This window comes from Ranitomeya variabilis, chromosome 4 (assembly GCF_051348905.1).
Source record: "Ranitomeya variabilis isolate aRanVar5 chromosome 4, aRanVar5.hap1, whole genome shotgun sequence".
Lineage (NCBI taxonomy): Eukaryota > Metazoa > Chordata > Amphibia > Anura > Dendrobatidae > Ranitomeya > Ranitomeya variabilis.
The window spans coordinates 136,048,869-136,193,047 of record NC_135235.1 but is presented as its reverse complement, the minus strand read 5'-3'; the positions used below and the strand labels follow the sequence as shown (position 1 = coordinate 136,193,047).

General features: G+C 43.7%; 1 protein-coding gene across 1 annotated transcript; it reads left to right on the top strand.

The window, feature by feature from the left end:
- Positions 1–50,535: 50,535 nt before the first annotated feature.
- On the top strand, positions 50,536–119,693 carry SLC29A3 (solute carrier family 29 member 3). Its single transcript, XM_077259288.1, has 6 exons — positions 50,536–50,726; positions 53,131–53,414; positions 85,637–85,719; positions 88,723–88,949; positions 106,732–106,894; positions 118,481–119,693. Coding segments are annotated over exons 1-6 (1,395 nt in total). The 5' UTR covers positions 50,536–50,725; the 3' UTR covers positions 119,118–119,693.
- Positions 119,694–144,179: the final 24,486 nt, after the last annotated feature.

Here is a 144,179-nt window from a genome sequence, read left to right as displayed (position 1 = left end):
CAGCTACCGGGGCAGGGTCGGTCTCCTTACCTGCCGCTGCGGTGTCTCCAGTGCCGGTCTCCGCCGCTGACATCAGGGGCCGCCGCGTAGGACGCTGCTCCTGCAGTTTCACTCCTAGCGCCGCCTTCCATTTAGTCTCAGCGCTCAACACAGTCTCTTAGGTGTACATGACCAGATTCTCGGGTCATCCTGTTCGTGACGCCAAAATGAGTCGCCTGCCAGGGCCGTGGGGTACCCGGTACCAGGTCTGGTATTCACAGGGGATGTCACGGTGGCGACCTGGTCCGTGGTCCTGGGCACCCATGTAAAAGGGGTATTGATTACAGTTTATGTTTGTGATGCCACCTGTGGTATTTGGTCAGTGGGGACCGATGCTGCTCTAAGGGGTCCTCTGGGGTGATGTTATGGCAGCTAGATGGTATAACTTCCCACAGGTGAAGTATATCCCTTGGGCTCCCGGTGTGAAGATGGTGAATAGTGCAGTAAATACATAGTTATATAGTTATTAAGGTTGAAGGAAGACTTTAAGTCCATCTAGTTCAACCCATAGCCTAACATGCCCTAAAGAACGAGGACACAGGTTTGCAGGCTCTTTGCCTGGTTTACTGAAGACTTCAGGCAGCCACAGTCCAGGGCACCAGATCACAGGACAGGCAGGGTCCGGCCAGCTTGGAAGCGAGTTCAGAGTCCCCTTTACCAGCTGGAGTTAAAAGCCTTCCTCATGGCGCGGTGGTGTTGTAGTCCCTTACTGCCTATGGCTTCTGATAAGGTCTTCACAGTTCTCTCTGTCCTCCATAAAGGTGGGACATAAACCCGTATGGCAGGTGACTCAAGCCTTTTTACAGGATCTCTATCATGACCCGGGCTTTATGTGTCACTGTGCCTCCTGGGTATTAGGGCGGACAGGTGATATGTAATCCAGCTGTCCTGCCGGTTTCTGCTGTCAGTCTTAGAGTCCCTCACAACCTCGGTGTTCTGGCTACTGGTAATCTGTGTCAGCCAGGGAGGTAGCTAATTCACTGCTCTGCTTCACTAGTGTTCCTACTCCTGTGCTTCGCTCTCCCATACGCTCACTACAATCTGTTCGGCTTTCCGTACTATCTCTGTCCAGGAGCTGCAGCACTTTTTCGGGGCTGCACGGCTCCTCATACGTTTTTCCTGCCTCAGACTACTCCAGTCTGCTCTCCAGCACTATCTGACTAACTTTCCCTCCAAACCACAATATATCTCTATATGCAAGGGAGTCACCTAGAAATAGGATCAGAAGCTCCCCATTGTGGCCTGGAGTGTAAACATTGCGCATGTTTGTGTTACCTGGTGAGAGTTATCCTTCATCGCTTCCAAGCGTGACATCACTCTCCCCGTGAGGAAAGAAATGCCACTGTGATGACCAGGACCCTGGGGCGTCACAATAGCAATCATCGTCACGCACATGTAGTAGATGGCTGTACATTTAATGCCAAAGGGATAAAGGGGGTGTCTCATAAAGGCAACTAATTTTTTAGTAGAAGCCTGCAGGTGGTGACACAACGTCGTGATCCCCGATAATCAGCTGTTATTACTAGAGTTGAGCGACTTTTACTTTTTTCGGATCGAGTCGGGTTTCGCGAAACCCGACTTTCTCAAAAGTCGGGTCGGGTGAAATCGGCTGATTATTGCATAAAGTCGGGGGCCGACTGAAACACGAAACCCAATGCAAGTCAATGGGGAATCAAAGACGGCAGTGAGTGGAGGACATGAAAACACCTACAGTGCCCATTTTAATGCCAAAAACATCAATTCTTATTACTGAAGCTTGTCAATCTTAATTTACTTTATAATAATAGATAGGCATTGAAAACTGGGGGGTCATTTGGCTAAAGTTGTGAGGGGGTAGGGCTGGCTCAAGATTTTCGTGGGCCCAGGAAACGCGGAATACGTCACGGCGGTGGAGCAAGGAGAGGTAAGTATTTCAACTTTGCAAGTGCTGTGATCCTGAGCAAGCAGGGGGGGCCCACTCGTTGGCATTGGCACTGGCACAGGGCCCCTCATAGTACGGCGGTGTGTTTGACGGCGGGTGGCGCCTCCCACCGGCAGAGACACTTTTGCGTACTATGAGGGGCCCTGTGCCAGTGATGTCGCCAACGAGTATGCCCCCCCACCTGATGAAGGAACCTGCACTTTCATCTGCACCTTCCTCTTTGTCCCCATGTAAGGTGGTATAGTATGCGGGAAGGGGAACCTGACTTTAAGCAGGGTCAGATTCTGGCTGTGTAGAGTGCAAGGGGAATGTAGTGGTCTGAGTCAATGTACCAGCATACTCATCTAGCAGTGGCTGGGCAATGGGCAGGATGAGGAGGAAACACAGATATAGGCCCAAATAATTAAGTAGGCTAAATGCAGTTCAAAATTGGTAACAGGACTGAACAGGCAGCTTTGCTTTGTTCAGTGGAGGACAACTGTAATGAGGGGCAGACACAGTTAGTAGGCCCAAATAATTAAGTAGGCTAAATGCAGTTCAAAATTGGTAACAGGACTAAACAGGAGGCATGGCTTTGTTCAGCAGAGGACAACTGTAAGGAGTAGCAGACACAGTTAGTAGGCCCAAATAATAAAGTAGGCTAAATGTCTGTCAAAAAATTGTTCATAAATAAACAGGTGGCATAGCTAGGTACATGGGTGGGCTCCTTTGCTGAGTAGCAGACAGTGGTAGTAGGCGCACAGTATTAACTGGTCTAAATGGAGGCCAGGGCCCCTGTATATTTTAACTATCATCTATCATTTCAACAAATTTGTATTGGCAGTGCCATTGAAGGATTTAACAGCACAGACTACACAGTGGTGGAGCATGGAGAGGTAAGTATTGCAAGTGGTAGAGCACTGTTCGAGCTGGGGGGGAACACTCTCTCGTGGGCGGCGGTACTGGCACAGGGCCCCTCATATTACGACAGTGTGTCTGACGTTGGTTGTGCACCACCACCGTCAGAGACACTTCATTGTACTATGAGGGACCCTGTGCCAGTGCCGTCGCCCAAGAGTGGGCACACCCACCTGTCCAGGTAAAGGGCACTCGCACGGGTGCTTGCGCCAGGTGGTGACCACGGCCCTGTGGGGGAGTCAGCCCATTTAGGGAGGTATAAAAATTGCCTATGGCGGACATTGAGCAGCTGCAAATGGAGGAATTGAAGCAGTCAGTATGAGGAGTCCAAAAGCAAGACATTTTTCAGGCAAGCTACGTGTCAGCAGGGGAAGGTGGGGCCAAATAATTTGAAATCCATGATTGGTTCATTTTAATGAAGGTTATATCATCGACATTTCGGGTAGCCAGACGTGTCCTTTTTTCGGTCAGTATTGAACCGGCAGCACTGAAGACTCTTTCGGATAGCACACCAGCAGCAGGGCAAGCGAGCTCCTGTAATGCATATTCTGCTAATTTAGGCCAGGTGTCTATTTTAGATGCCCAGTAATCAAAGGGGAATGACCTGTGAGTAGTGTTGAGCGATACCGTCCGATACTTGAAAGTATTGGTAACGGATAGTATCGGCCGATACCCGAAAAGTATCGGATATCGCCGATACCCGATACCAATACAAGTCAATGGGACACCAAATATCGGAAGGTATCCTGATGGTTCCCAGGGTCTGAAGGAGAGGAAACTCTCCTTCAGGCCCTGGGATCCATATTAATGTGTAAAATAAAGAATTAAAATAAAAAATATTGATATACTCACCCGTCCGGAGGCCCCTGCACCTTACCGCTGTTAACCGGCAGCCTGCTTTGCTTAAAAATAGCGCGTTCAGCACCTTCCATGACGTCACGGCTTCTGATTGGTCGCGTGCCGCTCATGTGACCGCCACGCGACCAATCACAAGCCGCGACGTCATTCTCAGGTCCTAAATTCCTAGAATGAGGAGTTTAGGGCCTGAGAATGACGTCGCGGCTTGTGATTGGTCGCGTGGCGGTCACATGAGCGGCACGCGACCAATCAGAAGCCGTGACGTCTTGGAAGGTGCTGAACGCGCTCATTCTAAGCAAAGCAGGCTGCCGGTTACTACCAGGGCGCGTCAGAGGGTGAGTATATCCCTATTTTTTATTTTAATTCTTTATTTTTTACATGGATATGGATCCCAGGGCCTGAAGGAGAGTTTCCTCTCCTTCAGACCCTGGGAACCATACACTGGGAACTTCCGATTCCGATTCCCAATACCACAAAAGTATCGGATCTCGGTATCGGAATTCCGATACCGCAAGTATCGGCCGATACCGCAAGCATCAGGTATCGGAATGCTCAACACTACCTGTGAGGGAGAACATCGATGAGGGAGGAAAAGTAGTTCGTAACCATACTGGAAAAATGCTGTCTCCTGTCACTTTGAATCGATGCAGCAGTACCTGTCGTGTCAGCGGTTATTGCGAAATCACTCCACAACCTGGTCATAAAACCCCTCTGTCCAACGCCACTTTGGATTTGTGCACCTCTATCACCTCTGCCATGTTGCCTCCTAAGGCTCGTGTGAGAACCATCACCGCCGCTGTGTGCTGGGAATGCCTGAACCAAGCGGTCTACAAGAGTTGCTTGTTTGGTAGCCAATATTTGCTCAAGGTTCTCATGTGGCATGATATTTTGTAATTTTCCTTTATATCGTGGATCCAGGAGGCAGGCCAACCAGTAATCGTCATCGGTCATCATTTTGATAATGCGGGGGTCCCTTTTTAGGATACGCAAGGCATACTCAGCCATGTGGGTCAATGTTCCAGGTGTCAATTCACTGCTTGTGCTTGGGTGAGGGGCACTTTCTTGCAAATCAACATCACTTGTGTCCCGCAAAAACCCTGTACCTGACCTTGCAACACCACCAGTTTCTATTGCCCCCTGAGAAGCATCCTCCTCCCATAATTATTCGTCCCCATCATCCTCCTCCTCCTCCTCTTTGTCCGCCACCTCGTCCAGGAGAGTTCCCTGAGCAGACAATGGCTGACTGTCATCAAGGCTTCCCTCCTCCTCGGCTGCAGACGCCTGCTCCTTAATGTGCGTCAAACTTTGCATCAGCAGACGTATTAATGGGATGCTCATGCTTATGATGGCGTCATCTGCACTTACCAGCCGTGTGCATTCCTCAAAACACTGAAGGACTTGACAGAGGTCTTGTAGCTTCGACCACTGCACACCAGACAACTCCATGTCTGCCATCCAAGTGCCTGCCCGTGTATGTGTATCCTCCCACAAATAAATTACAGCACGCCTCTGTTTGCACAGCCTCTGAAGCATGTGCAGTGTGGAGTTCCACCTTGTTGCAACGTCGATTATTAGGCGGTGCTGGGGAAGATTCAACGATCGCTGATGCTTCAGCATACGGCTGGAGTGTACGGGCAACCGGCGGATGTGTGAGCAAAGTGTTCGCACCTTCAGGAGCAGGGCTGGTAACCCCAGATAATTTTTCAGGAAGCACTGCACCACCAGGTTCAAGGTGTGAGCCAGGCAAGGTATGTGTTTCAGTTCTGAAAGGGCTATGGCTGCCATAAATTTCCTTCCGTTATCACTGACTACCTTGCCTGCCTCAAGATGTACACTGCCCAGCCATGACTGAGTTTCTTGCTGCAAGTACTCGGCCAGTACTTCCGCGGTCTGTCTATTGTCGCCCAAACACTTAATTTGTAACACAGTCTGCTGATGCTTACCACTAGCTGTTCGATAATGGGACACCTCATGTGCAGAGGTTGAGAGAGGGTTGGTGATGGTATTCTTGATGTTGGCCCACATACAGTGTTTCCCACCAAAAACCTTGTGATTGCCTGACTGCTTTGGCCTTGTGACACCTCCACATTTGCTGCTTGTGGCGTCCTAACCGGTGGGCTTACAGTGAGGGAAGCAATGTAGCGTTGCTGACTACCTTCATTCTGAGCAGGTGCACCAACGGTACGTGACATTTGGTAGTTAGTCCAGGCTTGCAAGTGCATGCTGGTTAAATGTCTACGCATGCACATTGTATTTAAATTTTGAAGATTCTTCCCTCTGCTATAGGTCTTTGAGCATTTCTTACAGATAACTTTTGACTGATCATTCGGATCTTGGTTAAAAAATTGCCACACTACACTCTTCATACTATGGAATACCTTTTCAGGCATTGCACGCTGTGCTACTTTCACCAGAGGGCCACACTGTCCTAAAACTATTTTTGTTTTTGACACACGTTTTTGGCCTGATACGGGCCTGCCAGATGACAGCTGTTGCGATGAAGATGGCTGCTGCGGATCATCCTCCTCCGCTTCTGAGCTACTGGCAGCGGCACCCTCTTCCCCAATGGCTGCCAATCTGGGTCAACAACTGGGTCATCTATCACCTCCTCTTCAATGTCATGTGCACCTTCCTCTGTGTCACCGTGTAAAGTGCTATAGCGTTCGGGATGGGGCATCATAGTCTCATCAGGGTCAGATTCTGGCTGAGTACAGTGCGAGGGCAATGTAGTGATCTGAGTCAATGGAACAGCATAATAATCAAGATGTGGCTGTGCATCAGTGCACTCCATGTCCGATTCATCTTGTAATGGGCAGTTAACAATTTCCCTTTCTAACCCAGGCACGGTATGTGTAAAGAGCTCCATGGAGTAACCTGTAGTGTCGCCTGACGCATCCTTCACTTTTGGTTTGGGTGAAGGACACAAGGAAACGTCTTGTTCATGACCGGGAGCATCCACTGACGACTCGCTGCTTTTATATTTTGAACTTTCTGAAGGGGAGGCGAAAGAGCTAGAGGCTGAGTCAGCAGCTGCTCCGGCTTTAAAAGCGGTTTTCCTACGCCAAGATAAGGGAGCCTTCGAGGCCTTGTGTAGCCAGACGATGACATTGGCTTAACACCTCCAGCCTTAGGTGCTATTTTGCTTTTCCCACTACCACCAGATGCTCCACCACCACCACCATCAGTACCAGCTGGTAACGAACGCCCACGGCCTCTTCCACCAGAATTCCTCATTTTTGGGAAAATCTAACCAAAATAACAACCGTTATATGGTACTGTAAAACAAGGTAGAAGGTGTATATAAACTTGTTGAGAATTTAAATCTCCATTTTTTGGGGGGGAGACTGCACCAAAACTCAGGCCCAATACAATTACAATACAATGTAAGTGGCAGAACGTGGTTGGCTGATATAAGACAAACTAACAGAACTGAAGTATATCCACTTTGTGACAATTTGAATCTCCCTTTTTTGGGGGGGAAGACTGCACCAAAACTCAGTCCCAGTGTATAACACAACACAATGTAAGTGGCAGAACGTGGCTGGCTGATATACGACAAACTAACAGAACTGACGTATATCCACTTTGTGACAATTTGAATCTCCCTTTTTTTGAGGGGAGACTGCACCAAAACTCAGGCCCAGTGTATAACACAACACAATGTAAGTGGCAGAACGTGGCTGGCTGATATACGACAAACTAACAGAACTGACGTATATCCACTTTGTGACAATTTGAATCTCCCTTTTTGGGGGGGGAGACTGCACCAAAACTCAGGCCCAGTGTATAACACAACACAATGTAAGTGGTAGAACGTGGCTGACTGATATACGACAAACTAACAGAATTGACGTATATCCACTTTGTGACAATCTGAATCTCCCTTTTTTTGGGGGGAGAGTGCACCAAAACTCAGGCTGTAATAATTATAGGGGATAACTCATGAGACTCTTTGCATGGAACAAGACAACTACAGGACACAGTTTTATAAGTGGTAAAGTCTATATTATCACACGGTGATTCAAACAGGTGCAGAGAGAAACTCAAGTCCACAACACTTGGTGTAAATATTAAACGCAGCTTAGTAGTCTATAGGGAACTTCAGAGGAAAATGCAATCACGCAGAAAGTCTATGAAGCACAATTATTCTTGAGGATACTTGACACGAATAAGTCCTTGTTTTAGTCCAAACACAGATAGCTATGCTTATAAGGCAGTTCAAATAATATCTTAGCACAACCAGGGAGGCCTGGGTAATAGTCTCAGGTCTTTGCAGAGCAGCAACAGCTTACATGTCCAGCAAATGCAGATGGAAGTAAACATGAGCAGCAGATGAAGGAGGATTACTGGAAACTGGTGTATGCAGCAAGAACTCAGAGCAAAGTAGCAGGAACACCACACAGGTTCACAGGAGCAGGTATACAGCCAGGGAGTCAACAGGGTCAGGAGCTGGATGCAAGGCAGAATACTCTAGCACAGACTGAAGGCTGGGGTGGAGTTTTATAGCAGGAAGACACAGTGCACATGAGACCAAAGACGCCGTCTTGGAAAAGGGCAGTAATGCACAAAAGGTAATAAAAATGTTCAGAGTCCTGACATTACTCCCTCCTTAGAAGTGGCCTCAGGACGATCCTGGACCTGGTTTCTCAGGGAATCTCTGATGAAAATGAGAAATCTTCTGTTGGGCATTGATGTTTTCCACAGGTTCCCAAGAGTCTTCCTCAGGGGGATATCCCTGCCATCTTATCAAATATTGGAGCCGATTCCTGCGAATCCTGGAATCAATGATTTCCTCCACCACAAACTGTTCTTGCCCATCAATCACCACAGGCTGCGGAGGTGGCACAACACGTCCCTGGAAGGTATTAGGAGATACAGGCTTTAGTAAAGATACATGAAAAACTGGGTGTACCTTCATAGTCCTAGGCAGCTTCAGCCGGCAGACCACAGAGCTCACAATACCGTTAATCTTGAAAGGGCCAATGAATTTCTGTCCAAGTTTTTGTGAAGGAACTTTTAACTTCAGATTCTTAGTTGCTAACCACACGGAATCTCCTACCTTGAACATGGGTGCAGGTTTACAGGATCTATCAGCCGATCTCTTATAATGTTCTTGAGCTGTGGTCAGGGATTCCTTCAGAACCTCCAGATTTTGCCTCATCGCAGTCAGCCTTTCCTCCACTGCTGGAACCGGAGAATTAATTGGAGACCTAGGTAAGATACACGGATGATAACGCAAATTGGCAAAGAATGGTGTAAATTTAGTGGAGGCGCTCTGAGAATTGTTATATGAAAATTCGGCTAACGGCAGCAACTCCAACCAATCATCCTGGAGATGGCTGACATAGCATCTTAGATATTGTTTCAGCGTCTGGCTGGTCCGCTCAGTCTGACTATTTGTCTGGGGATGCTAAGCGGAAGAGAGACAGACATTAATATTGAGTGCAGAGCAAAACCCCTTCCAGAGTCTTGAAGTGAACTGTACTCCACGGTCAGAGATGATCTCATCCGAGACCCCATGCAACCAAAAGACATTCTGTATAACCAAGTTCACTGTATCATTAGCTGAACGGAGGCCGGTGCACGGAACAAAATGAGCAGCTTTAGTCAGGCGATCAACTACCACCACGATTGTATTCATGCCCCCCGATGTAGGCAACTCCACAATAAAGTCCATTGATATAGACCCCCAAGGGCGGGATGGAACAGGTAATGGTTGTAGAAGACCTGTAGGTGCCACATGAGGAGTCTTGTAATGAGCACATACCTCGCAAGAGAGAACATAGTCCTTGGTATCCTTCAGGCAAGTTGGCCACCAGAAGAATCGGCTCAGGAACTCTTGTGTCTTCTGTACCCCCTGTGACCAGCCAACTAGGAGTCATGTACCAACTTGAGGATCTGCAGACAGACAACCTCAGGGACGTAGATACATAGATCTCTGAACCACCCTTAAAGACAAGATTAATATCCACAGGTGGGTTGGCCAGAAATACATCACCGTCATAAGCCTCCCTGCACTCCTTCCACAAGTCCTGATCATGGATAACTCCGATGAAATTGGCATCAGATAGAATGGTCTTGGACGGGGCTCCAGGTACGGAATCCGCAGGATGGATTCGGGATAAAGCATCAGCCTTCCCATTACGAGTACCTGGACGGTACGAGATAACAAAGTTAAATTGATTTAAAAATAAGTTCCAACGAGACTGACGAGGAGAAAGACATCTAGCGGATCTAAGGAACTCTAATTTGCGTGGTCAGTTAGCACTATAATCTGTTATGCAGCTCCTTGCAGATGATGCCTCCATTCTTTGAAAGCTGCAATAATAGCCAGCAATTCCTTGTCTCCCACATCGTAATTCTTCTCTGCTGAGGTTAGTCTACGGGAAAAGAAAGCACAAGAATGTAGCAGACCCTTCTCTCCAGTTCTTTGGGAGAGAATAGCCCCCAAAGCATTGTCAGAAGCGTCCACCTCCACAATGAAAGAAAGTGTTGGATCTGGGTGTATCAACAGCGGTGCTGAGGTGAAACAGATCTTAAGCCGATCAAAAGCTTCTTGAGCCTGTGATGACCACTTAAAGGGCTTTTCCTTCTTTGTCAAGGAAGTAATGGGATGGACAATATCACAAAAATTTCGAATGAAGCGTCTATAGAAATTTGCAAAACCAATAAAACGTTGGACCTCCTTAACGTTTTTGGGTACCGGCCAGTCAAGGATAGCCTGAATCTTACCAGATTCCATGTTCAGCCCCTGGGGAGAGATGATATAACCTAAGAACTGTATCTCAGAACGATGGAACTCCCATTTCTCCGGCTTAATATACAGATGGTTCTCTTTCAGACGTCTTAAAACAGTTTTGACATGTTCTTCATGTTCCTGTAGAGAGTAAGAAAAGATTAATATATCGTCCAAATAGATTACCACAAACTGGTCCAACAAATCTCTGAAAATGTCATTAGCAAGGTGTTGAAACGTTGCAGGGGCGTTACAAAGCCCGAAGGGCATCACAAGATATTCAAAGTTTCCATACCGGCATCTGAATGCTGTCTTCCACTCATCCCCTGGACGAATACACACCAAATTATAAGCCCCACAAAGATCCAGTTTAGAGAACACCTTAGCATGGCGGACTCTTTCCAGTAATTCCGGAATCAGGCAAAGGGTAACGGTTTCGTATGGTTACCTTATTGAGTTCCCGATAGTCAACACAGGGTCTCAGGGTCCCATCCTTCTTTTTTACAAAAAATATAGGTGCCCCTGCTGGTGAGGAAGAAGGACGTATGAAGCCTTTGGCCAGATTTTCATCAATATACTCCTTTAAGGCTTGAAGCTCAGGTGCCGCCAAAGGGTATACATTACCAAAAGGAATAGCTGCCCCAGGAAGCAGCTCAATGGGACAGTCATAATGCCTGTGTGGAGGAAGCTGATCTGCATTCTTCTTGTCACAGATGTCAGAGAACGCTTTATATGCTGAAGGTAAAGAAAATAACTGTACAGGAGGAAAGTTGCTCCTGATGATTAGGCTCCAACAAAATTTCAAGGGGTACGGTCTCCTGATCCACAGGCCCAGAGATTAAAGGTGACCATCCACTGTTTCCATGGTAATTGGAGAGGCTCTTTGCTGAATTTCAATACCATGTTCCTTGGCAAATGCGATATCCATGAAATTGCCACCTGCACCAGAGTCAATCATAGCTGCACTGGAAATCCACTGTCCTGAACACAGGATCTTAATAGGGAGAGAACAGTGAGAGTTCTTTTCCTTAAGCTCCTTGGGGGGTGAAGTCATAGAAAGTGAATGGAATACAGCGTTTAAAGGCAGGCTACATTCAGAGATGTCAGATTCATCATCACAGTTGTCATATTCTCCTACCGCTGCTAGCACCTTATTAGGCCGCTTGGGACACTTGGGACAGTTGATTAAAAGTGGTCAGACTGACCGCAGTAGAAACATAGACTTTCACAAAGGCAATGCTCCCGGCGCTCATTAATCTCGTGCCTCTGAACGGAATCAATTTGCATGGGCACCTCCTCCACCTCCCGAGAGGTTTTACCTGCAGGCTCTTTGGAAGGAAGGGAAAAGTTAGAAATACAGTTATATGCAGCAAACTTCTCCTGCCTACGCTCAGTAAGGTGAATGTCTATGCGCACACAATGCTGTATAAACATTTCTAGCTCTTGTGGTGATTCAGAGCAAGCTAATTCATCTTTTACAATACTAGACAGACCCCTTTTAAAAATAGGCAATTGTGCATAACTGTCCCAATTGGTATCTACCGCTAATCTCCTGATTTCAGAAGCATACTCAATAACAGAACGTTTAGCCTGGCGTAAAGACAATAAAACAGATTCAGCGGTTGCACGGTGATTAGGATCATCAAACTTTAATTCCATAGCGGCCAAAAAATCATCCAAGTTATTTAACCGTGGGTCACGAGACTCAATCCTCGAATTGGCCCAGGTAGCGCTCGTGAGGTCAGCAGCATTATTACACACAATACTTTGGATCTATCAGTAGGAAAACGGTCAGCATGTACATCAAAATATAGCATACATTGATTCACAAAGCCAAGAAATTTGTTGCGATCACCATTAAATCTGAATGGGTCAACTTAGGTGGGCTAGCTGGTGGCGGTTGCTCAGAGGGTAAAGTCGCTTGTGCAGCTATTTGCGTGCTTATGTCCTGAAAAGCCCGTCCATACTGGGACTCTATGCCAGCAAGTTTGTTTTCCTGGGTTGCCATGCAGGTGCTTAAATCCTGCAAAGTTTGTCCAAACACTTGTTGATTGTGTTCAAAGCTTCCAAACTTCTTTTGCAGACCTTCCACATCTTTCTGCAGTGATCTAATTATGGAAAACACCTGCTCTAATCTGCTTTCTGCAGTCATTGTTCCAGCAGTCTCCTCTTTTCTGGCTAGAGTATCCTGTAATAATTATAGGGGATAACTCAGGAGACTCTTTGCATGGAACAAGACAACTACAGGACACAGTTTTATAAGTGGTGAAGTCTATATTATCACATGGTGATTCAAACAGGTGCAGAGAGAAACTCAAGTCCACAACACTTGGTGTAAATATTAAATGCAGCTTAGCAGTCTATAGGGAACTTCAGAGGAAAATGCAATCATGCAGAAAGTCTATGAAGCACAATTATTCTTGAGGATACTTGACACGAATAAGTCCTTGTTTTAGTCCAAACACAGATAACTATGCTTATAAGGCAGTTCAAATAATATCTTAGCACAACCAGGGAGGCCTGGGTAATAGTCTCAGGTCTTTGCAGAGCAGCAACAGCTTACATGTCCAGCAAATGCAGATGGAAGTAAACACGAGCAGCAGATGAAGGAGGATTACTGGAAACTGGTGTATGCAGCAGGAACTCAGAGCAGAGTAGCAGGATCACCACACAGGTTCACAGGAGCAGGTATATAGCCAGGGAGTCACCAGAGTCAGGAGCTGGATGCAAGGCAGAATACTCTAGCACAGACTGAAGGCTGGGGTGAAGTTTTATAGCAGGAAGACACAGTGCACATGAGACCAAAGACGCCATCTTGGAAAAAAGCAGTAATGCACAAAAGGTAATAAAAATGTTCAGAGTCCTGACACAGGCCCAGTGTATAACACAACACAATGTAAGTGGCAGAAAGTGGCTGGAAGATATATGAAAAAATACAAGGACTGTAGTACAATTTCAATCTCCCTACAATGATCTCAGGACAAGTATGGCAGCAATACAAAGGACTGCTGCACACAAAAGTGTGGACAAATAAACAAGATAACTGTGCAGAAAGGAGCAACAGGATTTTTTCTTTTAAAAAAGCAGTTGGTTTGCACAGCAGCGTGCAAACAGCAATGCAGCTATCAGGGAGCCTTATAAGGCAGCCTAATAAGCTACAGAGCTGATGCACAAAAACATACCCTCCATTGTCCCTGCAAAAAAAAAGGTGGTGTTGGACAGTGGAAATCGCTACAGCACAAGCAGTTTGGGGGTTAATCTTCCCTCCCTAACTATATCCCTTCTGATGAAGCTGCAGCAACCTCTCCCTATGCTAAGATCGGCAGAAGTAAGATGGCGGTCGGCATGCACGCCCCTTTATACCCCCTGTGTTGCAGCAGAAAGCAAGCCAATCACTGTCATGCCCTTCTCTAAGATGGTGGGGACCAAGACCTATGTCATCACGCTGCCCACACTCTGCGTCCTCCTTCATTGGCTGAGAAATGGCGCTGAACGCGTCATATGAAACGCGACTTTGGTGCGAAGATCGCCGACCTCATGGCCGATCCCACACTAGGATCGGGTCGGGTTTCATGAAACCCGACTTTGCCGAAAGTCGGCGATTTTTTAATTTGTCCGATCCGTTTTGCTCAACCCTAGTTATCACCAGGAGAAGCTGAACAAACCTTCCCCCATATCAGTGTAAGGCCGAATTCTGACGAGCTTAAGTAAAAAAAAAAAAATTTACATTGTTACATCCGTATTGCCTCAAAATATCCTTTTTTTTTAGGTCTGTGTGCCAACCGTATGCTAGCTTTTGTATTTTAGATGTGTTTTAAAGTAACATCCTCCCACTTTGGCACTAGAAATATTAAAAAGCCCCATTCAAGGTCACCTGACTGGACAAACACCATTTTCTTTTCATGTAGAGCATTTGATGGCGTGGCTTATTTATATGAGCAAAAATGTAGGTTTTTTTTGCTATTAATCAAAATGTCAAATGTTCCAATGATACAGAGACCATACTTTCTTGAAGGAGCAACGAGCCGGTCACTTCCACTGCCTCTACAGTTACCTACAGCAGTACATGAAGAAGGTTCATAACTTTTGATGCATGTCTGTGCAGATATTTAATTAAAGGGAACCTGTCACGTGAAAAAACACTATTAACCTGCAGATATTAAGTTAATATGCAGGTTAATAGCGTTCCGAACCTGCTCGGCACCTGCATTTTGAGCCCCACTGCCAGGAGGAAATTCATTTTATTCCCCTGGTGGCGTTTAGGTTTCCGTCATAGGGGCAGATTCTTGATGTTCTTGATGTTCTGTTGTCCATGGTGCGCAACATAATAAAGAAGATTACAACTCATGGCACTGTAGCTAATCTCCCTGGCTATTAGCTTTAGTGATTTGAAACCTAGAAGTTTGCCCCAGCATGTTATGTGCTGAGAGGGGTTAATCGGCCATGTTAAGGGATAGGTTATTGTGGGCAACTGATGAGTCGGCGGGAGGTTGTCCACCATATCTCGACCCCAGGGTGGGGTCTAGAGGATAAATGCACAGCCCTCGGACTCATTCGGTGTTCAGTATGCCTGGAGATTTGAACTCCAGAGCTGTGTATCCTAATAAGGAAAGCTGAACAGTTTTATGTTTATTTTCCTGAGCGGACTGATCCCCGCAGCAGCACAGAATATGCTGTATGCTATGTTTTATTTTTCCTTAGGCCATAAAGACAGTGTTTATTTTTGCTAACTCTGCACTGATTTATGCAGCATAGCACCCTTACTAAACCAGTGAGAAATTTAAAGAGACAGCGTTCCTGTATCTACCACTGTGTGCAGCCGAATGAGCCGATCTAACACACTATATACACATACGCAGCTGCCTAATAACTTATTGTAGAAATTTTATTTATGCAACTCTCTACCCCATGTCTAAAAGTGAATTAAATTAAAATTTTACTTTTTTTCACAAAAAATTGGCTTCAGATTCAATTTTTTTTATTTTGACAAAGGTAAAAAATGGACCCCAAAATTTGTTATGTAATTTCTCCTGAGCATGCCAATACCCCATATGAGGGAGAAAGCTACTGTTTCTGTGCACGGCAGAGCTCGGAAGGGAAAGAGTGCCGTTTGACTTTTTTAATGCAAAACTTGCTGGAACAATTGGCGGATGCAATTTTGCGTTTGGAAAGCTCCTGATGTGCCTAAACAATGAAAATCTCCCTCAAGTGACACCATTTTGGAAACTAGACCCCTCAGGGAACTGATCTAGATCTGTGGTGAGCACATTGAACCCTCAGGTGCTTCACAGAAGTTTATAAAATTGAGCCAGAAAAATAAATTTTAAAATGCGCGCTTGTCCTGCCTCCCGTGACGTCCCGGCTTGTGATTGGTCGCGTCGCCCATGTGACCGCGACGCGACCAATCACAAGCCAGAACGTGATTTTAAAATCCTGAAGGACCTAAAATTACGTCACGGCTTGCTGTGATTGGTCGCGTCGCGGTCACATGGGCGGCACGCGACCAATCACAAGCCGGGACTTCACGTAAGGAAGGAAAAGCGCGATTTTTAAGCAAACAACGCTGCCGGTTCCCTCGCGGAGGTACAGGCTGCGTCGGAGAGGTGAGTATAGCAATATTTTTTATTTTAATTCTTTATTTTACACATTAATGTTGTTTCGATACCGATACCCGATACCACAAAAGTATCGGATCTCGGTATCGGAATTCCGATACAGCAAATATCAGCCGATACCCGATACTTGCGGTATCGGAATGCTAAACAATGGCATCCGATCCGATTTTTTATCGGATCGGATGCCATGCAGGAGGTCTGTGGGTCCAAACAACAGAGCTCCGGTGCAGAGCGTCTAGGCCTGGGACTTCCGGTAGGCCAGGCGCAGCTCCCGGAAGTCCCAGGCCTCTGCGTCGGATCTGTGTTGTTTGGGCGACATTGCGCTGCTCCCTGCTGCGCCAGCCAGAAGTCCCAGGCTGCACTTCTGAGGCCTGAGGAGATCGCTGTCTGGAGGCCCTGTGATCGCTGTCTGGAGGCCCTGTGATCGCTGTCTGGAGGCCCTGTGATTGCTGTCTGGAGGCCCTGTGATTGCTGTCTGGAGGCCCTGTGATTGCTGTCTGGAGGCCCTGTGATTGCTGTCTGGAGGCCCTGTGATTGCTGTCTGGAGGCCCTGTGATTGCTGTCTGGAGGCCCTGTGATTGCTACAGCAACCATCATCCAGTGAACTGTGGGGTGTCATTGGCCATTACTGAGATAAGTGAGAGGGAGCGCAGTGATGGCGAACCTGTGGCAGTCCAGCTGTTGCAAAACTACAATTCCCATCATGGCTGGCCATTCAAAGCAAAGGCTTTGGCTGTGAAGACATGATGGGAATTGTAGTTTTGCAACAGCTGGAGTGCCACAGGTTCGCCATCACTGGAAGAATTCCCCCTCCCCCTCACTTATCTTAGTTCACGGCACCCCACACAAGTTAAATAATAGCAACACCAACAAAAGAAACCAACTGACAGATGAACAAAGAAGTCACTAAGCAGGTAAGTTAATTCTAATTATACATATTTGTTATTTAAACTATACATGTCGCAAAATTATGGTTTTTTATCAAGGTGACACACCACCCAAGTTATGCTCGTTTTTTTGGCGAATTTTGACACACCGAGCTCAAAAGGTTGCCCATCACTGCTCTAGATGGTGGCGAAGCTGCCGTGATCAGTACCGCTGCGAGCGGCAGCAGTAGAGCAGGAGTGGTGCAGCTGGCACTAAAAAGCACAAATATATCTATTATGACAGATTGAATTTCCTTGCTCCTATTATGGATCTATGTTCGTAAGTGCATGCTTGAGCCCATGTTTTCCACTTGGCCTTAACATCCAAGATTATTATTATTTTTTTTAACTTTGCCCAAATAAGCAGAACTGACTCCAACCTTACAAAATGAGAAACAGCATCTGACTCCGAGGTCAACATGACCCTGTTGTGGAGGTTGAACAGGTGGCTGGACCTTCTTCTGCAGCAGCATCAACAAACCAACTACCACCACCAGCACGACTTTCTGCAGGACATCAGACCAATCAAGAAGAAGATGATCGTGGACATAGTAGTAGTCCTACGTTACCCCTGGATACTTCAACCCAGGCTGCGGCCATCCCACACCGGGGCCGACACATGAGGAAGCCTTCAACAGCCGGTGACAGGCACCAAGCAGACACTGGTGTTTTGGATTATCTATCATGCACTGTCATCGAAGATGGTGAGGGGGCATATGCATGTAGTTTTGACCGGTATCTGCACACAATTCCCCATCAGGTGAGGCTGTGGGCCAGAGGTGCCACATGAATTTTGATTGATTCATGCACGGAACCTAATAATCCTAATCAGGTGTTCTTGTGCCTAGAAAGATTTCAGATGTCTAGCGACAATCACCTACACATGCCTGGAAGTCAGGATGACAATACAATAGCAGCACAGAACCACCTCCACCACATATACATCACCACATCCAAATCAAGGGGAATACCAACAACGCCCACAACATGTGCACCTTACAACTCCAGCTGCACCTGCCCAATATACCCACTGTAGGAGAGTAGTCACAACATCGACATGGCCATTCTGCTGGGTTTACACAAATGGCCAACGCCAGTCCACATGAATATGTTAATCCTTACCCAAGTGGCCAGTACCAAGTTCCACAACAGGGCCCTCCCTTGGTCCGTAATCCAGCCTCATTCACCTCTTATGGTCACAATCAGGTAGGCCGGCAAAATACTCAAACCACTCATACTGCTCTCCCTCCATCACCGCCACCTACATACGTGAATTTGTAAAAAAAAAAAAAATGTCACATAATGACTACATTGTTTTGCTTTAAGTTGTTGGTTGCCCTGTCATAGTAGCCACATTTGAAATATGATATCAATATGGTGTTTTTTGTGTTTAAAAACAAACCTGTTCTGAGTAAAAAATGCTAATTTAATGTGTAATTTCTACTTTTCCAAATATATAGATGATGTGTTTAATTTTACAAATAGAAAAGTATTATTAAAAATCATCACACACTTCATTCAATAACATATGTTTATTTTTACAAAAGGAAAATAAATCATAACATAGACACTGCATTGTCTTGCCATGGAGTATATCCTCCTGGTGAAGCAAAATAATTAGTAAATACATCCCGCACTTTAAGTCCAGAGGGCTGATGACGTGGATGATGTACATGTGTAGTAGCCATGCCATTATTTCCATCCGAACAATTATCGCCATCATTTCATGTGCAATCATGGATTCTGGTGAAGTTGTGAAGTATGACACAGGCTTTAATTACCACTAGTGTTGAGCATACTGCAAGTATCGGGTATCGGCCGATACTTGCTGTATCGGAATTCCGATACCGAGATCCGATATTTTTGTGATATCGGGTATCGGTATCGAAACAACATTAATGTAAAAATGTGTAAAAGAGAGAATTAAAATAAAAAATATTGCTATACTCACCTCTCCGACGCAGCCTGCACCTTACCGAGGGAAGCGGCAGCGTTCTTTGTTTAAAATTTGCGCTTTTCTTTCCTTTACGTGAGTCCCGGCTTGTGATTGGTTGCGTGCCGCCCATGTGACCGGGACGCAACCAATCACAGCAAGCCGTGACGTAATTTCAGGTCCTTCAGGATTTTAAAATTACGTTCCGGCGTTGTGATTGGTTGCGTCGCAGTCACATGGGAGACGCAACCAATCACAGCAAGCCGTGACGTAATTTCAGGTCCTTAAGGATTTTAAAATTACGTCCCGGCTTTGTGATTGGTTGCGTCGCAGTCACATGGGAGACGCAACCAATCACAAGCCGTGACGTCACGGGAGGCTGGACACGCGCGCATTTTAAAATGGGCGCGTGTCCAGCCTCCCGTGACGTCCCGGCTTGTGATTGGTTGCGCCGCGATCAACCAATCACAAGCCGGGAGGCTGGACACGCGCCCATTTTAAAATTTTAAAATGCGCGCGTGTCCAGCCTCCCGGCTTGTGATTGGTTGCGCCGCGGTCAACCAATCACAAGCCGGGACGTCACGGGAGGCTGGACACGCGCCCATTTTAAAAAGCGCGCGTGTCCAGCCTCCCGTGACGTCACGGCTTGTGATTGGTTAATGGCGGCCATGTTGCCGGGACGCGGACCAATCACAGCAAGCCGTGACGTAATTTCGTCACGGCTTGCTGTGATTGGTCCGCGTCCCGGCAACATGGCGCCGTGACCAATCATAAGCCGGGACGTCACTGGAGGCTGGACACGCGCGCTTTTTAAAATGGGCGCGTGTCCAGCCTCCCGTGACGTCCCGGCTTGTGATTGGTTAATGGCGGCCATGTTGCCGGGACGCGGACCAATCACAGCAAGCCGTGACGTAATTTCGTCACGGCTTGCTGTGATTGGTCCGCGTCCCGGCAACATGGCCGCCCTGACCAATCACAAGCCGGGACTTCACGTAACCAAGTAAAAGCGCGAATTTTAAACAAACAACGCTGCCGGTTCCCTCGCTGAGGTCCAGGCTGCGTCGGAGAGGTGAGTATAGCGATATTTTTTATTTTAATTCTTTCTTTTACACATTTATATGGATCCCAGGGCCTGAAGGAGAGTTTCCTCTCCTTCAGACCCTGGGAACCATCAGGAATACCGTCCGATACTTGAGTCCCATTGACTTGTATTGGTATCGGGTATCGGTATCGGATTGGATCCGATACTTTGCCGGTATCGGCCGATACTTTCCGATACCGATACTTTCAAGTATCGGACGGTATCGCTCAACACTAATTACCACATTCACGTTTCCTTCACTAAGTTGAATGGCTGACAGCAGGACCAGCCATTTTGCAAAGAGTATTCTAAACGCACACTCCACCAATCATCGTACGCAGGATAGGCGATAATTAAATATTCTGCGCCGTGGTCCAGGGCTCTACGTGGATATAGTCTCATGATGTTGCGGCTCAATTGAAAGGTCTCATCAGCAACCATGACATAAGGCACTGCTTCCATAGTAGACCCTGGTAGCTGACGTGGGGATGGGAGGTCCAAATCATTAGTGCGCAGCTGCCGACCCATTATGGAAGAACTGAAGACTCTGGAGTCTCCAGTTCTTCCATAGGCCTCAATATCCACAATTTTAAACCTGTATGGGCTGTCGACCAAAGCCAACAGCACTACAGAAAAAAACTGTTTATAATTATAATATTGAGACCCTGAGTTTGCCGGCTTACGCACACGGACGTGCTTCCCATCCAGAGATCCTATGCAGTTTGGAAACTGACACCTAACCTCAAAGCCACAGGCAATCCGCAGCCATTCTTTTTTGGGCTCAGGCATTACAGTATTATGCAGGCGGGACCATATTTCTGTACAAGTAGAACGGACAGTGCCTGAGATGGTGGATTTCCAAATCAAAAATTCAAGATGAAGTGCCGCATAGGAGAGACCAGTGGATAGGAAGCTACAAATAATAGGAAAAAATAAATTTAAGAAAAGAACATATACATGCATCATATTAACAGTTTAGGACATCATAAAAGTAATGGACATAGCAAACTAAGCCCTGCCTAAACAAGAGACAACACAATTCAATGCCTAATGAACAGATCCAAATTACAAAAAGCATGGAATGTAAAAGGCAATATGTGTTTAAACAAATTAACTTAAAAAAGGCAAAAACAGCAAAATATAACAAAAGCAAGGGAACAGTGTATTTAACCAAAAAAGAAAACTAAAATAAAGGCAAAAAGAGGATGAATATATACCATAATGTAAGTAAAAGGCGCTCCTCTGCGTAAATACATTTGCTCAGTGTCCTTGAAGGTGATAGCAGGGCACACAGCCTCAAGAAGAATGTCAAATGTTGGCACGCTCATCCGACAATACCGGTAGAGCTTGTCAGGATGGCTGTGTAGAGAAGCATACAGACGATGGAAATATCCTTTAGTCTCCTGTCGCCTCAAAAGCGGATGTACCCACATTCTTCTCCGCCTCCTCAGACGCACAATCACTGGTAAGGCTCCCTAAAATGTTGGGACAAAACCCAATGGAAAAGAACCCACTCAGTTGTGTTGAAGGTAAGCCTGTCAGACATGTTTGACAAAAAGCAGCAATACCAAAACACCAGCAAGGACTCTAATGCGAAGATTGGAGGAGGGAACTTGTTGTGAAGCAAATAGGGTCCTTGATTAGGTTTTTATTCATTTCATGCCATTGATCCATTTATGTCAATTTTGCAAGTCTGCGAGAAATTTAAAGCCATATGCATCACATTCAGATGCCATATGGCTGTCACACGGATACATAGAGGTGAGGAAATCGCATCATTGCATTGCAAATGGATTACACACAGATGACCATACAGAGAACACTCCTGTGACTTTGGGCAGGGAGACTCGGACCGATTTTCCATGTGGCAAGTGTGACCCCGGCCTAACCGACACATCTGCAGGTTCCTCTCAGCTTCACTTTCCATCTCTCAGGCAGACAGTGCTCAAATATTGTTATCATACAGTAGAGCTCAGACAGAAGCTGAAAATGTATTTGCAAGAAGACAAATTTCAGTTTTCCTGTTCTGTGTTAGTTACTTGCCTCACACTGGTAACTGCTCCTTCATGTAAAATAATCTATGGAGGCAGAGCTATCTTCCAGGCAGCCTGGAAGAGGTGATTTACATATAGTGATAAAATGATTTATCAACAACTTGGCATTTAGGTATCACTCTCCTCAGCAGTCTATAACCTGTATACCTGTATAGTTTAGACTCCCTTTAATCAATTCAAGACATCCATCATATATGTATAGCACATGTTGGATGCGGGTATATGGAGCGGTAAGCTGCAGCGGCCCCGCCCCATATCCAGAAGGTGATGGCTGTGTATTACAACAAGGACCTGTTGCTAACAATTGCCGATGCACCTGTTCTCCACCTGCGAATGTTAACCTGTTAAATGCTGCTGTCAATCTCTGACAGCGGCATTTAACATGCATTGACATGTGTGCACATCACTTTCTCTGCCCATCAGTGCGCCCGTGACGTGATCACGGGTCACCGATGGGTTGTCATGAGAGCCGGGGGTCAGCTGCCTGTGGCCCGGGCATCAGGCCATTTCAGATCTCCTCTGAAACGCTGCCTGTGGCTCAGGCATCAAAGAAAACTGTTATTTCTACTATTTGCAGTGATGCCGTGGCATCACAGTATATAGCACAAGTGGTCGGACGATCACATCTTCTAAGGGAGCTAATAATAACAGTGAAAAGTTTAAAAAAAATGTTTGAAAAAATAAAAAAAGGAAAAGTTCAAATCACCCCCATTGAAAATAAAGATATTACAATTTTATTTTTTTTTAAATATACACATATGTGGTATTGCCGAGTTCAGAAAAACCTGATCTATCAAAATATAAAAAGAATTGACTCGATTGGTAAACCCCCGGAAACGGAAAAAAAAATCAAGTATGCTAAAATTGCAATTCCACTAAAAAGGCTACAATAAGTGACAAGTCAGATCCATCCTAAAATGGTGCTAATAAAAACGTTGTCTCACCCTGCAATAAATAAGATATCACACAGCTCCATCAACCAAAACATAAAAATGTTATGGATGACAGAAAACCTAAATTTTTTTGGTAAACTTTTGATTTTTTTTCATCACTTAAATAAAAAAACAGCATGCTGCGTACCGCCGTAATCGCATTGATGTGGGGAATCATATTGCATGGTCAATTTTACCACAAAATGTACACCGTAAAAGCAATTCTCAAAAAGCAATGTCAGAATTGCATTTTTTTCACAATTTTGGAATTTTTTTCCCCCCATTTTCCAGTACACTATGTGGTAAAATGACTGGTGTCATTCAGAAGCACAACTTGTCCCGCAGAAAAACAAACCCTCATAGGTCTATGTGAACAGAAAAAAAAGAGTCATGGCTCTAGGAAGAAGGGGAGGAAAAATCAGAAATGCTAAAACAGAAATTGGCTGCGGCGTGAAGGGGTTAAAGTGCGCAAGACAAAAATGCAATGCCGTCCGCAACCAGAGGACAGGTGTGGCACTGCATATGAAAAAAAGCAGCCACCGTTCTCTAGCACTACGTCTGCTTACATAAACTATAAATTAATATCATCTACAAATAATGGAATCTTACTGACATTTCTCCTTTAACATACAGGGTCATTCCAAGGCTGTTATGCAACCGGCTTACTTCTCATCACACTCGATGATCCAATCATTTATCATGCTTAGTGGAGGAAAACTTTCATTCCAAGGGTCCCTGATCCACAACATTAAGGTTCCTACCAGGCTGCAGAGCAGAACAGGTGTGCCCAACCAGAATAACATTTACTTGAAAATATTTCCCATGATAAGAGTTAATATATTAAAGGAAAAAAGGTCAGTGAGTTTATAACTTCATAGGTTTGTTAAGATTTCATGTTTCTTGCTCAAGAAAAGGTTATAGCAATAGCGCTGCCTTGTACACAAGGAATGCAGAATTGTGGGAACCCTTCTTAGCTACCAGTAAACATGAAATATGATGTTACCTGATAACTTTGTGGTCGATCATCTATACTGTACATTTACTTGGTAATACAAAATCAGCTCTGACGTAACTGTACCAGACAGGAAGACTTCCGTTGTCAGGCTAGAGCGCTTACGGATCGTTTTCGAGCTAGAAACTATCCTAGGTCGGTTATTAGACGGGCCTTTCAACGAGCCGACTCGACCGTAACAGACTCTTTACTGGATTCTACACCTAAAGAACTGGATACTTGTTTAAGGTTCATTACTACCTACCACAATCAGTGGACTAAAGTCACCAGGTTGTTCTGTAAGCATTGGGACATTTTGAACACAGATCCTAAAGTTGTGGATCTCGTGCCCACTAAGCCAGCCCTGGCAGCTAGACGAGCTCCTAATCTCCGTGATTGTTTGCCAAGGAGTCATTTCACTAGACCCATGGTAAGTATAGGGTCGGGCACACGTCTTAGAGGCTCATATCCATGTGGTGACTGCAATGTGTGTGGAGTCATGGCACGCAGCTCCCACTTTATTAACCCCTTGGACTCTTCAGTACACAGCATTAGGGACTATATAAATTGTAAATCGAGTAATCTTATTTATGCTCTAGTGTGCGCCTGCCCCAAAGTATACATTGGACAGACTTCACAAGAATTACGCAGACGCACACAACAGCATATATCGAACAATAATTTGGCCCAACAAGATTTGATCAAAGGTAAAAACGTATCTACTGTGGCTAACCATTTTTTACAGGTGCATTCTGGGAGTACTCGGGGCTTACGGGTTATAGGCCTTCAGAAATTAGCCAAAAATATCCGTAAGACAGACAGACAGGGAGAACTACTAAGACTAGAGTCTAGATGGATTTATAGGCTTAAGTCAGTAGCCCCTAGTGGTATTAATGAAGATCTACTCTACACTGGGTTCTTGATGCCATAGGTAGAGGCCACTTTTAATTTTAATTTTATCGTGAGTACTAGATTGGGGAACCATCTAGCTAGTGATTTAGTATTAAGGTGGTAGTATTCCATTTGTCATCTTTTAGCTAGACGCAGTTACGTTATAAGTTATCTTTGTTTGCGTCAGACCAGGTGCATGTGTAGACTTTTAAGAGGCTAGGGAAGCCTGATATCATCTGGCCCTTAAGAACACATAATGATGATTGGGGACTTTACCTATTTAGTTACTAATACCATGGTAATAGCAGGTACACAATTTAAGTCCGGTGTATATTTATATATAAGAGCAAGTTTCATTATTTACTTTGAGGCCTTACGGGGGTAAGCATAGATATGTGCGGATATTATGAGAACAATGTTTCCCAGATGTATCTAGGCGCACGTAAGTTGAAGTTTACCTTGAGTCTAGGCAACACATGACATTGTGTAACGTGACCGGCACTTAATTCTGCATCGGCCTCCGGAGCTGGACATCTTGCGCATGCGCGGTAGGTAATCGCGGCATCCCGGAACGCAGGGTGACACGCACGCTAACTTTCAGCATACCTTTTCTACTGGACAGACTATACTTGTTCCTTGATCACCAGACACAGGTGCTGGCGATCTCAATAACAAGAGTAAGTGCACTTACCTTATTTAAACAGACTGGTAGCTCATTTGTTACCTTCCCCTGACGAAGCTACATGCAGTAGGGATACGCGTAGGGACGGGACGCTATACATGACTACACTCTGATTATTTGGCAAGTATGTCTTTTGCTTATAAGCATGCCTCACTTTTTGCTACATGTTAGGACTCATATGGCTAGTTATGGACGTTGATACTATGTTCTACATATACATGCATTTAGGTGGAGGGGTTCGCTGATTCATGCTAACAGCATTTAATGCACAGTATATTATCGTATGAAAGGGTATAGTGTATTAAGCTAATTACTAGTTGTTATTTTTCAGCCATTCGTTTGTGTTTTGCGAACAGCATCAATATTGCTTATACACCTATGGCAGCTAATTAGCACTGTATCATTATTTGGGAGTGCATGGTTATTTATTCATGATTGTGAATTTGTGCATTATTCTTGCACTTATGTGTATTCTGTGACCCATCTAGCTATTATCATATTGTGTGACATAACATCAGTACATATATATTTCTTGATAGCTTATCAGCATCGGTGGTTTTGCCTGTAGACTTCCAGTCCATATCTGGCCAGTATGAATGCATTGAGTCACGTTCTGTTATGGTTTTAAATGTTTTTAAACATTTTTTTATACATGTATTTGCACTTATTATTGTTTAAATAAAGCCTTTTTCACACATCTGTACCAGGAGTGTGCACCTCTATTGCGTCCCTCTTTTTTCTGTTTCTTACAAAATCAGCCAATCATGCAGTAGAAAAAGTAACAAAGCCGGCGTACATCAGACCACTCTCCAGAATAGGAAGGAAATGTGAGCCACAAGACATTGCCCAGAGAATGAGTGTGGGTGGCAGTAATGGCATATGGCAGACCACTCACTTGTATCATAGGAAGGAAAAGATATTTTAAGCATTGGCCAAGCAACACTGATCAGTAAAAATTGGAAATGTTACTTTCAACTAGATGGCTCAAGACAAATCACATACATCCTTATACCCATCTTGCGTTTGACAATTTTCGGTCTGCAAGTAATGCTGAGAATGTTTTCTTGTACTAACGCCCTTAAACTAGTGATGAGTGAGAGCGCTCGGTTAAAGTGTCACCCGAGCACGCTTGTGTCCTAATCGAGCATTCCGGCGTGCTCGAATATGTGGCTGTTCAACATCCACAACACATGCAAGGATTGCCTAATAAACAGGCAGTCTCTCATATGTTGCAGCTGTTGAACAACCACGGCGTCTCAAGCATATTTTTTGAGCACCCCGAAAATACTTGATTAAGACACAAGTATGCTCAGATAACACCTTACCCGAGCACGCTCGCTATCACTACCTTAAACCCTTAATGACTGAGTGATTTTTATTTTTTCCTCCCCTTCTTCCAAGAGTTAAAACTTTTTTAGTTTTGGATCAATACGGCGATACCAATGGTTTTTTTTTTTCATTTATTATGAACTGACTAAAGTGTGTTTCTAGATTTTTTAGATTTTTAAAAACATTTTCATTTCACTCCCATGGATAAAAGTTTCATTGAGTTTTACTCTACCGTATAAACAGAATGTTGTTTCTATATAATAAAAATTTAGTAAAAAAAAAAATGCAAATTGCCTCTGCTGAAAAAAAGAGGACTTAACTCTATAGCGCCACCTATTGGAAGTAGCGATCCTACAAGTCACAATCAACCCTTTAACGAGTCGTGCAATATGATTTAGGATAAAAGCCAAATCAGTATCTCAATTCGCAGACACGGTGTTTCGGGCTGTTGGCTCTCGTCAGTGCAAAGCATGAGAACTGATTTGGCTAGGTGAGAGGCTCTGGAGTGGGGTCTAAGGGGTAATGTTTCGCCTTATGGAGAGTGACATATGTCTCCAGAGCCTCTCACCTAGCCAAATCAGTTCTCATGCTTCGCACTGACGAGGGCCAACAGCCCGAAACACCGTGTCTGCGAATTGAGATACTGATTTGGCTTTTATCCTAAGTCATATTGCACGACTCGTTAAAGGGTTGATTGTGACTTGTAGGATCGCTACTTCCAATAGGTGGCGCTGTAAAGTTAAGTCCTCTTTTTTTCAGCAGAGGCAATTTGCATATTTAAATTCCTAGAGGAGCATTGCACAGCGAATAAGCCTCCTTACCTTGACAAGCCAGCTGGTATGTCACTCTCCATAAGGAGAAACGTTACCCCTTAGACCCCACATAAAAAAAAAACACATTTTCAATTATTTTTACTCTTTTTTTATCATCATAGTGACCTTGAACTTGCGATCCTTTGATTGCTTGTAATATATACTGTAATACTGCAGTATATAGAAGAAATTATAATCTTCTATGAAGATGTCATATGGGCATAGAACAATTGCAGTGATGGTCGCTTTAAAGGGAGCCTGTCAGCAGGATTGTGCACAGTAACCTACAGACAGTGTCAGGTTGGCACCATTATACTGATTAAAATGATACCTGGGTTGATGAAATCCGTCTAGTGGTTTCTGTTTAATCTTTATTTTGAGTTAATGAGATTCTCGGGCTCCGGGGCGGGGCTGTGGGCGGGGCTTTGTGGTGCTCTGATTAGGTATTCACCAGCATAGCTTCTGACAGGTCACTGATTCTTCAATGAGCTGCCCCCTATTTTACATACTGCATTTACTATTGTTTGAAAAAAAGGAATAACATTCATCATGCAGGTGCTGGTGGTTGTGCTGTAGCATGATATGATGTATAATATGCATATGTTCATTATATTTAGGCATTTTGCTTTCCTGAAATGAAAAATTATCTTAATAAAAATGGTGCCGTCAGCTGCGCCTGCACAGTACCATCTATCGATAGATGCTACTGTCCAGGCACCACCATTTTGATGGAGCCAAATTTTTTTTCCTCATGCAAAATGGCATCGGCACAGTAGCATCTATTGCATTCCAATAGATGCTACAGGCGCCTCCATCTTGATAATGCCCAATTTTTTTCTCTAGCAAAATGGCTCTGGTGTGACCGCTGGTGCCATTTTGATTAAGATAATTTTAATTTTTCCAACAAAAGAAAATGCCTAAATATAATGAATATATGCATTCTATACCTCGTATCATGCTACAGCGCTGGTGCCTGCATGATGAATGTTGTTAATTGTTTTTGTTTTCAAACAATATATTCAGTATGTAAAATAGAGGTCTGGTCACTGAGCCATACCTAATCAGAGCACCACATGATGCCATATATTTGATGCTGTCAGATGTTAAACAGCATTAATCAAACTAGCTGTGGTCAATGTTGTTAGAAGCAGTATACCTGCAACCATGGTATATGGACGAGGCTCAGCTCCTAAGTCCGCTCAATAAAGCTAGACCCATGTGTGATGTACATAGATGTCACATGCTGAGAACGGATTAATAACAAATGATCATTGTTTGGGCTGCATTGTTGGGGGTCATATGATTTTTTTATTGCCATCAGTTAATGCCATTAACCTCACAATGGGCTTAGTGTGTTCTTGCAGTTATCAATATAGAAACTACGAGTCTCCCTTGAGCAGATTTCATAAGTATCTTAAAGTCATTATATATGAGGATAAGTTCACAGATTGCACACTTTCTGTGAACATTATTTGTAGCAAATAAACAATTATCTGCACGGATCTTCCTGCAGATTTTCCTGTGGCAGAGGGCGTGTGACAGTGAGACGATGCTGCCATTGTTGATTCATCTGATGCCAACAGGGCTTGTATGTTAGCAGGGCTGGACTGGCCATCTGGCAAATGCCAGAAGGGCCTGTCCATGTTGTGGGCCGCCTTGTCTGCTACATTGTTATCAGAATCTGTATCCTCATGACGCCCACACTGTTAACAGTTGTGACTGAGCACAAAGTCGCTGGCTCCGTCACTTACCCCCGCAGGCTGTGGGCATCCCTTCAGTCTGTGACCTGCTGGAAGGCAGCACCAACAGGGGACATCGGCGGTGCAATGACATCACTGCATCACCCACCAGCACCCACTGTGAGAATGGATAGAAGAGGAGTTAGATGCTATGGAGGATGAGGTGTCTGGATTAGGTGAGTATAGAGATCTTTTTCATTTTAGGGGCCATCAGACTATATAGGGCACTGTGAGTTTGATCATCCTAGTATATAAAGGGCTCTAGGGAGGACCACCATACTATATGGGGGACTGTAAAGTGGACCGTCATACTATTTAGGGGGCTGTTGGAGGTATCATCACACTACATAGGAACTGAGAGATGTACCATCATAATATATAAGGAGCTTTGGGGTGTACCATCATACTACACTGCTCAAAAAATAAAGGGAACACTAAAATCCCACATCCTAGATATCACTGAATGAAATATTCCAGTTGTAAATCTTTATTCATAATGTAGTGGAATGTGTTGAGAACAATAAAACCTAAAAATGATCAACACAAATCCCAACTAATATCCCACTGAGTTCTGGAGTAGGAATGATGCTCAAAATCAAAGTGGAAAATTAAGTTACAGGCTGATCCATCTTCAGTGGCAATGACTCAAGACAAGGAAATGATGCTCAGTAGTGTGTGTGCCTCCACGTGCCTGTATGATCTCCCTACAACGCCTGGGCATGCTCCTGATGAGGCGGCATATGGTCTCCTGAGGGATCTCCTCACAGACCTGGACTAAAGCATTCGCCAACTCCTGGACAGTTTGTGGTACAACTTGACGTTGGTGGATGGTGTGAGACATGATGTCCCAGATGTGTTCAATCGGATTCAGGTCTGGGGAACAGGCGGGCCAGTCCATAGCTTCAATGCTTTCATCTTGCAGCAACTGCTGACACACTCCAGCCACATGAGGTCTGGCATTGTCCAGCAATAAGAGGAACCCAGGGCCAACCGCACCAGTATATGGTTTCACAAGGGGTCTGAGGATCTCATCTCGGTATCTAATGGCAGTCAGGCTACCTCTGGCGAGCCCATGGAGGGCTGTGCGGCCCTCCAAAGAAATGCCAATCCACACCATTACTGACCCACTGCCAAACCGGTCATGCTGAAGGATGTTGCAGGCAGCAGATTGCTCTCCATGGCGTCTCCTGACTCTGTCACGTCTGTCACATGTGATCAGTGTGAACCTGCTTTTATCTGTGAAGAGCACAGGGTGCCAGTGGACGTCGGACACTCAGACCATCCTCATGGAGTCGGTTTCTAACCGACACATGCACATTAGTGGCCTGCTGGAGGTCATTTTGCAGGGCTCTGGCAGTGCTCCTCCTGTTCCTCCTTGCACAAAGGCTGAGGTAGTAGTCCTGCTGCTGGGTTGTTGCCCTCCTATGGCCCCCTCCACATTTCCTGGTGTACTGGCATGTCTCCTGATAGCACCTCCAGCCTCCTGACAATACACTGACAGACACAGCAAACCTTCTTGCCACAGCTCGCATTGATGTGCTATTCTGGATGAGCTGCACCACCTGAGCCACTTGTGTGGGTTGTACAGTCCGTCTCATGCACGAGTGTGAAAGCACAACCAACTTTCAAAAGTGACCAAAACATCAGCCAGAAAGCATTGGTACTGAGATGTGGTCTGTGGTCCCCACCTGCAGAACCACTCCTTTATTGAGTGTTTCTTGATAATTGCCAATAATTTCCATCTGTTGTCTATTCCATTTGCACAACAGCATGTGAAATTGATTGTCAAACAGTGTTGCTTCCTAAGTGGACAGTTTGATTTACTTGGAGTTATATTCTGTCGTTTCAGTGTTCCCTTTATTTATTTGAGGAGTGTATATGGGGGCATTGAGATGGACCATCATACTGTATAGGGGGCTGTGATGTGGACCATTATACTATATAGGGGCTGAGGCGAAACATACTATATGGGGGTTGTTGGGGTACCATCATACTATATAGGGACTGTGAGGTGTACCATCATAATATATGGGGGGTGTGGGAGGGACCATCATACTATATGGGGGGCTGTGAGGTGGACCATCATTCTATGTAAGAGGATGTGAGGGGGACAATCATACAGTACTGGAGCTATGGGGGATCTTAATTGTGTATGGGTGATCTATCATATTGTGTGGAATAGCTTTCGAAGGACCATTTTACTGTGTAGGGTGGTTGTGGTGGAATCATACTGTGTGGGGTGACTGTGGTGAACATTATACTGTCTGGAGGTTTGTGGGGTACATTACACTATGTTGGGGGCTGTGGTAACCATCATACTCTATGGGACGGTTATGGGGGACATCATACTGTACAGAGGACTTTGGTGGACATCGCATTTTATACATGGGCCTGTGGTGGACATCATACTGTTTGGGGACCTGTGGTGCCTCTCATACTGTATATTTGGGGATGTAGTGGTAACCATACTGTAGGGAGACTGGTGATAATCTTACTTTGTGGGGTGCTGTAGTCATCATAATTTGTTTAAGTCTGCAATAATATACACCTAGGTGTATACAGGTACACGCTGAAAAAATAGCAAAGAGAGATGAGAGCTAAGAGTGTCCTTTAAAATGAATGACCACTTATAAAATGTTCCAATGTGTTGTGGTCTAATACCTGGATCGACACGGGTATACCCCCGGTGTGCTCACTTCATATAACCAAGGAGTTAATGCATAAGAGGTCTTCTTACCTCCATTGATGATTAGAAGATTGTAGCTTTACTCCTGTAGTTCCGGATGTGTTCAGGCAAAAAAGATACTGTGAACAGGTGGCTGCCCCGGCCGGCAGCAAGCCACCACTAACTAACCTCCGAGTGGAGACAGGATCCTGCAGAGCCGACGCCGCATGTGTTTTCAACGGTGAGTACGGACGGTGCGCAGGACCTGCGTGACGTAGTAGGTCATGTGACCATTAACCCTGGGGAGTGAGTACGATGTGCAGCTAGGACCAAACAACCAACGCTTTTCGGAGACGCCTGTCTCCTTCCTCAGGGTTGATAATTTGTTTAAGGTTTGTGGGGCAATCATACTGTGTGGAATTATCATACTTTGTGGGGGCATAATACTCTGCGGGGGTCATGAAAGGGGTATCATAGTGAGTGAGACCACTTAGGGGCTTCAGTAGGTGCAAAATAACTAGCTAAGTGCTGCAATACATTTCCTTCTCCGTTTTTTAAAATGTTGGGAGATGTGCTGTTCTTTGACTCTGATGTGATAGGACTTATTCTATGGGGCACCTGTAATTTCTTTGTACGCCCCAGGGGCATTATTACAAAAAAGGAGGCACTGAGGGTCATTATTATAAGGTGGCACAATGGGGGATTGTTATTTTAGGGGAAGCAAGGAGGCATTATTATTATTATTATTATTATTATTATTAAAAGAAAGCACAGGGGATATTTTGTATTATTATAAAGAGGAACAGGGTCATTATTATAAGAGGTCACAGTGGAGAATTATTAAATGAGGCACAGGGGAATTATTATAAGGTATCACAAGTTGTGGTTTGTGTAGAGGTGGTAGAATGTAAGGAAGGTCCTGGAAAATCAGTATAGTGAAGATGTCTGTCTGCTAAATTTTGCAAGGACAAGTTATGGATGGAATAAGAGGTCATGGCGGTCTGGATCGAATGCAAAGTAAAAGGGAAAATGAATTACAACAATCAGCGAGATATCACTGGTGAGAACCTGCACAATATACACATATATGGTCTGCAGAGCACTGGTGTAGGACTGATATCACCATTATATGGTCACTATATGGTGGTAATATCGGTCTAAGTACAGTGTTTTTGGTTATAGTAGTTGTCCAATCTTGAAGTTACAGTCTGCAGTGACTCTATGTGACTGCTGACTTCTGAATCCTCACAGAGCTCGCGTGCTGTGAGGATTCTCCGGTTGCTGGCGCTAGTAGTTGGTGATCATGTGCAGTGGTGTAAGTTGAACAGATGGGCCCCAAAGCAAAAGCTCTAAGGGGCCCCCAATTATTGCAAGTCTTTAAAAGCCTTGGTCTTTTTTATATAGACCAAAGGTACTTTTTCGGCACCCTAGGCTCCAGGGCCCAGGTGCAATTTTAACCCTCGCACCTACTGTATTTACATTCCTGATCATGCTACCGCAAGTATAAGATTTGCATAAATGTGGTCATGTGCTGACTAGACGTGCGCGGCCTCGCTCAATACAAGTTAAATTAGCAAAGCTCAGCACAATTAGTCGAACTGTGGCTGGAGATGTGAAAATGGCATATTTGCGGTCACACGACGGCCGCTCCCAATGGCGGCACGGTGTGCACTATGAGGATTCAGAAGTCTGAAGTTACATAGACTTTAGCCTCAACCCCTTTAACAATCAGTATGGTGGTATCATTAATACTGTACATGCTGGTAATAATTGGTTATGGTTTGTTGGTATTTTTCTGTCATATTGCAATATTATTTTTTTTATATTATTATTTAATCTTATATAGCTGTATTATTTGTATTGTTAGAAATATTGATCTTGACGGTAAATCTTGATTTCCTCCAGACAGGGTAATATTAGTAATATATCCCCATCTCGTGCTCACGAGCAGGGAACACCTCATGGGCCTGTGTGATTTCAAATGCCTTGGGCTAAATTTCAGTCCCAGTCCATCCCTGTATGCTAGTCTTGGGGTGCACAAATCTCTTGAACTCTGGCTCTATCAGTCACAAAGAACAGATTATCACACAAGAGGCCATAATGTGCTGAGACAGGTGTAAGATCCATGTCTTCTTTTTTATTATTGTTCAGCAGACCACCAACAAATCCCACAGGATTGTATTTTTATTGTAGGCTTGAGCCACCATATACATGGATATATAAAAAAATCTACAATAAAAACACAATAAATACGGAGGCATAATTGAAAAAGCTGTGCACTGAGAAATCAGCAAAGCAGGCCAATTTCTGGCTAAAAATAAAAGCAAAGTGTGGATTAGATTAAAAGGAAAGGGAAAGGATTCGACACTCCAACCCATGTAGTAAAAGCCAAAAAACTTTATTCAGGCATGTCAAGCCATCATTAAAAACATAGGAAACACCTGACGCATTTCTGGTGCATTGAACGCACCCTTAGGGTACCGTCACACTAAACGATATCGCTAGCGATCCGTGACGTTGCAGCGTCCTCGCTAGCGATATCGTTTAGTTTGACACGCAGCAGCGATCAGGATCCTGCTGTGATGTCGCTGGTCGCTGAATAAAGTCCAGAACTTTATTTGGTCGTCCGATCGCCGTGTATCGTTGTGTTTGACACCAAAAGCAACGATACCAGCGATGTTTTACACTGGTAACCAGGGTAAACATCGGGTTACTAAGCGCAGGGCCGCGCTTAGTAACCCGATGTTTACCCTGGTTACCAGCGTAAAAGTAAAAAAAACAAACAGTACATGCTCACCTGCGCGTCTCCCAGCGTCTGCTTCCTGCTCTGACTGAGATCCGGCCCTAAAGAGAAAGTGAAAGCACAGCGGGGACGTCACCGCTCTGCTGTTAGGGCCGGAGCTCAGTCAGTGTCAGGAAGCAGACGCTGGGAGACGCGCAGTTGAGCATGTACTGTTTGTTTTTTTTACTTTTAAGCTGGTAACCAGGGTAAACATCGGGTTACTAAGCGCGGCCCTGCGCTTAGCAACCCGATGTTTACCCTGGTTACCCGGGACCTCGGCATCGTTGGTCGCTGGAGAGCGGTCTGTGTGACAGCTCTCCAGCGATCAAACAGCGACGCTGCAGCGATCGGCATCGTTGTCGCTATCGCTGCAGCGTCGCTTAATGTAACGGTAAAGATACTCATAGAATAAATGAACAAAGGTTTAAATGGCAACAAAGAACCAATCCGAACATCGAAATGATTATATTGCAAATGCACAAGGTGTGACAGGGAGGATTAGATTAGTTAATTTACTTAAACTTTATTCACCCACAGTGATTAGGTTTCAGTCACGAAGGCACAGCCGGCACGGGTTCAGTCATCGCATTCAGTATATAGAGCGGCGGCTGTAACTGCGCCCTCGGCCCTGACTGACTCTTGCTCTACATTTGGGCCGTATGTATGGGTCAGTATGGATGGGGAGGTTCAGTTACAGTTGACGCTCGGTGTACTCAGAGTGGTAACTGAACCCGCGCCACCCCCTTGGCTGAAACCAGAAGGCTGTGGGGGGAATAAAGTTAATTTTCTCCTCTCGGTGTTCGGGTAAGTAAGAGCGGGCGCTGGGCAGGTTAGTAATGCTATTAACCCGAAGATTAACCCAATATCTGCAGGTTAATAGCAATGTTTTTGGTGACAGGTTCCCTTTAAGGTACAGGATCACTTCACTAGGAACTAGACCCAGAAAAATGTAAGAAATGTAATCGCCAATGTAAATTTGAATAATTGGGTCAAGATTTGCATTCACCTCTACTTATAACCAACAATGTCGATGATGTAGTCACACACAGCAATTACTCAGTCAGCTGTGAATTTTGGCTCCAGATTCCAGGAATGTGGCTTCACAAAAAAAATTTTGTGTCAGATTTGCAAGTCATATCTATCAACCTGGAGAGATCCAACAATTCTCTTAAAATATTGTTATTGAATGCAAAAGAAGAAAAATACAAACCCGTCAAATAGGCTTGGTCATTCCTTAGTTTTCGGCAAATGAACTGATGGAAGCCTGTCAGCAGTAATAGTAGGTTAAAACTATACATATATCACGATGGTAAGGTTGAAATTATTTTGGAGGGGGGGGAGAAGAAAACTGTCCTTCTCTGAATATCAGATTGTAAGCTGTGAAAATAGAGCAGGAACCTTGGAGCTTTCTGGTTGTGGTGCCCAGGAGCTTGTGAGACACTGTTTTCCTCTGAAGAAGTTAGCAGGCAAAATGGCTTGCAGTATACAAAGTGGGTTGTTTGCTTGACTGGACTTTTTGCTTTTCCTTTGGTCCTTACTGACTGATTGCAGTGACAAGTGCTCTAAAAATATTTCCACTACCAATGCGTACAACCCCCAAAAGCAGTACGGTTAAAAAAATATCAAATCCATCAAGTTCAACTGAGGAATGGGAAAGGATAAGGGGAGGAGTGTATGTACAACCATAATGCATGATCTGGTAAGCCCTAGATAAACTAATCTTTCCATCTTGATCTATCTTGATTGTTGACCTACTGGATCAAACTTTCAGAATATAACTTTACATATTTATATATTTTTCATTTTATTCTAAGAAAAACATCCAAAACTTTTGGGAAACCATCAACGATTCCAACTGTGGCCAGATCCTGAGGTAGACTATTCCACAGACTAACCCCTTCACCCCCAAGCCTGTTTTCACCATCCTGACCAGGCGAAAATTTACAATTCTGATCAGTGTAATTTTATGAAGTAATAGCTTTGGAACTTTTCAACATATACGGTACATTGATTTTGAGTTTATTTATTAGCGAAACATTATACGTCACATCAGTGGTAAATTTTGGTTGTTATGATTTGCGTTTATTTATGAAAATATGAACAATTTTACAAAAAAATTGAAAATTTAGAAATTTTCAAATTTTGAATTTTTATGCCTTTAAATTAGTTATACCACAAAAAAAAATAATAAATAACATTCACCATATGTCTATTTTACATCTGCATCATTTTTTAAACATTTTATTTTTCTGCTAGGAAGTTAGAAGGGTTAAAAGTTAATAAGCAATTTTTCATTTTCCAACAATATTTACAAACCCATTTTTTTTAGGGACCACATTTGAGGTGACTTTGAGGAGACTGTGACAGAATGTACACAAAAGTTACACCATTCTAAAAACTGCACCCCTCAAAGTACTCAAAACTACATTCAAGAAGTATATTAACCCTTTAGGTGATTTACAGGAATGAAAGCAATGTGGAAGGAAAAAAATAAACATTTTAATTTTTCCCACAAAAATGTTGCTTTAGCCCCAATTTGTTTAGTTTTCCAACAACAAAATAGTCAATACAATTTGTTGCACAATTTCTCTTTCTACGGCCGGGGTCACACTTAGAACTGCAATGCGAGAAACTCGTGCGAGACTATCGCCTCAATACCTGTAATGGCCACTGGCACTCGGGACCGCAGTGTGCTGTGAAAATGTAAAAATGCATTTTTCTCATAAACATGTTACTTTAGCCCCAAATTTTTCATTTTCACAAGGGAAACAGGAGAAAATGGATCATACAATTTGTTGGGCAATTTCTCTGGAGTACACAGATACCTCATATGTGGTGGAAAACTCTTTGAGCGCATGGCAGGGCTTGGAAAGGAAGGATCACCATTTTGCTTTTGGAGCACAAAATTGGCTGGAATAGATAGAATACCTCATATCGCATTTGCAGAGCCCATGATGTGCCAAAACAATGGAACCCCCCAAGTGACCCCATTTTGAAGACTACGCCTCTTGAGGAATTCATCTAGGAATGTAGTGAGCATTTTTAATCCTCAGGCGATTCATAAAAATGTATAACATTGAGCTGAGTAAATGGAAAATTACCATTGTTTCCACTAAAGTATTGCTTTGGCTCCAAGTTTTTAATTTTCAAAAGGGATAATAGAAGAAAGTGAAGGGTACGATTTGTTACGCAATGACTCCTGAGTACTTCAGTACGAAAACTACCTTTAGGCATAGTGCATACCTCAGAAGGGAAGATTTTTCTGAAATGTTGGGAGGGTGCCATATCACATTGGGGCTCCCTGCGTGCTTCCCTGAGACGATCGGTACAAGGCGATGTGCTCACCTTGTACCGAGCATCTCCTCCCTGCAAGCCCCGGATCCAAAATGGCCATGGGGCTGCATCCGGGTCCTGCAGGGAGGTGAATTCACAGCGCCTGCTCAGAGCAGGCGCCGGGAAGCCTGGAGCAGGGCACGTCAGATCGCCGATCTGACAGTGCACAGCAAAGTGTCAGATCAGCGATCTGTCACTTTACTGTGATGTCCCCCCCAGGGCAAAGTAAAAAAAAAAAAAAATTACATGTGTAAAAAAAAAAAAAAAAATCCTAAATAAATAATAGTAATAAAACAAAAATTGTTCCAATACATTCCTTTATCTAAATAAAAAAAACAATAAAAGTACACATATTTAGTATTGCCGCATCCGTAACGAACCGACCTATAAAACTGTCCCACTAGTTAACCCCTTCAGTGAACAGCGCAAAAAAAAAAAACGAGGCAAAAAACAACGCTTTATTATCATACCGCCGAACAAAAAGTGGAATAGCACGCGATCAAAAAGACAGAAATAAATAACCATGGTACCGCTGAAAACGTCATCTTGTCCTGCAAAAACGAGCCGCCATACAGCATCATCAGCGAAAAAATAAAAAAGTTATAGTCCTCAGAATAAAGCGATGCAAAAATAATTATTTTTTCTTTAAAATAGTTTTTATCGTATAAAAGCGCAAAAACATAAAAAATGATATAAATGAGGTATCGCTGTAATCAAACTGACCCGAAGAATAAAACTGCTTAATCCATTTTACCAAACATGGAACGGTATAAACGCCCCCCCAAAAGAAATTCATGAATAGCTGTTTTTTTGTCATTCTGCCTCACCAAAATCGGAATAAAAAGCGATCAAAAAATGTCACGTGCCCGAAAATGTTACCAATAAAAACGTCAACTCGTCCCGCAAAAAATAAGACCTAACATGACTCTGTGGACCAAAATATGGAAAAATTATAGCTCTCAAAATGTGGTAACGCAAAATACATTTATTGCAATAAAAAGCGTCTTTTAGTGTGTGACGGCTGCCAATCAAAAATCCGCTAGAAAACCCACTGTAAATAGTAAATCAACCCCCCCTTCATCACCCCCTTAGTTAGGGAAAAATTAAAAAAATGTATTTATTTCCATTTTCCCATTAGGGCTAGGGTTAGGGTTAGTGTTAGGGCTAGGGTTGGGGCTAGGGTTAGGGCTACAGTTAGGGTTGGGGCTAAAGTTAGGGTTGGGGCTAAAGTTAGGGTTTGGATTACATTTACGGTTGGGAATAGGGTTGTGATTAGGGTTAGGGGTGTGTCAGGGTTAGGGGTGTGGTTAGGGTTACCGTTGAGATTAGGGTTAGGGGTGTGTTTGGATTAGGGTTTCAGTTATAATTGGGGGGTTTCCACTGTTTAGGCACATCAGGGGCTCTCCAAACGCGACATGGCGTCCGATCTCAATTCCAGCCAATTCTGCGTTGAAAAAGTAAAACAGTGCTCCTTCCTTTCCGAGCTCTCCCGTGCGCCCAAACAGGGGTTTACCCCAACATATGGGGTATCAGCGTACTCAGGACACATTGGACAACAACTTTCATGGTCCAATTTCTCCTGTTACCCTTGGGAAAATACAAAACTGAGGGCTAAAAAATATTTTCTGTGGGAAAAAAAGATTTTTTATTTTCTCGGCTCTGCGTTATAAACTCTAGTGAAACACTTGGGGGTTCAAAGATCTCACAACACATCTAGATAAGTTCCTTGGGGGGGTCTAGTTTCCAATATGGGGTCACTTATGGGGGGTTTCTACTGTTTAGTTACATCAGGGGCTCTGCAAATGATACGTGACGCCTGCAGACCAATCCATCTAAGTCTGCATTCCAAATGGTGCTCCTTCCCTTCTGAGCTCTCCTATTCGCCCAAATGGTGGTTCCCCCCACATATGGGGTATCAGCATACTCAGGACAAATTGGATAACAACTTTTGCGGTCCAATTTCTCCTGTTACTCTTGGGAAAATACAAAACTGGAGGCTAAAAAATAATTTTTGTGGGAAAAAAAATAATTTTTATTTTCGCCACTCTACGTTATAAACTGTAGTGAAACACTTGGGGGTTCAAAGCTCTCACAACACATCTAGATGTATTCCTTAGGGGGTCTACTTTCCAAAATGGTGTCACTTGTGGGGGGTTTCAATGTTTAGGCACCTCAGTGGCTCTCCAAACGCACCATGGTGTCCAATCTCAATTCCAGTCAATTTTGCATTGAAAAGTCAAATGGCACTCCTTCCCTTAAGAGCTCTGCCATGCGCCCAAACAGTGGTTTACCCCCACAAATGAGGTATCAGCGTATTCAGGACAAATTGGACAACAACTTTTGGGGTCCAATTTCTACTCTTACCCTTGGGAAAATAAAAAAAATTGAGGGCGAAAAAATCATTTTTGTGAAAAAATATGATTTTTTATTTTTACGGCTCTGCGTTATAAACTTCTGTGAAGCACTTGGTGGGTCAAAGTGCTCACCACACATCTAGATAAGTTCCTTAGGGGGTCTACTTTCCAAAATGGTGTCACTTGTGGGGGGTTTCAATGTTTAGGCACATCAGGGGCTCTCCAAACGCAACATGGCGTTCCATCTAAATTCCAGTCAATTTTGCATTGAAAAGTCAAATGGCGCTCCTTCGCTTCCGAGCTCTGCCATGCCCCCAAACAGTGGTTTACCTCCACATATGGGGTATCGGCGTACTCAGGACAAATTGTACAACTTTTGGGGTCCATTTTCTCCTGTTACCCTTGGTAAAATAAAACAAATTGGAGCTGAAGTAAATTTTTTGTGTAAAAAAGTTAAATGTTCATTTTTATTTAAACATTCCAAAAATTCCTGTGAAACACCTCAAGGGTTAATAAACTTCTTGAATGTGGTTTTGTGCACCTTGAGGGGTGCAGGTTTTAGAATGGTGTCACACTTGGGTATTTTCTATCATATAGACCCCTCAAAATGACTTCAAATGAGATGTGGTCCCTAAAAAAAAAAATGGTGTTGTAAAAATGAGAAATTGCTGGTCAACTTTTAACCCTTATAACTCCCTAACAAAAAAAAAGTTTGGTTCCAAAATTGTGCTGATGTAAAGTAGACATGTGGGAAATGTTACTTATTAAGTATTTTGTGTGACATAGCTCTGTGATTTAATTGTATAAAAATTAAAAGTTGGAAAATTACTAAATTTTCAAAATTTTCGCCAAATTTCCATTTTTTTTTAGAAATAAACGCAGGTAATATCAATTTTACCACTATCATGAAGTACAATATGTCACGAGAAACAGTGTCAGAATCACCGGGATCCGTTGAAGCGTTCCAGAGTTCATAAAGGGACAGTGGTCAGAATTGTAAAAATTGGCCCGGTTATTAACGTGCAAACCACCCTTGGAGGTAAAGGGGTTAATTCATCCAGGAGTGCATCCAGTTCATCCAGGAGTGATCATATGAACAACACGGGGGTGTTACAGAATTTAATCCATAGCATAGTGAAGAAAAAAATAATTATATTTTCACCACAAAAAAAATTGTTTTAGTCTCAGATTTTACATATTCACAAGGGAAAATGGGTAAAAATGGCATCAAAATTTGTCACACAATTACTACTGAACGTGAGCTCCATTTGACTCTTAGGCTCCTTTTACGCTTACTGGGTTTTTTGCTGCCCGTTATTGCGGTCCTTTTTTGCAATTTTCACGGTCTGCCTCAATAACGGACAGTAAAAAACTTGCGGATCGCCATTTTTCGGGTTTCCAATACTATGGAAAAAGTATTGGAAAAAAAAGCGTTCCGCAAAACCGGAAGTCACGGTGCACCGCAAAAGAAGCTTCCGTTGTTTTTGCGGCCCCATTGATTTTCAATGGGGGCCGTGTCCGTAAGCCGTGAAAAAGATCGAGCAGGCTCGATCTTTTTTCATGGCCGTAAATATGGCCCTCACAGCCAAAAGGCGCACCGTGGAATTATTGCAGCCCCATATAAATCTATTGGGGCCGCAAAACCACGGTAAGTGTAAAAGAAGCCTAAGAGAACACATTTTAATAGAATAGTTTGCAGACTCTATATAAAGAGAGCCTATCTGCCACCCCTCTGGGAATTTATCTACAGGTGTTGTGACGATTTTGACTCCATAATGTGTTTTCCAGAAACAAGAAGTAGTGGTTGTTGCTGGGTGAAAATTGTAAATCTGCCATTGCAGTGCCCAGTACATTGTAGTCAACATACATTGCTACAGAACTGCAAAACATGCAACTTTCGCACTTCAGTCACAATCCGTCGATTATTGAGAATGCAGGATCCTGCAAAAAATTTGCAGGATCCTGCATTTTCCCATAGACTTGTATCATCCGTCGTGCACTGGATCCGTCAGAAAATAGCGGTCCGTCGTGCGGAGAAAACGTTCATAGGAAAGTTTTTTCTGCACGTCGGAAAATCGGTCAGCAACGCTGCCTGTCGTCAACTATAATGGAAGCCTATGGACGCAGGATCCGTCGCTGATCTTCACACACAGGAATCCAGCGACGGAACCTGTTTTTCTCCTCTGAGCATGCCCGGAAGGATTGTCAGATCCGGAACAAAGTCAGTCTCTCTCTCTCTCTCTCTCTCGTCCTCGGATATTTGATTCCCGGATTTTGTGGACGACGCATCCGTCATTACACTGGATGCGTCACACACGTTTTTTCCATATTTTCATGACATTCGTCGATACGTCATTTTGCTGCACAACAACGTACAGCACAAAACGCAAGCGTGAAAGTAGCCTAAGGCTATGTGAACACCTTGAGTAAATGGATGCAGAAATTTCTGCACCATTTCTGAATCTCTTGGCAGGAAAAATAGAGCGACAAAAACGTGCATTGATGCATTTTTGCCCTACGTTTTTGATTTGAGTGAAGTCAATGGTAAATATTGCAGGGCAAAAACAGACTGAGAATTGACATACTGCAGATTCAAATCTGTTGTGCAACAATCCCAGGAACAGAGGATAGCTACTGAGCTTCTGGCCAGAGACTTGTTGGCTGGAGTAGCTGCCAAAACAGGAAATTCATTTTTGAGAAGAGAGAGTGAAATGCTTAAACCTTATTTGATGATAATGACTAAGACCACCAGGTCGAAACGCATAGATCGTTATTAGGCTCTGTAGCCAGTGCGTACTGAGTGCTGGATACCATATATATGGATGTATTTTTATTATATTTTGATTAAAAGTTATTTTTTACCCTCACCATTCGCTGGACACACCTACTCTTCTGTAAAATTAATTGATATTTTAATTGACAAAAGGTGCACTAGATAATACATATATATACAGAGTAATATACAGATATTACAGCCAGAAGTACAGATAAAAGTAGGGTACAGGTTGGGGATAGCAGTTAGCTGCATGTGTCACATTAGCGGTTCTTATAACTTGTGGATGGAGGTAAGCTCTTGTATCCACAGGCACCTTCTTAGTTTCTGGTCCGTCTCCACGTGTGATGTGACACGGCTTCCATAGCAGAACAATGACAAAGGCTAAATTTATGTAGCTAACGTTTAACCCCTAGCTCGCCCCCTCCCATATTCGCCACTGCCTCTCTGGGTTGGACTGAATTCTCCTCCCTTGACCTCCTAGCTGAAATAATTCCCAATATCTAGGATGGGTCATAACTTCCTAGGGGGAGGTCCAAACAGGACGACTGATGTCTCGATGGGTTCGTTTTGGCTGGACCGATACGGAGAGTCCAAACTTGGGTCGGCTAAGGCCGGCCTCACACTCAGCGTATAAAAATACGGTCCGTTTTTTACGGCCGTAATACGCAGAAAAGTCCCCAAAATAGTGGTCCGTATGTCATCCGTAGGCAGGGTGTGTCAGCGTATTTTGCGCATGGCATCCTCCGTATGTAATCCGTATGGCATCCGTACTGCGATATTTTCTCGCAGGCTTGCAAAACCGACATCTAATGGATTTATGTGCTCAAATGTTCGTTAAAAAATATATACAGTATATATATATATATATATATATATATATATATATATATATATATATATATATATATATATATCATTGAGACACATATATATATATTCTGTATTTATATTTAATTCAGCGCGATATATGTGAAAAGCCGGTAATTCAATTGCCGGCTTTTCATTTCTCCTTCACAAACCCGACAGGATATGAGCAGGGTGGATAAAAATCAATGTTTTTTTAAAAAAATCAAAAAAATCGGATTTTTTTGATTTAAATCGGATTTTTTTTATTTAAATCGGATTTTTTTCAATAAACTGCTTTTTGAGGAAAATATTTTACCATCCAAAGGTTCTTCCATCATGAGATAAAGCTGAGTTGTTTAACTCAGTAGAATAAAGGCTGTATATGTGTAACATTCACAATGCCATGCTCTTCCAGAGGTTTCTGTAGGATGCTGACTATCCAACAAGTTTGGGCATGTCAACTGAATGGAAAAAGAAACTAAACCAAAAGTGAAACCAAGCTAGAAGTGTGGAATTAAAGGGGCAGTATGAACAAAATGTGGAGGCTATTAATAGTTTATACAATTAAGACATGCTGCTTTTAAACACCTACCTATTGCCATATAGTAAAACAAAAATGATTTTTACTTACTTTGGGGTCCCCCCCTCACCCTGGCGTTAGATCGTTGCCCCTAGTTTCGTCCGTGTAACTATGGGCGCACATGCGCACTGCTCTCACTTCTCATTTTAATCGTGATTTATATTAAAAAAAACCTTTTGATTTAAATCAGTGATTTAAATCATGATTAAAATCATTATTTAAATCGATCCGATTTAAATAGAAAAAAATCTTTTGATTTAAATCGTGATTTAAATCATGATTTAAATCGGCGTGATTTAAATCAATCCACCCTGGATATGAGACATGGTTTACACGGTTGCCCACGCCAATTTTTTCCGCCATTTAACCCTTTATTTTAGCAGCTACAGCGCCCAAATTTTGCACATACACACTACTAACATTAGTAGTGTGGAATATGCAAAAAAAAGGGGGATATGAGATGGTTTACTGTATGTAAACCATGTCTCATATCCTGTCGGGTTTGGGAAGGAGAAATGAAAAGCCGGCAATTGAATTACCGGCTTTTCACTAACACCGCTGCGTATTTCTCGCAAGTCACACTGCTGGTCCGTGTGGAATCCGTATTTTTCTCGCCCCCATAGACTTTCATTGGCGATTTTTTTGCGCAATACAGTGACAAACGCAGCATGCTGCGATTTTCTACGGCCGTACAAGACCGTATATTACGGATGCGTAATATACGGCAGATAAGAGCTGGGCCATAGAGATTCATTGGGCCGTGTGTAATGCGAATTTTACGGACGTAGTTTATGCGCTCATACGTCCGTAAAACTCGCTAGTGTGAGGCCGGCCGAAGTGGTTCTGGAGAGCCAGTCTCGATAGATCGGTGTGCGGGACAGCTAGAGAAATATGAGATGCAGGGGTGCGTGCGGAGGGCTCCCAGGGTTCTGGTGGTATATTGGACTTAAGCCTGAGATGCACGGTACTCTCATAATTCATCTCTAGATGTCGGTGACGGTCTGTCCAGAGCATTCCCTTGCACAAAAGATAGCAGGGGACCCCAGCTCTGCTCCTCCCTGCCTTCATTAACATGTGGTCTCTAATTCTCTGGCCATTTGGCAAAAGTTCTGTTCTTTTAGGGATTTGTGTTTTTATTCCAAGGGTGGGGGCCACTTCATGGGTGGAGGAAGATCTCTGGACAATATATTGGGCCTGAATTAATAAATCCAAAATGGAGTCTCCCTCGTCCCTCACAGGGGCCAGTCCATCAAAATGCTAAGGGTATGTGCCCACGTTGCAGATTCCATTGTGGATTTTTCCACGCGAATTCCCTACGGGTTTTCTGCGGATTTTGTGCGGATTTCGCCTGTGTTTTTACACCTGCAAATTCCTATTATGGAATAGGTGTAAAACGCGGTGAAATTCGCACAAAGAATTGACATGCTGTGGAATTTTCCGCAGCATGTTCGCTGCGGATTTGGTTTTCCAAAGGTTTACATGGTACTGTACAGCGCATGGAAAACTGCTGCGGATCCACAGGGCCAAATCCGCAACGTGTGCACATAGCCTTACACCAGTTTTCTGGGTCCGACACCCGGTGGCCCCACCGATCAGCTTTTATCAGTGTCGGCTGGAAGTACTTACTTGTGGAGCTGGCTGTCTTCTGACAGTGGCCACCGCAGGGTACTACACATCCGCCTCCTATTCAAATCAATAGGGTGTGCAGTACCCTGCCGCAGCCACTCTCGAAAGACGTCCAGCTTCACAAGTGAGTACTTCTGGCCAGCGGCCGCTGATAACACGGATAACAGCTAATCGTTGGGGGTGCCGGGTGACCAATCAGAGATTGATGACCTATGCTAAGGATAGGTCATCAATGCTAAAGTAGTGGACAACCTCTTTACACTGTGTTCCAAATTATTATGCAAATAATATTTCCTCCTATTTTCTCTAAATTACTGAATCTGAATTGCAGTCATTGTTATTTTCCAGTCATCTACTATTCTAGTATAATTGCAATGTTTTGGAACAAACTGCCTATGAAAACAGTATCTTTTAAAAAAAAAATAAACACTCAAAATGCATGTTCCAAATTATTATGCACAGCAGAGTTTACCTTTTTTATTTTATTTTGAACAAAAAAATGGTCAATTGTGAAGTTATAAGCATTATCAGCTTATTACAAAATGAAATCAAACTGTTTTCAAGTGAAAACTTTATTCTAGGTGATGTTACATTTGCACATAGGACTCCTTGTTCAAAAAAAGCTTCTGAACTCTCTCGTCCATTGAATTTGTCAGTTTTTGGATGGTTTCTGCTTCATTTGTTTTGCATGTGGACAGAATCCCCTCCCAGAACTGTTGCTTACATGTGAACTGCCTCCCGCCATCATAGACACTCCTTTTGATGATGCTCCAGAGGTTCTCAATGGGGTTGAGGTCAGGGGAAGATGGTGGCCACACCATAAGTTTGTTCTCTTTTATGCCCATAGCAGCCAGAGATGCAGATGTGTTTTTGCAGCATGAGACGGTGCATTATCATGCATGAAAATGATCTTGCTGCGGAAAGCACGGTTCTTCCTCTTGAACCATGGCAGGAAGTGTTGTTTTAGAAACTCCACATAGATTATGGAGTTTATCTTTACCCCTTCAGGGATCATAAAGGGGCCGACAATCTCTCTCCCCATGATTCCAGCCCAAAACATTACTCCACCTCTTCCTTGTTGGCGCCTTAGCCGTGTTTTCATGGGGTGTCCATCCTCCACTCCATCCATCTGGACCATCGAGCGTTGCACGGCACTCATCGGTGAACAAAACAGTTTGGAAGTCAGTCTTCATGTATTGTTTGGCCCACTGGAGCCGTTTCTGCTTGTGTGCAGTGGATAGATGTGGTCGACAGGATGGCTTACGCACAGCTGCAAACCTCTGAAGGACCCTGCATCTTGTTGTTCTAGGGACGTTGGAGGCACCAGCAGCTTCAAAAACTTGTCTGCTGCTATGACAAGGCATTTTTGCTGCTGCTCTTTTAACCTTACGCAATTGCTTGCTGGAAAGAGTCCTCAATTTTTCCTTATCAGCACGCACACGTGTGTGCTGGGAATCAGCTACATACTTCTTGATTGTGCGATGATCACGATGAAGTGTCTTGGCAATGTTGATTGTAGCCATGCCTTGACCTAAATACTCCACAATTTGTTGCTTCTCAGCAGCCGACACATCCTTTTTCTTTCCCATTTTGGCCAAAAATGTAGGCTGCTTAATAATGTGGAACAGCCTTCTTAAGTAGTCTTGCCTTTATTTGGACACACCTGCCAAACTAATTTGCACAGGTATCTGCAATTGCTTTCAGTGATATAAAGAGCCCTGACTTACATCACCATCAATGAGTTTAAATGACAAACAAAAAAATTCTAACCTTATCACTCCTAAACTCTTTGTGCATAATAATTTGGAACACAGTGTAAGTGGTGTGGGCCTTTTAGTGGATTCAGTGCATGTTACCACACCTTTCCTCTTAAGACTAATGTATACAGTGCCAGTCTTAATGAATCAGAAACTATATAGCATTTCCTTGAGGTGCATCAAGTGGTATGGTGTAGTTGGTAACCTTCTGTTCGTTGTTTGGTGTAGAGTCTGGGAGAATCCACCCTGACACCATGTTGTAGGAGACTAATGTTGCGGAGTAGTGATGAGCGAATGTGCTCGGATAAGGTGTCAGGCAATCCCTGCATGTGTAGTGGCTGTTGAACAACTGCGCGGACTGGAACATATTATTCGAGCACGCCGGAGACACTCGGTTAGCACCCGAGCATGCTGGGATAACACCGTATCTGAAAACCTTCACTCATCACTATTGCTGAGCCCTCCGTTTGGCAGCACCACATGATTAGGTAACCTGTCAGCTGCCCTACACCTAAGAAACCGCCACCATTGCTTTTATCTAATCGGGTATTAAATCAGAGTCCTCTCTGAGACAAAGACTTTTTGAGAGAACCCGTCTGTGCGATATGGTAATGCACACACATGGCTGTAATGGCGCTGGAATACTGAAATCTAATTTGCAGAAAACTTCACATGCTGATTACAGAACAAAGCGGATTTCTCCACCAAAGGCATCCATGCAATCCGTACTACAGTGCCAGCACAGCCATGGCGTTATATTACCCACTTGTCCCGAGAGGTTCCCTTTAGGTCAGACATGTCATATACAAATGAGGGAAGACTATTCGGTGGGTGCTGATCCCCCAGACTGGTCTGACCTCGGGTCCTGGAACACAACGGACATTATCCACACATTGCCCTCTACGTCTAATCTCTCAGATGTGTGACTTTGCGCCTGACTGGGAACGCACAACGAAGCCGGGTGACAGGGGTTTCTGGAATAAAGGAGATGGCTGCCACCTTGTGTCGCAGAAGACAGTGGTAAAGTCATACGACTTGTATCAGCGCAATCTCAATTTCGGCTCAGAAGTGATGGCTGCCAATGGGTGCGAATGATGAGAGAGGAAAGTAACTGTAGTCTGCAGCGGGCTCTGAATTCAAGGGGCTTTTCCATCAAAACAATAATGATGGCCGTTCTCTAGAACAGGTCCTCAATAACAGATGTGTTGGACCCGCCATCCCCACCGATCACTTGCTACCGACTCTGGCACCTGCTGAACTCCACCGCCGTCACACTGAATGACCTCCGACCTGCTGTACCCAGGAGCAGCCACTAAACTGACTGAGCCGGGGTCTTCCACGGTGTGACCAAGTTGTGATCCCGCTATGTGTGGTGCACACAGTGTCACAATTCCCCGATACGGGCGGTGGTTACGTGACTACAGCTCTGGCAAAAATTAATAGACCACCACATAAAAACCCTGTCATGGGCAGCCCAATCTCCAGACCTGAACCCCATTGAACACCTCTAGAATGTAATCAAGAGGATGATGGATAGTCACAAGCCATCAAACAAAGAAGAACTGCTTACATTTTTGTGCCAGAAGCAGTGTGAAAGACTGGTGGAAAGCATGCCAAGACGCATGAAAGCTGTGATTAACAATCATGGTTATTCCACAAAATATTGATTTCTGAACTATTCCTGAGGTACAACATTAGTATTGTTGCTCCTAAATGATTATGAACTTGTTTTCTTTGCATTATTTGAGTTCTGAAAGCGCTGGGTTTTTTTTAAATTTTGATCATTTTTCCTTTTCAGAAAAAAATTACAAAATGTATTGCTTGGAAATTTGGAGACATGTTTTTAGCAGTTTATAGACTAAAAGAGCAATTTACATTTTACTCAAAAATATACCTATAAAGAGAAAAATCAGACAAACTGAACATTTTGCAGTGGTCTCTTAATTTTTGCCAGAGCTGTATGTGATTTGCCAACCTGCGCTCATGGCTGCCTAGGACAGTGTCTTTATGAGAAGCATCTCAGAGACTGGTCACCACATAACCGCAAGTGTGCAAATCGCATACATGGGACACACAAGTGTTCCTAGGCTGGACAAGAACCCCTGTAGGTTATTAGGGGTCTTCTATAGAAGTCACAACCTCCCCTGCTGCACAGCACCCTGTGACGGGTGTATGGGTGGCGGCACACAGAAGGAGCATTTTTTAGGGGAAGAAATGAGCCCTATACCCACTGTCTCATGACTGTCCTGTGCCTGACGCTCAGTGACACTATGACATGTGACATCGGTCACAGGAAAAACGCGGCACAGTGAGACCCCCGACCCTACAGGACCCCAGCGGTGCGGGGACTATAGAGCGGATCGGCAGGTGGCAGACGGACGTCCCGATGTGAACTCACTGACTGCCGCTTCCTGTAGTCACACTGACTGCACTGTGGGCCGCACCAGCCGCCGCTCTGCCCGCCCAGTCAGGGAGGAAAACAGGAAGGAGGCGGCGATGTGAGGCCGGTACATGAGCACCGAGCCTCCGACAGCAAGACGGCAGGCCCGGATATATGAGTTCTCCCAACGAGTAAGTGCGGAGGAGCCGGGCTCAGCAGTGCACACTGTGCGGCTTGTGGAATGGACCTGTGTGTGTATGTATATATGTGTGTGATGTATGTATGTACGTGTGTGTATATATATATATATATATATATATATATATATATATATATATATATATATATATATATATATATATATATAGTCTGTGTGCATTGTGGTTTGTATGTACAGTGTATATGTCTGTGTGCCTTATATATATGTACTTGTCTGTGTGTGATATGTGTTCTATGTCTGTCAGTGTGTGTGCAATGTATGTGTGTGCGTGACGTGTCTGCACGCGTGGTGCGTGCGCAGTGTGTGTGATGTATGTCTGTGCGTGTGCAGTGTGTGAGATGTGTGTGCGCGCGCGCAACAAGGCCGGACTGGCCATTTGGCAATTCGGGCAAATGCCAGAAGGGCCTGTCTGCTTGTGGGCCACCTTGTCTGCTACCTGAACAGAATCAGTGTTCTCAAGACACCCATGCTGTTAAGGCTGCTTTCACACATTTTTGTTTCAGGCACAATCTGGCAATTTTTGAAAAAAAAACGTATCCAGTTTTTTTACATGCCGGATCCGTTTTTTTCCCATAGAGTTGTATTAGCGCCGGATTATGCCTGAAGGACATGCGTTTCATCCGTTTTGTGCCGGATCCGTCCCTTCAGGCTTTTTTGCCGGACACAAAAAACGTCCCCTGCAACGTTTTTTCTGTGCGGTGAAAAAGCCTGAAGGGACGTTTGCGGCAATAAACGCATGGTACGGATGTGTGAATGAACAGTTCCGGCTACCGAATCCGTTTTTTGTACACTGAGCATGCCCAGAAGCCTTGTTTTCGATTCTGCCATGGGATATCTCTCCCTCTTCCTATCCCGATCCCGAATCAGGAAGTCAAAATTACATGCGCAGTAAAGAAAGCCGGATCCAGCTAAAAAAAAACCGGATCCGGTGCATCAGTTTTTCACAATTTACGCTGGATCTGTTTTTTTGCAAATTTGCCGGATTTAGCCTGAAACCAAAAACCTGATGTGTGAAAGTAGCCTTAGAGTTGAGACGAAGGTATCATTAGAAATATTGATCTTGGAGTAGATCTTGCTTTCCTCCATGCAGGGAAATATTAGTAATATATCCCATCTGGTGCTTCGGGATGGGGACGGGAAGGGCCTCTGTGATTTCAAATGCCAGGACTGAATTTCAGCCCCAGTCTGTACCTGGCGCGCGATGTATGTCTGTGCGTGCGCAGTGTGTGAGATGTATGTGTGTGTGTGTGATGTATGTCTGTGCACGCGTAGTGTGTGTGTGTGTATATAATGTGTATAAACTTGATTTAAACTATTGCTTCAGTCCTATGAGGACTATAGGTCTCTATAAAAATCTTCCCTGCAGTAAAGTTTTTCAGTTTTATTCCTTCTGCACACTTCGGCAATGCACGGTGTCAGGGATTGAATCTCGGCAGCACTTTTTCTGGGTAAACCAGCACTGTCATCACATAAGGGGAGGTGTGCGGCTGGTGACTGTGAGGGCAGAATTGTGCAGGAGGGCACCGTGGGGCGCTCCTATGCATTAGAAATAAAATGTACGATATTTCCTGAAATACTAAGGAAATTTATACCACACGGCTGATTTTTTATTTAGAGCGAAGTCCCTTAATGGATTGTATAAATGGTTTAAAATGAGTTTTGGGGGTGAAAGAATCCCTGTGAATGGATCTCCCCAGTGGCATCCATCACCGCTAGATTATGATGACTGCTGTATATTGGATAAGTCATCAAACGGCAGATGAAATAAGGGGCATGTTAAAGGGGTTTTCCTTTTAAAATGTTGTTTTGCCGCTCATAGGCTTGAACTAGGGAAAATGATTAAAATCAGTTATTCATCTCTGTGCTGCCCCTGGTCTTTGCTGAGCAGCTGCAGCGGTGACGTCACAGTCCAGCGCACGTGACCTCTGCAGTCAATCACTGGCTGGGATGCCGATGTAGATGGCACAAGCCCATGAGCACAGTGCTTGCCAGCTGTAGATGAGACGTCACCACTGCCGAGGCAGAGAGGTATCGCTGGACCTGCAGAAGGTGAGTATCACTGAGAGTTCAAAGGACTAAGACTGAGAACTGAAATCTTCAAGGTCAGAAATCGGTTTGTGAGCAGACTCCTCCGTCAGCGGCCTTGGTGGAATAGCGCAGAACACAATGTATGCATTGCCTGCGGGTCTCACGCTCGCCAGCCCCATAGGCTTTTATGAAGTTGTTGCGTTTGAGTTGTGAGTCCCACGGACTGTCCATGCATTGAGGACTGTGCTCGGAGAGGGGGTGCGATAGCGCCTGAAATAGAGGGGGGATGCGATGCTTCTTTATTTCCTGTGATAATTAAATTGCATTCTGTAATTTTTATTTTACAGTGTCCGAGAACCCTACAGGCAGCTCAAACTCTCTTTCTGGGTCACCGGATGGCAAATGTTCGGAGGAAGAAGACCCCCTCATAGGGGAGCACCAAAGAAACAATTGCCATGCTCAGAAGCCGGTGGACCATTATAATGGGACCTATATTATATTCTTTATGTTGGGAGTGGGTTCCTCACTCCCCTGGAATTTTATTTGCACAGCAAAACACTATTGGATATACAAGCTAAGGAACTGCTCCGATCTGCCCATCATAGAGGGCACTGGCGTGTCAGACTTGGGCGTGAGTATCAATGAGTATTTATGACATGACAGCTGCATTAACTTAACATCACTGTACAAAAGTAAATGGTTAACGTAACCACGGATGAGTGTTCCACCAAATAAGCCTGAATTTCCCCTTTCTCTCATCCCTTTGATTAGTTCGGCTAAGCATGCATGTATCTTTATGGGGAGAGGGGAGTAAGCTGCTGCCAGACACCTGAGATCAAAAGTATCGAGCATTGTATCGAGACTTTACCTAAAAATCTTTTGAGGGACAGTTAACTGGCCCCCACAGACTCTCCCCCCTAAGTTGCCAGTTTTGGACGCGTTTTTTCTCTAGCGTATGGGTTCCTTTGGGCATTGGACTGGTCCCAATAGCAACCGGTGGAAATGTGAATGGGATGCTTTACTATAATCCAGAACGCACACGTTTAACATCCATAGAAAATGTGTAATGATGTTATTGGGAAGGTAATAAAGTTTAGTGTTGAATCTCTATAAGCTGTAAAATGGTGAAGCGTATGTTTGGGTTACACCACCACTCCTGCTCAGTCTTCTGTGACAGCGCTCCAGGTACACGCCATGCTCTGCCATGCCACAGGCCTGAACATGTAAGGAGCCCAGAGCATTGGCGGGTTGGCAATTATTGCACAGCAGCATTATTATTTATTTTTACACTCCCCTCTCCTGGATACACCATAAACTTTACTGTACAGTATACAGCAAAGCTGGGAAGACATTCGAGGTCAGGTGAGATGTTACAAACCCTGCAATTCCAGCATTATAGTCTTAGGCCATGTTCACACATTGCGGTTTTTAACGCGGAACCGCCGCAATTTTGATGCTGCGGGTCCGCAGCAGTTTCCATAGCGTTTACATTTACATGGAAACCCTATGGAAACCGCAAACCGCTGTGCACATGCTGCGGGAAAAACCGCGCAGAAACGCAGCGGTTTACAACCCGCAGCATGTCACTTCTTTGTGCAGAATCGCTGCGATTCTGCACCCATAGGAATGCATTGAACCGCTTACTTCCCGCATGGGGCTGTGCCCACGTTGCGGGAAGTAAGCGGTTAATGTGCGGGTGGTACCCGGGGTGGAGGAGAGGAGACTCTCCTCCAGGCCCTGGGAACCATATTTGTGTGTAATAAAAAAGAATTAAAATAAAAAATCATGTTATACTCACCTCTCAGCGCTGCACGCGGCCGGCCGGTCAGAGTTGCTGTGCGAACAGGACCTGCGGTGACGTCGCGGTCACATGACCTTGACGTCGCGGTCACATGACCGTGACGTCACGAAGGGTCCTTCTCGCACATCATCTTTGGAACCGGACCGCCGGGTGCAGCGCCGAGGAGATCGGGACGTCAGAGGGTGAGTATATAAACTTTACTTTTTATTTTAACATTACTATTGATGCTGCATATTGCTGCATATGCAGCATCAATAGTATAGGCAGAAAACCGCAGCGGAAACCGCGGAACAAACCGCGATAAATCTGCAGGGATAACCGCAGCGGTTTTGCCATGCAGATTTATCAAATCCGCTGCGGGAGAACCCACAGAGGTCACCCGCAAAGTGTGAACATGGCCTTAGGATTTATGTTGACAGCATTCATTGTATGATGACCTGATCTACCAGGTCATTATTGTGTTTGACAACACTAGACTTGAATAGTCTTTTTTCTTTTTTAGTGGCTTACAAATTGAGTGTGTGTGTTTGTGTGTATATATACATACATACATACATACAGTTAGGTCCATATATATTTGGACAGAGACAACATTATTCTAATTTTGGTTCTAGACATTACCACAATAAATTTAAAACAAAACAATTCAGATGCAGTTGAAGTTCAGACTTTCAGCTTTCATTTGAGGGTATCCACATTAAAATTGGATGAAGGGTTTAGGAGTTTCAACTCCTTAACATGTGCCACCCTGTTTTTAAAGGGACCAAAAGTAATTGGACAGATTAAATAATTGTAAATAAAATGTTCATTTCTAGTACTTGGTTGAAAACCCTTTGTTGGCAATGACTGCCTGAAGTCTTGAACTCATGAACATCACCAGACGCTGTGTTTCCTCCTTTTTGATGCTCTGCCAGGCCTTCACTGCGGTGGTTTTCAGTTGCTGTTTGTTTATGGGCCTTTCTGTCTGAAGTTTAGTCTATAACAAGTGAAATGCTGCTCAATTGGGTTGAGATCAGGTGACTGACTTGGCCATTCACGAATATTCCACTTCTTTGCTTTAATAAACTCCTGAGTGGCTTTGGCTTTATGTTTTGGGTCATTGTCCATCTGTAGTATGAAACGACGACCAATCAGTTTTGCTGCATTTGGCTGGATCTCAGCACACAGTGTGTCTCTGAATACCTCAGAATTCATTCGGCTGCTTTTGTCCTGTGTCACATCATCAATAAACACTAGTGACCCAGTGCCACTGGCAGCCATGCATGCCCAAGCCATCACACTGCCTCCGCCGTGTTTTACAGATGATGTGGTATGCTTTGGATCATGAGCTGTACCACGCCTTCGCCATACATTTCTCTTTCCATCATTCTGGTAGAGGTTGATCTTGGTTTCATCTGTCCAAAGAATGTTCTTCCAGAACTGTGCTGGCTTTTTTAGATGTTTTTTAGCAAAGTCCAGTCTAGCCTTTTTATTATTGATTCTTATGAGTGGCTTGCACCGTGCAGTGAACCCTCTGTATTTATTTTCATGCAGTCTTCTCTTTATGGTAGATTTGGATATTGATACGCCTACCTCCTGGAGAGTGTTGGTCACTTGGTTGGCTGTTGTGAAGGGGTTTCTCTTCACCATGGAGATTATTCTGCAATCATCCACCGCTGTTGTCTTTTGCATTGATGAGATCACCAGTGCTTTCTTTCTTTCTCAGGATGTACCAAACTGTAGATTTTGCCACTCCTAATATTGTAGCAATTTCTCGGATGGGTTTTTTCTGTTTTTGCACCTTAAGGATGGCTTGTTTCACCTGCATGGAGAGCTCCTTTGACTGCATGTTTACTTCACAGCAAAACCTTCCAAATGCAAGCACCACACCTCAAATCAACTCCAGGCCTTTTATCTGCTTAATTCAGAATGACATAATGAAGGGATTGCCCACAACTGTCCATGAAATAGCCTTGGAGTCAATTGTCCAATTACTTTTGGTCCCTTTAAAAACAGGGTGGCACATGTTAAGGAGCGGAAGCTCCTAAACCCTTCATCCAATTTTAATGTGGATACCCTCAAATGAAAGCTGAAAGTCTGAACTTCAACTGCATCTGAATTGTTTTGTTTAAAATTCATTGTGGTAATGTCTATAACCAAAATTAGAAAAAGGTTGTCTCTGTCCAAATATATATGGACCTAACTGTACATACATACATACATACATACATACATACATACACTGTCTGAGGGTTTTTGAAGACAACTTTGGCTTTTTTTTTTTTTTTTAACTCCTTCAGCACGGCGGTACCATGCGCTAGTGAGATTGGGCATTGCTGCTGTCTCCCAAGTGCTGGGTTCAGCCGTTCTGATGGCACAGTGCCGGAGACACACGATGTAGTTGTGATCTTAGTGAGGATTGGAGAGGAGGATACCTGCCCTGATTACTGGGCAGCGAGATCACTCATAGGTGCCTACCCCGTCACTGCCAGAGTTTGTACTCCCAACGCATATAACTGAGTACAGAAAAGCCAGAAAAATAGACAAAGGGGTAAGCAGGGGTTGGAGGCCACTCAAGCCTGGCTTGAGAAAGGCTCCGTGTGAGCCGAAACGTCGTATAGAGATGTGGGGCTGAAATAAACTTCACAAGTTTTCTTCACTTTCAAAAGAATTGGAGTGCTGCCTTCATTTTTTATCTGATATATTATACACAGTACAGACCAAAAGTTTGGACACACCTCATTTAAAGATTTTTCTGTATTTTCATGACTATGAAAATTGTACATTCACACTGAAGGCATCAAAACTATGAATTAACACATGTGGAATTGTATACTTAACAAAAAAGTGTGAAACAACTGAAATTCTGTCTTATATTCTAGGTTCTTCAAAGTAGCCACCTTTTGCTTTGATGACTGCTTTGCACACTCTTGGCATTCTCTTGATGAGCTTCAAGAGGTAGTCACCGGAAATGGTCTTCCAACAATCTTGAAGCAGTTCCCAGAGATGCTTAGCACTTGTTAGCCCTTTTGCCTTCACTCTGCGGTCCAGCTCACCCCAAACCATCTTGATTGGGTTCAGGTCTAGTGACTGTGGAGGCCAGGTCATCTGGCATAGCACCCCATCACTCTCCTTCTTAGTCAAATAGTCCTTACACAGCCTAGAGATGTGTTTGAGGTCATTGTGCTGTTGAAAAAATAGAATTAGACTTACCGGTAATTCGGTTTCTAGGAACCTTCCACGACGGCATATGGAGGTTGTCTCTTTGCCCTAATGGGGAACAGGAAATACAGAGAGGTTAAAAGGACCTCACACTTGCCAGTGACTTACAACTGAGACCATAGCACCGGTTTACCTTCTGAATCCCAGAACTAATCCAGGAATATATATAGGGTGGGAAATTAGCGCCGTCGTGGAAGGTTCCTAGAAACCGAATTACCGATAAGTCTAATTCTATTTTCTCTAGTCACCTTCCACGACGGCATATGGAGGAATACCAACTAATTTGGCACTAGGGAGGGACAACGGCCTGGAGAACTTTACGGGCGAAGACTAAGTCCTTATTGGACAATACATCCAATCTATAATGTTTGGAGAAGGTATGAAGTGAGGACCACGTTGCTGCCCTGCAGATCTGCTCCAGAGATGCACCTGCTCTTTCTGCCCAGGAAACTGATGTAGATCTGGTTGAGTGGGCCTTGATCCCTACTGGAGGTAGTTTATTTTGAATAAGGTAAGCTTGTGTTATAGCTTTTTTGATCCATGTAGCAATGGTACTTTTAGCTACTTTCTTCCCCTTATTTTGTCCTGAGAGATGGACAAAAAGGTTATGATCAATTCTGAGAGCGCGGGTCTGATCTAAGTAGTGTAATAGAATTCGCTGAACATCAAGAGTGTTGAATTTTCTTTCTTCCGAGTTTGCAGGTTTATGGCAAAAAGTTGGTAGAAGGATCTCTTGGGAACGATGGAATTCAGAGACAACTTTTGGAAGAAAAGAAGGATCAAGACGAAGCACTAATAATCTTCTCTAACCAGTAGATAAGGTTCTCTTATCGATAAGGCCTGTAATTCACCCACTCTTCTAGCCGAAGTTATGGCTACCAAAAAAACAGCTTTGAAAGCAAGATTTTGTGGAGAACAGGAATTCAAAGGTTCAAAAGGTGGACCTGTAAGACCTTGGAGCACCACATTGAGATCCCTGTTTTCTAGGATTCATTCTAATTGCTGAGGTCATAAATCTTTTGATCCAGCGATGACCTGCTAGATCTTGATCAAAGACAGAACTGAGCGCAGAGACCTGGACCTTCAGAGTACTGGGTCTAAGACCGATCTCCAAGCCTTTTTGTAAAAAATCTAATATCCTAGGTATATTTGGCTTGAGAGGGTCTGGAAGGTTAGGTAGACAAAAGGATGAAAACTTTTTCCAGATTTTATTGTAGATGGCGTTTGTTTCTGGTTTCCTGGATTTTTGCAGGGTAGCTATGACAGGGTTTGATAACCCTTTTGCTTTCAATACCTGGGCTTCAGTAACCACGCCGCTAAGTTCCATCTCTGAGGGACTGAGTGGAGAAGGGGTCCCTGAGAGAGGAGATTGTCCTTTACTGGTAATATTACCGGCCCGTCCACCTGTAGCTGGATGATCAAGTTGAACCAACTTCTTTTGGGCCATAATGGAGCTGTCAAAATAGTCGGGGTCCTTTCTATCCGTATTTTCCGTAGAACCTTTGCAAGAATTGGGATTGGTGGAAATGCGTAGGCTAGATGAAAATGCCAATCTTGGACTAAGGCATCTACTCCTCTGGGATTGCCTCTTGGGTTCAAGGAGAAGAAGGTTTCGACCTTTGCGTTTTGGTGAGAGGCTAAGAGGTCGACTTCTGGGAGACCACACTTGCGTACTAGCATGTTGAATGTTTGATGATCCAGGCTCCATTCGCCAGGGTGAATGTCCTGGCGACTCAGGTAATCTGCCTGAATACTGGCAGCATCTTTTAGATGAATTGCCATCAGGCAGTAAGTGTTTTTCGGCCCAACAAAAAATTCGAGCAGAGATTTTCTTTAGGCTGAGGAATTTTGTACTGCCCTGGTGCTTGATGTGAGCCACCGTGGTCATGTTGTCTGAATATATCTGAACATGTTGTCCAGAAATCTGACGAGTTGCTGCTAACAGGGCCTCTTCCACGGCTTTGAGCTCTCTGAAATTTGACGATTTCCCTCTGATCGACTGGTCCCAAAGACCTTGATAAGGAAGATGGTTTATTATGGCTCCCCAGCTCCTCTTGCTGCCATCTGACTCTGATCGTGGTTAGTGGGAACTGAATCCAACTCACACCCTTGAGGATGTTTCTGGAATTCATCCACCATGTTAAGGATGCTTTCACTCGCCCTGGTGTGTGGATCCTTTTGGTTAGAGTGCCAGGACGACCATCCTAATTGTCTAGAATGTGGGCTTGAAGGATTCTTGAGTGGGCTTGAGCCCAAGCCACCGACTGTATGCAGGCTGTCATGGAGCCTAAGAGTGACATTCCCTCTCAGAGAGTAGGAGATCTCATCTCCTTGAATTTTCTGATCTTTACTACTAATGGTAGTCTGTGATCGTCTGGAAGAAAGGACATTTGTTTTGCCGAGTCCAGAACCACTCCCAAAAATGTCCTGGTTTTTGAGGGTTGAAGCTGGGATTTTTTTATATTTGGAATCCAACCCAGAGACCTCAATATCTCTAAAGTGGTTGACACATGGGATATCAGGGTTATCTCGGTGGGAGCTACTATCAGGAGATCGTCCAGATAGGGCACTATACAGATACCTTGTTTCTGGATAAATTACACCGCCTCTGCCATTATCTTGGAGAACACTCTCAGTGCTGATGAAATGCCGAAGGGAAGGACTCCAAACTGATAGTGCTCCTCTTGACGACTCCTCTGTATCGCAAACCTGAGATATTTTCTGTGTCTCGGGTGAATAGGAATGTGAAAATATGCATCCTTTAGGTCGATGGTTGCCATAAAGGAGTGATGCTCTATCAAAGGAATGGCTGATTTTACAGACTTCATCTTGAACTTGCGATATTTCACATGTTGATTTAGACCTTTTAAGTTTATAATGATACGGACGTCCCCTGATGGTTTGGAATAATCGGGAATAATGTCCTAGCCCCCATTCCGATTGTGGAACTGGGGAGATCACGTTTGATTTGATAAGATCCCTGAGACCTAATGTCAATAAATTGTGATCTTTTGATGTTGGAAGGGTACTAATTTTTAGACCCTGAGGGGGGGAGGAAATTAACTCTATCAATAGGCCCTCCTTGATAACATTGAGAACCCAGTGGGAACTGGTGATGTTTTCCCACTGACCCACATATTTTGAGAGTCTTCCCCCCCACCGGGTCGGAGTCATTGTTTGTCCTGTTGGGATTGCTGCTGCTGCTGCTGCTTTTGTGGGACAAAAATATTTTTCCCTCTATCTTTTGCGTAGCTCCATCTGCCAGTTTTGCCTTTACCTCTCGCTTGAGAGGGCTGAGACTGTGGGGCACGAAAAAAACGTTTCCTAGGTGGTTTTTGCTCCGGGAGCGCCTTTTTCTTGTCAGTAGCTTTGTCAAGAATGTCATCTAAGACCGGACCGAAAACATATTCTCCCTTAAAGGGTATGGCACACAATTTGGCTTTAGAGATGATATCACCACTCCATATTTTAAGCCAGAGAGCTCTTCTGGCAGAGTTGTTAAGCACTAGGGATCTGGCGGCAACTCTAACAGATTCCAGAGAAGCATCCGCCAGGAAACCAGTAGCCCTATGTAGAATAGGGAGCGAATCGAACATCTCGCCTTTTGAGGTATCTTGAGATATGAGTTTCCAATTTTTCTAGCCAGCGGGAGAGGGCCCTAGCTGCACAAGTAGAGGCGATGTTAGCCTTAAGGACAGATGTAGAAGTTTCCCATGACTTCTTCAGGAGACTTTCAATCTTCCTATCCATCGGATCCTTCAATTGTGAAGAATCCTCAAAAGGGAGCGCTGTTCTCTTGGCAACTCTTGCCACCTGAACATCAACCTTGGGAATGTCCAATTTTAACAAATTCACCCTCTAAAGGAAATCTAAGTTTCATTTCTGAAGGGGTGCTAAGGCGTTTCTCTGGCAGTTCCCATTCCTGATCAATCATATTAATGATGTTACCGTGTACTGGGAACCCCACCCTTTTCTCCGATCTGAGCCCACCGAACATTTGATCCTGAATAGACTGTGGTTCAGGTTCCTTTTCTAGTCCCATAGTGTTACTAACAGCAGACACTAGATCCTCCAATATAATCTGAGGAGAAGAGGTATTTTCTGACCTCCGCCTTAGGTGATACTGGATCTTCCCACCCAACGGATGAGGTATGAGAGAGGTCTAAATCAGAATCAGATTCCACAACCTGAATCTTCTTCTTTTTAGCTGGGGAATGTGGTAGCGGAGGTGGAGGAGTAAAAGCTGCCAAGGAAGATTGTACCTCCTGTTTAACAAGAGAGCGTATTTCATCTAGCAGAGATGGTTGCTCGGCTTTTACTATCTTGTCAGTGCATGGCTGGCAGAGTTTTTTATCCCAGTGAGGAGGGAATTTAACATTACAGACCGGGCACTTCTTTCTATAGGCAGCTTTAGGCCATGTGCACACGTTCAGTATTTTTCGCTAAAAAAACCGCTTACATATGCCTCCCATTATTTTCAGTGTTTTCCGCATTTCTTGTGCAAATGTTGCATTTTTTTCCACGAAAAAATCGCTTCGCGGAAAAAAAAGCAACATGTTCATTAAATTTGCGGAATTGCGGGGATTCCGCACACCTGGGAATGCATTGATCTGCTTACTTTCCGCATGGGGCTGTGCCCACCATGCGGGAAGTAAGCAGATCATGTGCTCTCCTCCACTCTATTCCACTCCACTCTCCTCCATGGACTGGGCACCATATAATTGGTAAAAAAAAAAAAGAATTAAGTTAAAAAAGTCATATACTCACCTTCGATGGCCCCCGGAGTCTTCCCGCCTCTCAGGTGCACGCTGCCGCTTCCGTTCCTATAGATGGTGTGTGTGAAGGACCTGCAATGACGTCGCGGTCACATGACCGCGATGACGTCGCGGTCACGTGACCGCGACGTCATCGAAGGTCCTGCACACACACACCATCTATAGGAACGGAAGTCGCTGAGGAGATCGGCTGTCTGCAGGTGAGTATAACCATTTTTTTATTTCTTTTTATTATTTTTAAACATTCTATCTTTTACTATTGATGCTGCATAGGCTGCATCTATAGTACAAAGTTGGTCACACTTGTCAAACACTATGTTTGACAAGTGTGACCAACCTGTCAATCAGTTTTCCAAGCGATGCTACAGATCGCTTGGAAAACTTTAGCATTCTGCAAGCTAATTACGCTTGCAAAATGCTAAAAAAAACCTCGAAAAAACGCAAAAAAAAAATGCGGATTTCTTGCAGAAAATTTCCGTTTTTCTTCAGGAAATTTCTGCAAGAAATCCTGACGTGTGCACATACCCTTAGGGGTAGACTTTTCTCCCTAAAATCGAAAGGGAGAGAGGAGTGAGGACAGATAAACCCCCTAAGGGTACTACCTCCCGGATCCCATCCCTGCATACACTCACTGTGGCAGGGGTAGCACTTGGCTCTGCAGACGCAGGGCATGAAGAGACATCCATAGAGGGAATTTAGCTATACCTCAGTGGTGACTTCAGCAGGATTTTATAGACCTCTGTCCCAGCACCTGCCTCCAGCGGTCGTACACTCCCCCTCCAGGATCCATGTGTCGGACGCCATCAGGCTTGACACACCGGCCAGCGAAACCCGGAAGTACCGGCTTCAGGGAGATACGAAAACCGGAAGTGATGCGCGCGCGACCGCTGACGTCACTTCCAGATCGCCGAGCAGAATGGAGGAGGAGAAGCCAGGAATCTCGGAGAGGAACCTGGCTGGGGATCCGAGGCCTGCTTTGCTCTCTTGGGGGCGCAGGAAGGCCAGGAAGAGGTCCCAAGGTACCTGCATGCAGGACGACGGGAGCAGCACAGGAGGAGGCAAGGAGTGACCGCCAGCTGCCCGGCTTAACAGGCAAAGCCTGTAAAAGGTACTGCAGTCGCCGGCCACTACAGCACATGGAACACCTCTCCCTGTCCCATGGGGAACAGGAAAGACACTGGCAAGTGGGAGGTCCTTTTAACCTCTCTGTATTTCCTGTTCCCCATTAGGGCAAAGAGGCAAACTCCATATGCCGTCGTGGAAGGTGACTAGAGAAATAAATGATGGTCCAACTAAACGCAAACTGGATGGAATAGCATGCCGCTGCAAGATGCTGTGGTAGCTGTCATGATCTCAATGGCAAGAGATCATAGCATAAGCATATATAGGAACTAGCTCTTGGAAGATGGGAACTGAGCTGACCATGAACTAAACCTAACACACAACTAGCAGTGGCCGGGTAGCATGCCTACGTTGATTCTAGATGCCCAGCACCAGCCGGAGGACTAAATAATGCTAGCAGAGGAAAATATTAGTCCTAGCTCACCTCTAGAGAAATACCCCAAAAGGAGACAGAGGCCCCCCACATGTATTGGCGGTGAATTAAGATGAAACAACAAACGTAGTATGAAAATAGGTTTAGCAAATTTGAGGTCCACTTACTACATAGCAGAAGACAGAAAGGACACTTTCATGGTCAGCTAAAAACCCTAATCAAAACACCATCCAGAAATTACTTTAAAACTCTGGCATTAACTCATAACACCAGAGTGGCAATTCCTGTTCACAAGAGCTTTCCAGACACAGTAACGAAACTACAGCTGTGAACTGGAACAAAAATGCAAAAACAAACATGGACAAGAGTCCAACTTATCTAGTAGTTGTCTAGGAGCAGGAACAAGCACAGAGAGGCTTCTGATAACATTGTTGACCGGCAAGAAACTAACAGAGCAGCAAGGTTATATAGCGACTCCCACATCTTGATGGGAACAGGTGAACAGAGAAGATGAAGACACCAGTTCAATTCCACCAGTAGCCACCGGGGGAGCCCAGAATCCAAATTCACAACAGTACCCCCCCCTCAAGGAGGGGGCACCGAACCCTCACCAGAACCACCAGGGCGATCAGGATGGGCCCTATGAAAGGCACGAACCAGATCAGAGGCATGAACATCAGATGCATTCACCCAAGAATTATCCTCCTGGCCGTATCCCTTCCACTTGACCAGATACTGGAGTCTCCGTCTGGAAACACGAGAGTCTAAGATTTTCTCCACAACGTACTCCAACTCACCCTCAACCAACACCGGAGCAGGAGGCTCAACGGAAGGCACAACCGGTACCTCATACCTGCGCAATAACGACCGATGAAAAACGTTATGAATAGAAAAGGATGCAGGGAGGTCCAAACGGAAGGAAACAGGGTTAAGAATCTCCAATATCTTATACGGGCCAATGAACCGAGGCTTAAACTTAGGAGAAGAGACCCTCATAGGGACAAAACGAGAAGACAACCACACCAAATCCCCAACACAAAGCCGAGGACCAACACGACGGTGGCGGTTGGCAAAAAGCTGAGTCTTCTCCTGGGACAACCTCAAATTGTCCACCACCTGCCCCCAGATCTGATGCAATCTCTCCACCACAGCATCCACTCCAGGACAATCCGAAGATTCCACCTGACCAGAGGAAAATCGAGGATGAAACCCCGAATTACAGAAAAACGGGGACACCAAAGTGGCAGAGCTGGCCCGATTATTGAGAGCGAACTCCGCCAATGGCAAAAAAGCAACCCAATCATCCTGGTCAGCAGACACAAAACACCTCAGATATGTCTCCAGGGTCTGATTAATCCGCTCGGTCTGGCCATTCATCTGAGGATGGAAAGCGGACGAAAAAGATAAATCTATGCCCATCCTAGCACAGAATGCCCGCCAAAATCTAGACACGAATTGGGTCCCTCTGTCAGAAACGATATTCTCAGGAATACCATGCAAACGAACAACATTTTGAAAAAACAGAGGAACCAACTCGGAAGAAGAAGGCAACTTGGGCAGAGGAACCAAATGGACCATCTTAGAGAAACGGTCACACACCACCCAGATGACAGACATCTTCTGAGAAACAGGCAGATCTGAAATAAAATCCATCGAGATGTGCGTCCAAGGCCTCTTAGGAATAGGCAAGGGCAACAACAATCCACTAGCCCGAGAACAACAAGGCTTGGCCCGAGCACAAACGTCACAAGACTGCACAAAGCCTCGCACATCTCGTGACAGGGAAGGCCACCAGAAGGACCTTGCCACCAAATCCCTGGTACCAAAAATGCCAGGATGACCTGCCAACGCAGAAGAATGAACCTCAGAGATGACTCTACTGGTCCAATCATCAGGAACAAACAGTTTATCAGGTGGGCAACGATCAGGTCTATCCGCCTGAAACTCCTGCAAGGCCCGCCGCAGGTCTGGAGAAACGGCTGACAATACCACTCCATCCTTAAGGATACCTGTGGGCTCAGAGTTACCAGGTGAGTCAGGCTCAAAACTCCTAGAAAGGGCATCCGCCTTAACATTCTTAGAACCCGGTAGGTATGACACCACAAAATTAAACCGAGAGAAAAATAATGACCAGCGCGCCTGTCTAGGATTCAGGCGCCTGGCGGTCTCAAGATAAATCAAATTTTTGTGGTCAGTCAATACCACCACCTGATGTCTGGCCCCCTCAAGCCAATGGCGCCACTCCTCAAAAGCCCACTTCATGGCCAAAAGCTCCCGATTCCCAACATCATAATTCCGCTCAGCGGGCGAAAATTTACGGGAAAAGAAGGCACAAGGCCTCATCACGGAGCAGTCAGAACTTTTCTGCGACAACACTGCCCCAGCTCCGATCTCAGAAGCGTCGACCTCAACCTGAAAAGGTAGAGCAACATCAGGCTGACGCAACACAGGGGCAGAGGAAAAACGGCGCTTAAGCTCCCGAAAGGCCTCCACAGCATCAGGGGACCAATCAGCAACATCAGCACCCTTCTTAGTCAAATCGGTCAATGGCTTAGCAATATCCGAAAAACCAGCAATAAATCGACGATAAAAGTTAGCAAAGCCCAAAAATTTCTGAAGACTCTTAAGAGAAGAGGGCTGCGTCCAATCACAAATAGCTTGAACCTTGACAGGATCCATTTCAATGGAAGAGGGGGAAAAAATATATCCCAAAAAGGAAATCCTCTGTACCCCAAAAACACACTTAGAACCCTTCACACACAAAGAATTAGACCGCAAAACCTGAAAAACCCTCCTGACTTGCTGGACATGAGAGTCCCAGTCATCCGAAAAAATCAGAATATCATCCAGATACACAATCATAAATTTATCCAAATAATCGCGAAAAATATCATGCATAAAGGACTGGAAAACTGACGGAGCATTAGAAAGACCAAAAGGCATCACTAAATACTCAAAGTGGCCCTCGGGCGTATTAAATGCGGTTTTCCACTCATCCCCCTGCCTGATTCGCACCAAATTATACGCCCCACGAAGGTCAATCTTAGAGAACCACTTGGCCCCCTTTATGCGAGCAAACAAATCAGTCAGCAACGGCAATGGGTATTGATATTTAACAGTGATTTTATTCAAAAGCCGATAATCAATACATGGTCTCAAAGAGCCGTCTTTTTTTGACACAAAGAAAAAACCGGCTCCTAAGGGAGATGACGATGGACGAATATGTCCCTTTTCCAAGGACTCCTTTATATATTCACGCATAGCAGCATGTTCAGGCACAGACAGATTAAATAAACGACCCTTTGGGTATTTACTACCCGGGATTAAATCTATGGCACAATCGCACTCTCGGTGCGGAGGTAACGAACCAAGCTTGGATTCTTCAAAGACGTCACGATAGTCAGACAGGAACTCAGGAATTTCAGAGGGAATAGATGATGAAATGGAAACCACAGGTACATCCCCATGAGCCCCCTTACATCCCCAGCTCAACACAGACATAGCTCTCCAGTCGAGGACTGGGTTGTGAGATTGCAGCCAAGGCAATCCTAGCACCAAATCATCATGTAGATTATACAGCACCAGAAAGCGAATAATCTCCTGGTGACCCGGATTAATACGCATAGTTACTTGTGTCCAGTATTGTGGTTTATTATTAGCCAATGGGGTGGAGTCAATCCCCTTCAGAGGAATAGGAGTCTCCAAAGGCTCTAAATCATACCCACAGCGTTTGGCAAAGGACCAATCCATAAGACTCAAAGCGGCGCCAGAGTCGACATAGGCGTCCGTGGTAATAGATGACAAAGAGCAAATCAGGGTCACAGATAGAATAAACTTAGACGGTAAGGTGCAAATGGAAACAGATTTACCAAGTTTTTTAGTGCGCTTAGAGCATGCTGATATAACATGAGTAGAATCACCACAATAGAAACACAACCCATTTTTCCGTCTAAAATTCTGCCGCTCGCTTCGGGACAGAATTCTATCACACTGCATACTCTCTGGCGATTTCTCAGTGGACACCGCCAGATGGTGCACTGGTTTGCGCTCCCGCAAACGCCTATCGATCTGAATAGCCATTGTCATGGACTCATTCAGACCCGCAGGCACAGGGAACCCCACCATAACATCCTTAATGGCATCAGAGAGACCCTCTCTGAAAGTCGCCGCCAGGGCGCACTCATTCCACTGAGTAAGCACAGACCATTTACGGAATCTTTGGCAGTAGATTTCCGCTTCATCTTGCCCCTGAGATAGGGACATCAAAGTTTTTTCTGCCTGAAGCTCCAAATGAGGTTCGTCATAAAGCAACCCCAAGGCCAGAAAAAACGCATCCACATTGAGCAACGCAGGATCCCCTGGTGTCAATGAAAAAGCCCAGTCTTGAGGGTCGCCCCGGAGCAAGGAAATCACAATCCTGACCTGCTGTGCAGGGTCTCCGGCAGAGCGAGATTTCAGGGACAAAAATAATTTGCAATTATTTCGAAAATTCTGAAACCCAGATCTATTCCCCGAGAAAAATTCCGGCAAAGGAATTCTCGGCTCAGATACAGGTGCATGACAAACAAAATCTTGCAAATTTTGTACCTTCGTGGCGAGATTATTCAAACCTGCAGTTACCCTCTGAAGATCCATTACAAACAGGTGGACACAGAGCCATTCAAAGGGGAGAAAAAAAAAAAAAAAATTTCAGCAGACTACTTATTTCTCTCCTTTCTCAGCCAAGGATTTTAACCCTTTAGTGGGCCGGTCAAACTGTCATGATCTCAATGGCAAGAGATCATAGCATAAGCATATATAGGAACTAGCTCTTGGAAGATGGGAACTGAGCTGACCATGAACTAAACCTAACACACAACTAGCAGTGGCCGGGTAGCATGCCTACGTTGATTCTAGATGCCCAGCACCAGCCGGAGGACTAAATAATGCTAGCAGAGGAAAATATTAGTCCTAGCTCACCTCTAGAGAAATACCCCAAAAGGAGACAGAGGCCCCCCACATGTATTGGCGGTGAATTAAGATGAAACAACAAACGTAGTATGAAAATAGGTTTAGCAAATTTGAGGTCCACTTACTACATAGCAGAAGACAGAAAGGACACTTTCATGGTCAGCTAAAAACCCTAATCAAAACACCATCCAGAAATTACTTTAAAACTCTGGCATTAACTCATAACACCAGAGTGGCAATTCCTGTTCACAAGAGCTTTCCAGACACAGTAACGAAACTACAGCTGTGAACTGGAACAAAAATGCAAAAACAAACATGGACAAGAGTCCAACTTATCTAGTAGTTGTCTAGGAGCAGGAACAAGCACAGAGAGGCTTCTGATAACATTGTTGACCGGCAAGAAACTAACAGAGCAGCAAGGTTATATAGCGACTCCCACATCTTGATGGGAACAGGTGAACAGAGAAGATGAAGACACCAGTTCAATTCCACCAGTAGCCACCGGGGGAGCCCAGAATCCAAATTCACAACAGGTAGCCATGCTGGTTCAGTATGCCTTCAATTTTGAATAAATCCCCAACAGTGTCACCAGCAAAGCACCCCCACACCATCACACCTCCTCCTCCATGCTTCACGGTGGGAACCAGGCATATAGAGTCCTTCCGTTCATCTTTTCTGCGTCGCACAAAGACACGGTGGTTGGAACCAAAGATCTCAAATTTGGACTCATCAGACCAAAGCACAGATTTCCACTGGTCTAATGTCCATTCCTTGTGTTCTTTAGCCCAAACAAGTCTCTTCTGCTTGTTGCCTGTCCTTAGCAGTGGTTTCCTGGCAGTTATTTTACCATGAAGGCCTGCTGCACAAAGTCTCCTCTTAAAGGGAACCTGTCACCCCCCCCAGGCGTTTTTAACTAAAAGAGCCACCTTGTGCAGCAGTAATGCTGCATTCTGACAAGGTGGCTCTTTTAGTTCTGGTTGCTGTAACTGCCGAAATAATCAGTTTTGTAATTTGTCCTAAATACCTCTTCTTCAGTCAAGGAGGCAGGCCTTTCCCCCCTGCTTCAGACGCCGCACAGCCGTCACTAAAAATCTTCTTGGCGCCAGGCGCCGCCTCCTTTCCGCTGTTTTGAAATGAGCCGGCGCCTGCGCTTTTTTCTCCTGCCTTGGGCAGGCGCAATGAGCGCTGCCTGTCTGTCCTCACATGCAGTCTAGCTGACTGCGCCTGTGCGGCCGCCCTGCCTGTGAATCCCAGCTCCGCAGTGAGAATAAATCAGAAGACACTGCGGGGCGGGGATTCACAGGCAGGGCGGCCGCACAGGCGCAGTCAGCTAGACTGCATATGAGCACAGAGGACGGGCAGCGCTCACTGCGCCTGCCCAAGGCAGAAGAAAAGAGCGCAGACGCCGGCTCATTTCAAAACAGCGGTGAGGAGGTGGCGCTCGGCGCCAAGAAGATTTGAGCGACGGCTGTGCGGCGTCTGAAGCAGGGGTGAAATGCCTGCCTCCTTGACTGAAGAAAAGGTATTTAGGACAAACTACAAAACTGATTATTTCGGCAGTTACAGAAACCAGAACTAAAAGCCACCTTGACAGAATGCAGCATTACTGCTGCACAAGTGGCTCTTTTAGTTAAAAACGCCTGGGGAGGGGAGTGACAGGTTCCCTTTAACAGTTGTTGTAGAGATGTGAAGCTGCTAGAACTCTGTGTGGCATTGACCTGGTCTCTAATCTGAGCTGCTGTTAACCTGCGATTTCTGAGGCTGGTGGCTCAGGTAAACTTATCCTCAGAAGCAGAGGTGACTCTTGGTCTTCCTTTCCTGGGGCGGTCCTCATGTGAGCCAGTTTCTTTGTAGCGCTTGATGGTTTTTGCAACTGCACTTGGGGACACTTTCAAAGTTTTCCCAATTTTTCGGACTGACTGACCCTCATTTCTTAAAATAATGATGGCCACTCGTTTTTCTTTACTTAGCTGCTTTTTTCTTGCCATAATACAAATTCTAACAGTCTATTCAGTAGGACTATCAGCTGTGTATCCACCAGACTTCTGCTCAACACAACTGATGGTCCCAACCCCATTTATAAGGCAAGAAATCCCACTTATTAAACCTGACAGGGCACACCTGCCAAGAGTGTGCAAAGCAGTCATCAAAGCAAAAGGTGGCTACTTTGAAGAACCTAGAATATAAGACATAATTTCAGTTGTTTCACACTTTTTTTGTTAAATATACAATTCCACATGTGTTAATTCATAGTTTTGATGCCTTCAGTGTGAATGTACAATTTTCATAGTCATGAAAATACAGAAAAATCTTTAAATGAGAAAGTGTGTCCAAACTTTTGGTCTGTACTGTATGTATGTATGTATATATATATATATAGATATATATATATATATATATATATATATATATATATATATATTCCAGCCAATCAACCAATCACAATTTAAATCAAGAGACCTCATTATTGTTACAGTGTAAAGCAGTGGTGTGATTTAAGTGTAGAGTCCAACAACTCATAATTCCACCTTTGGGTGAACGGCATAAAACCGCATCATCAAGGTGAACTATTTCTTTCTGGAATCAGGGGCTCTGACTCCTAGTGAACTGCACAGTTGTTTTTATTGTTGGGCTGTGTTCATGTGTCCAGTAGTGATCAGTTAGAACGGATCCAGCAGAAATCCGTTGGCAGAGAAGTTGTGCAGACAACTTTTTAGTCCGTTTATTAAAGGGACTCTGTCCCTGTGTCACTATAGAGAACGGATGATGGGCCTCTATAGAGTCTTCCTGGGAGACGCTATAGAGGCCCATCATCCGTTCCCTATATTTGAAGGCGCATGTAACCTTGAAGGAATATGGTACAGCCTCGTCAGGAGATGGGTGAGATCTAACCATATCACCGCTTTAAATTGAAAGTGACACAGACTATATTCAACCCTATCTGTGATATCAAAGTACAGGTCCTTCTCAAAAAATTAGCATATAGTGTTAAATTTCATTATTTACCATAATGTAATGATTACAATTAAACTTTCATATATTATAGATTCATTATCCACCAACTGAAATTTGTCAGGTCTTTTATTGTTTTAATACTGATGATTTTGGCCTACAACTCCTGATAACCCAAAAAACCTGTCTCAATAAATTAGCATATTTCAACCGTCCAATCAAATAAAAGTGTTTTTTAATGACAAACAAAAAAACCATCAAATAATAATGTTCAGTTATGCACTCAATACTTGGTCGGGAATCCTTTGGCAGAAATGACTGCTTCAATGCGGCGTGGCATGGAGGCAATTAGCCTGTGACACTGCTGAGATGTTATGGAGGCCCAGGATGCTTCAATAGCGGCCTTAAGCTCATCCAGAGTGTTGGGTCTTGCGTCTCTCAACTTTCTCTTCACAATATCCCACAGATTCTCTATGGGGTTCAGGTCAGGAGAGTTGGCAGGCCAATTGAGCACAGTAATACCATGGTCAGTAAACCATTTACCAGTGGTTTTGGCACTGTGAGCAGGTGCCAGGAAGCATGAAATGCTCCAAAATCTCCTGATAGCTAGCTGCATTGACCCTGCCCTTGATGAAACACAGTGGACCAACACCAGCAGCTGACATGGCACCCCACACCATCACTGACTGGGTACTTGACACTGGACTTCAGGCATTTTGGCATTTCCTTCTCCCCAGTCTTCCTCCAGACTCTGGCACCTTGATTTCCGAATGACATGCAAAATTTGCTTTCATCAGAAAAAAGTACTTGGGACCACTTAGCAACAGTCCAGTGCTGCTTCTCTGTAGCCCAGGTCAGGCGCTTCTGCCGCTGTTTATGGTTCAAAAGTGGCTTTACCTGGGGAATGCAGCACCTGTAGCCCATTTCCTGCACACGCCTGTGCACGGTGGCTCTGGATGTTTCCACACCAGACTCAGTCCACTGCTTCCTCAGGTTCCCCAAGGTCTGGAATCGGTCCTTCTCCACAATCTTCCTCAGGGTCCGGTCACCTCTTCTCGTTGTACAGCGTTTTCTGCCACATTGTTTCCTTCCAACAGACTTACCATTGAGGTGCCTTGATACAGCACTCTGGGAACAGCCTATTTGTTGAGAAATTTCTTTCTGGGTCTTACCCTCTTGCTTGAGGGTGTCAATGATGGCCTTCTTGACATCTGTCAGGTCGCTAGTCTTACCCATGATGGGGGTTTTGAGTAATGAACCAGGCAGGGAGTTTTTAAAAGCCTCAGGTATCTTTTGCATGTGTTTAGAGTTAATTAGTTGATTCAGAAGATTAGGGTAATAGGTCGTTTAGAGAACCTTTTCTTGATATGCTAATTTTTTGAGACAGGTTTTTTGGGTTATCAGGAGTTGTATGCCAAAATCATCAGTATTAAAACAATAAAAGACCTGACAAATTTCAGTTGGTGGATAATGGATACAGATATATGAAAGTTTAATTGTAATCATTACATTATGGTAAATAATGAAATTTAACACTATATGCTAATTTTTTGAGAAGGACCTGTATATGTATGGGTTGTGGTCTTTTTTTGCAGGTGAAAAGATGTGGATATATGCATCACTATACAAGGCTTCCTACTGATAATGGATTAAGAGATGGGCATACAGCCCGCTATAGAGTAGGAGCCTTGATATGCTATTTACCATTTTGAGTCCTCTATTTTATTGTATATGCTGCAAATTCATATGCTGATGTACAATAGTGTGCCAAATATATACCTCCGTCACAATCCTGAGCATGGCAATAAGATAGGGTGACATGTGCTTTCTTGAACACAGCTAGATAAATACGGTAATGGGTACAAAGGGTCACCATTATATAATGCCTAATAAATACGCTGGGATATAAGTAAAACAGCACGATTTGCAAGCTCCTCAAGCTTGTCTACCTTGTATGGCAGCACTATTGGTAAAAGGCTCAGTGTTGCTACGCTGTGATATAACTAAAACAGCACGTTCTGCAAGCTCTTGTTCATTTGCCTTTTGTGGCAGCTCTGTTGATAATAGGCTCAGTGTTGTGGTTCATTTATTTTTGTCTCTGAATTGGAAAGACCCTTTTTTCCTGAGACCTTGTTTGGACAAGTTTGTTAAGAGCCACCTTTTGGCACACTTTTGGTATAGGTTCCTGTATAGGGCCACACCATAAATATTTTCATCAGTTTTTTATATCCCCTTTCCCCTTTTTTGTGTCTTGTAGTGTTGTGTTCGTTTTTTTCACTCAGGTGGTTTCGGTTGGCACTTTTTTGTATGTTTCTAATTTTGGAGATAATAAAAGTTAAGTTTTAGGTCCTTGGCTATACTGTGACTGTTTGTAGTGCTACTGATTGATTTTTAACTTTTTCATCACAGATGCAGTACATTGAGTTGTATGCAATTGGATGGACTTCAGCTACCAATCAGTAGAGCTACAAAAAGTCGCAGTGTAGCAAATGCCTCAGGCTATGTGCACACGGGAAATCCTCTTAAATCCGCAAAATTAATGAACATGCTGCGTATTTTTCCGCATGCGTTTTTTACGGAAAAAAACGCAACATGTTCACAAAAATTGCGGAAACCATTAAAAATGATGGGATGCTTAATGTATAAGTTTTTTAAGCGTTTTTGCCTCGGAAAGCTGCCGAATAAACATGCAAAAAAAGCAAAAAATCCGGGAATAATCCAGAACGTGTGGACATGCCCTCACTCGGACAGAATACAGGCTTCTTAAATATCACTGTACCGTATTTGTTTCTTTGCTCTTATAGAGGAATGGTCACCAGATGAAAAATAGCCAGTTTTTGCCCTTATTGCATTCCCACTACTCTCCTGAGGTTTTTTTGTTTGTATCTGCCATATGATCCCAGAGATATGAACCTTTTTATTTTGTGCTGATTTTTTTATGTTCTTTTCTAAGGGGACTTGGTTTACAGGTATCTAGGCATGTATTTAGACTGTTTTGCATAATTACCCTGTGAGGCACACCCCCTTGTAGAGAGATGAAAAAATTAGCACTGAATTGAAATGCTTGTATGTCTGGATCCTTATGGATTGAAAAAAAACAACAATAACCCCAGCATTCTCCAAGGAGCAGCAAAGATAAAATAAGAGAAAACACTGGCCACTTTAAAATTCTTGCATATAGTTGTACAGTGTTCTTACTACAGCCGCAGTGAACCATAGAAAATGTAACCTTAAGAACTCTATCTAACATTGTACATGGGGATGGGAATGCTCCAGTAGAGCAAACTAGGAGCATTTGTCTTTTCCACAGATCTCCACGACTTGGACACAGCGGGCTGCAGTAATATGAGAAGCCCCATAAGCATACAATATATACAGTGAGAGCACAATTATAATTGCGTTCTGTCTAGAAGTCTGACAGACTTCTAGACAGGTTCACTCCAGCCAAAGCTGCATGTGTCGCGGCTGTGTCACAGTCATGAAACATGCATGGAGAGCCCAACAAATAGGCTCTCCATGCATGTTCTGTGACACAGCCGCCACACATGCAGCTGCGACGCCGATCAGCTGATCAGGCGGCAAGATCCAGGAAGCCGGGTTCCCTCTGCAGCTTGCCGAATAAGAGAGAACCTGAGCAAATTTGCTCATCTCTAACTACTATCGCATAGTGAACAAATAATACCACATACAAGGGACAAATACCACCACACCATGGATGGACCACATATTACCATCACATAGTGACCAAATAATAGCACATACAAGGAACAAATACAACCACACCATGACCAGACCACATATTACCACCACATAGTGAACAAATAATACCACATAAAAGGGACAAACACCACCGCACTATGACCAGACAAATTATTATCGCCATATAGTGAACCGATAATAATGACAAACTGAAAGGATCTGCCTTATAGTGTATGTCAGATTAATGTTCCACTTTTGAACGGAAAAAATTGAGACCCAGCGGTGGCTTCCATAAAAGGAACAGTGACAGCGCATGTGCCGCTGTCTCCATACATTTCTATAGGAACTCCAAAAATTTCTGAATTACCCTGTTGGGACCTTTATATATGTAACATAGATGATATAGCCCATCAATATACCATAAATATCCCTGATGGGACAGGGAACTTTCTTATTACATGGTCAAGATATACAGACATACACCTGTACTTTAGTCAGAGATAAGTACCGTATACACTAATATAACCAATTCTACCCACGTGGCCATATTGTGCTCAGGCAGTCAGCAGAGGATTACTACGCTCCAGTCTTTACAAGTCTCCAGCATTGATCAGACAGTTCTTGGGAGATGTAACAAGGACCTTTCTGCAGTCTTCACTTGTCTTTTACTGGATACTTGGAAACCAGTATGGGGCTTTTTTTGCATTGTCATTCCTCTGTTATTTCTCCTGAAAATATATGAATAAACTGACAAATGGCTGATAACCATTCATCTGTGTCCCTACCAGTCTAATCTTGGTTGATCACTGCCGACAGAATCAGACTGTATGGATGCATCTTATTTAGGAGGGGAATGGTAATCCCCTAATTGTCAGTTTTGCCTGGGATACAGATTTTGCAATGTGACTGATTTAACCCATCGAGTGAAAGCTGCAGTTCTAAGAATTGCACGGCAATTTTGAAAAACAAAACAATTAAATCTTTGACACTTACATCCAATTTGCATAATACTTTGGAACACAGTGTATATATTATATACAGTAGTCTATCTATCTATCTATCTATCTATCTATCTATCTATCTATCTATCTATCTATCTGTCTATCTATCTACAGTTGTGCTCAAAAGTTCACATACCCCGGTAGAATTTTTCTTTTTTCAGAGAGTATAAATGATAACACCAAAACTTTTTTATCCACTCATTCTTATGAAAAAATTTACAGCACATGCTGCATTGTACTACTGAACACAATTTATTATATATTTCAGGAGTCAGTCCATTTTGTACCAACTCCACCAAAATGGGCACAGGCTCCACGACTCCGACTCCACAGCCCTGGAAAAGAGAATAATTAGTGGGTAGAAGGGCACTCGAACTCTAGTGCCACCTATTTGGAAGTAGTAATCCTAAAAGTCACTATCTACCCTTTAACGAGCCTTGCCATATGAACTAGAGTAAAAGTCAAACTCGATGTAACGCCGTAGCTCCCTCTAAGAAGCCTCTCACCTAGCCAAATCACATCTCATACTTTGCACTGACGAGAGGCAATACCCTGACACAACTTGTCTGCAAATTGAGATTCTGGTTTGGCTTTAAGCCTGAGGTATATGGCAAGGCTTGTTCAAGGCTAGATATTGACTTTTAGGAATTCTACTTTCCAATAGGTGACACTAGTGTTCTAGTCCACTTCCTCTCTGAAGAGCCAATTTGTGTATTTAATTTCTCAGAGGAGCATGCAGGGCCTTGTAAGGAGGATGACCAGGCTGCAAGTACCTGTATTGAGCCGGGTCCAGAACTGTTGAGGCTGAATCCCCTGTTTCCTGGGGAAAGGAATAGGAGACCAGACAGGCCCCATGGCCCAGGAAGAGGGGGCGTGTTTAGAGAGAAAACTCGGCTGGAAGCTGAGGGAGAAAGTGTGCGAAGCTGTAGAGAGGCCCCCCCGCCGTCAGCGGGCGAACATGGCAGGCAGCGCGCTCCGCACCCAAACCGCTGGTGCTGCAACAGACCGCAGCAGAGAGATCCGGTGGCCTAGAGAGATCGGGTGCAGGATTGCCATCTGCGCCCCGATTTACCATGGTATATCTGCCGGGCCAAGTCTGGCTCAGACAGTGCCGGAGTCCACTGCAATAATAAGGAAAGAGCGAGGAGCCCTGTTCAGCTAAGTGCCGCACGTCAGCCTAAGAGCCAGGGCAGAGTTCAGGACCACGCTGGAGAAGCAGCGCGCCAGTGGTTGTCGGCACTTCAGTCTTGGCGGGAACAGGCAGCGCGCAGCATAGAGAGAAAAGTGCAGCGCACCCCGTAGTTGATAGGGATCGAGGTGCTGTGTGCTTCGTGACCGTGAGTACAGCGCACGTGCCGCAAAGAGAGAACCGATTTACCGGATAGACTTTTGTAACCCACCTTACCAGCATATACTTTCCCACACACGGGAGACCCTGATTGTGCTGAGTCCTTGTTTGCTCCGGCCGCATATGTTTATTGACTAGGGGCTCAGTGGAAGGTACCGGAGACCGACCTCTGCCGCCAGAAGACGTTATCAGCTGAACCTTCTTGTACCAGCACTGCGCCAGCCGTTGTTGGCTCTATTGATTTCTTAGCAGAATTCATAGTCTGAGGAATTACTGCCACGTTAAAGGGAATCTGTCACCTAATTTAGGGCTTATAAACTGCGGCCACCGCCATCATGGGCTTATCTACAGCATTCTATAATCCGTAGATAAGCCCCCAAAGTAACCTGAAAGATAAGAAAAACAAGTTCGATAATACCCAGGTGCGGTCCTGGTGCTGTCCGGTCTGATGGGCGCCGCAGGTCTGGGTCTGGAACGGCTCCTGCGCAGGCGTACTTTGTCTGCCCTGTTGAGGGCAGCGTAAAGTACTACAGTGCCAAGGCGCTGGGCCTCTTTGACCTTTCCTGGCGCCTGCACACTGCAGTACTTTGCGCTGCAAAGTACGCCTGCGCAGGAGCGACGACAGGAAGCAAGGAAGAAGACGTCATCGCATGAAGATGGGAGGCGCTGGACCCAGATCACGACGCCCATTGGACCGGACCGCATCGGGACCGCCCCCCCCAGGTGAGTATAATATAACTTGTTTTTCTTATCTTTCAGGTTACATCGGGGGCTTATCTACAGCATTACAGAATGTTGTGGATAAGCCCCTGGTGGCGGTGGCCGCAGTTTATAGGCCCAAAATTAGGTGACAGAGTCCTTTTAAGTGTACAAAGGCACTGCCTTTACTGAATCTACTGTTTTTTTTGTTTTTTTTCAACCCTGCATATCATTTTGCCATTAAACCCTTCATTCTGCCATTTAACTATTTATTTCCCCGTTCAAACTGTTTGCCTCCCTGCATGGAGTATCCCCCTGTTCAAGTGAAATTGTTAACCCTTGCTCCGCCTCCTATCTGTCACTGCATCGCGCAACCTGCTCACAGCCTCCTCACTCTGACATGTCAGGCTAGGCATGTCACTTTCCACAAGAAAAATGTTACCCCTTAAATCCCCCTGGGTAGAAGGGCAAAATGATCAATTGTAAGTACACAGTGCTATATAATCTGATGATTGCAATATATTAAGAGGATACACATTTTGATGGGAGGATTAGTGCCTTTTTAAGACTACAGCATAGCTTACATTTGGTTGTCTTTCAGGAGAAAACAGTAACCATATGAGCTTACGTTTTGTCATGGTTGTATTTGAGATGAGAATGATGTATTTCTAAGGCTAGTTTCACATTTGTGTTTAAATCTGCAGCGTTTAAAACGCATCCGCAAGTGGTGGAAAAAACGCATGTAAACGCGTAAAAACGCGGCGTTTTTTTGACGCATGCGGTTAAAAAAAACCGCCGCGTTTTTTCCTGCGTTTGCGTTTTTGGTGCGCATGATGAGAAATTTCACAAGAGAAAAATCAAGATAACCAGACACTGCCAATGGGACTACAGAGGGCGTGTATTATGGGATCTCTATATATAGACCCTAGGGCTACTGAAATTTTAACAGTTTGCTACTGTATCCTGTGTCATGATGGATCTTCGCATGGAGAGCTTTTATTTCAACCTGGATTTCAGCTTCAAACTGTTTCTTGCCTGTGCTTTTGCTTGGGAGCAAGACAGAAATCGCCAAAGATGGAGAAGGAGACAACGTAGGCGTTTTTGGAGGCACCCCTTTATCGAACTACGTGAGAGCCGTGGAGCCTACCACACGCTCTATGCCGAGCTTAATGCCAACCCGGAGAAATTCCAGGAATACACACTAATGTCGCAAGACTCATTCCTGGATTTGCTGTCTCGTGTCCAAGGAGCCATACGGCGACAGGACACCCAGCTCCGTAAAGCGATTCCACCCGAGGAACGTCTGCTGGTTACATTAAGGTACGTTCCAAATCTAAACCAATGATAGTCCAAATTTACTGTTTTCTGACATGTATTTTTTGCGTATTTTCCTTTCTTTCTTTAGCGTAACCACACCATAAAAAGAATAGATTGTAATGGTTTTTGTGTTTGTTTTTCTTCCAGATTTCTGGCCACCGGAGAGAGTTTATCATCCCTCCACTTCCAATACCGGCTTGGAATATCCACCCTATCCGGAATAGTTGCGGACACCTGCCGGGCTTTGTGGAATGTACTCCGGGATGAGTTTATACCCCTACCCACCTTGGACATGTGGCTAGAAATTGCGGAGAAATTCTGGAGTGTGTGTGATTTCCCCAACTGCTTAGGAGCGGTGGATGGAAAGCACATTCGCATTATCAAACCAGCCAGAACAGGATCGGAGTACTTCAATTACAAAAAATATTTTTCCGTTGTGCTCATGGCAATAGCCGATGCGAACTGTCGCTTCATCGCCGTGGACATTGGAGCTTTTGGCCGTGGCAACAATTCGCAGACTTTCAAGAACTCGGATATGGGCCGCCGTGTGTATGGCAAAAATTTCAATTTTCCCCCGCCACAACCTCTTCCCAACACTCAAGGACCACCGATGCCATTTGTTATGGTTGGGGATGAGGCCTTTCAGATGTGTGAAAACCTACTGAAGCCCTATTCCAGTCGGGACTTGAACCACACTAGAAGGATCTTTAACTACAGACTGACCAGGGCCCGAAGAACTGTAGAGCAGAGGTGTCAAACTGCATTCCTCAAGGGCCGCCAACAGGTCATGTTTTCAGGATTTCCTTGTATTGCACAGGTGATAATTTAATCACCTGCCCAGAATGATTCCAGCACCTTGTGGAATGCTAAGGAAATCCTGAAAACATGACCTGTTGGCGGCCCTCGAGGAATGCAGTTTGACACCTCTGCTGTAGAGTGTACCTTTGGCATTCTGGTCGCTAAATGGCGCATTCTTGCATCAGCCATAAATCTAAAAGTGGAAACAGTCGACGTGGTGGTCAAAGCCTGTGTGGTTCTGCATAATTATATAATGGTTAAGGAGCAACCCAACATTGAACTGGATGAACCAGTTGCACACCCATCTGCCCGATTTCCAGCATCACCCGCTGCGGTCAACTGCAGCAGTTGGTCACATGCGGGACCAATTTGCGGCCATTTTTGATTCAGATATTGGATGTGTGTCATGGCAGGACAATGTTGTGTAAATGTCCAGTTGTAATTCGATCTGTACCAGTTATTTTCTACAATGATAATAATACTTCTCATTAATAAACTTTATAATATTTCTCATTAATAAACTTTAGTTTTGGTTGAATTGACCGTGTCTCCTATCTTTTTCCTCTCCAAACCCAGGCTGTCCTAAAACTGGCAGTATGTGATCTGTATTTAATATCAGTTTTTGTAATCCAAAACCAGGAGTGGGTGATAAAAGCAGATGTGCTAGTTATTATGTTAATATCATAATTTACCTCTAATTGTTCCACTCCTTGTTTTGGTTACAAATACTGTTATACAACACTGGCCACATACTGCTCGTAATGGCAGCCATGTTGCTTTATTGGTAAGCTTGTTGACGTCTTTGCGTCATGATTCTCTTCTCCTGTATCCATTGGACACAAGCTGAAGAGACAATCACTGTCACACTATCTATAGTCATCAAGTCAGGTGTCAGAAATAATGAATTCATGATAAACCTATATAGGCTCATGAATTCACTATTTCTGACACCTGTGCACGTGAGCATAGATATGTAGTGTGTGACCACCATTGTAACTCAAGTTGTGTGTAATATAAGAAGAGAAAATGGTGGTTATACAAGGCAGTTCTCTACTCAACAGGTCAGGTGTCATAACTAATGAGCTTTTTGACACCTGACTTGTTCAGTAGAGGTCTGCACTGTATTTCCACCATTTTCTCTTCAGACTGCCACACTAAACACAGACCAAAAGAGATTATGGAGATACATATAATATTTTTTGGGCCACCTCATATCTGTATACTAAAGACGCATAAAGCTGCAGTCTTTTTATTTTTAACTAGTGGAGATATGATGTGGCCCAAAACATTAGTGTGTGGCGAAGTTTCATGGCGCACGATGTGTGTTGCCGGCGGCAGAAGACACAATAAACCAAACATAATTGTGGCAAATCAAACTTTTTTTATTTTGTTAACAACTGGAAAAAAATTATTTTTTACTGCGCCGGCTTGGGGTAGAGTGATGTAAACGGGGGGTGTGAAGTACTGAGGCCTGGCTAACCGTGGACGACGCAGAGGTGGCAGGAGAAGGGGCAATGAAACTAGAAGGGTCTGGAAGTTCGGGGTTGGGGCTTGACACATGAGAGGCTTCAGACGCACTGGAAGGGTGAGACAAACCTGACATTACAGACACATTGGGAGGTGAAGGGGGAGGAATGCTAAGAGTCCTCATTTTTTGTTTTTTTTGTGTTTTCTTTTTTGTTTGCCTGGTTGTGGGAGGTCTTGGTGGGCTCATATGGCGTGGCGTGGTGGTGGGTGACCTGTCAGGGTCCGGCTGCACTGTGTCAGAGTCCATAGTGCTCGTAGATCGTGCAGCTATGGCAGAGTCCATAGTGCTCGTAGATCGTGCAGCCATGCCAGAGTCCATAGTGCTCGTAGATCGTGCAGCCATGCCAGAGTCCATAGTGCTCGTAGAGCGTGCAGCCATGCCAGAGTCCATAGTGTTCGTAGAGCGTGCAGCCATGCCAGAGTCCATAGTGCTCGTAGAGCGTGCAGCCATGCCAGAGTCCTGCTGCATCGTGGAGGTGGCGGTACGGAAGGCCATGCCAGGGTCCTGCTGCATCGTGGAGGTGGCGGTACGGAAGGCCATGCCAGGGTCCTGCTGCATCGTGGAGGTGGCGGTACGGAAGGCCATGCCAGGGTCCTGCTGCATCGTGGAGGTGGCGGTACGGAAGGCCATGCCAGGGTCCTGCTGCATCGTGGAGGTGGCGGTACGGAAGGCCATGCCAGGGTCCTGCTGCATCGTGGAGGAGGCGGTACGGAAGGCCATGCCAGGGTCCTGCTGCATCGTGGAGGAGGCGGTACGGAAGGCCATCCCAGGATCCTGCTGCATCGTGGAGGAGGCGGTACGGAAGGCCATGCCAGGATCCTGCTGCATCGTGGAGGAGGCGGTACGGAAGGCCATGCCAGGGTCCTGCTGCATCGTTGTGTCAGTGGAGGAGGTCCAAGCAGGAGCAGCGGATGTCGTGGTGGCGGTGGGATGTCCAACTGCACTCGGCATGGTGGTGGTACTGTAGTGGTGTCTGGCTGTGGAAGGAATTGAGTTGGCCGTGCAGTGGGATGCAGCAGAGGTCGACATCAAGCGTGACAGTGAAGGCTCAGGTGGATATGCCCCCACTGTCTGCTGAAAATACCGACTCTGCTGCATAGCCTGCACGTAAGCAGCATTGCAGGCCTGCATGACACTCAGCTGGAGATCAGGAGTAAGGTGTTCCGACATGCCCTGTTCAATTTGATTAAAAAAATTATGTGCTGGCCTCTGGAGATCGGCTTTCACTTGATCAAGGCTTTTGCTGACCTCCTGGATACGTGCATTTAAGAGGTTATGCTAAGCATCAATTCGGTCACCCAAAGCCTTGATCGCATCGTGTAAAACCGAGCTCAAGTGCAAAACTCGGACATGAGTGACCTGTCCGAAGCCGGGATGAGCCCAGAAAAAAGGGGGCAGTGGAAGAGGACTGCGAAAGGGGAAGACCTGATGGACCAGCTCCCTGGTCTCCAGTTAATGTGGAAGGCCCACTTGCTGCTGCGCTGCTGGATGGCTGGGACGGGTCCGCGGCTGTCGGATGAAGGACCGCTCCAGAACCTGGGCCGACAGTCGTGCTTTATGTGCTGTGTAAAAAGGAAAAAGAAAATTAATATCAAAAATTTACCAGACGCAAATTCCTGTGGAATTTAAAAATACAGATTATGGCAATACAATACAACCTAATGCACGTGATAAATACTTACGTTCTCTGGGCAAGGACCGGTCTTAAGAATGACAGTACTCGATGGTATTTGTAGCGTCTGATCCTTGCTCCTGAACCACTGGGAACACGGCTCTCTTGACGCAGGTCCTTGTTGAAGCGGTCCTTCATCGAACGCCAACGTGTTTTGACTTTGGATACTGTTAAAAAAAAAAATTGTGGTCAGAAAAAGGACTCCTGAGAGTTTCTTTCATCACACACAGTCGAGTGAGCACGACCAAGGTCTCTGCTGCTTCACACTGCAGTGCAATACTTACCAAATGCAGCTCGGACCCGTGTCGGGGCGTTGTCCCAGCCATCCCACATCGCTTGGGCCACCTCATTCCATAACCGCCGGATCGTGATGTTGTTCGAGTGCAGTGGATCCCGGGTGTCCCACAACGGGACTCGCTCCTGGACCAGGGTGATAAGGAGGTCATTTTCGATTAGGTCATCCTCCCGTTGTGAAACCTAAAAATTAAAGAAAGTCATTAAAGTTTGCTCAATTTACATAAGGAAAAGAAAGAAAAAATATGCTGAGAAATGGCATGAATAGGAAAGTCAACATACAAAAGGATTCCAGAAGAAAAAAGTAAAGAAATACCAGTGTAGACAAAGGAAGATTCAAGAATAATACACTGAGGACAGTCAGCCTTGTATACGTACCCGCTGCCGCCTTTCCACCGGACCTTGACTCCGCTACTCCTGCCCTGTCTCAGCCGCAGTAGAAGAGCTCTAAAAAACAGAAAAAATCAAATTGTCACATGTGTCGATGTACAGTGAATACTTACCAATCTGACGAGGCAAGTACTCACCTCACTGAGGACATGCTCCACTTCCGACTGTCCTGGCCAAAACTCCTCACCAGATGAAGAATCCGAAGAAGACATTCTGATGCATGTAGAAAGAAAGAAATGGCAGAAATTAGGACATGTAGAGACAGAAAATAGAAAATAAAGGCATTGGCTAGGATATACTCACATTGTTCACGGTCTTTTCCTCCAAGATGTAGCCTGGCTGTGTCTCGTCTGCTTCAGAGTCTGGTGAGAAGTGACCTGCAACTGTCCACACCCTCCCTTTTATCACCTTGATGGTGGGGGGTGGCTTATCAGTGTCTAGACATGTTTTTCTCAATTGAAACGCATGCGTTCAAAAACGCAACCAAACGCATGTGCAAAAAAACGCATGCGTTTACATAGGCAGCAATGCGTTTTTTTGTCGCAATCCTTGCGCAATCGACCACATGCGTTTCCTGGCGGCAAATAGACGCCTCCAGAAATTACTACATGTTGCATTTCCGCACCAAGCTGCAAACGACGAGACGACGCATGCGTCGTCAAACGCGGCAAAACGCGAACAAAAAAAACCGCATGCGTTTTTAATGTTAAATATAGGAAAACACGACGCATGCGTTTATATGCGGTACAAACGCTGCGGCAACAAACGCAAATGTGAAACCAGCCTTAGATGTCTAAAGTGCTTAGCCTCTGTTAATATTAGATTTCTCCATTATGTGCAGCAGATTCTTGCTTATACTAATTACAGACTGTAGCATAGTAATAGAAAATTCTCCATGTCTAATATAACTTTTCTTAACCTTTTATCTTCCAGGACTACTTCGAAAGTTACTTTTCTATTGCCTCAGCCATACCATCGGTGCCATGCCTCATCCTGAATTTCTACCTTGTAAACAGGTAAAGTCTATGTGAGCAAAATCCATCACTTTAATACTTTAATACTGTAGAATAACTTTTAAAGTATCTTTTACATTTGTTTGTTGCATTCAGGGTATGTGCTGACGATCAGTAATCACTGCGGGTTTGACGCCATGTACTTATGCAGGGTCAAACCCAGTGGCCAGATGTTACAGCATAGTGGATGGGATTTCAAGAAATCCCATGTCCACTATGTGTCCACAGATGCCCGCGGCTCACCCGCAGAGACTAACATGCAGCGTGTCTTTCCAGACCGCTGCATGTCAATTTATAGGACTAGACTAGTGTCTACGCAAAATAAATTTCACCAATAGAATGTATTGAAAGAGGTGAATCTGCACGGCTCAGTGAACACTGCATTCCTGTTTCAAAACGAAAGCCCTATTGATTACACCATTTTTTTTTTTAGAGCGGAAGAAAAGTTCTGCATGATTTATTCTTTTTTTCCTTAAAAAAAAAATAGAAATAAAAAAATAAATATATATATATATATGTATGTATGTATATGTATATGTGTATATATATATATATATATATATATATATATACACATATATATATATATATATATATATATATATATATATATATATATATATATATATATATATATATATATATATATTAGTATTTTCAGCTTGGGGTAAAGAAAATAAGTGAGATGTTTATCTCAAATTATAAAGTAGAAGAAAAGTGTAATCTTGTTTTATTACTCTATTTCACCTTATTGGTGATCGGCCTGGATCAGTGTTCACAGACCTCTAATTAGCCGGCACTGATGGTAGACGTGGCAGTGCACTCAGACCTAGGTCTGTATCCCCGAGCTGAGGTTATTAACATCCAGCTGCTGTCACAGGAACAAATGTCTTAAAATAGGCATCGAACCCACAAGTGGATGCAGGAGGCTTAAAAACAACACTTACTAACAATGTGATTGCAGTAAGGCAGAAAATCAAGATTTGGCCTAAAGTTTCCTCCTCACCCAGGAATCTAGACAAGAAAGAAGCGTATTTATTTACCAGCCATAATTGGCTGTCATTAACATTATGGAGGAGGTGTCATTGTGTGCGGAGGCACTGACTCACCAGAAAGGTATGAACATTACATTACCATTAACTCTTCACTACATGGCAGATCTCAGCTTTAACATCTCAGCACAGTTCAGACACCAAACTGCTGGGTGACATGCAGATGTCAGTGTATGTCCACCTTTGACATGTCAAGGCTGTTTAACCCCCTAATAACCGCCAATATGTCTTTATACTGACCTGAGATGTAAGAGATTAGCATTCCCCTACAGATGACAATCCTGTAGCCATCAGCTGTACACTATAGCTGACAACTTGCTGCATTAGCCGCCATCAGTATTGGCACCGTCCATATCTGTTTAACCCCTTAGATGCTGCTGTCACTAGTAACTATATCACGTAATTGGTAAAAGAGTGTGGAGGCTCCCTCCTCCCTCTTCACCCCATCACCACCCTAAAACCTTGATTGTGTAGTCCTGATGTTTGCCATGGCAGTTCACGACCAAATAGCGGCCTTAGAGTCTGACGGCTGTTGTAACCTGTTCAGAAGTTAGCGACTTTTAGGTGGTAAAAATGTACATTTTCATTCCTGTCATGTCACTTTGCATTAATTCCTGAAAATCACCTGAAGGGTTAATAAACTACCTGACTGCAGTTTTCAGTATGTCAGGGGGTGCTGTTTTTCAAATGGTATCACTTTAGGAGGTTTCCCAATATATGGGACCCCAAAGTTACTTCAAACCTGGATGGGTCCCTAAAAAACTAAATTTTGTAAATTTCTTTGAAAAAAATGAAAAATTGATGCTCCGTTTTTAAACCTCCTAAAATGCTAACAAAATAAAATATAATTTTACAAATGATGCAGATGTAAAGCAGATATGAGAAAAATTTTATTTATTAATGTTTTCCTATCGTATCACCCTCTGGATTAAAGGGATAATCATTCAGTGTTTGAAAATTGCAATTTTTTTTTACATTTTTGTAAAATTTCAGATTTTTTTATTTTTATAAATAAACACAAAACATATCAACCTAAATTTACCATTATCATAAATTATAATGTGCAATGAAAAACAATCTCAGAATCTCTGGGATTTGTTGAAGCATTCCAGAGTTATTACCACATAAAGTGACACTGGTTAGATTTAAAAAATTTGGCTCCGTCACTAAGGGGTTATAGGGTTTTTTCTAGGATATGGCGAATATTGCCCATGGCTGAATGGGATAAAGTAATAGAAGACCGACTACTCACCTCTTAACTTTCCCACTTGATTTTCTATTTTATTCATTTCGTCCCCTTATGTAATTGTTCCATATTTTATGAAAACCTCTTTAATGGGTTGAGCATTAAAAGGATTGTCCTGTAAAGATAAGGTATCACCAGTCCACAGGAGAGGTAATATGATATAGGTCGCTAGCAGACCAATCGACAAAGTAGGACACTATTATACCCATTAGAATGGAGTGGCAGTGCACTTTCTGGACCTCCGCTCTATTCATTCTCTCTAGGACCGCTCAGGTTTTCCCGTCATCTTCATAGGGTGTGAACAGAGTGATGGTCAGACATGCACACTACCATTCTAATGGGTATAAAAGTGCCCCAAACTGCCGATCAGTGCTGTTTCCAGCTGCCGGACCCCTCCCATCTATAAGTTAGAACCTATCCTGTGGCTAGGTGATAACTTATTTTCACTGGAGAATCCCTTTAACTTACCAGATAGCTGTAGACAGAGACTTTTCCTTCTGAAGGGAAGCTAACTTGCGTAATTTTTCAGAGACCATCTTCTGTAGAAGGTTGTGTGATCTTCCCAATGGCTCCCAGTAGTCACAGAAGAGCTCAGGTTCCCTTGTCTCTCTTTGCGCTGAACATCGGGGAGGGTGTGTGCAGATTTCTATAGGGTTTTTCTTGCCTATCTCATTTAAGTGTGTTGTCCTCTCTTTTTTTGTCTTCTAGGATTTCCTCCCAGGCCAGAATACTGTCATCATTAGTTGTCATGCTGCTCATCTTTATATTCACCACAGTGCTGGTGAAAGTAGATACGTCTTTCTGGACTCAGGAGTTCTTTGCTGTAACTTTGATATGTGTAGCCGTTCTCAGCGGGGCCTCCAACATCCTCACCGCCAGTGTGTTTGGTGTAACCGGACGTTTCCCCATGAAACACTCACAGTCATTAATATCAGGTAACAACATTTGGATAGAATGTGAAACCTCTTTGAGAAGACCACCCAAAATTACATTATAACATGGTCTCCTAAGGATTAGGGTTAGCGTCTTCTCAGTGTACAGTATACACTCACCGGCCACTTTATTAGGTACACCATGCTAGTAACGGGTTGGACCCCTTTTGCCTTCAGAACTGCCTCAATTCTTCGTGGCATAGATTCAACAAGGTGCTGGAAGCATTCCTCAGAGATTTTGGTCCAGAGATTTGTCGGCTGCACATCCCAAAGATGCTCCATACAAGGCAGGATGGATCCATGCTTTCATGTTGTTTACGCCAAATTCTGACCCTACCATCCGAATGTCGCAGCAGAAATCGAGACTCATCAGACCAAGCAACGTTTTTCCAATCTTCTACTGTCCAATTTCGATGAGCTTGTACAAATTGTAGCCTCAGTTTCCTGTTCTTAGCTGAAAGGAGTGGTACCCGGTGTGGTCTTCTGCTGCTGTAGCCCATCTGCCTCAAAGTTCGACGCACTGTGCGTTCAGAGATGCTCTTAGGCCTACCTTGGTTGTAACGGGTGGCGATTTGAGTCACTGTTGCCTTTCTATCAGCTCGAACCAGTCTGCTTATTCTCCTCTGACCTCTGGCATCAACAAGGCATTTCCGCCCACAGAACTGCCGCTCACTGGATTTTTTTTCTTTTTCGGGCCATTCTCTGTAAACCCTAGAGATGGTTGTGCGTGAAAATCCCAGTAGATCAGCAGTTTCTGAAATACTCAGACCAGCCCTTCTGGCACCAACAACCATGCCACGTTCAAAGGCACTCAAATCACCTTTCTTCCCCATACTGATGCTCGGTTTGAACTGCAGGAGATTGTCTTGACCATGTCTACATGCCTAAATGCACTGAGTTGCCGCCATGTGATTGGCTGATTAGAAATTAAGTGTTAACAAGAAGTTGGACAGGTGTACCTAATAAAGTGGCCAGTGAGTGTATATCAGAGGTGAAAATCTGTCCCCGGATACCTAGTCTGAACAAAGGAGAGGTTTTACTGCATTGATTTACAGAAAATCAAAGGGGGTCTCCACTGCGGGGCTTCAGTGCTCCCAATGTGTTCAGTGCATCGGCCCTGCTCCGTAGCCTGACACTGTGCCAATGCCACCCGAGACCTGCAGCCTTTATCGTTGCATGGGATGGAAAGTATGTTTGTGGGAGGCAAAGTGACTGAAAACAATGCAGAGCAGGCTTAGCACATGTCCCAGAGAGCCTTGTGAGCCACACACCCTTGATAAAGACTGTAAAAATTAGCATTAAATAAAAAGGCCTATGGAACCATGTGGCAGATATCTAAAAAAACCCCCCAAAAAGCAGCATACTCAGGATGAGGGGAATAAAGAACAGCAATACACAAAACCACTTTTGACCCCTTAAGGACCAGGGGTATTTCCATTTTTGCATCTTCGTTTTTTTGCTCCCCCCTCTTCTCAGAGCCATAACTTTTTTTTTTTTTTTCTGTTAATATGACCATGTGAGGGCTTGTTTTTTGTGGGACGAGTTGTACTTTTGAAAGACATGATTGGTTTTCCCAAATAGTACACAATAAAAAGTGAAAAAATTTCAAAGTGCGGTAAAATTGCAAAAAAAAAGTGCAATGCTACAACTTTTTTTTTTTTTTTTACCATGTTCACTAAACGAGTTTGTAGATACCAAACGCATAGGTTCTTTTTTTATTTAAAAAGAAAAAGAAAGTCGCTATTTTTCGACACCCGTAACCTCTCCAATTTTCAGGATCTGGGGCTGGGTGAAGGTTTATTTTTTGCTTTCCCAGTTGACTTTTTTTTATTGATGCCATTTGGGGCTAGATACAATATTTTGATCGCTCATTATTGCATTTTAATGCAATGTTGTGGCAACCAAGCGTTACGCCGTTTACCGATCAGATTTATTATTTTTATATATTGATAGATCGGGCAGTTCTGAACGCGGCCTTACCAAATGTGTATTTTATTTTTTACTTTATTGTTTTATTTTGAATAGAGCAAATGGGGGGGTAATTTAAAGTTTGATTTTTTTTTTAATTTTTTAAAATATTTTTAAAAACATTTTTTTTAACTTGCTTCAATAGTTTCCAAGGGAGACTAGAAGCTGCGATTATCCGATGGCTTCTGCTACACACAGCAGAGCTTCAGCCCACACCAAAGAGGGGGAAGCACCCAATGATGGACACTGCACGTCATTGGGTGTTAAGGGGTTTATTGCGTTTTCTCAACAATATGACTAGGCAAAATTGCAAAATACCTGTAAAGACAAGCAACTTTGCAATTTGCCTCCTATTAACCCCTTTCTGACCTCGGACGGGATAGTACGTCTGAGGCCAGAACCCCCACTTTGATGCGGGCTCTGGCGGTGAACCCGCATCAAAGCCGGGACATGTCAGCTGTTTTGAACAGCTGACGTGCGCACAATAGCGGCGGGTGAAATCGCGATTCACCCGTCGCTATTAACTAGTTAAATGCCGCTGTCAAACACAGACAGCGGCATTTAACCGGCGCTTCCGGCCGGGCGGCCGGAAATGAGCGCATCGCTGACCCCCGTCACATGATCGGGGGTCAGCGATGCTTCTGTATAGTAACCATAGAGGTCCTTGAGACCTCTATGGTTACTGAAACTCAGTAGCTGTGAGTGCCACCCTGTGGTCGGCGCTCATAGCACACCTGTATTTCTGCTGCATAGCAGCGATCTAATGATCGCTGCTATGTAGCAGAGCCGATCGCGTTGTGCCAGCTTCTAGCCTCCCATGGAGGCTATTGAAGCATGGCAAAAGTAAAAAAAATGTGAAAAAAATAAAAAATATATAAAAGTTTAAATCACCCCCCTTTCGCCCCATTCTAAATAAATCAATGAAAAAAAAATCGAACCTACACATATTTGGTATCGCCGAGTTCAGAATCGCCCGATCTATCAATTAAAAAAAAGCATTAAGCTGATCGCTAAACGGCGTAGCGAGAAAAAAATTCGAAACGCCAGAATTATGTTTTTTTGATCGCCGCGACATTGCATTAAAATGCAATAACAGGCGATCAAAAGAATGTATCTGCACCGAAATGGTATCATTAAAAACGCCAGCTCGGCACGCAAAAAATAAGCCCTCACCCGACCCCAGACCATGAAAAATGGAGACGCTACGGGTATCGGAAAATGGCGCAATTTTTTTTTTTTTTTTTTTTTTTTTTTTTTTTAAGCAAAGTTTGGAGTTTTTTTTCACCACTTAGATAAAAAATAACCTAGTCATGTTAGGTGTCTGTGAACTCGTAATGAGCTGGAGAATCATAATGGCAGGTCAGTTTTAGCATTTAGTGAACCTAGCAAAAAAAAGCCAATAAAAAAACGTGTGGGATTGCACTTTTTTTGCAATTTCACCGCACTTGGAATTTTTTTCCCGTTTTCTAGTACAAGACATGCTAAAACCAATGTTGTCGTTCAAAAGTACAACTCGTCCTGCAAAAAATAAGCCCTCACATGGCCATATTGACGGAAAAATAGAAAAGTTATGGCTCTGGGAAGGAGGGGAGCGAAAAACGAACATGGAAAAACGGAAAATCCCAAGGTCATGAAGGGGTTAAAAATCCTCTTCAGTATCAAGGGATTCTTCATATAATGGTTTACTGCTGATCACCTAGGATACTGGCCACTCTGCAGTCTGTCAGAGGTGGCAGTTTCCTAGGCACAGGATGCAGCTCTTAGGCTATGTGCATACGTCAGGATTTCTTGCAGAAATTTCCTGAACAAAACCGGACATTTTCTGCAAGAAATCCACATGCGTTTTTTGCACCTTTTTTTGCAGATTTTTGGCGTTTTTTTCCGGAGATTTCCCAATGCAATAATAGTGGGAAATCCGCAAAAAATTTGTGATATTAATGAACATGCTGCGTTTTTTTTGCAGAAAAGAACGCAACATATGCACAAAAATTGCGGAATGCATTATAAATGATGGGATGCATATGTATGCATTTTTTTAAGCAGTTTTATCGCGTTTTTAGGCTATGTGCACACGTAGGAAATGTGGTGCAGAATTTTCTGCACTAAATCTGCATCTCCTGGCAGAATCCACAGGTGCGTTTTTTTGTGCGTTTTTTATGCGTTTTTGTGCAGATTTTACCACTGCAGATTTCTATTAATGGAGGGGTGCAGAAATGTTGCAGAAACGCACAAAAGAAGTGACATGCACTTCTTTGAAATCTGCAGCGTTTCTGTGCAGAATTTTCTGCACCATGTGCACAGCTTTTTTTTTCCACATTGATTTACATTGTACTGTAAATCACAGTGTAGTTCTGCACCAATTCTGCACTAAATCGGCATCGTGTGCACATACCCTTATAGTGAAAAATTGCAAAAAAATGCGAAAAATCCTGACCGTGTTCACACAGCCTTACAAGTCTTTTTTTTTTTTTTTTTTTTTACGTCTTTTCCTGTGAAGCTAATGAAAAATGTAACGACTCGTCGTTACCTTCCAGACAGATGACTCGTGTGTGTGTGTCTCTCTCTGTGTCTCTGTCTCTCTCTTTCTGGCTTTCTGTGTGTGTCTCTCTGGCTTTCTGTGTGTTTTTGTCTCTGTGTGTTTCTGTCTGTGTGTTTCTGTCTGTGTGTTTCTGTCTCTTTCTGTGTGTTTCTGTCTCTGTGTGTGTGTGTCTCTGGCTTTCTGTGTGTTTCTGTCTCTCTTTCTGTGTGTCTCTCTGTCTGTGTGTGTCTCTCTGTCTTTCTGTGTGTTTCTGTCTCTGTGTGTGTCTCTGGCTTTCTGTGTGTTTCTGTCTCTGTGTGTGTGTCTCTGGCTTTCTGTGTGTTTCTGTCTCTGTGTGTGTGTGTCTCTGGCTTTCTGTGTGTTTCTGTCTCTGTGTGTGTGTGTCTCTGGCTTTCTGTGTGTTTCTGTATCTCTGTGTGTGTCTCTGGCTTTCTGTGTGTTTCTGTCTCTGTGTGTGTCTCTGACTTTCTGTGTGTTTCTGTCTCTTTGTGTGTGTGTCTCTGGCTTTCTGTGTGTCTCTGTCTCTGTGTGTGTGTCTCTGGCTTTCTGTGTGTCCCTGTCTCTGTTCTGTCTCTCTCTGTCAATTCAATTCAAATGGTGTTTATTGGCCGGGCTAAGTACATGTTAGCATTGCCAAAGCAAGTGGTGAAATAACGGGGGGATGGCAATAGGGACACATCTGGGGTGGTGTATAGGGGTCCATGACTATCATGTTCCTCTTACTCTATGGCAGGCACTGACTTGTTGCTCTGCAGTGACTGCTGTCTCAGGCTATCTTTCTCTCTATCTCTGTTCCACTAGGAGCTTTGGCACATTGTGGTTAGTGACTCTTAGTTTTGTGTTTTGTGCATTTTTGGAGTGTTGAGCACAGAATTATTGTGAGGAAGCGAAAGTTGTAAAGAAACCTAAATAAGCAGCTTTTCCTGTGTTAAGCAATATAGCCAGTACCAAGAGCCTGACATTTTGGTCACAACTCTGTATTAACCCTGTCAGAGGGTCTCTGATCATTACTAGGAATGAGACCTTGCTGGGATTTCATCTTTGGGGTTTGGACCTTTAGATTGAGTAGCTGGAATTTTATTAAAGCCATAACTTCCGCCTGACTTGTGTTACCGCAGTGTAATGGTATTTTGTTGTGTGCTGCAGCCGTGATGGCGTGCCTCCTGACCTTTTGTGGAGATGTTCCTTACCGCACAGCTTGGCAGCAGTATTATAGTTGTTATCTAACATTACACACTTGTCCAAAAGATTTTAAAACTGACCACCCCGCTCTTTGTCAGCGGTCATGCAGTGCTGACGTTATGGCTGCCCTCGGGTATGCACTGTGGTTGCCACATAAGGCTATGTTCCCTCAATGAGATTTTGGTGCCTTTTTGTCATTGTGCATTTTCTTTACGTCAAAATCTCAGCGTCTTACAGTTCCACCTAGTGGATGGGATTTCTAAAAATCCACAGCGTGTCGAGTTCCTTTGGTGATTGGAGTGACTGTATATTACGGTGGGTCCATGCCTGCGGTGTACCCGGCGGTGAGTCACGGCACGGGTGGGCCAGCCATCAGCATGTGTCGCCACGCTCATCCTTGGGCTTTTGTGATGACACGGACTTTTCTGGGATCAGCTTCATTTGCATGTTTGATAAGTTGGCAATCCATTTCTGTGACTGATGAGTCCCCTGCAGGATGTTACATGGTGTTGTTTTCTTCTATGCTTCCTTTTCCACTCTACATTTGTCAAGTTAACAGACACTTATGTTATTTATTACTGGTAAATGTCTCCCTTAGGAAAGAAATGGGATGTTTTTAATGCATTTGCTTTAGATTTTTGGCACGCTTCGCATTTGTCGTGAATATTTATATATTTTTTTTTAATGACTACAAAAATAAATTCCCTGGAATACAGAACCATTTCTATTCTGTCAGTCGTATAAATATCTATGATCCATATGTGTCTAGTGGTAGACCCTTTCCTGCATATAATAAGATGCATGTGAGTAACAGCCATAAAGGCATGGCGTGTGTTAAAAAGCCCGGACTTACTCAGTGTACCTCAATGTACATGTGCCGTGTAGGGTCCATCCACATTGTCACTTCTTATTGTAATGATGGCCGCTGTCAGTCATCTGTGTCATGGGGATAGCTTAATAAATGCAACTACCAAATGATTGCAGAACTTATCCTGGTGCAGCTGCAGTCACAGGCGATGTTAAGGGCTTCGTTACACCATCATGTTTGGTTATAGGATGTTTTGCCCCCGGGTACATTTCGCCCCCGCACATTTTGTCCCCAGCATTTGGCCCCCAGGATGATACTTACTTGTCACAGCTGCAGCTCCTTGGGTCATGGAGTGCAGTCTAGCGGTTCCCCGTGACGTCAGATGGACACTGTTGATTTAACATGTGCAGTGCTCTGTACAGTACTTTTGTGACATTTGGATTGATGACGGACGGAAATTCATGAACTACAAGGACAAATGGGGGCGAAATGTACCCGGGGGCGAACTGCTGGGGGAGAAACATCCAAATCCCAATTTTTTTAATGCTTTTAAATGGCAGAAATATCAAATGTTTTTCATAGATAAAGGGGGTAAAAAAGGAAACAAAATGCCATTATTAGAGCATACTGCAATAAATCAAGCCATAAGTACCCGATGTACAGTGGCTTGCAAAAGTATTCACCCCCTTTTTTTTTTTTTTGTTAACATACTTTATTACATTACAATGTGTGTTTAAATATTTTTGTAATCTGATTTATTTATGATGCATCAGCACTAAATAGTCTAAGTTGATGAAGTGAGAAAAATATAGGCATAAATTACATTTATGGGATTAAATAACTAAAAATTGGGATGTGCATGTGTATCTACTTATTTTGACGCCAAACCATCACAGCTCATCACCCCAAGAACACCATCTACACGGTGAAACATGGTGGTGGCAGCATCATGATGTGGGAATGTTTTTTGGCAGCGGGGGGGTGGGAAATTGGTCCAAGTTGAGGGGAAGATGCATAGTGCAAAATAGAGATATTATTGACCAAATCTGGTTCAGTCTGTCAATGATGAAGATAGGAATAATTTGTGGATGCCTCCCGCGCTGCTGAGTATGGAAGGCGTCAAATCTCAGCGATTTATTCAAATATGTGGTTTTTAATCTATTCAAAGTGTCCAGCACTTCTTCCTCAGAAAATTACCACATGTGTCGGTTTTGTAACCCGTGGATCCCCAGCAGCTGTGCAAATCATTGAAAAATGCCTTTTTAATAATAAATCATGTTTGTACAATCTGATTAAGACTATAATTGTATGTCAGATAAGACCCTATTTGCGCTACTTTCTCCCTAGTATTTTAGTCTGTCAGTGATTTGAGACTGGGACGGAGGTTCTTCAAAGCATACTGCTAAACCTACGATCGAGGGGTTTAAGGGGAAATGTGTAACTGTTTTGGAGTGGCCTAGTCACAGCCCAGACCTTAATCCAATTAGGAATCTGTGGACAGATTGGAGATTGCTGTTCACCGCAGGAAACCATCTAACTTGAAGTTGTCGCACTTTTGCGTTAAAGGGAATCTGTCAGCAGGATTGTGCACAGTAACCTACACACGGTGTCAGGTTGGCGACGTCATACTGATTAAAATGATACCTGGGGTGATGAAATCTATCTTGTGTTTAATCTTTATTTTCAGTTTTGAGTTAATGATATGCTCGTGCCCCGGGGCGGCCTGTGGGGGTCTTCATGTGGTGCTCTGATTAGCTATTCATAATGCAGACTGCTGACAGGTCACTGATCCCTCACTGCCCGGCCCCCTAGTATACATAATGAATATTATATATACATACTAAAAAAAAAAACCTGCAGGCTCCAACCGTGGCACCTGCGCTGCAGCATAATCGCATGTGTAATCTACTATATAATTGTCTAAGGGTCACTTCTATCTGTCCTTCTGTCTGTCTGTCACGGATATTCATTGGTTGCGGCCTCTCTGTCATGGAAATCCAAGTCGCTGATTGGTCTTGGCCGTTTTGCCGCGACCAATCAGCGACGAGCACAGTCCGGCGGGAAAATGGCCGCTCCTTACTCCCCGCAGTCAGTGGGCACCAACAGAGAAACATGAAGAGACTGGATTACATATTAAAAGCAACTATATTTATTGTAAACAACATTATAAAACCAACATTAAACACACAATATATGGTGAGATAAAGTGCAAATCCGAAATCTAAGCAGAGCCGAAGACTAGAATGTCCCCCCACTGACTGATACTGCATAGGGTACAAAATATGTAACTACCTGCTCCTAATATTACCATAAAATATGCCAATAAGTAAAGCTCATGTACAGACTATAGTGCAAATATCTAATAAAGAGACAGCCGTGCCGTATAGATAAGGCAGTCTAGCTACTATTTAGCATAAGGCCGGCACGGACATCATAACCAGTGATGGTACAAGCTACTTATAAATTTACCTGTGGTCATGTTGTCAGAGTCAGGAAAGGGGGGGGATCACTCAGCCAGAGCGCACCTCGATGCGCGTTTCGCTATAACAATAGCTTCGTCAGGAGTGCCCGGCGCCCGCTCCATACTCCCCTCCAGTCACCGCTCACACAGGGTTAATGGCAGCGGTAACGGACCGCGTGATGCCGCGGGTAACACACTCCGTTACCGCTGCTATTAACCCTGTGTGACCAACTTTTTCCTATTGATGCTGCCTATGTGGCATCAATAGTAAAAAGATCTAATGTTAAAAATAATAATAAAAAAAAAAAAAAAATAGTTATATACTTACCGTCCGTCGGCCCCTCGGATCCAGAACCGGCCTTTCCCGCTCCTCGCGACTCTCCGGTGACCGCTCCATGCATTGCGGTCTCGCGAGATGATGACGTAGCGGTTTCGCGAGACCGCTACGTCATCATCTCGCGAGACCGCAATGCACTCTTGAGACCGGAGCGCGCGAGGAGCATCGGTAAACGCTTCGCCTGGATCCGGGGCCAACGGAAGGTGAGTATATAACTATTTTTTATTTTAATTATTTTTTTTAACAGGAATATGATGCCCACATTGCTATATACTGCGTGGGCTGTGCAATATACTACGTGGGCTGTGCAATGTACTACGTGGGCTGTGCAATGTACTACGTGGGCTGTGCTATATCCTATGTGGGCTGTGCTTTATCCTATGTGGGCTGTGCAATATACTGCTTGGGCTGTGCAATATACTACGTGGGCTGTGCAATATACTGCGTGGGCTGTGCAATATACTGCGTGGGCTGTGCTATATACTGCGTGGGCTGTGCAATATACTACGTGGGCTGTGCTATATATTGCTTGCGCTGTGCAATATACTACGTGGGCTGTGCAATATACTATGTGGGCTGTGCAATATACTGCGTGGGCTGTGCTATATACTACGTGGGCTGTGCAATATACTACGTGGGCTGTGTTATACACTACGTGGGCTGTGTTATACACTACGTGTGCTGTGTTATACACTACGTGTGCTGTGTTATACACTACGTGGGCTGTGTTATACACTACGTGGGCTGTGTTATACACTACGTGGGCTGTGTTATACACAAAGTGGGCTGTGTTATATACTGCGTGCGTGGGCTGTTATATACTACGTGAGCTGTGTTATATGCTACGTGGGCTGTTATATGCTATGTGGGCTGTTATACACTCCGTGGGCTGTGCTATATACTACATGGATGTGCTATATACTCCGTGGGCTGTGCTATATACTCCGTGGGCTGTGCTATATACTCCGTGGGCTGTGCTATATACTACGTGGCTGTGCTATATACTACGTGGCTGTGCAATATACTACGTGGCTGTGCTATTTACTACGTGGGCTGTTATATACTACATGGCCGGCCGCGAACAATCAGCGACAGGCGCAGTCCGGCCGCAAATTGGCGCGGGGTTTGAACCACGCTTCGCTAATTGGTGGCGGCCAGCCGAATCCTGTGTATTCAATGTATTATTCTAAAATCTTCAAAAATATTACATACATATTCTAGAATACCCGATGCGTTAGAATCGGGCTACCATCTAGTGTGCATATAATTATGGTTGAGGTTATCCTGATATTTAAAAAATAAATAAATAAAAAATCTATTTGAAAATGGGGCTTTGCGGTGGCAGTTATCAGTGTGTATATAGAAGTGATCTGATAGCTACTACTGCGCATGCACCGGCGGACCCATCTTGCTAGATAAAAAGAAAAAATGTCCTCCTCCAAGATGGCGCCTCCGAGCCTGCGCAGTAGCAGCTATAGGCGATTGCCAATATTAAAAAAATGGTTCCAAAATGCAACAAACATTTTCTTTGCATTTTTGATGAATAAATCTAACTTTATTACACATGTACTGTGGAGATATCACACATGTAATGTGATGGTTTTAAGACCGCATTTTTACTGCCAACAGAGCAGGTTCTGGGCAGAGAAACTGTTGAACTTGCTAACGCACTATTAACATAACCTTCTACAACTGTTGATGATCAGTTATTCACCCCTCGTAGATCCAACAAAGTCTCTCCAATGCGATCCATAGTCTTTAGCTGTTTGCAGGGATGACGTCACAACAGCGTCACATGTGACCGTTGCAGTCAATCAATGGGCTCAGCCGTTGCAGACTGCTACATCAGCAGAGCCGCTGAGCTTGATGACTGGCTGCAGAGTTCACTTTCGCAGTAGTCCTGATGTCACTGCTACAAGTAGTCCACAAAGACCAGTAACAGCGGCAGACAGGCATCGTTGGACCTGTGGAGGGTGACTACCTCCGATTTTATTATTTTTCCCTATGACAAGTGTATGAGCATAATAAAATGTAACAGAAAAGCCTTTTCAGAACAATAGTATTAGTACAGATTATAGACCCATCTACACACTGAGCAGGGCTTTTTACCAGCACTTACATTTTATTAGATTATCATTTCAGAGGCTTAACAGATTAATGCAGAAGAAAGGAAATCAAAGTTCACAGAATAACAATGTTTTCTTTGATTTCCCAGTACTCCATGTGCTAGAATAAGAGACGGCAACGCTAATGTTCATTGTGTTCCACAGAATGAGTTGCAGCAATAAAGAAAATCTCCAGATTTTCCATCTCCACTGCGCAAAAGTACTTACCACAAAAGTAGCAGATGACATGAATAATGCATTGCCAAGTTTGGGCCTGTAATAAACTTTTACTCTAAAAGCCCATATACAAATTGATTAAAGTCATCCGAACCCGCTGATTTCAGCAGGATCAACCTATAAAATAAGGCTGTATTTCACATGTTATGGCTGCAATGTAGCTTTTTTGCCGAGATCACAGTAAAACCGCATAATTTTACCTGTGATTTTTGAAAATTGCAGCAAAGCAATGCAATTTTTCCCATAAATGCCTCACAAAACCAACAAATTCCTTATGTGGAGATAAAGAACAGGTGATGTGAATTCAGACACCTAGTCTTTTATTTTCTAAGCCTATAAGCTGCATCCATTCTTCTCTGGTTCTCTGGCCTCGACTTACCGTATTTTTCAGACTATAAGACACACTTTTTTTCCTCCAAATTTGGGAGGAAAGTGTGGGTGCGTCTTATAGTACGGATATAGCATGTGGGGAGGGGGGCAGCAGCGAGTGGGATCGCACTGTTATCCCACTTCAGGATGTCCCTGCTGCCCGGAATCAGCTGCTGGGGAAAGCACATGGCCCCGCTGATTAAGTGCAGTGAATATTCATTAGCGGCTCCCCGCCCACCGATCAGCTGAGCGGTGAGTCGGGAGCAGCAAATGAATGCTGCACTTAAGCAGCGACACACAGTTTCCCCAGCACTGATTCTGGGGAGAATCTGTGTGTCCGGGGGAGGAGGCAGCAGCAGGGGCCAGGAGATCGCTGCATACCTGCCTGTGCTGGACGCTGAGCTGTCTGGTGCACAGGGAGGACCTGTGTGATGTCAGAAGTGGGCGGGCTGGAGCATCACATGGCAGCTCAGAGCCCTCCCTCTTCTGACATCATCACAGGTCCTTCAGACTCCCACCTAGAATCTGCAGCTTCCTCTTATGTCCTGCGCTGTGGAAAGGCAACAACAACAGGGAGGGCTCTGTGTGTGTGCAGCCATGGGATGCTCCAGCTTTTACCTCACCACAGTGTGGCTGGCTGCCACAATTAAGAGGTCAGTCTTTACAAAACACAATAAAGCACTCTGCCACTCCTTTGGTGAACTATAACTCCCAGCATGGCATAGGATCTGCAGGACATGCTGGGAGTTATAGTTCTCCCATGGGATTTTAAAGCAGCACTCCAGTGTTATTTTGCAGTGCTGGAGTGGTGCTTTCACTATAAGCCCTGTGCACCCATTCTTAGGGCTCATTTCCACATGCGAGGCACACGTCCGTATCTCGCATGTGGAAACCAAGCTGTGGATCCGGCACTCCAGAGCGGAGCGTGCGGCCGCATAGGAACACATGGAGCTGCACAGCTCCGCTCCAAAGTGCCGGCGCCAGAGCTTGGTTTCCACATGCGAGATACGGACGTGTGCCTCGCATGTGGAAATGAGCCCTTATACTCACCCTCCAGCGTCTTCATATCGTACTTCACAGACACCACACTGGTCCCGCAGCTTCCAACATAATAACATACTATTATATATAATAACACCACATATAATAGTATGTTATTTATGTTATTAAATATTTTACCACATTTTTTTTGCTTCAAATATTTTTTTCCCTATTTTCCACCTCTAAAACCTGGGTGTGCCTTATAGTCCGGTGCGTCTTATAGTCCGAAAAATACGGTACTTTGCTTTTCCTAATGACAGTACATGAATTATATTTATGCGCCTGGGTCTGACAATATTCCAATACAGCTAATAAAGTCTTCTGAAGCAGCAGTTGATGTCACCACATGCCTGTATATACTGGTAAATGGTTCTGGACAAGATCTGTGTTTATTCCTATTCTGAAGAAGGGAGATGCTGCCAACTGTGGAAACTATCAGACTATTGCACTCATACCTTATTCCAACAAAATACTACTGAAGATCCTAAAAAGATGGTGAAAGGCCTTACTTTGACAAAGAGGTACCAGAGGAACAAGCAAGATTCATATAAGGCAGGTGAACAAGAAATGTGGTTGCTAGCATTAGATAGATAGTGGAAAAGGCCAAAGACTAGGAGAACTATCTTTGCTTCATCATCTACAGCAAGACCTTTGACTGTGTTGTTCACCAGAAACTTTGAAATACAATGAAGAATATGCCGAACCATCTGATCAGCCTCATTTGGAAGCTTACATTGACCAAGCAGCAACAGTCCTAACGGAACATGGTGACTCTGCATGGCTCAAACTAGAGTGAGGCGTCAGTCAAGGTTATATCTTGTCACCATTTCTCTTCAATTTATATGCAGAAGCTATTTTCAGGAAGGGTGGACCTGCCAAAAAAGAGGTAATCAGAATTGAAAATTTTATATAAAGCTCAGCACTAGTGATGAGCGAGTGTACTCGTTGCTTGGGTTTTCCCGAGTACGCTCGGGTGGTCTCCGAGTATTTGTTAGTGTTCGGAGATTTAGTTTTCATCGCGGCAGCTGAACCAGGCTGAGTACATGTGGGGGTTGCCTGGTTGCTAGGGAATCCCCACATGTATTCAAGTTTTCTAGTAGCTTTAAATCATTCAGCTGCGGCGATGAAAACGAAATCTCTGAGCAGTCATAAATACTCGGAGGTCACCCGAGCGTGCTCTGGAAAACCCAAACAGTGAGTACTCTCGCTCATCACTACTCACCACGTATGCTTTAGAATAAATGCTTTGAAGGAATCCTCCAAAGGATGCTGAATCCAACTAACAGTGCACAGCCAACATATGAAGCGGAAATAGAAGTTTGCAGCACATCCATTCAAATAAAAACCGTTTTCTTTATTCACCGTAGGTTTCCGTAAAAATAGATGAATCCATTTAGTCAATTAAAAAACTTTTTCCTCCACTAAATTAATTCACCTATTTTCGTGGAAATCTAAGTAAAGAAAACTGTTTTTTTTTTTCGAATGGATGTGCCACAAACTTCCCTCTATTTCCTCTTCATGTAATCCAAATTGCTAGACGAATCATCAATAATCTTAAAAAGGCAAACGATACAACATTGATGGCAACAATCGTAGAGTGTCAAAATGGAAAGCTCAAACTTGGGACTGCTACTCAACACAAAGAAGATAGATATTGACTACTGCCAGGTATCATCGGGACTCATTTGAGATGAACGGCAACAAACTGGAAGTCGTAAAGGGCTTCAACCTACTTGTAAAGATGATCACTCAAGAAGGAGCTACATGTTACTTGCAACGAAGATACGGCTTATCCATAGTTTGATCTTTTCTGTGATAACAGACGGATACGAAACCTGGACAATAAAGTGATACTGAAGAAGAATCTCCGCCTTCGAAATGTGGTGCTGGAGAAGGATGTTATCAGTACCATGGACGGCAAGAGGAACAAACAAATTTTAGAACAAATCAAGCCAGACATGCCACTTGAAGCAGCGATAACCGGGCTACCGTTTGCCTACTTTGGACACGTCATACAAAATCGCTGGAGAAGGAAATAATGGTCATAAGGATAGGAGGAACAAGGCAAAGAGAGAGACCAGCAACCCAATGGCTTAATACTATCAAGATAATGGCAGATAAGATCCTGGTGGACCTATCTAGGCTTGCACATGATCTGTCTTCCTATAGAGCATTCATTCATCAAGTCTCCATGGCTCACGATCAAGCCGAAGGCCACTAAATAAATATATAAATTATCAACTGAATAAATCATTCATGTTTATGAGGAAGTTATGAGAGCTGGCCATCAGTCAAACAAGTGTTCAGTAAAAATGTATCTGAGGCCAAATTCAGATGAGATGAAGCATGGTCCATAGGAACATGATAGATGGATTGGCCTTGTGTCTTCTGACCCAAACTCCACAGCTGCTAAAAAAGACCCTTCTACTATTTACACACATAATCTGGCCCTTTTGTTTATAAGTGTGACATCTCTGTCTTACAATAGCGCTCTTTTTTAAATATTTATCTATGAAAGTTGTTGTGAAAAGTAGGAGGATTTTTTTGTGTGTGTTTCTGATTTACCTGGGACCTGATTAGGCATAATATTTTTGTTTTCCTAACTCAACAGCTTCATATATACCAATGAGGCTGTTGAGGTCAGGTCAAGAGACCCTTGGCCCAACCATCCATCATGTCCCATACACAGACGTCAGGATTCAGCCTAAGTGTATGGGCACCACTAGTCATATATGTTTTAAAGGGGTTTTCCACTACTAGGACCAAATCTTCTTACACTAAATGTTAGGCCTCGATAAAATAAACAAATGTGAGGTTGTGGCCTCTGATACAGCTAGGGGGTGCTGTTTGTTCTCCCCAGAATGTGCATGCAGACTTATGAAGTCCATAGGTGTGCATGAGAGTCACGGATTTCCGGCCCGGGTTTTCCAGGTGGCTGAAGGCCACAGGTTTGTGTGTGTTTAAAAGCCCTGCAGTAAGGGGTATGGGTGGGTCAGGCCGTGTCAGGCGTCTGGCCAGGTGAGGCCAGGTGTGCGAGGTGCACTGCATTAACAGCCCCAAGGCTGCGAGTGCTGGCACCGCTCGAACGGAACCGGCACGGGAGGTGAGTATAGGTTTGTTTATTGTAGCAGGAAAAAAAAGCACTCCAGGACAAGACTAGAATGTAGTTATGCCTAATATTGAGACCTTTTTTAAAAAAATATAACATTTCATGACCTTCTCTATAACATATAGAAAAGCCAAATGCAAATCAGAAAACTGACTAAAGCACAAGAGACTGATTGAAAAAAGGCGCAAATTGTTTAATACATTTGTCGCAAATCACAAAGTCAATGATTGAGAGGTATTCACTCACAAATATTGGTGTCAATGCAAAGATGAACTCATTATTCTGTTCCTTATTTGCACACATGCTGTAGGGAAAGAGCTGAGCTACATAGCAGAAACAAGCTGTAAGGATGTGTGAGATTATATTTTATCAAGCACTGCTCTTTAAAGCTGCTAGAAAGAAGCCTCTCCATTGCTAAATACTGTTACTAAGAGCAAACTGCTGATTTTTACAGTCACACAAGAACTTTCAGTGACATCCAAAATCTGTTTATACTAAGGTGTTTACCCCCCAGAACCCTACCGGGTTATGGGAGGGCTGCAAAGACTTCTCACAGGTCTTCATTAGTGATGAACGAACATGATTGGATAAGGTTTTATTCGAGGATGCGTTCTCGAAAAATGTTAGATTCCCAGCGGCTGCATGTCTCGCGGTTGTTCGACAGGCCCAACATATGAAGTGATTACCTGTTTGATAGACAATCCCTGCACGTGTTGCGGCTGTCGAACAGCGGGGAGACATGCAGGCGTGAGGAAGACAACTTTGTTAGCACATGAGCATGGTCGGATAAGGCCTCTTTCACACTTCAGTCTTTTTCTTTCTGTCAAAATCCATCGTTTTGTGAAAAAAAAAAAAAACGGATCCAGCAAATGTTGCTGCTGGATCCGTTTTTTTCTCATAGACTTGTATTAGCGACGGTTTGTGACGGATGGCCTTCAGTTTCACGGATCTGTCCTAAATTCTGTGTCTGACGCCCGGAGACAACGGACATAGTACCGTTTTTTGTGTATGTTGAAAAATCGGACAGCGACTGATCCTGCGCTGTCCGTTGTTGGCTATAATGGAAGCCTATTGACACAGGATCCGCCGCTGTCCGTCTAAAGACGGAATCCAGCGACCGATCCCGTTTTTTGTAACTGAGCATGCCTGGAAGAATTTCTAATTCCTGTAATTTAACCCATTTTTTCCATTCAGGGGAAAAAAAAATCTTTCTCTCTTTCTCTCTTTCTCTCTCTTCTCTCTCTTTCTCTTCTCCCCTCTCTCTCTCCCCCCCCCCAATTCCAGTAGCGGCTGCTCCGGCGGATCCATAGAGAGAAAAACGATCCAGTGCATCAGTTTTTTACAATCAGCACAGGATCCATCTTTTCAACACTTTGACGGATTGTGACGGATTCTAAAAAACTGATGTGTGAAAGAGGCCTAACACCTTATCCAAGAAAGTTCGCTCAACACTATTCATCTCTTGGTCACATGACGGTATTTTAGGGCATGTGCTCCCATATACGTGTAAGTGCCTTTTTAATATAGAGATGTAATTCTTTCATCTATAACCTGTTTGCAAATCTGTCACTTTACAAAATTATTCCTAGGGAATACAACACCTTTTTCTTTTTTGTTCCTTATTTTCAGGCCAAGCAATGGGAGGCACAGTGAGTGCAGTGGCCGCAATTTTGGACCTGTCGATTGCATCCAACGTTACAGATAGTGCTCTTGCTTATTTCCTGACTGCCGACCTCTTCCTTCTGATATGCATCTGTTTGTATCTGATCCTTCCCAGGATAGAGTACTCCAGGTAAGATCTTTATGTGCTTCCAGATGAATTCTTCCTTAGTTTTAGATGAAGCTAGATCAGTAACCAGAGGTTACAGCACTGAGCTCCACTCTTTCTCCTGTTCCACTGGTAAAGGGCTCATCTAGCCTGGCCTGATCTAAAGCTATTATAACTGTAGGTCATTAGTGGACACAATTTTTACATACTGTGCTCATCTTTCCGGACTAGATAGGACTAATCCATGGGGATATAGGTCAGCTTACCTTTACCTATACTTGTGTGTGTAACTTGTGGAATTTGGAGTATTTTGTTAATTTCTAATACAGCATTGTTTATACCTTACTCATTAATCTTACTGGTGATTAATTTGGGATTTCCATTCTACCTCCGATTTGGGAACCGGTGATTTCTATCATAGCAGTAAAGCCATTGTGAGTAATAGCCAAAATCTATGAGGGGGGCGCATGAGTCCAACAGGTTTTCACTGCCTTACACTATCCTGATGCTCTATTGATTACACTATTCTGAGATGTATGTCCAGTGAAGGTTATATTTAAAGGAACAGTAAAAATAATCGCATGTAAAAAATGAAAAATCTGCTGGAAGTTGGTGAAACATTTTCCTTGTTGAGGACGAGCGTTACTATCTATGAGTTGCAGTCGCCCTTTCCTGGTGTCCAGTTCCGCAGGTCACATTGCCGGAGTAGCAGGTAGAGAGCAGTACATGTCATATAGTGCAGGTAAGGGTACCGTCACACAGTGCCATTTTCATCGCTACGACGGCACGATTCGTGACGTTGCAGCGTCGTATAAGTATCGCTCCAGCGTCGTATACTGCGGTCACACGTTGCAATACACGGCGCTGGAGCGATAATTTCATGACGTATTTGCGATGTAGAAGCCATTGGTTACTGTGCGCACATCGTATACAACCTGTGTCACACAATGCAATCATGCCGCCACAGCGGGACACTAGACGACGAAAGAAAGTTTCAAACGATCTGCTACGACGTACGATTCTCAGCGGGGATCCGGATCGCAGTAGCGTGTCAAACACAGCGATATCGTAAATGCATCGCTGGAACGTCACGAATCGTGCCGTTGTAGCGATCAAAATTGCACTGTGTGACGGTACCCTAAGGCTAGGGTCACACATATATAGTGCTCTTCACTGTGCCACCGCATTGGAAGATTCATCGTAATCCCCCTGGAAGCGCCCTAATATGCGGCTGCCAGGGTCACGCTGGACACTGTCCGCCCTCCGTCCCAGCAGACGTACAGAAAAATGTCCACGGTAACTCGGTCAGCCTCATTACAGTTCATGGCTTTATTAGGGTTTCCATTTGAATCTTGTTTTTTTGGTGATTATGACAAAAGCTCAAAGGGCAGTATAATACGTGCAGAACACGTAGATGGTTATATAGTGTATGTACTGTTTGTAGGTGGCAGGATGAACATGGCAGTACACTGCATGTAGTACAGCTGTATATACTGTGTATATATATATATATATATATATATATATATATATATATATATATATATATATATATATATATTATACATACAGAGAGCAGTGCACTATATGTAGTATGGATAAAGGGTAGTGTAAGATATGTAGTTCCATTAGTTACGAGTGTAGTTCTTAGGTTCCTTTCTCACGTCCTTTTTTAAGGACCGCAAATACAGACATACGTGCACCCATTGTATACAATGGTGGTGCGCACATATCAGGTTTTTCACATGGATGAGCGTTGACTTACAGACTTATTATATATCGTAAGTTACTAACTCTTGATGTCAGCTCACTTGCCACCACCACAGAGCAAGTGGACAGGGCGAGGCAAAGAGACAGATTTGGCCATCTTATGGATGTGCCATTTCTGAGGCGGCTGAGAGCTGATGTTGGTAGCCTGTGGTGGAGCAATATCTCTGGCCACTTGCCAGGCAATTAATATGAACCCACAGCTGTCTGTTTAGCCTTTGCTGGTTTGAATTTAGGAGGACCCTACTTTTTTTTTTCTGGGGTCGCTCTTACATTTACCAGTAAATGCTAAGCAAACACCTGTAAGCTGTTATTAATAGCCTGGGAACCTTATGGCGTATTGTCCCTTGCCCCGATTATTAATATCAGCCCCCAGCTGCGGGCTTTCTCTCTGCTGGTTATTAAACTTGCACTGCAGCCACTGCAGCCTATGCCATTTTTTTTATTTAATTCTTTATTTTACACAGAAGATACAGAGCTGCTGCTAAATACAATCCCCTAATTGTCTTCTGGTTACGCTGATATCTGCGCAAGCAGGAGACAATGATAAGTTGCCTTCAGCAGTCGGCCAGGCACCTGGGAACAGCGTGAACTGTACCACTTGCTCCCAGGCCCTGGTACATGTCACTCTGATGACACATGGATGTGATTCTTGTGTCATTAGTGTACACGTGTGCAGCATTCATTTTATCAATGCTGCGGAAAAAAACTGACATGTCTGCAGGTTTTTCACACAGTTACTTGGTCTTTGTGAAAAACCTGACATGTGGGCACCACCACTGAATACAATTGGCATGCTTGTGTCCATATTTGCGGCCCTTAAAAAAAAAACTGACCTCATACGGATTTGAAAAACGGATGTGTGAAGAAGGCCGTAGAAGTATATTTACTTAGAGAATTGGTGACGGGTTCAATACTTACTTCACCCACTGTGTGTGTTTGTGTATGAGATTGATATATACACTGCTCAAAAAAATAAAGGGAACACTTAAACAACAGAATATAACTCCACGTTAATCAAACTGCTGTGAAATCAAACTCTCCACTTAGGAAGTAACACTTTGATAATCAATTTCACATGCTGTTGTGCAAATGGAATAGACAACAGATGGAAATTATTGGCAATTATCAAGACACACCCAATAAAGGAGTGGTTCTGCAGGTGGGGACCACAGACCACATCTCAGTACCAATGCTTTCTGGCTGATGTTTTGGTCACTTTTGAATGGTGGTTGTGCTTTCACACTCGTGGTAGCATGAGACGGACTCTACAAACCACACTAGTGGCTCAGGTAGTGCAGCTCATCCAGGATGGCACATCAATGCGAGCTGTGGCAAGAAGGTTTGCTGTTTCTGTCAGCGTAGTGTCCAGAGGCTGAAGGCACTACCAGGAGGCCTGTACACCAGGAGACGTGGAGGGGGCCGTAGGAGGGCATCAACCCAGCAGCAGGACCGCTACCTCAGCCTTTGTGCAAGGAGAAACAGGAGGAGCACTGCCAGAGCCCTGAAAAATGACCTCCAGCAGGCCACAAATGTGCATGTGTCTGCACAAAGGGTTAGAAACTGACTCCATGAGGATGGTCTGAGTGCCCGACGTCCACAGATGGGAGTTGTGCTCACAGCCCAACACCGTGCAGGATGCTTGGCATTTGCCACAGAACTCCAGGATTGGCAAATTCTCCACTTTTGCCCTGTGCTCTTCACAGATGAAAGCAGGTTCACACTGAGCACATGTGACAGACATGATAGAGTCTGGAGACGCCATGGAGAGCGATCTGCTGCCTGCAAAATCCTTCAGCATGACCTGTTTGGCAGTGGGTCAGTAATGGTGTGGGGAGGCATTTCTTTGGAGGGCTTCACAGCCCCCATTGTGCTCGCCAGAGGTAGCCTGACTGCCATTAGGTACCAAGATGAGATCCTCAGACAGACCCATTGTGAGACCATATGCTGGTGCGGTTGGCTTGTGGGTTCCTCCTAATGCAGGACAATGCCAGACCTCATGTGGCTGGAGTATGTCAGCAGTTCCTGCAAGATGAAGGCATTGAAGCTATGGACTGGCCCGCCCGTTCCCTAGACCTGAATCCGATTGAACACATCTGGGACATCATGTCTCGCACCATCCACCAACGTCACATTGCACCACAGATTGTCCAGGAGTTGGCGGATGCTTTAGTCCAGGTCTGGGAGGAGATCCCTCAGGAGACCATCAGCCGCCTCATCGGGAGAATGAACAGGCGTTGTAGAGAGGTCATACAGGCACGTGGAGGCCACACACACTATTGAGCATCATTTCCTTATTTTGAGGTATTTCCACTGAAGTTGGATCAACCTGTAACTTCACTTTCCTCTTTAATTTTGAGCATCATTCCAACTCCAGACCTCCGAGGGATATTAGTTGGGATTTACATTGATCATTTTTAGGTTTTATTGTTCTCCACACTTTCCACTATGTAATGAATAAAGATTTACAACTGGAATGTTTCATTCAGTGATATCTAGGATGTGGGATTTTAGTGTTCCCTTTATTTTTTTTGAGCAGTGTATATTGTTCTGTCCGTTGTTTGTGAGGTGCAGCTGGGGACATAGTTTTGACAGAAGTGATTATGTGCAGCAAAGCATAAGTGATAGTCATGTGTGGTGTGACCATAGGTAACTGAATAGGAGTAAATATGACGTCTGTCACCTGACTCCACGGCACTTTATGTGATCTTTTCATTCATCTCCGGTGACTGTGACTTGAACACACTATATACTAACACATCACACTTAATTAAATTTACTGACACCATGTCAGCATCCCCTATTGACTGGTAGCCATGTTAGCCAAGGGCATAACATACACACAACACAAAGTAAGTGCTGTGGTGATGTCATGCCCTCCTTGGTATTGTCCAGTAAGCTGCTAATGTCCTACTTACACTCACCGGCCACTTTATTAGGTACACCATGCTAGTAACGGGTTGGACCCCCTTTTGCCTTCAGAACTGCCTCAATTCTTCGTGGCATAGATTCAACAAGGTGCTGGAAGCATTCCTCAGAGATTTTGGTCCATATTGACATGATGGCATCACACAGTTGCCGCAGATTTGTCGGCTGCACATCCCAAAGATGCTCCATACAAGGCAGGATGGATCCATGCTTTCATGTTGTTTACGCCAAATTCTGACCCTACCATCCGAATGTTGCAGCAGAAAACGAGACTCATCAGACCAAGCAACGTTTTTCCAATCTTCTACTGTCCAATTTCGATGAGCTTGTACAAATTGTAGCCTCAGTTTCCTGTTCTTAGCTGAAAGGAGTGGTACCCGGTGTGGTCTTCTGCTGCTGTAGCCCATCTGCCTCAAAGTTCGACGCACTGTGCGTTCAGAGATGCTCTTAGGCCTACCTTGGTTGTAACGGGTGGCGATTTGAGTCACTGTTGCCTTTCTATCAGCTCGAACCAGTCTGCCCATTCTCCTCTGACCTCTGGCATCAACAAGGCATTTCCGCCCACAGAACTGCCGCTCACTGGATTTTTTTTCTTTTTCGGGCCATTCTCTGTAAACCCTAGAGATGGTTGTGCGTGAAAATCCCAGTAGATCAGCAGTTTCTGAAATACTCAGACCAGCCCTTCTGGCACCAACAACCATGCCACGTTCAAAGGCACTCAAATCACCTTTCTTCCCCATACTGATGCTCGGTTTGAACTGCAGGAGATTGTCTTGACCATGTCTACATGCCTAAATGCACTGAGTTGCCGCCATGTGATTGGCTGATTAGAAATTAAGTGTTAACAAGAAGTTGGACAGGTGTACCTAATAAAGTGGCCAGTGAGTGTATAGCCCTGCAGTCTGCCAGGGTAATAGTTTGAGGTCATTATTTTACACTTACATAAAGTAAAAGTTACAGTTCCCTGTATGATAAGAAATGTCAGAGCTGCCCTTTAGTTCATCCATTTTTGTTGTTTAGCCATGCGACTAGATTCCTACATTCAGTGTTATAAAAAAAAAATGTAAAAACCACAGGGTGAAACTGATGAGTTTCGGCCTGAGGTTACTTTTGCCACAGTTTGATCATGCTTGTTCCGTCAGAAACCAAAAGAGAAGTAGAGGTGTCAGCGAGAAGCCTGTCCTTACAGACAGATGACTCGGGCCGGTTTCTCAATCTGTAGCATCTGTGCCAGTTTCCTTACTGCATTCACTAACATCACTATGGAGAAGCTCTACACAAAGCAGAAGACTTACATCGCTATGATTATACTGTTTTCTGTTTCACATGTTGGACATCTTTTATTGTTTTATAGTAAATAAGAAAATGACCACAAGTTCCCAAATTTTGTATTCCTCTGACCGACCACCTTGTCACATTGCTCAGGTCCTTAGGCAACGCCATCTTCTTGGAATACATATACCTTTCCCATGACACAAACCAGGAAAAGCAGTTGTATGTAGATAAATGTACATGAGGCTGTAACCTCTGCATTAAAGTGATCGTGTCATCAGGATTTTGCTCAGTAACCTACAAACACTGTCAGGTTGGGGCCATTATACTGATAATAATGATACCTGGAGCGAAAAAATCCATCTTGTGGTTCTTGTGTAATCAGTGTTAGAACTTTTCAGTTAATGAGATGCTTTTACTTCGGGGCAGCCTGTGGGCAGAGTCTTATCTTCCTGCTCTAAGGCCATGTTCACACTTTGCGGTTTTTACCGCGGAACCGCGGCGATTTTGATGCTGCGGGTCCGCAGCAGTTTCCATAGCGTTTACATTTACATGTAAACCCTATGGAAACCGCAAACCGCTGTGCACATGCTGCGGGAAAAACCGCGCAGAAACGCAGCGGTTTAAAACCCGCAGCATGTCACTTCTTTGTGCAGAATCGCTGCGATTCTGCACCCATAGGAATGCATTGAACCGCTTACTTCCCGCATGGGGCTGTGCCCACGTTGCGGGAAGTAAGCGGTTAATGTGCGGGTGGTACCCGGGGTGGAGGAGAGGAGACTGTCCTCCAGGCCCTGGGAACCATATTTGGGGTAAAAAAAAGAATAAAAATAAAAAATCATGTTATACTCACCTCTCAGCGCTGCACGCGGCTGTCCGGTCAGAGTTGCTGTGCGAACAGGACCTGCGGTGACGTCGCGATCACATGATCGTGATGACGCCCGGGTCACATGACCGTGACGTCACGAAGGTCCTTCTCGGCACAGCATCTTTGGAACCGGAGCGCCGCGTGCAGCGCCCAGGAGATCTGGACATCGGAGGGTGAGTATAACCAATTTTTATTATTTTTAACATTACTATTGATGCTGCATATTGCTGCATATGCAGCATCAATAGTATAGGAGTAATCCCGCAGCGGAAATCGCAAAACAAACCGCGATAAATCTGCAGGGATAACCGCAGCGGTTTTGCCCTGCAGATTTATCAATTCCGCTGCGGGAGAACCCGCAGAGGGACGCCGCAAAGTGTGAACATGGCCTAAAGGTACCTTCACACATAACGATTTCGTTAACGATATTGTTGCAACGTCACGCTTTTGGTGACGTAGCAACGATCCCGCTTAACGATCTTGTTATGTGTGACAGCGACCAACGATCAGGCCCCTGCTGGGGGATCGTTGGTCGTAGGGAATGATCAGGACCATTTTTTGGTCGCTGATCACCCGCTGTCATCGCTGGATCGGCGTGTGTGACGCCGATCCAGCGATGTGTTCACTTGTAACCAGGGTAAATATCGGGTTACTAAGCGCAGGGCCGCGCTTAGTAACCCGATATTTACCCTGGTTACCATTGTAAAAGTTAAAAAAAAAACAGTACATACTCACATTCCGATGTCTGTCACGTCCACCGACGTCAGCTTCCCGCACTGACTGTGTCAGCGCCGGCCGTAAAGCAGAGCACAACTTTTACAATGGTAACCAGGGTAAATATCGGGTTACTAAGCGAGGCCCTGCGCTTAGTAACCAGATGTTTACCCTGGTTACCCGGGGACTTCGGCATCGTTGAAGACAGTTTCAACGATGCCGAACTCGTTCCCCTGATCGTTGGTCGCTGGAGAGAGCTGTCTGTGTGACAGCTCCCGAGCGACCACACAACGACTTACCAACGATCACGGCCAGGTCGTATCGCTGGTCTTGATCGTTGGTAAGTCGTTTAGTGTAACGGTGCCTTAAGCCAGATAAGATAAGTCTCTGCCCACAGGCTGCCCCAAAGTACAAACATCTCATTAACTGAAAAGTTCTAACACTGATTACACAAGAACCACAGGATGGATTTCTTCACCCCAGGAATCATTTTAATCAGTTTAACAGCGAAAACCTCGCAGTGTCTGTAGTTTACTTAGCAAAATCCTGCTGACAGGTTTTCTTTAACCTCTTAATGACCGCCAATACATTTTTAACTGACCTGAGATAGAAGAGAATAGCATCCTGATACAGGTGACAATCCAGCAGCTGTCGGCTGTCCGCTATAGCTGACAACTTGCTGCATCAGCCACGATCAGTGTTGGCACCATCCATAACTGTTTAACTCCTCAGATGCTGTTGAGATCATGATTGTGTGGTCCTGATGTTTCCCATGGCAGTTCACAGCAAAATAGCGGCCTTAGAGTTTCCGAGCTATAGTGGCATATTCAGAAGACAGCAACATTTAGGTGGTAAGAATACACTTTTACGTTTCTGTCATGCCACTTTGTATTCATTCCTGAAAATCACCTGAATGGTTAATAAACTACCTGACTTCAGTTTTTAATATGTCAGGGGGCGGCGCTGTTTTTAAAATGGTATCACTTTAGGAGGTTTCCCAATATATGGGACCCCCAAAGTTACTTCAAACCTGGATGGGTCCCTAAAAAACTAAATTTTGTAAATTTCTTTGAAAAAAAATGAAAAATTGATGCTACATTTTTAAACCTCCTAAAATGGCAACAAAATAAAATATCATTTTACAAACGGTGCTGATGTAAAGCAGACATGAGGGAAATGTTATTTATTAATGTTTTTCTGTGGTATGACCATCTGGATCAAAGGGATAATCATTCAAAGTTTGAAAATTGCTATTGTTTTACATTTTTGTCATTTCTGATATGTTTATGTGCTTAATAAAGCAGTAAATTACACAAGGTCAGTGCCTTGGCTGCAAGAGAAAAAAACTTTTTTATTTTTTTTTATTTTGTAGTATGCCTAAAGTATGTATAGTGCCACTGTTGGGTGAATGCTGCCCTCTGTATATGACCTGGGTGTATGTGATGTACACACTAAGCATTCATCACACATGATGTGAACAAGGCTGTATCTTTAGCTTTAGGCTATGTGCACACGTAGGAAATGTGGTGCAGAATTTTCTGCACAAAATCTGCATCTCCTGGCAGAATCAGCAGCCGCGGATTTGGCGCTGTTTTTATGCGGATTTTGTGCGGATTTGCCGCGGATTTTGCCTCTGCGGATTTCTATCATGGAGGGGTGCAGAAACGCTGCAGATCCGCACAAAAGAAGTGACATGCACTTCTTTTAAATCCGCAGCAATTCCGCACTGATTTTTCTGCACCATCTGCACAACAACTTTTTTTTTTTTTTTACATTGATTTACATGGTACTGTAAATCACAGTACGGATCTGCAGCGTTTCTGCGCAGAAAAATCCGCTGCGGATCTGCAGCAAATCTGCATCGTGTGCACATAGCCTTACTGCGTAGGACTGGAAGGGAGCCATTGTAGTTCTCTTTGTCATCAGTAGGTGGCGCTGTGCAGCTTCTGAGAATCTGCTGCATAAAGAAGCCACAGTGCTAGGTGAGGTTGGTGTCTCGGGCAGTATGTTACCACACAACAATGGCTTGTTTAGTCTGTTTGCAGTAAAACCGAATGTCTGCGAGGTTTTCTGCCATGTTGCGGCATATTTGTGTCATACATTGCTATGCCCACATCCATATACTTGTTACCTGGCAGATTATCTACATCCTGAAATGACTCCAACACATTCAAACTTTTCTGTAGTATATCAGGAACGGGCAGTATTTTGTTTTTGCGCTTTCATTTTTTTCTTCCTCTTCTACCAGGAGCCATACTTTTTTGTATTTCTCAGTCGATGTAGACATGAGGATTTTTTTTTTGCTGCACCAATCAATCTCCGAGGGGGCTGAAATAATGGAAAAAAAAAAAAAGAAAGCAATTCCACCATGTTTTTTGGGTTTCTTTTTTAAGGGGTTAATCATCTGGTAAAAGCCTGGCAGTATGATTCTCCAAGTTAGTACGATTTCAGTGATACCAAACTTTCATAGACTTTTTTTTTTCTTCTTTTAAGTGGTGAAAAAAAAAAAAGAGAAAAGTGTGTATGTGTATTAAGAGACCACCACATGAAAACCCTGTCATGGGCAGCCCAATCTCCAGACCTGAACCCCATTGAAAACCTCTGGAATGTAATCAAGAGGATGATGGATGGTCACAAGCCATCAAACAAAGAAGAACTGCTTACATTTTTGTGCCAGAAGCAGTGTGAAACACTGGTGGAAAGCATGCCAAGATCCATGAAAGCTGTGATTAAAAATCATGGTTATTCCACAAAATACTGATTTCTGAACTCTTCCTGAGTTAAAACATTAGTATTGTTGTTCCTAAATGATTATGAACTTGTTTTCTTTGCATTATTTGAGGTCTGAAAGCACTGGTTTTTTTTTTTATTTTGACCATTTTTCTTTCTCAGAAAAAAAATACAAAATATATTGCTTGGAGCTTTGGAGACATGTTGTCAGAAGTTTATAGAATAAAAGAACAATGTACATTTTACTCAAAAATATACCTGTAAAGAGAAAATCAGACAAACTAAACATTTTGCAGTGGTCTCTTAATTTTTGCCAGAGCTGTATATATAAATTAATGTCTCCTGCTGTCTTCAGATTACATAACAAAATCCTGCTGACAGATTCCATTTAATAGGGGGAAAATGTGACTTTTTTTTATTCATTATTTTTAAGACTTTTAAAAATGTTTTCTTTTTACCTTATTTATTAGTCCTCTAATGGGACTTGAAACTGCAATTATCCGATCACTTATACTGTATACTGCAATATCATTGTATTGTAATATACCGTATATACTCGAGTATAAGCTGAGGCACCTAATTTTGCCACGGAAAACTGGGAAAGCTTATTGACTCGAGCATAAGCTGGGTATGCATTGTCCCCTCATCCCTGTCCTGCTATGTATGGCTCCCCCGTTTTGTCCTGCTATATGTGGCTCCCTCTGTTGTATGCATGGCCCCCAATGTCCCACATGGCTCCCATGGTCCCGCATGGCTCCCACACTTCCCCTGTCCTTCCCACCCTCCTCGCATGTCCCTGCATCTCTGTCCCGGCAGCTCTTCCTTGTTCCTGTGCTCAGTGGTCACGTGGTACCGCTCATTAAGGTAATGCATATGCGCTCCACGCCTATGGGAGTGGAGACGCGTTCATGTTCATTACTTTAATGAGCGGTACCATGTGACCGCTGAGCACAGGAACAGAAAGAGCTGCCGGCGCCGGGACTGAGATGCAGCGATGGAGGGTGAGTATTGAAAGTTTAATGCTGCACTCTATTAGCAGCAGATCTACTGACAGTGAACGGAGCAGAGGCCGAGAATGCCCACCTCCACTCCAGACTGTGCTGTAGAGCACATTCTCAGGATCGCTGGGGATCTTGGAAGTCGGACTCAGCGATCCTCATCATATTCTATGGATAACTGTTTTTTGGGAATACCCATTTAAACGTTAGCTGGATCACAAACTATGTTTATATGCAGACATGATTTAGGAAAAAAAGGGGGCCACTTTTTTGGTAGACTTTTTGCTGTGTATACATATAGGATGTTAATAACTTTTTTTTGTTTCTCTTAAGCTATTACTTGAATATAAAAGAAGAAGAGAGGCCTCATGTGACCGAAGCTGATGGTTCTGAGGAAACAGTTGACACCTCCTCAACAAAGACAAACTCTCCACCGATACTTCCAATCTTGAAGAAGGTCAAAGTGTTGGCTGCTTGCTTATTTTACACCTTTTTCATTAGTATCATCATTTTTCCAACCATTTCTGCTGGCATTGAGTCTGTTGAGAAATTATCTGGCAGTATATGGACCAATAAGTATTTCACACCCATGACATGTTTCCTCACATATAACTTTGCTGACTGGAGTGGACGGCAGATCACTACATGGATTCAGAGCCCGGGGCCTACCAGCAAGATACTACCAACACTGGTTTTCCTCCGGACATTTTTCATTCCCTTATTTATGTTCTGTAATTACCAGCCCAGAAAACATATATATCAAGTCTTCTTCCAGAATGATGTCTATCCAGTCATGTTTATCACTCTGCTGGGGTTTAGCAATGGTTATCTGGGAACACTCTCCATGGTGTATGGACCTAAGGTAGTCCCCAAGGAATTCAGCGAGGGCACTGCAATAGTAATGTCATTCTTCCTAGGATTGGGGTTAGCGATAGGATCTGCTTTCTCCTCACTTGTTCACTTGATTTGATGTATAAAAGACACAAACTAGATTTTTATTTTTATAAATTTTTATCCAGAGACTTCGTAATGAAACAAAATCAGTTAAATCTTCTTAGAAGATGAACTTTTAATGGTTTTAAGTATTCAATTATTTGTACGTACTAAAGATCTAGTAGTCTAACCCTTGAATGCATGAAAGAAAATTCTTGATATTTTTTCCTTTAACCCCTTCACCCCCGGAGCTTTTTCCGTTTTTTCATTTTCGTTTTTTGCTCCCCTCCTTCCCAGAGCCATAATTTTTTTTATTTTTCCGTCAATATGGCCATGTGAGGGCTTATTTTTTGCGGGACGAGATGTACTTTTGAACGAGATCATTGGTTTTACCATGCCGTGTAACAGAAAACGGGAAAAAAATTCCAAGTGTGATGAAATTGCAAAAAAAGTGCAATCTCACACTTGTTTTTTGTTTGGCTTTTTTCCTAGGTTCACCAAATGCTAAAACTGAGCTGCCATTATGATTCTCCAGGTCATTACGAGTTCATAGACACCTAACATGTCTAGGTTATTTTTTATCTAAGTGGTGAAAAAAAATTCCAAAGTTTGCAAAAAAAAAAAAAAAAAATTGCGCGATTTTCCGATACCCGTAGCGTCTCCAATTTTCATGATCTGGGGTCGGGTGAGGTGTAGATACATTCTTTTGATCGCCCGTTATTGCATTTTAATGCAATGTCGCGGCGACCAAAAAAACGTAATTTTGGCGTTTTGATTTTTTTTCTCGTTACGCCATTTAGCGGTCAGGTTAATCCTTTGTTTTTGTTGATAGATCGGGCGATTCTAAACGCGGCAATACCAAATATGTGTATGTTTAATTTTTTTTTAATTGTTTTATTTTGATTGGGGCGAAAGGGGGGTGATTTGAACTTTTATATATTTTTAATTTTTTTTATATTTTTGAACACTTTTTTTTTAAAATTTTGGCATGCTTCAATAGCCTCCATAGGAGGCTAGAAGCATGCACTACTCGATCGGCTCTGCTTCATAGAGGTGAAATACAGATCACCTCTATGTAGTAGAAAGGCAGGTGTACTTTGAGCGCCGTCCACAGGGTGGCGCTCAAAGTAATCGGCCATCAACAACCATAGAGGTCTCAAGGAGATCTCTGGTTGTTATGGCAATGCACCGCTGACCCCCGATCATGTGACGGGGGTCAGCAGTGCAAGCACGTCCGGCCGCGCGGCCGGGAGCGCTAGTTAAATGCCGCTGTCAGCGCTTGACGGCGGCATTTAACTAGTTAATGGGCGCGGGCGGATCGCGATTCCGCTCGCGCTCATTGCGCGCACATGTCAGCTGTACAAAACAGCTGACATGTCGCGGCTTTAAGGTGGGCTCACCGCCGGAGCCCACCTTAAAGCAGGGGATCTGCCAGCTGACGTACTATTCCGTCAGCTGGCAGAAAGGGGTTAAAGCAGATGTTCTTATGAGGCTCTGTTAAGGGTATTCTAAAGTTGTCTACTGAACAATGTGGAGCTATGCAATCTCTTTACTTTCTGGTTGCTTGGGGGGTAGTAGCTATTCCTTAAGTGACAGTTAGGGTACGTGTCCACGTTCCGGATTTCGGTGCTTTGGACGGAGCGGAAAACCCGTTCCGCCCAAAGCGCCCCCCCCTTCTGTACGCGTGGTCATTCTGGTTGTGTTCATTGCACACATCAGGAATCGCCATACCCTATACATAGGACCCTGTTATTTACCTTGCGGCAACGGAGCGTCGGCGCAAGGTAAACAGACATGCTGCGATCTAAAAAGACGTGCCGAATGTCCGTAAACCCAGGGCCGCCAGAAGCGTGTTCGCACGCATAGTGAAGTCGGGATTTCATAAAATCCCCTCCACTATGCTGTAACATCTGGACGATGCGGGTTGAACGCTGCGGTTGTACGCAGCGTTCAATCCGCTGCCAATCCGGATGTAATCCGGCCCGTGGACACATACCCTTATAATCAGGAGCTCCATCCTGCTATTACACAGTCTGTTAGTGCTTGTTATCTTCTATATTCGTATATAGAGATAATGAGGAATTTGAACAAAAACACGTCTCAAGAAAGTGAGACCCTAGTTAGGAGAACTGTTCGGGAAATTGCCAATGCTGGGGACGGCAGGCTGCTGATCCCTGGAAACAAGCTTTACACCATGTAAGATAAAATCACTGCAGGAGAATTACAGCTGAAAAAAGCAAGTCAATTGCATATTTTCATGCTGCTAACTAAAGCAATTTAATAACTTGAAAATGCATCTTTTAAAAGGTCAGCATATCATGGAGATAGGCCCAAATAGTACAAAAATATTCTGACCTTTGGCTATTAGCAACTATCACTGTTTAGACTGGGCATGGTTATAAAGAGTCTACTCATTAGTTGGAGCATTTCCCCCCATGCCTCCGCCAACCGCCTCTTGCTGCTGTCATCAATGATTGTTAGGCTGTCATGTATCCATGAATCTCCTGAAACCTGCCAATCATAGCTTGTGGGAAGTGTCTGCTGCATTCTTTAATAGCCCATATAGCCCCATATTTTGTTTTGTGCCATAAGTGTTAATTGAAAAGCATACCTGTCTTACCATGCTACCTACTTTAAATAGGGTAACATTATTTGATTGATCCTTTTTATATTGGCATTTATAAATATAGTTAAACCTCTTCTGATAGAAAATGTTTATTTCTAAATATAGTAATAAAGGGGTTACCCACAACTCTATTAATAACCCACTGGTAGGATAGGTCTTGAATATCTTATCTTTGGGGTTCAGACACCCAGTTCCTCCACTGATCAGTTGTTATTGTTGAATTAAGGATTACAGTGTATTTATTGCATGTATACATAATTCACGTCTTATAAATCTTTCATGATATTTGTGCTGGTTGTGACGAGGCAATAATAGTCTATGGTATTTTTTGATCTAGTGATCACATGAAAAGGTTGCAAATATTCAAGCTTGACGAGAACCCATCACCAATCTGGGGCTGCCCTTTCTATTTTAATAAAACAATAGGTACCTCCAGACTGGTGATTTGTCTATTACAGTGTTTCTCAACTCCGGTCCTCAAGACCCACCAACAGGTCAAGTTTTCAGGATCTCTTAGTATTTCACAGGTGACAATTTCATCACCTGCTTCAGCATTAATTCAATCACCTATGGAAATCCTGAAAACTTGGCCTGTTGGTGGGTCTTGAGGACTGGAGTTGAGAAACACTGGTCAATTATCTATCAACAAAACCATCTGAAGTAGCTCAAATGTCCCCCCAAAAGGGCTCCGCTTTTTAGCAGAGTCAGGCTTGAACTTCCGAGTTGTGGCATCCCCCTTGCACAGCGGCAGTCCTCTGCGGGATGCTCTGGCAGTCCTAGAGCAAGATTTCGCTCTTTGCACTAAGCCCAAACTACCATGTACTTTACTAATCTATAACCAGCTGTAATGATGTTACCACTTGGTAGCTTAGTAAAGTTTGCGTTGTCTCTAGTGAAAAGAGCAAAATCTCACCCTTTCAGAACGAGAGCAGCTGCAAAGGGTTGTGGGGTCCCCCTCTTCATGCCTGGATCCCACAAACTGGAAGTTTGGGCCTGACTTTGTTAGGCTGCCGTCACACTAGCAGTATTTGGTCAGTTTTTTTACATCAGTATTTGTAAGCCAAAACCGGGAGTGGAACAAATAGAGGAAAAGTATAACAGAAACATATTCACCACTTCTGCATTTATCACCCACTCCTGGTTTTGGCTTACAAATACTGATGTAAAATACTGACCAAATACTGCTAGTGTGATGGCAGCCTTAGAAAGTAGGACGCATTCGGGGGACATTAAGAGCATATCTGAGTGGTTATGTTACTAGATTATATTTAGACAGACTGTTTTATTAAATAAGGGCAGCCCCAGATTGGTGATTAGGTCCTCTTCAAAGTTCAGATATAAAGTGTCTTTCAGTACAGAAGTCATTGCTATCTAGTTGGGAACATTCGGCTCTTCTGCCATGTATGTTTCCACAATTCTGCAGCATAATTTCCATACTCTGCATTGGGCTTTTCTGCTGTTAGTTTTCCTGCAAATATATGAACACCTTGACAACTGGGCTTTACTATTCCTATTGTTAAAAGCATAGTGTCCATCCCCTGTAGGTTATGAGCACTCATGGGTTTTCTGTCCCATTATATGTTATTTATTTGCCTGTGTTTAGTTATACTTTTTTACGTTAATTTGTTATGTACTGTAAACCTTGTTTTCACATGCACAGTGTTCGGGAATTAAGGGCACTATGAAATAAAATATACAGTGTGTAACCAGTACTGACAGTATAGGAAATGCCCCATTAATTAGGGCAGTGATGGCATCCTGTTATCTATTTTTGTGTACATTTCCAGGTAAAATAATAGTTGAACATACAAGCACAAAGTTCTTTAAAGATGTCCATGTCATTGATTCGATACCCTGTTTGGGGCAAAATGTAAGAGTGACTCCCGTTACGGCTGACCCAACATTCCCATGCGTTTCAAGATTGACCGTCAGTTTGATTTTTCATCTATATATTGCAGAAGCTGAGGAGTGTTTAGCCAGGTGTGGGATCATTAAACTATATAGTTCTATATCTATATATAATAAACTATATCAGGTATTCAGTGATGGTTAGAGACGAACCAACTTCAGTCTTCCGAAGTTTGAGCTATAGACGTCTGTTACCCTTTTATATTTGTTAAGTAATGCTGTGTTCGCTTCTCGTATGGTTTTAACATTTGGTGCAGGGTGATATTGGAAAGCCAATATTTCAACTCCTGTATTTCTCCCTCCGCCCGATTCATTAGGACTGGCATTTTGTAAGCAACGTTTATAGAAAGGAGCACTAGCAGTACATACACCAAATTCATCATTCTCCTTTAAATGAATTTGGTGCGCCTTTCAATTTCTGTGCGCCGCTGCCACAAATGTTTCTCCAGCCAAGGGCTGGCCTACATTTCTGTTAAAATTTTCACCATTTTTGTAAATGATGAACTTGTCAGGTGTGCTTTTCCACACCCTCACCCCATCCCGGAGTTCCACCAACTTTTTAAAAAGTTGTCGGAACTGTCCGAGACTGACGTAGAAACACCAAAACTTGCATAAATGTCTCATGCAAATTCATTAGTAATATCGATAGTAAAATAGAAAACGGGCCGTTAGATTGATGAACCATGACATTTGTTTTTATGGATCGGATTTTTAACGTCTCCTACTTTCTTATAAAAGTACATTTGCAACAAATTGCACATTTAAGACATGAAGTGTAGACTATTAATATGTACTGTAATATTTCATACTTTTATTTTGAGGCCAGAGTTAAGGCATCATTACTTTTTTTTAACCTTTTAAAACTGTCTAGAGGCCACCAGAACAAAATGTTATGTCTGCACAGTAGCATACGTCCAAGCCGTACATCGGGGGAGTATGTTGGGGAATACCCCTGATGTATGCACATGTTGAGACGGGAACAGAGCCAGATTTGCTTGTGAAAGCTGAACCTCCTGCCCATGAAAAGCTGATTTCAGTTCTCATTTTCAGAGCCGCCTAAACAATATGCAGTTTGCACTCGTCTGACTTTCCACTGGCGTCTGTGGGGAATTTACTGCATCATGTTGGCATCACATCTATTGTGTAAAGGAAGTAACTGCAGCTCTAGCTCTTTGATCAGTCGCAAATCTTTTTTTTTTTTTTACATCAAGTACTCGGCCATATTTGTTTTTGCTGTAATACATGAGATGCATTATAGTTCCTCATAGCTTTATAGATAACTTTTATTTCGGAACACTATCTAAATAATTGATGGATATGAGACCAATAAAACAGATGTAAAGGAATATGTTTACAGGAATCTCCTCACATTGGTACATGTGATGTATATGTATATTATTTTGGTGTGAATATGGTCCTACCACAATAAAAATGCTATCTGCTTTTATGTACAGTGTAATGGATGGTCTGAAAGTATTGACCGGTCTCAATAGATGAGTTCACAGGAGGTAAGTCTATTCCAAAGCTCCAATGTTCCGAAAAGCACATCACATGGAGCAAGTTTTTCTTTTTTGTATTAGGACCAAGGTGAGCAGCAGATGTATCAGAATGCCGGACCCCAGAATTTAATTTCACTGCTCATTGCTGGGATGTGTATTGAAGAGTAGCAAGTTCTCTTCAGCTTGGTTGGGTCAGATAAAGTATTACTTTAGACAGAAGGTAATTGGATTGTGAAATAGGCTGCGGTGAGTTGTAGCCGACACTCTGGCAGCATTAACACCATTCAAAAACAGTTTAGATAAGTACGGAACATAGCGATCCCAAAGTAGAAGTGCTGCCACAGCAGAGGGATGACCTAGTCTTCTGGTGACCTTAAGGGAAACTTGGGCATCTGAAATTCATCTTTAAGACAGATTTTTCAGGTTATGCTTAGTGACTTTCCACCCTTCGAATACGTACTGGAGGATTTGTTAAGGGAATAAGAGCAATTTAAGGATGTTCTGTGGAAATTAATATATTCCCTCTATGACTAATATGGTGAATTTACACCCTGAAGTATTTTACAATAAAATACATGGGTGGATATTTTTAAAGGATCTAATCCAATAGGAAAAAAACAGGGTATGTCAATTCACAACAGTATTTTTGCAAATCTCCATGCAACACGTAGGTTTTGCCGTTGATTTGTGGCAAATAGGTTCCTTGAATAAGCATATACCCCTGTGTTCTACCTGACACTATCATTTATTAGTTGTATTAATAGTATCAAGGACTCAGGCAGATTAAATGCAATCTGTCCACGGGTTTTTGCTATGGATCATGATTTTAGGATGGTTCTCATCCAAATCACGTAGATCTACATTGTGTTTGTAGATTTGGTACGTGACATTTGATGTATGAATTTTACCGTTGGATTTCTATTACATACTGTACATTTTTCTGCACACAGTAGAGCTGGAATTTCGCCATGTTTGCTGAATTAATTAATTAAAATGTTCTCATCTGAAATGTTTATTCTCAGCTATTAAAGTGAGAATAATTACTACCAAACATCTCAAAATGTACAAAAACACTTTTCTGGCATTTAAAAAAATATCAGTGACCAATGTAGCCACCCTTATTTTCTATAACAGTCATACGCCTTCCATCCATGAAGTCTGTCAGTTTCTAAATATGTTGATGGTCAACTTTTTGAGCAGCACCTACCACAGCCTGTTCAGAAAGGTGACTGTTTTCCTTCCCCAGTAAATGTCCTATTTAAGAAAAGCCCACAAGTTCTAACTAGGGTTTACTTCTGGTGAGGAAGGGGCCCTGTCATTGTTCTTTCATCTTTAAGGCAGCCGAGCAGTTGAGACTTCGATGTATGCAATTGAGTGTTTTCCTGCATAAAAATCCTGGTTTTCTTGCAAGATTCCTGTACCAAATCTTGAAGAAAGTGTCTTCTAAAAATGGCAGTAGGTTTGGGAGTTGATTTTGAGTCCATTTTCAACTTGAAAATATCCAACTAGCTCATCTTAAATAATACCAGCACATATCAGTATCTGACCTCCATCTTACAGGGATCTGAGTTGAAGTAGAGGTCTGTGCCCACTGATTGAGCCACGGGCCCATCCATCTGGTTCATCAAGACACCCTTATCTCATCAGTCCATAAAATCTTTGAAAAATCTGTGTTCAGGTATTTTTTGGCCCAGACTTGATGTTTAATCTTCTGTGTCTTGTTCAGTGGTGGTCGGATTTCAGCCTTGGCCTTGTCTCTGACCACTGAACACCTTGCGCCCCAGTGAGTTTGGAGTTCTGGAATATGAACACAATGGAAGGTAATTGGTTTCCAGTGGCTTCACAAAATGTATTTGTCTCACATCTTTGGCAGTTATGGTGCATCTTTTATTGTCAAAAAGCTTTTTGAGAGAGAGACTTTTGCAGCTCCCTAGCCCTTACTATGACCATTTTACAGCACCAGAGTTCTGGTCTCCATTGACTTCTACGGGGTTCGGGTAGAGTTCTGGTACCGAACTTTAGACTAAAGTTCGTTCTAACCCAATGTACCCCAACATCCACGGGTTTGCTCATCCCTAATCCTTAGACCACAGCCTCATTACACTAATACACATCATCTGATTTGCTTCGCCCAATAAGCATTCAAGATTATACAGCTTGAAGTTGGAAAATCTGCATAAAATGGTCAAAACATCTGCTTGTGTATACATGTATTGGATGTTCATTTTTGGTGTGTGTTTATATACAATGTATTATATATATTATATTTTGTTAAAAAGATGAAGACCGCACTCCTCTTTTAGAAACAATGTAGTAGTCTAATAGCCCATAGGGGCTTCTGCGACAGTGTGAGCCTTTCTCAAGGTTGATGTATATATTAGAGAGAGATAGCTATACGTAGAGAACTGCAAATGCAGCAAATTCATAAGGTATAAACCTAGATCCCCAACAAGTAAACTTAAAATACTTGCATGCAACAGCTAAAAAGTTCCAGACAGCAGATGTCACATGAATGTAGCAGATCATCATTCTTCCCATTTTCCTAGAACTGTAACTTTCTGTGAACCTGTTGAGCAATACCAAAATTATTACATTTTTTTGCACTTTATCAGCAGTACCAACACTTCATGATGCCCTCAATTTACTTCTGACTTTGGCAGATACAGAAGACTACTGTTAGTAATTTATTTGCAGACTGGTTTTACTTGTGTAGTGTGTAACTTGGGAAATTAAAGTCAGCTTGTTGCCAATGTACAGAGGAAGAAAGTGTATTCATGAGATCTCTGTCTAATGTGATAGAGGAATCCTAAACATGGCTGATATGTTGCCAGCTCTGCATCTGTCACGTTTCTGTTCAGGAAGCCTTTTCTCGTAGATTGTCAGTTTTATATTGTGATACTACAAGACCCTTTTACTATTTTATTTTCTATGATTGCAATACTCAAGGCCGCGCTGTTTAGACCTTTCTTAGGGTTTGTGCACCCGATGTCTTTAACCCCTTTCCGAAATCAGGTGTAATAGTACGCAAATGTCAGACTCCCTCCCTTTGATGTGGGCTCCAGCGGTGAGCCCACATCTTTCCGGAGACATGTCAGCTGTTTTGAACAGCTGACATGTGCCTGCAATAGCCGAGGGTGGAATCGCGATCCCCCTGCAGCTATAAAACCAGTTAAATGCATTTAACAAGCGCTTCCGGCAATGGTGCTGGAAATACGCACATCGGTGACCCCCTGTCACTTGATCACGGATCACCAGTATGTTGGCATGACAACCTGAGGTCTCCTGGATACCTCTATGGTTGTCACTGCTGGCTTGCTATGAGTGCCACATGGTGGTTGGTGCTCATAGCAAGTGGAGACTAGTGAAGCATGCCAAAAGTTTTTTTTTTTTTTTTTTTTTAAAGTGTTTTTAAAAATATAAAAAAAATATAAAAGTTCAAATCACCCCCCTTTCGCCCCATTCAAAATAAAACAATAAAAATAAAATCAAACCTACACATATTTGGTATCGCAGAGTTCAGAATTGCCCGACCTATCAATTTAAAAAAAGATTAACCTGATCGCTAAACGGCGTAGCGAGAAAAAGTCAAAACGCCAAAATTACGTTTTTTTGGTTGCCGCAACATTGCATTAAAATACAATAACGGGTGATCAAAAGAAAATATCTACACCAAAATGGTATCATTAAAAACATCAGCTCAGCACATACGAAATACGCCCTCACCCAACCCGAGATCAGGTATCGGAAAATGGCGCAATTTTTTTTTCAACTAAGTTTGGATTTTTTTTTTTTTACCTCTTAGATAAAACAGAACCTAGACATGTTAGGTGTCTATGAACTCGTAATGACTTGTAGAATCATAATGGCAGGTCAGGTTTAGCATTTGGTGAACCTAGTAAAAAGCCAAACAAAAAACAAGAGTGGGATTGCACTTTTTTTTTTGCAGTTTCACCACACTTGGAATTTTATTCACATTTTCTAGTAGACAACATGGTGAAACCAATGGTGTCGTTCAAAAGTACAATTCGTCCCGCAAAATCTAGGCCCTCACATGGCCATATTGATGGAAAAATAAAAAAGTTATGGCTCTGGGAAGAAGCGGAGCAAAAAACAAAAACGCAAAATCGAAAAAAGCTCCGGGGGTTAAGGGGTTAAGACAACGTCGCACCTGTATCGTTTTTGAAGGTGAAAACATTGATGGTGTTTTTCTTAGTGTCTCCTTAGACATCTCTTGCACCATTCTTGTTGCAGCTTTGCTGACGGCATTTTAAAAAAAAAAATGATTTCATATACAAGATAATGGAGACTTCCAAGCTGCATGAAGAATGGACTAGTCACTTCTTTTAGCCACTTCATGGCTTTCGAACCCTGAAGCGATTAAAAGAAGTGAAAAGTATATACAAATCATTTATACGTTGCCGTACATAATGTATGTTCATGTCTTTTTTACCTTTTTTTTTTTTTTTTTTTCATTTTGCTCTTTTTTTAGGTCTTTTTCAGGTGAGTTCCAGGTGGAATATATATATATATATATATATATATATATATATATATATATATATATATATATTTCTTAAGTATGTGATTTAAAATCCGCTTTACAATCTCCATTATACTGTATAACTCATTCAGATACATCACTCAGCCCCCCCAGTTCATAAACCCGAGCGTTTTGCATGCCGGTCTTGATCAAGACTATTTTGGAGTAAGTTGTACTAAATTTTATAAAAAGTGGGCTCCTCATAATTAATTTGGGACACGTTCAGCTGTTGTGCACGACTGTAAGAAATCATTAGCTGAAGTACATTACTGCTATAATGTGACAACTGTAGTAGGTCATGCCAACTCCCCTATGTTCCACCCACTTTCAAAAAGTGGCATCCATTACACAACTGATGGGCATTTCAGAGACAGTAAGTGGATGCAGGTCAGTGCACTGAGACCCCAACCACAAGGAGAGCAGGGTCATGAGTCCCCAGTTTGAGTGGAGCAATGGTAGAGCAAGGCCCATCCATTCAAAGTCAATGTGACTGTCGGAGACACTGAGAACATCGCAGTGTGATTTCTGGCAGTCTTTTTAGATTTTCAGTTGTGCAGCCGTGTGCATACCCAATCCCCAAAGAAGAGCAAGTTGTCACCTGTCCCATGGAATATTGATACCTTATACTCTTGATGCCACCCCATTAAAGGGAAGGTTTCATCATTTTTCGGTTTTGTATTTATGTAAATATGTTTGTTTATAACAATATACAACTAACTTGTAATATTTCTTTTTTTTAATCATTTATTATGTCAGCAACTGCCATTTTTATTTGCTGGTTGTGAGAGCCTGACATTTATGCTCAGCAGATCCAGCAATCCATACTAGACATAGTTGGTGTCAAGCCCTATCTCCTATGCTGCGGCTGCCCTAGTTTTGATCTATACATGCCCCCTGGGATGTGCAGTTCATTGCTGTAGCCCAGCACTGTTTTATTGTCGCCCTGCACAGTGCTGGGCTACAATGTGTATCTGTCATTGCTACTTACAGTGTTCATAATGTAGCTGTCAGATTAGTGGCGGCATCAGCGCTCTGATCACAGGAACTAGCCATGAGCACAGGTCTGGGCATCAGGATTATGGCTTTATCCAGTGGTGAGAACAGGTCACTGGATGAAGTCACCCATCCCTCTAATGCATCCTCCTGTGTTATTTGTTCCTTCAGCCGCTGTTAATTGTATCTGGGTGGCAAGCTTTCCCATAAAGTGCATTCCCAAGGACCTAGTTTTACCAAGAATAGACACAACCACCAAATCACACAGGAGGAGACATTAGAGGAGCAGGTGAAGTCTACACCTCTCTGCCAACACCACGACTGCTCATGGCTCACTGCTAAAGAAAAAAAAAAAGTTTAAATTCCGATCCCTCAGTAAAAAAAAAAAAAAAGGTTGGTATCGCTGCATCTATAATAGTCGATTCTTCCTGAGGAAGCCACAAATATCGAACGTGAAATGCGTTTTGCGGATCGTGTTCTGGTGACCGCTCTGGTTGTACTTTTACAAAGGGTAAGGCTGCATTATTTCTTACCTTGTTCATTATAAGGAAGATATTTGGGAGATCCAATACTTTTTTTTGATTGCTGTGACCATTGTGTCCATTATATGTAAGGACATATCTTTCCTCCCTTCTACCTTGCATACCCCCCATAGTCATAGATACTTACCTATACACATGAGTCAATCTATGCCCATTTAAACCCGGTTGTTTGAATATACCCAACTGATGGACATTTACATTCACTGAGGATGATAATGTCATATTTTGTTATACATGTAAAATTATTGGAGATGTAGCGCCTCATTTTCTGACCATTGTGTCCCATTTATATAAAGACTCATGAGTCCTCCTTACTGTATGTACACTTGTTACAGCAGCAAATACTTGTTTATAACCATGGAGCGCTATGTTCATTCAAACATGATTGTCAAAATATACTTAATAGCTGTATATTCACACCTGAATTTATCTTATGTTAGTAAATTGTATGCACCTCCATTAGGGCACATGTTTGTAACACCCCAGGAAGACTGTTGTTACAGTGGTGTTGCCTTCCTTTCGGGGAGGGTGATACCATGCCTGGAAGTGAGGAGGATCCCTTTAACAGGTGGTACATACATGCAACATGTTCTGATTCCAGGCCAGAAGGGGGAGCTCAGAACCCGGTTTCAGGGGAGCTTTCCTAGATATATATTCTGGCTTGGAGGAGGAGTTGGGGCAGATTGTGTGAGAGAGTGAAGGAGGAAAGAGTACAGGGGAAGAAAGGAGCTGGAGGTGAGCTGCGACTGGGCTCCCTCCACGCTGAAGCGCAGGAACCGGACACCGTGGCTGTGTGGGACTGCATGCCCCACAGCAGAAAGCGGAGGGCAGGAGATTGAAAGTTACTTGCCCACATCCACACCCGAAAGTACAGCAGCACCCAGAGCCCGGAGTCCCAGTAAATACAGACACCTGTAAAAAGGCTTGCGCTGCCTGCTATGCGAGTACTGTCCTAGGATACAGAGAGAAAGATAGGACCTTGTAAGAAGCCATAGGCAGCAAGGGACACACCTTACAGCGCAGCAAGGAAGGCTCCTAATCCCACCTGGCTAAGGGGATCACTAATAGTTTCCAGGCTGCCTGGACCTCACCAACACATGTTACCAGTACCCTGGACTGTGGCCGTTAATCGCCAGTAAACAGGTAAAGAGACTGCAACCTTGCGTCCTCTGATTATTTCTGGCACCAAACTTTCCTTGCCAAATACACCGGGAGCCCTGGGGACCCAGCTTCACCTCTGACTGAATACCACAGGTGGTGTCACGAACATTCTTATTTCTAAAAACCCCTTTAAAGGGAACCTGTCATCCCCAAAATCGAGGGTGAGCTAAGCCCACCAGCATCGGGCTTATCTTCAGCATTCTGTAATGCTATAGATGAGCCCCCGATGTATTCTAAAAGATAAGAAAAAGAGGTTAGATTATACTCACCCAGGGGCGGTCCCGGTCCGGTCCGATGGGTGTCGCGGTCCGGTCCAGGGCCTCTCATCTTCATCAGATGACGTCCTCTTCTGGCCTTCATGCTGCGGTGCAGGCTTACTTTGCCCTGTTGAGGGCAGAGCAAAGTACTGCAGTGCGCGGTCCCTGGGCCTGTCTGACCTTTCCCGGCATCTGCGCACTGCAGCACTTTGCTCTGCCCTCAACAGGACAGGCAAAGTACGCCTGCGCCGGAGACGCAGCATGAAGACCAGAAGAGGACGTCATCCTATGAAGATGGGAGGCCCCGGACCGTGACGCCCACGGGATCGGACCGCATCGGGACCGCCCCTGGGTGAGTATAATATAACCTCTTTTTCTCGTCTTTCAGGATACATCGGGGACTTATCTACAGCATTCCAGAATGCTGTAGATAAGCCCCTGATGCCGGTGGGCTTAGCTCACCCTTGATTTTGGGGGTGACAGGTTCCCTTTAAAGTTCTTTCCTTTAATTTGGATGTCCAGGGCCATGGACCAGGTTGCTGCCACCGTGACCACCCCTTTAATGACGACTGGACCTGGTACCGAGTACCCCTTGGCCCTAGCGGGCGCTCCATGTTCACACTAGAACTTTGTGCTTGACTTGCGGAATTTATGGGAGACAATGACTTTTTGATTGTTGTGACTATTTTGCCTTTTTTATGTTACGGCTCATTGTTCTTCCTTTCTACCAGACATACCTGTTATTACATATTGGCGCATTTTATGCCCATTTACATTTGGTTCAGATACATTGAAAGGAACCTGTCAGCAGGTTTTTGCTATGTAATCTGAAGACAGCAGGAGAAGGAGGCTGAAACACAGAATGCAGGGATGTGTCACTTGTCAAACTGCGTGCTGCTGTTTACTAACTGTCTGTGAATGATTTAATACTAAGAGTAACATTGCCAAACTAGTCGTCCAACGCCTCCTTCTGTGATAAGCAGCTCACTGTCTATGGACTTTGTGCACAGAGAGTCTGGTGTGGGCGGGGTTGTATAAACAATATTAACACAAAAAAAAAATAAACAAAAAAGAAGAAAATATCATGGTACAATGCATGGGTTTTTTAATATCACTAAGTGATTAGATCCAAGGTATGAAAAAGAGGCCAAAGTAAGGTCAGGACATATATATAAATTTAGTGCAGCTATAGGGCAAATAGTCTATCACTATGGCTTGCAATATGGCTCACATATCCAGCTAAATGTGCTTCAATCAATTGCCATAACATCATATTAAGTAAAACCGGGATAATTACCCATGAAGGTGACTGGTACTGCCTTTGCCTCGGCCACGTACCCCAACGCGCGTTTCCCGTTCAAAATATCGCTTCTTCAGGGGGCATTGGATTCAGCTTCTCTTTGCCTCTATTATGCTTCTCTCAGATAAGGTAGCAAAAACTGCTGACAGATTCCCTTTAATTGGTACACGTTCACACCTTTTCTTTCAAGTAAATTGTATGTACCTTACTATTGCACATGTTCACATTTTAATTTTTGTTCTAAATTGAATGCACCTTAACTATGCCTTTTTTTGGTTGCCACAAGCGCTGGAGTCTGTCTTTTTTATATATTCCTTAATTGTTTTTTTTTTCACTTGCAACCAATGAAAGGGTTTTTTTTTTTGCATTTTAGAGTCAAATTCCTATTTCTCTTGTATTTTATTCATTCACATCCTTTAGAGTGGCCTACATGGGTTCAGAGATACAGATAAAATACCAGTGTAATACCCATTTATGTTAATTAATATGCACCTTGGATTTATGGATTCTCATCTATAATAGACCGGTCGATCAAACTATTTCATTTATTTACCCCTATGGGAAATACACAAAAGTAACTGAAATGTGAGAATTGTGGATATCTGTTGCCTCAAAAAAAAAAAAAAAGTAACCTAAGCAGTACCCCAATGTACCCCAAATTGGAAGAAAACAAGACCTTGCACAGCTCTATCGCTGGAAAAATAAAAACTTTAAGGATTTTGTTAATTCGCGACACAAACTTTTTCCGTTTTTCAACAACTTCTGACTTATTTTCAAAGTTTCAATAAAAAAAAACCTATACGTCATCACCGACATCATACCGACCTGGAGAGTCGTGTTACATTGTCATTTTTACCATACAATAAAAGCTGTAAAAATGAACCCTAAAAACAATGGCCGAGTTGTTTACTACATGATTATATTGCCCTGCAGAGGCGGCGCCAGTTTAATTTTCCTCTCAGCAGAACTGCCAGAATCCGTGTTACCAGCTTTTCTCTGTGACATTGTTTATATCCCAGTTTCACGTTGCAGTCAGCAATAAAATGTCTCTGCCCTGTGATCCTAAATCTTCATCCTCCATTACCATTTTGCAAACACCCTGAAGAGGAGGGGAGGAGTAACATCACACACGTGAGCAGATCCCGCCCATATTTACTGCAGCCATAAGGCAAACTAGCAGAAAACTAGGTTTCATTGGCAAATATGAGACACTGCTCCCCCTGGTGTTTAAAAGTGGGAAATATCAAAACTATTTTTATTTTTTTCTATATTTTATGCCATATAAAATGTAAATATATATACACACACACTAAACATTAATTCTAATATTTAAAAAAAAAAAATGAATTTCCTTTTTTAATTATGCATTTCCTTCAATTAGCTGAGAGACAGCTGAGAGGTTGGGGTTAAGTAAACCAGTAGTTATTATTAGCCATACTGTGCTTTTTTTTTCTTGAGTGCAATTTTGGTTAGAATTGAAGCAAAACTGAAGAAGGCGATTTAGGGAGCGTTAACTGTAATTTTTTGTTTTTCCTTTTTTTTTTTTTCAGTTTAGCCGTGACTCCTCAGGACTGGCATTTCCTACACAGTCTCGAAGAAAAGTTAGCTAGTGTAAGATGCACCAAATTCATTAACATTTTGACCCATGTGGGGCTGCTGTGTACCCAATTCAGAAATCTGCTTCAACTACAACCTGGGGTTGATGTCTGCTATAATTTAAGCCACTTTTTGTTCTAGATCATCGTGTATTCTACCCCTTTTGCTAACTCGATATTTTAGAAAAGTGGCGGAACTGGCACAAAAAAGGCAAAAATCACAAAGTTTTTAACTTTTTTCATTCCAGTTTTTTTTTTTTTTTATAAACTCTTTCATGAATTACCCACTTAGTGGTCCTTTATTGTTGCCACTGGTGATGTCTCCTGCCTTTATGCCAACACAGACTAAAGTTAATGATTTCAGTAGCCTCCTGCTTGAGACTTACCTCTTTAATGAAGGTACTCAGTGATGTCTCATTCAGGCGTCAGCATTTTTCATGTACGCAAAAGATGAGAGCGGTTTCATCAGTGTTTTTCAAGGATGGATAAAAAAAAAAAGTCAATTACAAAGCCTCTCCTATACTTTGCATTATTAAATATAGACAGCATACGGACTGCACTCCAATTCCATCCATGTGTTTCTGTGTTTTCTACCAGTCCGAAAAAATTATATTGGCACTATTCATCCGTGATGCTGGGAAAAAAAATGAAATTTCTCCGTGATTTTTGCACACAGTCTGTGAAAAAGCATTTATATGTGAATAGAGTATAATAGGTATGTGTTGAAGCCATAATAAACAAAACTGAAAATCGTGAAAAACTGACATCTGAATGAGACCTAAGAGCTATGGGAGGGGCCTGGTATGATAATGATAGATTCCCTTTAAGCATGAAAGTAGTTATGCATTTCTATGTACGGTACCTTGTCCAATGTTTTATCAATGTAACCAAAATAAATCTGTCACTTTAATATATTTGATTTACCTGCAGACCTTTGCTACATCTGAAATGTCACATCTACGCTTTGACTACCAGGTAGTCAGCAGAATGGACCTGCTTTTTTTAATCTTTGCCACTAATGTGTTAAACCTATTATGTGTCTACATGATCTCCTTACTTATTTCTCTGTTGACGTCTGCTTTATATGAGTGTTGCCGTTTTATTTGAAGTATACTTTGATTCCACGTTATCTGAATTCCATCTTTTTGGAAAGCAATAACCTTAAGGCTTTGTATTGTACATTTTCATATTTTGACGACTCTTGATGCATCGTCACATTTTCATTTTAATTTGAATGTTTTGCTCTGAGCTTTTTCTATTTCACATCGGTAATCCAACTGACCTAAAAACAAATCTAAGGGAATTGATTGTGTTATTATTCTTTAATTTTTTTCAGCAACGATAATATAAAATACAAACAACTTAAAGGTAAATTTTTAATAAAATAAAAGTTATAGCCATATAAGCCCCACATTTTTATTTTACAGGAGTTGTCAAAGTGTATGAAAACATGACTGATTTATTTCAAAAACAGCGTGGCCCTTGACCATGGGTTGTGACTAGTGATGTGCGAACCCAAACAGTAAAATTCGGGGTTTGTATCGAATACCTAGTTCGTGCATGGACTTTTCCAGGAAGTCCGTGTTACTGTTCGGGTTTGGCACCCCAAATATCAGCTGTTTTCCACGCTGTCATCTCTGTGACAGCGCAAGAAACACCAGCGGCTTTGATTGTCAGTAAGATTGTTACCGCTGGTCAGGGAGCTTCAGTTCCCACAGCATGTGAACCAGAAGCTGTGAACGGGGGTTATACAGGTTATTGCCGGTCACAGGCTTCGGCTGATGAGAGTACTGCTCTCCTCACCATACTTCTACTGTCCCAGAGAGCAGGCGAGACTGATGAGAGTATTCATCAGCCAGCACCTGTGCAATAATTAAACAAATAATTAAACTATGATGTTGGGTCTCTTCTATTTTTGATAAAGAGGGGGACCCCACACCATTTTTTAAAATTATTTATTAAAATGGTGTCTGAACCCTCTACTCTCGCTAACCATCAATGATAAAGCAGACAGCTGGAGGTTGATCGCAGTAAGGCTTGGTGTACATTTATCCTGTGCTCTGCACTGAGCACTTACATCATGGCTTCTGTGTAAATCTCTGAAATATGTGATTGAGACAGAACCCCCGGCAGAAGATTCCCTATAATGAGGCAGATAGAGGCACTGTTGGCGCCATGGGACCTGTGATCTGGTGGTGTCCGTCTTTTTAGGATTGCATAAAAGTTCCGTTGGTCACAGTTTTATGCACTTCTGAAAAGGACACCGCTAAACATGCCAGACAGAGTCCAGAGTAAATCTGCTGCCTCATTATAGTGAATGGATCCATCGGGGGTTTCATCTGTCGCATCACTCAGAGATTTAAATGGAAACCCTGATGTAATTGCTCAGCCTAGAGTGCCGGATAAATGTGATCATAAATACTATGTAAAATGCTCCTAGTAAAAGCTTAAACTCAATCCACAGAAAAAAGCAAATCCCCAGAGCTTAACCTCTACTGTGGGTAAAATCCTGGAGGGCATTCTAAGGGATGCTATGCTGGAGTATCTGAAGAGGAATAACCTCATGACCCAGTATCAGCACGGGTTTACTAGGGACCGTTCATGTCAGACTAATTTGATCAGCTTCTATGAAGAGGTAAGTTCCGGACTGGACCAAGGGAACCCAGTGGACGTAGTATATATGGACTTTTCCAAAGCTTTTGATACGGTGCCACACAAAAGGTTGTTACATAAAATGAGAGTAATGGGGATAGGGGAAAATATGTGTAAGTGGGTTGAGAGCTGGCTCAGGGATAGGAAACAAAGGGTGGTTATTAATGGAGCACACTCGGACTGGGTCACGGTTAGCAGTGGGGTACCACAGGGGTCAGTATTGGGCCCTCTTCTTTTTAACATATTTATTAATGACCTTGTAGGGGGCATTCAGAGTAGAATTTCAATATTTGCAGATGACACTAAACTCTGCAGGGTAATCAATACAGGGGAGGACAATTTTATATTACAGGATGATTTATGTAAACTAGAAGCTTGGGCTGATAAATGGCAAATGAGCTTTAATGGGGATAAATGTAAGGTCATGCACTTGGGTAGAAGTAATAAGATGTATAATTATGTGCTTAATTCTAAAACTCTGGGCAAAACCGTCAATGAAAAAGACCTGGGTGTATGGGTGGATGACAAACTCATATTCAGTGGCCAGTGTCAGGCAGCTGCTACAAAGGCAAATAAAATAATGGGATGTATTAAAAGAGGCATAGATGCTCATGAGGAGAACATAATTTTACCTCTATACAAGTCACTAGTTCGACCACACTTAGAATACTGTGCACAGTTCTGGTCTCCGGTGTATAAGAAAGACATAGCTGAACTGGAGCGGGTGCAGAGAAGAGCGACCAAGGTTATTAGAGGACTGGGGGGTCTGCAATACCAAGATAGGTTATTACACTTGGGGCTATTTAGTTTGGAAAAACGAAGACTAAGGGGTGATCTTATTTTAATGTATAAATATATGAGGGGACAGTACAAAGACCTTTCTGATGATCTTTTTAATCATAGACCTGAGACAGGGACAAGGGGGCATCCTCTACGTCTGGAGGAAAGAAGGTTTAAGCATAATAACAGACGTGGATCCTTTACTGTAAGAGCAGCGAGACTATGGAACTCTCTGCCGTATGATGTTGTAATGAGTGATTCATTAATTAAATTTAAGAGGGGACTGGATACCTTTCTGGAAAAGTATAATGTTACAGGGTATATACACTAGATTCCTTGATAAGGCGTTGATCCAGGGAACTAGTCTGATTGCCGTATGTGGAGTCGGGAAGGAATTTTTTTCCCCATGGTGGAGTTACTCTTTGCCACATGGGGTTTTTTTGCCTTCCCCTGGATCAACATTTTAGGGCATGTTAGGTTAGGCTATGGGTTGAACTAGATGGACTTAGTCTTCCTTCAACCTTAATAACTATGTAACTATGTAACTATGTAACTCAGGTCCATCGTCTGTTAACGGAAATATAGAGGCTTCCACGTTACTGGTAGCACACAGGCTCTGGAAAAGTGAAATGGCTCCTTGCCCCCCAAAAGAAATGCAGCAAATTCTCCACTCCAAAATCCAAATGCCCCACCTCCCTTCTGAGCCCCAGTGTGCCTAAACCACATTTAGCTCCCACATGCTTGGCATTTCTGTAGTGATGAGAGCCCACCTAATTTACAGTAGTGTGTCTCCAGAAGCATGAGCTGGGCATAATGTACTGATCACTACAGTGGCAGTTTGCAATTTTCACTCAGCAACATCCACTGCTGCTTGTTTCTGGAAAACGCCCATGAAGTCAAAATTATAGCTACATCTGTAAATAAATTCCCAAAGGGGCATAATTTCCAAAATGGGGTCAGTTGAAGGGGGATTCTGCTTTTCTAGAACTTAAGGGCTCTTTATATGGAATCTGCAAATTATTCAAGGAAAATCTGCGTTCCAGAAGGTAAATAGTGTTCCATACCTCCCGAGTCTCCTAGTAGTACTGCACAGGCACATATGGGATATTACCACGTTCAGTAGACATTGTGGCACAAATTTTGGTGCCATTTTTATCCATTTCCCAGTATGAAAAAGTAAAACTTGGGGCTAACACACAATCTTGGTGGCAAAAATGTAAATTATTTTATTTTCACTGCCCAATGGTATAAAATTCTGTGACACACCTGTAGTGTCAATATAATCACTACCCCTATTTAAATTCACTGAGAGGTTTAGTTTGTAAAATGGGGTCAGATATGGGGTGTTTTTCTGCGCTGGCATCTCAGGGCCTCTCCCAATGTAACATGGCACCAGCAAACAAGTGCAGCAAAATCTGGACTATAATATGGCGTTTCTTCCCTTCTGAGCTTTGCACTGTGCCTCAAAAGTAGTTTTCCTCCTAATTTAGGTCTGGAGACTGGCTAGGCCACTCCATGACCTTAATGTGCTTATTTTTGAGCCACTTCTTTGTTGCCTTGGCTGTATGTTTTGGGTCATTGTCTTGTTGGAAGACCCAGACACGACCCATTTTTAATGTCCTGGCAGAGGGAAGGAGGTTGTCACTCAGGATTTTACGGTACATGTCTCCATCCATTCTCCCATTGATGTGGTGAAGTAGTCCTGTGCCCTTAGCAGAGAAACACTCCCAAAATTTGTTTCCTTCTCCATACTTGACAGTGAGGACAGTGTTCTTTGGGTCATAGGCAGCATTTCTCTTTCTCCAAACAGGGCGAGTTGAGTTAATGCCAAAGACCTCAATTTTTGTCTAATCTGAAAACAGCATGCTCTCCCAATCACTCACAGAATCATCTAGCTGTTCCTTGGCAATCTTCAGATGGGCCTGCACATGTGCCTTCTTGAGTACGGGGACATTTTGGGCACTGGAGGATTTTAAACCTTTACGGCATAATGTGTTACCAATGGTTTTCTTGGAGACTGTGGTCCCAGCTGCCTTGAGATCATTAATAAGTTCCCCCTTGTAGTTTCAGGCTGATCTCTCACCTTCCTCATAAACAAGGATACCCCACGAGGTGAGAGTTTGCATGGTGCCCCAGATTGATGTCAGTTGACAGTCATTTTGTCTTACTTATGGTTTTGTAACCCACTTCAGCTTTGTGCAGGTCTATGATCTTGTCCCTGACATCCTAATAAAGCTCTTTGGTCTTGTCCATGTGGTAGAGGTTAGAGTCTGACTGATTAATTAAGTCTGTGGACAGGAGTCTTTTATAAAGGTGACTATGTAAGACTGCTGTCTTTAATGCAGGTAACGAGTTGATTAGGAGCATCTAACAGGTCTGTAGGAGCCAGAACTCTCAATGGTTGGTAGGGGATCAAATACTTATTTCTCAACTGCAAAATGCAAATAAATTTATATAGCTTATACAATGTGATTTTCTGGATTTTATTTTTGATATTCTATCTCTCAATGTTAAAAGTAACCTACCCTTAAAATTATATACTGTTCATGTCTTTGTCGGTTGGCAAACTTACAAAATCAACAAGGGATCAAATAATTATTTCTCCCACTGTATGGGCTATTGATCAACTCAGGAGAAATTGCACAACAAAATTTGGGGTCCATTTTCTCCTGTTACCCATCTGAAAATGCAAAATTTGGAGTTAAAAAGATTTATTTGGGAAAAATGCGTTTGTTTTATTTTCACGGCTTAACGTTATTAACTTCTGTGAAGCACCTGGGGGTTCAAAGTGCTCAATACACATCTAGATATGTTCCTTGAGGGGTCTAGTTTCCCAAAAGGTGTCACTTGTGGGGGGTTTCCACTGTTTAGGTACATCAGGGCTCTCCAAATGCGGCATGGCATCTGCTAATTATTCCAGCAAATTTTACATTCAAAGACTCAAATGACGCTCCTTCCCTGCCAGTGGCGTAACTACAAAGTTATGGGCCCCGGTGCGAACTTCCAAATGGGGCCCCCCCCTACCCCCCCCCTACCCCCCCCCTACCCCACCCCCTACCCCCCCTACCCCCCCCCCACCTTCCCCCGCCCCCACAACCCCCCCACCTTCCCCCGCCCCGCTTCCCCTAGATACGCCTCGGACTGTTGCAGGAATCTCCTGCACTGCAACATGGTGTTGGGTGCCAGCACAGCCCACACAGTGGTATATCCAGCACAGCCCGCACAGTGGTATATCCAGCACAGACCGCACAGTGGTATATCCAGCACAGACCGCACAGTGGTATATCCAGCACAGACCGCACAGTGGTATATCCAGCACAGACCGCACAGTGGTATATCCAGCACAGACCGCACAGTGGTATATCCAGCACAGCCCGCACAGGGGTATATACAGCACAGCCCGCACAGGGGTATATACAGCACAGCCCGCACAGGGGTATATACAGCACAGCCAGCACAGGGGGTATATAGAGCACAGCCCTCACAGTGGTATATCCAGCACAGACCGCACAGTGGTATATCCAGCACAGACCGCACAGTGGTATATCCAGCACAGACCGCACAGTGGTATATCCAGCACAGCCCTCACAGTGGTATATCCAGCACAGACCGCACAGTGGTATATCCAGCACAGACCGCACAGTGGTATATCCAGCACAGCCCGCACAGTGGTATATACAGCACAGCCCGCACAGGGGTATATACAGCACAGCCCGCACAGGGGTATATACAGCACAGCCAGCACAGGGGGTATATACAGCACAGCCCTCACAGTGGTATATCCAGCACAGCCCGCACAGTGGTATATACAGCAGAGCCCGCACAGTGGTATATACAGCACAGCCCGCACAGTGGTATATACAGCACAGCCCGCACAGTGGTATATACAGCACAGCCCGCACAGTGGTATATACAGCAGAGCCCGCACAGTGGTATATACAGCACAGCCCGCACAGTGGTATATAGAGCACAGCCCGCAGTGGTATATAGAGCACAGCCCGCACAGTGGTATATAGAGCACAGCCCGCACAGTGGTATATAGAGCACAGCCCGCACAGTGGTATATACAGCAGAGCCCGCACAGGGATATATACAGCAGAGCCTGCACAGTGGTATATAGAGCACAGCCCGCACAGTGGTATATACAGCAGAGCCCGCACAGGGATATATAGAGCACAGCCCGCACAGTGGTATATCCAGCAGAGCCCGCACAGTGGTATATACAGCACAGCCCGCACAGTGGTATATACAGCACAGCCCGCACAGTGGTATATACAGCACAGCCCGCACAGTGGTATATACAGCAGAGCCCGCACAGTGGTATATACAGCACAGACCGCACAGTGGTATATAGAGCACAGCCCGCAGTGGTATATAGAGCACAGCCCGCACAGTGGTATATAGAGCACAGCCCGCACAGTGGTATATACAGCAGAGCCCGCACAGGGATATATACAGCAGAGCCTGCACAGTGGTATATAGAGCACAGCCCGCACAGTGGTATATACAGCAGAGCCCGCACAGGGATATATAGAGCACAGCCCGCACAGTGGTATATCCAGCAGAGCCCGCACAGTGGTATATACAGCACAGCCCGCACAGTGGTATATACAGCACAGCCCGCACAGTGGTATATACAGCAGAGCCCGCACAGTGGTATATACAGCACAGACCGCACAGTGGTATATAGAGCACAGCCCGCAGTGGTATATAGAGCACAGCCCGCACAGTGTTATATACAGCAGAGCCTGCACAGTGGTATATAGAGCACAGCCCGCACAGTGGTATATACAGCACAGACCGCACAGTGGTATATAGAGCACAGCCCGCAGTGGTATATAGAGCACAGCCCGCACAGTGGTATATAGAGCACAGCCCGCACAGTGGTATATAGAGCACAGCCCGCACAGTGTTATATACAGCAGAGCCTGCACAGTGGTATATAGAGCACAGCCCGCACAGTGGTATATACAGCAGAGCCCGCACAGTGGTATATAGAGCACAGCCCGCACAGTGTTATATACAGCAGAGCCCGCACAGTGGTATATACAGCACAGCCCGCACAGTGTTATATACAGCAGAGCCCGCACAGTGGTATATACAGCACAGCCCGCACAGTGTTATATACAGCAGAGCCCGCACAGTGGTATATAGAGCACAGCCCGCACAGTGTTATATACAGCAGAGCCCGCACAGTGGTATATACAGCAGAGCCCGCACAGTGGTATATACAGCAGAGCCCGCAC

Coding starts and splice junctions, on each gene's coding strand:
- SLC29A3 (XM_077259288.1), top strand. Junction 53,415..85,636: donor CTGGCGTGTCAGACTTGGGC/GTGAGTATCAAT, acceptor TTTATCTTCCAG/GACTACTTCGAAAGTTACTT. Junction 85,720..88,722: donor AATTTCTACCTTGTAAACAG/GTAAAGTCTATG, acceptor TTTGTCTTCTAG/GATTTCCTCCCAGGCCAGAA.